General features: G+C 38.1%; 2 long non-coding RNA genes across 2 annotated transcripts; both read left to right on the top strand.

Moving 5' to 3' along the window:
* The first annotated feature begins 20,788 nt into the window (after positions 1 to 20,788).
* On the top strand, positions 20,789 to 103,034 carry LOC130679520 (uncharacterized). Its single transcript, XR_008992504.1, has 3 exons — positions 20,789 to 20,991; positions 57,244 to 57,349; positions 102,926 to 103,034. It is a non-coding gene; the product is annotated as an uncharacterized LOC130679520 (long non-coding RNA).
* A 17,641-nt stretch (positions 103,035 to 120,675) lies between these two features.
* Positions 120,676 to 141,511, top strand: LOC118910245 (uncharacterized). Its single transcript, XR_005023882.2, has 3 exons — positions 120,676 to 120,841; positions 138,154 to 138,208; positions 141,119 to 141,511. It is a non-coding gene; the product is annotated as an uncharacterized LOC118910245 (long non-coding RNA).
* Positions 141,512 to 144,179: the final 2,668 nt, after the last annotated feature.

Consider the following 144,179-nt stretch of genomic DNA (forward strand, 5'->3'; position numbering starts at 1 on the left):
CTCACTTGTAAGCGTGGGAGTTTCTCTACATATACTCTGAGTGGTTTCTTCTATTTTTACATATGTATGCCTAGCCCAAATCTATTCCTTAAAAAACAAAATTCAACTGAGTAAATTTTAAAGATCTTACTGGCTTTATTCAGTGATTCATTAATCAGGCACCATCCAATCTACTAGCTAGAAAGAAGATCTGAAAAGCCATACAAGGCAAGAGATTTTATAGGCAGAAGGGAGCAGGAACAAGGAAGTTGTATGGGATGAAAAAGTGGTTTAGTTGTTGCAAGGGGATGGCAGGGTCTATCAGGCAGATTACTTAATTAATGCTAATCAGGTGATTCCTGAGTGACCTGTTTAAGATTCCATTTCTGGGAGAACTAAAACTTAAAACTGAAATTAAATCATGTCTTGGTTTGGTGGCATAGTACTGAGCAAAAGTGACCCCTCTGTTGCCTTGCTTTTAACAACTTGCATATGTGAGGTGAGCATCTTGATGACAGTCTCATGGGCACTCCCAACTCGACATGTTCAAAACTGAAGTCTTGATTCCATCTCCCAAACGTTCTTCTCTGAGAGTCAGTGGTGTTATCATTGAGCCAGTTTCCCAAGTCACCGCACTGGGAGTCATTCTTGATTCTGCTCCATCACCTCTCTGTTCCAATCTATCCCTAATTCATGTCAGTTCTATCTCAAATATCTCTTGACTATATCTACTTCTCTCCATCTCCTTTATCACTTTGATTATTCAAAGAGCCTCCTACTATGTCTCCTATCTTTTATCCTTGGCACTTACTGAGAATCTAGACTTTGCCAAGCTCTGTGCTATTTAATCTCTATACAGCAAAAATAAGACTTGAGGCAAGAAGAATCGGATCATGTGTCTTAGTGTAAAATTCTTCAGTTTCCCACAGTGCTCAGTAATACTTCCAAACTACGACGTCCTCTCAGGGGCTGCTCTGTCTTGCTCCTGCTGTTCTTTGCGGCTTCATTTGGTGCCTTTCTCATCCTCCCTCTTTGGTCCATTTGCAATGGTCTTTTCCCTCAGTTTGAACATGCTGAGGGCTTTCTGGTCTTAGGGCCTTCTCACCATTCATTTTGGCAGAAACATTATCTCCTCCAGTTCTTCTAAAGATTTGCTCTTTTTCTTAGTTTGTCTTTTATAGATTCCACATATAAGTGAGATCATACAGTATTTGTCCTTCTCTGTATGTCTCATCTCACAGCACCACCATGCTCTCAAGGTCCATCCATTGTTGCAAAAGGCAAGATTTTCATTCTTTCTCATAGCTGAATAATATTCCATTGTATGCATAATCCAATCATCCATTGACACATCTAGGTTGTTTCCATATCTTGGCTATCATGAATAACATCATGTAATAAATGTGGGAGTGTAGATAGCTTTTTGATACCCTGTTTTCATTTCCTTTGAATATATAACCAAAAGTGGGATTGCTGGATCATATTGTAGTTTTATTTTTAACTTTTTTGAGGAAATTCCATACTGTTTACTCTAGTGGGTATACCAGTTTACATTCCCACCAACAGTGCATAAGGGTCCCCTTTTCTCCATATCCTCATTATCTCATATTCTTGATGATAACTATTTTAGTAGATGTGAGGGGACATGTCAATGTGGTTTTGATTTGCATTTCTCTGATGATTAGTGATGTTAAGTGCCTTTTCATGTTGACCAGAGGCTGTTGGGTGGGAGAATTGGGGAGATACTGTTCAAGGTACACATTTGCAAGTAGAAGGTGAATATATTCTGGAGATCTAATGGACAGCATAGTTATATCAACAATATTGTATTATATACTTCAAAGTTATGTCATGTGACATGATGGAAGGGTTAACTCATGGTTTAGTGGTGATTATATTGCAATAGTAAATGTATCAAATCAACAACATTGTATACCTTAAACTTACACAATGTTATATGTCAATTATGTCTCAACTAAAAAATCATTGTCTTTCTCATCCTAAGATCTCAGCTCTCTCATCCTAAATGTCAGCTTCTTATAGAAAACTTCCAGGCCCACCCTATCTAAAGTAAGTGTTCCCTACTCATTATTTTCTACCACGGTATCTTTTTTCTGGCCATTTAATCTATTTGTTCATTCCTTATTTTTTGTCGGTAATCCCCATGCAGGCATGGGCCATGTAGTTTTTTGCTTACTTCTGTGCCAAACAGTCTGATGTATGGTAGGTACTATTACATGAAGGAGGCCATGCTTTTCCTTTAGCATGTTCTGTAACACATTCTTCTGCTAATTAGTTATTGCTTCATCTACATTAATTTAGTAAGTGAGAATTTCCAACTTTATTTTCTCTTAGAAAAACAGAATTTTTAATTGGGGTTAATACAGTTTTCCAGAGTGCATAATTTAGCAAGTGTAACTTAGATACCTTTGTTCTCTTAAAAGGTATTATTAACTTTGACTTAGAAATTTGAATATTCCTTTATTTTATAGTCCTTGTACTTACAATGCTTCTTGTTATATGTCCTGGCTTAATAAAAATATGTGCACTTGGAGATTTATGCAAACTTTATTTTCCCTTTTGAGCCAGAAAGAGCATTAACTTTTGGCCCCCTGTAGTCCTTCATCTGCTTTCCATTGTCTGCAACTCCACCTTCTCCACGGTTCCCCAGGGCAGATGAGCTGTGCTCAGGCTTCAGAAAAGGGTTGGCTTGTGGCACATTCAAGACTGGTTTGTGTCTTATTCGAGCTGGCAGCATGGCAGCTTTCTCATTATCTCAGGTGATCCACACGTGTGCCCCACTGAGATGTTACCATGTTTCTGGTCTGCTTTTTCCCCCATATTCTTCTTTTCCAACCCCCAGCCGATGCTGTGTAGCTCAGGTTGAGATCTGCACTGGCTCTGAGACTTCTCAGGCAAGAATGCAGCCTCTTGTGTAGCCGGCAACAGTTCACATTTTCCCCTCAATTCACCTCTATTCCACTGTAACTGTATTAATGATGTTTCTCTCATCTTTATCACCCAGGAGTAGTTATTTTTCACTTATTCTTTTTTTTTCTTGTTCTCTTTTTTTTTTTTACTTCACTTATTCTTTTTATCCCTACATGAAATCAAGTGTCTGGAACTATCAAGTCTATCTTTGCCAAGCCTGTACTTCTGTCTCTTTTATTCCTTTCCTGTTCCAGCTATCAAGTTTTATATTTTATTATTATTATTATTTGTTTTCACCTCTGCAGTAGCTTCCTAACTGATATTCACATTTTTTCATTTGTTTCTCTTCTTTCCCCAAGCCATTCTGTGTACATTAACAAATTAATCTTCTTATGTTTGGCTCTGATCAAATCATTTTGCCAAAAAGAGTTTAATACCTCTTCTTAGTTGTGTGTTAAGTCTGAGCTCCTTAGGCTGGTCTGATCAGTATGACCTCAACTGGTATTTGGTCTTACCTCCCCTGACCTCATACACACTTAGTGGCGCAGTAAGATTGGACTTCCCAATGTTTGCCAAATATGACCTTCCCTTTCCCACTACTCTCCACTATTCGTGGAGTGTTTGTCTATTGGATTGTCCTCCCCCTCTTCCATCATCTCAAATTACTGAAATCTTTTGTTTGTCAAATGTTGCTTGCTTCATGATCCTGTCTCCAATTCTTTCAATGCAGGGCCATCTCTTTCCCTTGTTCCTATTCTCTAGGCAGGTCTACTAGTTTCCTAGTGTTGCCACATTACCACAAACCTAGTGACTTGAAACCATAAAAATTAATTTTCTCAGCGTTTTGAAGGCCATCAGTCTGAAATCAAGTTGTTGGCAAGGCATGCTCTCTCTTGCGGGTTCTAAGAAAGATCCCCTCTTGCCTCTTTCCAGCTTCTGATGGTTACCAGCAATTTTATGGTTCCTTAGCTTGTAGACACAGCACTCCAATCACACAGCAATTTTCTGTGTCTTCATAATGTCTTCCTTCTGATCATGTGTCTGTGTTTCTCCTCTTCTGTAAGGATGGCAGTCATAGTGCATTAGGTTCCTCCTTAGTCCAGTCTAACCTCATCTCAACTTGATTAGAGCTGCGAAGACCCTGTATCCAAATAAGGTCACATTCACAGGCACCAGGAATAATACCTGAACACATTTTTGGGAAGGACACAATGTAACCCACAATAGTAGGAGTATGTTGATTCTCATTCCTGGTTTAGTCTTGACTTCGGAGATGCAGGGCAGTTGCCTGCTTTTGAGGAAACCAGAGTTGGTTGTGTATGGCTCAAAGTACACTTGAGCCCAAAGTGTTTTCTAGCCTCTTGTGATACGCAAGGTTGCCAAGTTTGACCCAATCCAAGTCACTGCATAGCACAGCCAGTTGGCACTTTGTCTAGACTCCAGTGACCCTTGCCAAGTAGTCTCCAGGTCTATGTGTATTTTAGAACTTGAGTGCTCTCTCTCTCTCTCTCTCTCTCAAGGTTTAATTGCAAAAACTCCATTTCTGCCCTGCCAACTTACTTATCTCCTTTATCTCTTAGCAACAATATTTTTATGCCAAAAGATTGCACTCTGTGTCCTTTGTTCACTGCTTATATTGTTCCAGAAACATTTCTGTGGCCATGATGGAGTATACAGATATCAAGGCAACACTTGAGGATATTCAGAATGGAGGACCAAGGAGGGGGCTGAGGCATGTCACAAATGCACTCCTTGGCTCCTTCAGCTTCTTTGCTTTTGGCATGATTCAGCTTAATGTCTTGAAAGAAAAACAAAGCAGATGCATAGTTAGGTGGGACTTAGATGTCAGGAATTTATTGCTGGTATTCATTAGCTATCAATCTTCCAGGACTATTTACATGACTTTTCTTTGTTTTGAAGTTTCATAGTTTGCACTGAGTAGTATGGCTACTGTTAAATAATGCATAGAATTCCCTTCCTATTATAAAAATGCAGTCTCAGCATTACATATTGTAGAAAAGTGACCCAGAAATTGGGACATAATCATATCCAAGCACATGTAAACATTCCAGTAGAAAATAAAAACATATGCTTGATGAAAACAGTAGGAAACATGTTGGTACTTTACAACAGAAAATTGTTTCAAATAACTAAAAACAGGTTTTCACAAGAGTAAACAATGTACAAGTTCTGTTAACATCAACAGCTTGCATTTTATGTTTTCATGTTTAGGGCTGGTTTAACATCAGTTTAAGTTAGCTTCCTGCCTATGACAAAAAAGAGTCATTTAATTCCGAACTATGTGTTTTCTGCCTCTCTTTTGGGCATGAATCATTAATATTATAATTGCTGTTGACAAAATAAAAGGCAGAACTAGGAATGGAATACATTAAAGAAAATGCTATGTTGCATGCATGATGGGGAATACTTAAACAGATGAAATAAAGCCGCCCTTTTGCAAAAAGCTATTCTTCATGAAGCTTAGTTCCAGGAAAAGATCAATGTCCTCTACCTTCAGTTCTCTCCATTTTGTCCCATTAAGGGACAAAGATTCTATGCAAGTCCTAACAGAATGAGCTAGTAAACCCAGTGTAGTCATTTTAGTTGTCTTTTCACCTCTCCAAGGCAATTATATGAATGTGCCAAAGACCCCTGACTTTCATATATTTGGGAGGGCAGATGACCATTTTATGTCTATCAGTGGACTTTTCTGAGTAATAGAGACCCCACATGACGTTGCTGACCTTTTCAAAGAAGGACAGAACACAGTAATGGAGATAGTGTGGCTATCCCACGTCTTGGAAGCAACATAGCACAACCAGGTTTTGCAGAGATAGTCAAATTCATTATGGGTTCACTAGCAATTCTGTTTCTTTGGGAAATGGATGATGATGGAATTAGTTAAGGTTAAAGTAGTTCTTTTGAATTCCTATTTTAAATTCAGCAGCCTGAGATTCTAGTCTCAGCACTAGGGTTCTATGATTAATCATCTTCATTCATCTTCTTCTGTGACTTAAATTTTACTGTTATTTAGTTAAAAGTTACCAGTATTAATGTTATCAAAGGGACTTGAAAATTACTTTGGAGTTTTGAGATCTAATTTAACAGGGAAATAATAGGATCTAAGTGAAACTGAACTTTTTATGAGGCATGATTACATTTGAAATCCTTTTCTCTTGAATTTGCTGAAAATTACGGCAACAAAATTAGGGTTGTCTAAGTAGAAGAGACCGTAGGTGATTCCCTTGTCAAAACTCTTGATTTTACAGCTGAAGGCAGAGAGGAAAGTAGCTTTCCAAAAGTCACAAACTTTTTTAGTGAATGAGACAAGATAGCATATTGTTCCTTTGAACCTCAGCCCAGTGAACTCTGTGACATGCCCCTTGGACAGAAGCTTTGGGTTAAAACAATCTATTGTTGCCTAATGCACCTGGTAGTGGGTAGTAGATGCTATGGTATATTGCCCAAATCGCCTTTCTTCAGGACTAAAAGCACTCATTTCTCCCACTGCCAGGCATGTTGGCAGCTGATAACATTCAGCTGGGTCTCTGAGACTTGCCCTTGGGCTTGCCTACCTTCCTGGTGGGAAGGACAGCCCACATCCAAAGCCTGGTTCAATGTGGCAGCATGAAGGCTCTGTTTCTTCCCAGCACAGGACAACCTGGAAGGGCCATTCTAGCTCCAGGGCTTCTTATGGGATTAGCCGAGGTCTTTTGTTGAAATCACTGCAAAGTTCATCTTCCTCTGCCCAGTCCTGCTTTCCTCACTCCCTACAAGTATTGATCCTGAGAGCATCGCTCAATAAACTGTGCCCCCCCGCCCCCCACTGCACACACACAGGTCTGCACCTGAGTGGTCTTCCTGGGGACGTGAGATGTCCCCATAATAGCTTCCTGCTGCACGTGGCAAGAATCCGAGTATACTTTTCCCAAGTGGGTCTGGAGATAAGCCGCAAATGCCATCATTATCTAAAACAGGGTGAAGTTCCTACTTGTTAATTTAATACATTTTTGAAAGATACCATCTTTAGAGATTGTCTTTTGTAGATTACTGCCTTCAGTGTGACCCCCTCATCACTTGCATAACTTAGTGTTGAAAAGGAGAAATTAGAAAAAGGCCACTAATTAAAAGAGTAAACAAGAGCAAAGGAGAGAAAAAGAGCTCAACGGCCTGTCTTAAATATAAGAATTCATTTTACTTTTCTACTAAAAATAAAAAAAACATTCTAATCTTGATTGCTTTATCTGTACAGATTTTACTGCTGATAGCTTAGTGGCTGGACATTTAATAAATATACATAATTTTAAAAAAAACATCTCCAGATAATCTTGAATATATGTGTGTATGTGTGTGTGTATATAACATAGGACTCCAACAGGGGTGATTTCATGTGATCCAAACTCATATATGCATATCCAACATTGTCTGGTAAAGCTAACTTCATACCATAACAATGAACCGTGGCTATTTTGATATTCAAGATACAACATCATGTGGAAACAAGGCCATAAATATGGAAAAGAGAGGAGTTTCACATCAAAAGTTCCCATGCACATCCTTCCCTGAATAATTATGCAAATAAAATGATAAAGCTTTTATTTTGACCCAGTCCACACTAGCAGGGTGTAATGAAGAACTGAGGAATGATTATCTGCCTGATCAAAGCAATAGGTTACTTTTATCTTTAAAAGGCAAGTTATCTTGACTATCAGGATATTTATTTCAATTATATGGATTACTCTTTTGGTGGGGATCATATCAAAAGAATATTTCTTTTCTGATTTTCCTAGTCAGACAAACAGAGAAGTAGTGTTTCTATGACCACAGCACATGGTCATGTCAGGGAGGAGAAGGAACAATTGTAAAATGTCCAATGTGGACATAAATTCAACTTGTTTAATTAGATGAATTCAGTAGCTCACCTTTTCTCCCAAGTGCATTCAACATTTCATTTCCAAGGGGTTCCTCCCCATTGGCTTATGCATCTGCTCATGACTCTTCTAATTTGAAAGAAAAAAAATCCCTAAAACAAACCTCCCCAAATCCTATTTCTCTGGCCATTCCTTCTCTGTCTCTGTTGAAGTTCAGTAAATGTTGTATGTGGTGGCAGTTATTATTGTTGTTCCTTGGTATTTTAAGAATGTATTTGTTGCTATTATGAGAAGAAACATTTTTCTCATTATCAATTGTAGTTATTTATCTCTGGTAAATAAGAAAACTATCAATATTTGTATATGTATTTTTAGCTGTCTAGTTAGGAAAAGTTCCCATTCATTTTATAAAACTGTATAATTGACTCTTTTATTTTTTTAAATCTCTTTTAAAGGACTGATTTCTTATGAGTGCCCAGCACTGACTTAAAGGATTTGTAGGAAAGTGTTTCTCAAAATGCATAAATCTATAACTGAATCTTAGCAGTGAATAAACTCTGAGGTGAGGGATCAATGAGAAGCTAGGTTTGTTCTAGTGGACTAGAATGTGTGTGTGTGTGTGTGTGTGTGTGTGTGTGTGTGTGTGTGTGTGTGTGTGTGTCTTGTTCACAGCATGGGGCTGCCACTGACATATCTATTCATTAGGATGAGTTGTATGTCTCTGCCTGTAATGGGAAAGATGGGGTCCCAAGCAGCCAAGCCACGACCCAGAAAGGGAAATGTGTCTGGAGCCATAATGATCTCCCACTATGAGACCTCGACTGGAGTTTGTAGGATGATTCGGTGATATCTGTTTCTTTTGTCCACAAACCCAATATATGGATACCTGCTGTCTCTCTTTTAAGAACCCAGTGTGAGAATCCATAATTAAGTTACACCATGTGAGTAGGTTGTGAAGAACTAAAGTAGTTGCAAAAATATTAATTTAGCCCAGGTAAGTCACTCAGAAGCATATGGTTCCAGGAGTGGAGTATTACACAGTTGTCACAGTGCAGGGTAAAATGTCTTTGAGACTTCTCTTGTCAGTGTGGTGGTATTTGTAGCAGACTTCCAGATAATTCAAGATCCTAGTTTGAGAAACAGTAGAACTGTTTCAATTTGCTTCAGTATAAATTTCTGGTTTCCAGCATCAGATCTATTCTTTCATTCAGTCAATATTATTTACTCCCTACAATGGCTAGGCTAGGTATGGCTTTCAAATGTTGGAAATAGAGCAAGGAATGAAGCAAAATGCCACCCCTCATGGAGTTCATAATCTAAGTACTGAACAAGGAGAAAAGTCTATATAATTTCAGACAATGATAAGTGTTACGAAGAAAATAATACCAGATTAGAAATAGAGAATGACAGGGTAGTGGTTGTCATTAAGGGAGATCTTTTTGTCTGCCAACCTTAGTTTTTGGGTCAAATATGAAGGGTCAGCTTTTTCAAGGCTTTCTGCAGTCATAGAAAGAATGCAGGAGGGTTGTATCAGGAACTGGGAACTGGTAGGCATTTAAGATGGGAAATTCCTGAGCTCATTTTCATGGCCTATGTTTTATACCTTTTCTCTGTGTTTCCTTAATTAATGGATGAAAAACATGAACACTGATAATGACTTGATTACATGCTGTGGTAGTAACAGAGTTAATATAGGAACTCAGAGATTGGAATACCTTCTGTCCTCTATTGAACCACACTTTATCCTCTTCATTCTTGTCTTTTTTATTAAGACCATTAAAGTAATTTGTGTTTTTTTCTTTCAAGTTAGATAATTTCTTCTTATATCTTCCCATACCTTTCAGTGTGCTCCCATGAAGAGCACTTATCTGGGAAGAAAGCTTTTCTGGAGATAACGATAGAGCACAGCAAATGTTTTTGTCCTAAAATTAGGTGATGTTTTACTTCCATTTCTACCAAAATGAAGTTAGTTTTAATTTTCAAAGAATGTTTGCCTGTAAGTCAAATGTTTTATGAGCTTTCTAGGGTATTGTCACATAAAATAGAAGTTTCTACAAAATTGCATTTTATAATGGTGATATAACTTATGATACGGGATTTTTGAGATTCATGGTTTTAGATTTTTGTGCTGTGAAGCATTAGCACATGGATCCAAATGTAGAAGACACTTCTCATTTCTGTCTAGAGCTCCCTGTTTAAATCTCAGCACTGTCTTTTCAATTCTGATTACCAGACATCAGTCTCTTCTATCACCTTTTAGTTTGGTCACCACCAATGCCTTTCATGGTTATGAATTTTCTATTTTTCCAGGATTTCTAGAAAACATTTCCCATAAGTGGACAGGATCTTCTGTGTGTTTTTGTGTCATAATTGCTCCCTTACCCTTTTAGAGAGAAGAGGGATAAATTGGGCAGTAGGATAGACAAAATTTTTCTCTACTCTTATATTCATCTATTTACAGAAAAGCTTTTAAGATGTATTGATTAAAGAGCAGTATAATGCTTTTTTATAAAGATAAAATTTAAAGAAAGTAGTTCTTAAATCCCATTAATGGAAATGATGTATCTTGGTATCAGATCCTTTTGTGATGTACTTGTGGGTCAGGGTAGTAAGGGGAATAATACAGTAAAAGTTGAAATCTGAGGTAAATATCAAGAAAAAAGGTAAGAAAAAATAAAATTAATTAAATCAAAAGCTGTTTCTTTGAAAAGATTAGTAAAATAGATTAGCCTCTAGTAAAAGCCATCAAGGAAATACAAGAGAAAACACAAATCATTCAGTATCAAGAAAGAAAGGGGGGGCTACCACTACAGATGTTTTGTGCATCAAAATGATATTAAAATAATATAATAAACAATGTGTTTTAGTGGGGTACAATATCCTGGAGCTTTCTGAGAATGATGTATATAGAAAGTAATTTATTTTTTGAAAATGTACATAATTGAAAATGTCTTATTGATGGTCATCTTTGATAGTTTAGATAGGTATAGAATTCCTTAAATGAACACAATTTTCTGTCCTATTTAAAATTATTGCTCCATTGCTTTCTAGCTTCTATTGCTATTGAAAAGTCTGATATCATTCTGATCCTCAGCTTTTGTGTATGATTTCTTTTAGCCCAGAAGCTATCAGGGTCTGGAAGATACTGGAGAACTAAAATTACAAAATGATGGTTCTTGGCACCAAGTGTAATCTTTCAGTTTGAAAACCCATATTTTTAAATTCTGGGAAGTTATCTTATTTCTTTGATGTTTTCTTCCTTTTCTCTTTGTCTGTAATTCCTAATTGTCTTCTTCCTATTGTTCATCTTTATTTTTCAAATTTCCTGGAAGGAACACCCAAACCAAAAAATTTTACCTTTCAGTATATTTGTTAAAGTTTTATTCTTTTTAAAATTTCAATAATGTTTTATTATTCTCCAAATTCTATTTCTGAAAAATATATAGCATTCTTATCTTGTTTTATGGTTGCCGTGCTATCTTTCCCTCCTCTGAAGTTATTCATTATCAGTGGTTTCTACAACTCTTTTATTGTTTCTCTTTGCTGAGCTCCCCTTTTCCTTTTTGTTTTAAACAAAACAAAAAGTTTTTTAGGTCTTTGTCTTTTATGTTTTAAACAAAACAAAAAGTTTTTTAGGTCTTTGTCTTTTATGTTTAGGGTTTCCTCAAATGGCTAGTGATGCTTGGTTTACTGAGTGAGACAGTAAGAAGCTGATGGCAACACTAAAAAGCTGTCTGGTGTTGCTCATTGGGCAGGGACCTGGTTGTTTACTTGGGGAGGACATCTAGATCTCATCATATTAGATATTTTCTCTTGAGTTAATCAAGTTTTATAGACAGGGTTTCTCCAATTTCTTGACTCTCATTATTCTAGGGATTGACAGGGAGAAGAGAATCATTGGTTTGATTTTTCTAGAGTCAGTCTCTAAATTCCTGATGAAACAAGATAGGGAAAGTTGTCTGGCTGGGTGGCATGACGGGAGAGAGATGGGAAAATAACTGCTCTCTAGATAAATTTTCAGCTAGTGTTCCTATTTTCAGTCCTACTTCTCACCCTCCACCCTCATACTAAGCAGTGTTTCAAATTCCTTATGCTTTCTGCGATTCTGGAACACCAACTGGCTTCTTTTTGGCTTCCCAGCTTCATGCACTTAGATTTCATTTCCTCTGCTTTGCTAAGTCAGTTACCACTGGTCTATCTATTTCTACCTTCCAAAATTATAGTATCTGTTATCTGTTGTAATTTCTTCTCCTATTCTTTTTAGTCTTTCATTACTTTGGAGATAGTCTAGGACAAAACAGAAGTATGCATGTGTATTCAAACCACCATGTTTGATGAATAGCCCCACTAATAAGTTACAAAGAAATTATTACTTCAAAAGCCTCAAGGACCCATCAATTGAAAATAGAAGGTTCAATATTTTGCAGTGAGAGTGGAGTAGGAATCTCATTGCTCATTTTACCCTCCTTTAAGTACAGATGTGCGGATACTTCTTCCCACTCACCAGATGTCCATCGTCCCACCTCCCTGTTTTGGAGTTCTTATGCAAATGGGGCTTGGAGAAAACTGCCCTCACAGGGCAACTAATGGTTGAGGTGCTGGATGATAATGAAGTGAAATTTTGACCTGAGGTTGGTAAGAACAATAGGTGAATTTATGGTGGGGCCCAGGCAATAGGACATTCTTGCTGAGTAAGGCTTGAACAGTCTGTAATTTACTTCCTGGTCAGCTTTTGGGCTTAATGTCCACAGTTTCTATGAAACTGTGACCCTTTATCTTTCTTGGGCACCTTCTCTGGGACTGTTTGCAGACTTTTGAAGTCCTCCTCTACTTATCTCTTCCTTTGTATTACTCCCAATTTCTTCCTTTTAGTCTAGAGGTATTCCTTGTTTCTCCAAGAGGTACTTCCTTATTTCTACTGTCTTCTCAAATTCAATTCTCTAGTTATAGCATTTGAACTAATGACCCATCAAACCTGAAAGCAAAATTATTGGATACCTCAAAATAAACTTTCTTTCTAGGTAACTGTCCTGATCTTTAAATTCTCCTAGAAGGTGATAGGAAATATATGCATTCTACTGCATCAGATAAAGGGGAGAAGAATGATCAGTTAAGCTATTTGAATGTTTACATGTTGTCATGGGCCTTTGAGGACCTGAAAACATGTTCACCACCCAAGAGGAGCTCTTGCAATACTCAGCTAATCAGCAATTATTTTTTAAGCACTAATTTTGTACCAGGCTCTGAAAATACAGAAGTGAACAGGAAAGAGAGAGCCCTCCCTAAAGGAACTGGTGTTCAAGTTTGAGAATTTGAGAGTTAAACAATAAACACTTAGACCAAAAAAGTGTATATGAAGCTTGTTAGTTTATCATATCACAACATGTCATTGTATCAAATCATCACATTGTACACCTTAAACTTATACAATGTTATATGTCAATTATACCTCAGTAAAGATGGAAAAAATATAAAAGCAGAAGAGTTAGTTTTCCAATATAGTAGCTCTTAAAGCAGGGTTATGGGCCAGAGATCTTAGGAGGGTAGGAAAACAGCTCAAAAAGAGAAAGAATAGAAAAAGGTAAATATAGTAGGTGAATACTGCAACCTGGGACAGCCTGCTGAAATCACAGATGCTTTTCCTATTTGATCACACCAAATACATCTATATGTCTTCTTTTCCTTCAAATCATCTTGCTGACGGTTCCTACTGAGAATAAGAGAAAAGATTGAATCTTTTCCCTATAATAAATCAATCGCTAGTAAAATATAAAGAACTAGAAGTTCTTCCAGATAGCATATAACTGTCTTTGCAGGAAAATGCTTTGCTGTTAAATCACTCTATGCAGTTAGGCCAGGTAGTTCTCTTTTTTAAGTTGATTTTGTGGCTGAACTTTTATTATATCTTGAAGGTGGTATGTAAGTAAGACAAATGAAAGACAAGTTCAGGTAAGGATAGTATTCAGCATTATGTTCATTTTATGCAGTTGGATGTTTTTTCTATTTTGTGGTCCTATTCTTATTTGTTCTAATATTCATTTCCTGTCTTGAGATTTTTATTAGGAAACCTTTTTGAAATGGATGTTTTACCATGCCATCTCGTACAAGGCACTTGTGTTGTGGTAGTTCTTCTGTGATCAGACGTGATGTTAAATAATTCTTCACAATAATAATGATATCTGGCTCTCCAGTTCATCTTTATATATAATTATAATAGTTGTAGTTCATATTTATTTACCTCTTGTTTCCCTCATTCTATACTAGTTTTAACCACTCACTTCTTGGTGGAGCATGAAAGGGATTATCTTCTGAATCACCCTGGTATTCCACAAGGTCAGTTATGATTTGGTAAATGGAGACTGTCCACAGAGCCAACCTGGGCACTTCGGGTCCATAACTCCACTTTGATCTAACAACAAGGAATTTATATCCAACTAAACTGTGGAGGAAGGGTCTGAGCCAGCAGCAACACAACTGCTGGTAGAATGGCATGGTAAAGGGCCGACTGCTGCCCTCTCTAGGGCAGGGAAGCATGTATATCCTCTTCAAGTATAAGATTTGGAGCCTCAGTTCACATCCAGACTTTGCCGCTCACTGGTTGTGTGACTTTGGTCAAATGCTCTCAGGATCTCAATTTCTTCATCTGTACAACAGAAACCTTTATGTATTTGCTATATGATGAAGCTATATTCTAAATGAGAATATGTCTAAGACACTAGATACTATAGAATGGCACAAAATAACGCTCAGTAAGTATAAAGACAAAAATAGAGAGATGAGGGATTCTGTCCTAATATTTTCTACTCTCACTCGAAAATGATAAAAACACTTCAGAGATAATGGCTAACTACTTGAAATGGGGTTCAAGGCAGATTGGCTAATAGAGCCTAATCAAAAGAAAGAGGAAAAGGAAGTGGACAGGGTAGTTTTATATAAGCAGTCGGGTAGAATATCTTCTTATAGTCTAAATTAGATTTACTAACTTAACTATCTGAATATTTTCAATACTACTTCATAATTCAGACATCTGGAATGGATCATTAGTATTTAAAAGTTGTTTTAATAAAGAAAAATCAAATTGGAAAATTCCAGAGGAGAAAAGTTATTCATGGGTTAACATAAAAGAAAAAACCATACAGTGCACCAGATACAACAGTTCTCTTTTTTTTACACATCACTGAAAGGGCTTTTCTTTTGATTTGATGGAAGAGGAATTTCCTTTTTTGGGGGGCTTATTTTTTTTCCTTTTTCCTTATCTCTCTAAGTCTGGTGCAATGCTTTGTGGTTTTCAATGAATATTCATAATGACTGACTTCCTCTTAGCTGCAAAGCTACATATAGACAGAGAGGTTCTCACTGATGACTATGATCTGTAGAACAGAATTAAAAAAGGCTTGGTTAATTCACAGCCTGGAAAATAATATGTTTACACAAAACATTGTACTTTTAATATCCAGATCTACAAATCCTTTTTTTTCTTTCAAATATAGCAATCATATTTTGAAAAGGCATTTCTTGAATAAGATAGCTCACCTTCTTACTCTGAATGTTTGTTAGGAAGTCAGCCTCATATGTGGAAGGGCTGTGCATTTATTCTTTCTTAATTTATGGGACAGTTCACACATTATGAATTACTTTATGTTAAGATTTGGTGGACCCACTGTTGAAGGATCTGGAAGAATGTCAGGATGCCAACACAACTAACAAGAGTTAAATAAATAGCTGTTTATATAATCTAACTACTTACTTGACATGGTATAGATTTTAAAATTCAGGTAAAACAAAATTTTCATAGTTCAACCATTTGTATCTGAACTTAAAAACATTGCCTAGAATGTTCCAGCTTCTCTATTATGCTATGCCTCAGGCACACTGGATTTGAAGTACACACCAAGACGGGAGGATTTAGGGAGAGAAACAGGGAGACAGATTGAACAGAAGACTCAGTAGGAAATGTGAATGTCAGTAAAACCATTGTGCATTGGTGAAGCAAGGTATAAATATAGAAGGAATTTCAGGGTTTTTGGTGAAAGGTACTGTTGTAATACAAAGTAATGAGGTGTGAATTCTGTTGGTACCAGCATGCGTTAAGATTTACAGTGATTTTTAAAAGCTTTCAAAATGTCCTACCTCCTGTGTCTTTTTAATTTTAATTAAAAATTGTGTGTGTGGGGGTTGGGAGAGAGGGAGGATTTGTCAATAAATACCTAGTTCTTTCATTATAAATAAAAATCACACCAAAGTAATATGCTTTAGTTAGAAACCTGGAACCAGAGAGGATTAACTCAGGAATTTATTTTCAGATCTGAGGTGTTTATAGGAAGATGTTACTATTGGAGAAAACAGTGATAGAAGATTGTGACAATGTATCTAATAGTAAATATTTTGAATAAGAAGAAATTTTGGAGAAACTTCTCCAAATCAAAAGTTGATTGTTGTTTGCAAAATATATCTTGAAAACAAATCTTGTCAATTTTGGGTTTGGAGATTTCATATTTCTCAGGTAATAAAGAAAATGCATTACTAGTCTCTGATCGAAACAGTGCAGCTTGTAGTTATTATTTCTTACCAGTAACTTGCTCTTACAAGTTATAAGAGGAAAAGGAATTCCTTGGCTTAAGTCTGATTTTATAATTATAAAAATGTAAAATATATTTCAATCAATACAGAGAATAATGTAATACCCATGTTTTGCCCCATAGATTTAACACATGCCTAATTTGCTTCAGATTGTTTTAATTATCTTTAAAGAAATAAATACTGTTGGCCTCTTTGTACCCCTGCTTTTTTCTTCCTTTCCTTCACCAGCTTGAAGTTGCTATGTATCATTTATCCATGCTTTCGTAAGTATTATCAATAAATACTATTTTTTTTGGGTTACACAGATTAATATTAATGATGTTGTATTATATAGATCATCCTATAGCTTGCTATTTTCATTCATCATGTTTTCAGGGGGCCTTTAATTCAGTTTAGTATTGCATATTATCACATATGAATTAATCACTATTTGTGCATTCCTTTACTGATAGACAGTTAAGATGCTTCCTGTGTTTTTGCAGTTACAGACAATACTATAATGTTGTCACATGCTATTCTGTGCTAGAGTTCTCTAGGTTATATTCCTGGAGGTGTAGTCATTCTGTCCTAGTTAGCCTGCATCTCCAACTTTAGTAAATATTGTCTACTTGCATTTAAAAATAATGCCAATTTACACTCCCATAAGCAATGTTTGGAAGATGGGAGTTCCCCTATCCCTACATCTTTACAGACATTTGGCTGGCATTTATTCTTTTGGCAACTGTTTATTGAGAAGCTAATATGGTAATATAGCAATAAAAAAGCCCCTTTCCTTCATGAAAGCTTCATTTCAGTGAGGGAGAGACAGACACTATACAAACAAACAAATAGGTTTGCAGGTAGTGGTAAGGGCCATGGAGTGATGTAAAGCATGCTGAGAGACAGCAAGCCACGGGGAGGGGATGGGTGGTGGGTGACGGGCTCTTTAGGTCAGGCAACTCTTCTTAGATGAAGTGACATTTAAGCCAAAATCTGAATGAAAAGGGGAAGCAAGTCAGCTGGACATTTGGGTGTAGAGGAAATAGTAAGGACAAAGCTCTTAAGGTGGGAGAATCCTGGTCTTTAACTATTTTGTTAGTCTTCTGGGTATGAGATAGTATCCTGTCTTCATAATACACACTTCCTTTATTATAAGTTTATTGATCATTCAGTTTCCTCTTCCGTGTAGCCCATTTAATTCTGCATTTTTTCTTATTGGTTGGCAGCAGTTCTTTAGATATTTTGGATACCATTTGTTTATCAGTTATCTGTGTTGTGCACATCTTTTGAAAATTATTATTTCTTTGCATAGGCTCTACACTCAAAAGAGTTCCCAGCAGTTTATTTCTGGAAACAAAGAAATCCCTGGAAGGCAAATTTAAATGCAGGAGGCAGTGTTTACACTAAAAAACTTGAATATAGAACAAAGATAATCACCTACATAGTTTTTGGACAGTGTTCATAATACACTAGTAATAAGGTTGTTATTAAAAAAGAATTTGATTCGGAGAATTTTCTTAGTTCTCTACTTTTAAGTTTATTTGTGTATCCACATTCATGGAAATGGTCTATATAGTCACAATTATCTAGATAGTTTAGTCTAATAGACATATAAAAGTGAGCCATAAATGGGAGCCACATGTAATTAAAAAATTTCCAATAGTCACATTAAAAAAAGACACGGGTGAAATTCAGTTTAATTTTGTATTTTATTGAACTCAGGACATTAACGTAATCAATTAAAATACTTGAGATTTTTATTTTATGAAAAAAATACTAAAGCTTTGAAATCGGATGTGAATTTTATGCTTAGAGTACTCTCAGTTGGGATTAATTACATTTAAGTGCTCACCAGCCCCATGAGGTTGATGGCTGATGTATAACTTTGTATCATTTGACTTGATAGAGTGCCTTCTGTCTCCAGTTGTCTGTGTGGTTGTATAGATCTACAAGCACTAAGTTAAACAGAATTTCAAAGTAGCTAGCTTGATATTTTCTCCTTGTAAGAAGTGACACATGCTGCTACTAAAAAAAAAAAAAAATTTGAACTGTTTTACACTGCTAGATAAATGTGGTGCTTGCCAAAAACACCAGAAAATGAAGTCTTAAAAAATTTTTTTTACATATTCCTATGATATCACTTGCAAAACTAGCAAAGGATAAAGTAAAAGATTGCTTTAGGGACTGATATAGACATTTCTGCACAGAAAATATACAAATAGCCAGTAAGTACATAAATAGATGCTTAACATCACTAATCATCAGGAAAATGCAAATCAAGCCACAATGAGATACCATTTCATATCCCCCAAAAAACAGAAAACAAGTGTTATGAAGGATGTGAAGAAATTGGAACCCTTGTGCACTCTTGATGGGAATGTAAAATGTTGCAGCTGCTATGGAAAACAGTGTGGAAGTTTCTCAAAAATTAAATAGAACTACCATAAGATCTAACAACTCTACTCCTAGGTTTATACCCAAGTGAATTGAAAGCAGTGTTTCAAAGAGGTATTTGTGCAAATGTCCAAAGCAGCTTTACTCACAGTGGCCAAAAGATGGAAGAAACCAAGTGTCCATCTATAAATGGCTAAATGGATAAATGAAATATGGTGTATACATATAAGGGGTATTATTCAGCCTTGAAAGGAAGGTAATTCTGACACATGCTATAGCATGAATGAACCTTGAGGACATTATGGCAAGTGAAATAAGCTAGTCACAGAAAGACAAATGTATTTCTACTTATGTGAGGTACTCGAGTAGTTAAATTCATAGTGGCAGAAAGTAGAATGGTAGGAGGGGATATAGGAAGATACTGTTAAATGGGTACACAGTTTCATTTTTTAAGATAACATACATTCTGTGGATGGATGGTGGAAATAGTTGCACAATAATGTGAATATACTTAATGCCATTGGAGTGTATGCTTAAAAATGTTAAAAATGGTAAACTTTATGTTATTATATATATTACCATGACTAATAAATATTTTTTTAGCAGTACAAGGTTGCTTTGAAAACAGTCTAAGTATTTTTCTTCTCTTATTTTCTTTTTTCCCTATACTAACTCATTATTCTCACCTTTGTAAGCCAATTGGTCAGTCAATGCTATTTTATATGAGGAAGGAGTCACTCCTAGAAAATTACAGGGGTTTCTCCAATAACTCATATAAAGTCTAATTAGAAAGACCTTTGAAACATGAACAGAAAGCTTTATATTCTATCAGCATCTTTACTAAAATTACTCTATGCTTGACACCAATAAATTAGAGGATTTCAAAAGAAAGAAATTCTGCAGGGAATAAAAAAGAAATATCAACATGCTAACAACTGAATATTTTTTATTCTTAATATTTTCAGGCCATAATTTGATAACTTGAAGTAATTACATGATTTTTTTATAAGTAAGATGGCTTTATTTTCTAACTGATGTTCTTGGGTAACATAAATTCCACATTTTCTTTCTTTAAAAAACATTGACTTTAGGTCCTGAATTTGTCTGAAAATTTCCCTTTTCTCTTGTAGACCATGATTCATTCTTATTCTTAATCTACTTGGTCAGTTACACACTCAGGCAACTTTGAGATTTACAGCTCTCTTATAAAACACTCTGAAAAGTTCAGATTTTTGGTATGCAGCTCAGAGAAGTTTCATAAAGTTTAAAGAAAACATGGAAAGGTTATACCTTTATAGGTACTCTCTGTTTTAAGCAAATTTCTGTGTAACGTGTAACACAAGTATGTGCACAGTGATTTTTTTTTTTAATCCCTTATGCTTCTTTAAAATATACCCACTGGAATTGGTTTCTCCCTTCCCATGGATGAAATGTGGGCAGGCCCCAGGACTTTTCTAATGTCTTTAAATAAGAGAAAGTCCAAGAGTCACATTAAACTCTAGATAGTCTCAACTCAAAAAATAGAATGCCCAGTGCCCAGCAGTCATCAAAACTCTTTATTTGTGATTTCTTATCAAACCTTCTTCCTCCGCCTGGAAGGACCTAGTAGCTGCTGAGAAGAGAGGGCAAGGAGCTTTTTGTTGACTCATGAATCATCCTTTTCCATTTGCTTGGAGTGTGGGTAGGAGGAGGGGGGAGGATCTGACACAAGCAGTGACCGGAGGATGGCTGCTGTACGGTAGGAACTTGACAGTCAGCATTTTTTATTGTAACGGGAGTGCCTGACACTAAGCTTTTGATTGTTGAGGCCTCCACTTTAGACATTCATTTCAAATAATGGGATAAACACATTGCCAGCTACACAACTGAAGAGCTCCACCCATAAAGGGCCCTCAGGAAAACCCTGGTTGATGTAGATAACTGACCCTTTACTACTTACTTTTCCCTTCCCACGCTTTAATTCCTGCTCTTATTTTTAAAGTCTACCACTAAAGCCTGCATCTAAGAAACCCTAAGTACCCCACCCTTGTCCCCAGTAAAGGCAGTACCCTGGTCTGCACTCTCTCTCTCTCCCCATGACCTCCCTGTGTGGCCTCCAGGACTTGTACATAACTAACCTTGTTTTTTCCAAGTTCCCTGACAGTTGCTGATCTGTGTCCTGCAAGCATAATAAGAACCACAAGGGCTGGTCCAGCCACAATATTGTTGCTGATAGGGAAATGCCTGTGGGGGAGCCTCACAAGTAGTATCAACCCAGGTGAGTTTCCGGGGCATTTCCAGCTGATAGCATGGTAAGTTGAGACCAACACAAAACTTGTGTTCTCTGGGCTTGTCAGAAATTTAAAGCTATTCTTACCCTGTGGACACTTCTGAAGGCACTTGTAGCTTCCCTGGGGGCTCCTCTGGCTCTGAAATGCCAGAAGGGACCACCCCTCCAGTCCCTAGTTCCCAGGCAGCCCCTCCCTTCAAGACCTCATTTCTCCTCCTTTCAGGTAGGATTTTCTTGGGTGCGGCTTAAAGAGCTTCAGACTGTTTCAGCTGAATGGTCCACAGAAAATCCTCCCACATTCTTGGACCTACCAGTGGGAAGGCAAAAGTGTTTCCTTGTAGATTTTCTTTCTTTCTATATCTACAAAGCTGCAGATCTTCAATTTCCAGGAGTCGAAGTGTTTGGCGGACTTGTCACTCTTGCACCACACCTTTTCTGTCAGGAATTCCACTGTCCCCCAACCCAACAAGATGACAGTGTTTTATTATAGACAGAGACTGATGAAGCCATGAACCATTTGTTGTAAATAAGTCATTGTAATTAACTCAATCAAGGCATGGAATAATGTTAAGAACATTTTTATGAAATTTAATCTTAATTATAAATATTTAGGGATCTTTGCTTGGTGTAAGCTGGTGGATTATAGATAAACTCGAGAACAGATGATCTCTACAAAACTGACCATAGTAAGCTGGTGTCCCACTTTGGTTTTAGGTGTGCCAAGATGTTGATTCCCTTATAGCTCAAGGTGGTCAGGAGGGACCTGGCACAAATTTTATCATCGTCTGTGTGAATGATAAAAGCATGTTGGGAAGCCCTGCATTATACTTCATGTGAATAAAGGAGATATTAACTGAGGGTTGAAAATAAAGTTTTAAAAATTGAGCTTAGCAAAATTTCATTATGGGTGCTGGATATGCAAATGACTGTTAGTAATTGCTATGATAAGTGATATCTGATGTCAACTCTATGTAAATGTCAGCAATTAACATTACATATTATATGTTTTTGTCATTCCCAAAGCTGACTGGTTCCTACTTGTTTTGAAAATATGTCACTCTTTGAAGACTATTCAGGGAGGACCTATAATTTCTCAGCTTCAATCATTTTCAGACTTGGATATGAAGGGTTTTATGTGATGGATTTCGCACAGTGTCAGTCAAAGTTTAAAGTCTTTTACTTGATGTCACACAGATGATTAGTAATGATCACGTACTTTTGCTAGATCTTTGGGTTTACCAAGCATTTTCATCCATATTATCTCATTTGATCCAATTTCTGTATTAAGTATTCAGCTAAGTTTCATTAACAATGTCCAGTTAGAATAAAATCTATTCACATTTTATGGTAATGAAATCTTTCCTCATTTTGTTTGTGATGGTACACATAAAGGATATTTCTTGCCTTGACATTTTATTTGTGTAGAGGGAAAAAGTAATGACTAAATGTAATCAAAGTGTATCTTCTAATACATCAAGCATAGGAAAAATGTTTGTTTTTTAATGCACTGTGCTATTAAAAAGGTACTCTACATTTCTTTTACCATGGAGACCACTGAATCGCCCTGTTGGAAACCAGACTTGATTCTGCTAAAAACCTTCAATTAGGGCTTTTTTCCTACCCAATTCTTCTAAGGAGACTGATGGAGTAGCTGATAGCCCCTAAAATTTTAGAGAAGGAATAGAGTTATAGAGTCAGAAATCATGGAGCACCAAATTAGATGCTCATTATGAAAGTTTAAAAATCATGAAAGGTGGAGAGTCCACAAGCTTGGTGTGTTCATTTCCCTTTCTGATTCATAATTATTTCCTGATAGTAACTTGGCTGAACAGATTAACAGATTAATAAATCTCTGTCAGGGAAAACATCTTGAAAGTAAAAATAAATATGCTTGCAATTTTCTTCATATTTATAAGAGTGGCACAGAAATTTTTTTTAATTTTGGTCTCATTAATCTACAATTACATGAGCAACATTATGGTTACTAGACTCCCCCCATTATCAAGTCTCTACCACATACCCCATTACAGTCACTGTCCATCAGTGTAGTAAGATGCTATAGAATCACTACTTGTCTTCTCTGTGTTGTACAGCCTTCCCTGTGCCCTGCCCCCTACATTATGTCTGCTAATCGTAATGCCCCTTTTTCCCACTTATCCCTCCCTTTCCACCCATCCTCCCCAGTCCCTTTCCCTTTGGTAACTGTTAGTCCATTCTTGGGTTCTGTGAGTCTGCTGCTATTTTGTTCCTTCAGTTTTTGCTTTGTTCTTATACTCCACAGATGAGTGAAATCATTTGATACTTGTTTTTCTCTGCCTGGCTTATTTCACTGAGCATAATACCCTCTAGCTCCATCCATGTTGTTGCAAATGGTAGGATTTGTTTTCTTCTTATGGCTGAATAATATTCCATTGTGTATATATACCACATCTTCTTTATCCATTCATCTACTGTTGGACACTTAGGTTGCTTCTATTTCTTGGCTATTGTAAATAGTGCTGCGATAAACATAGGGGTGCATGTCTTTTTCAAACTGAGCTGCTGCATTCTTAGGGTAAATTCCTAGAAGTGGAATTCCTGGGTCAAATGGTATTTCTATTTTGAGTTTTTTGAGGAACCTCTATACTGCTTTCCACATGGTTGAACTAATTTACATTACCACCAGCAGTGTAGGAGGGTTCCCTTTCCTCCACATCCTTGCCAACATTTGTTGTTGTTTGTCTTTTGGATGGTGGCCATCCTTACTGGTGTGAGGTGATATCTCATTGTGGTTTTAATTTGCATTTCTCTGATGACAAGCGATGTGGATCATCTTTTCATGTGCCTGTTGGCCATCTGAATTTCTTCTTTGAAGAAGTGTCTGTTCAGATCTTCTGCCCAGTTTTTAATTGGATTATTTGCTTTTTGTTTGTTGAGGTTCTTGAAAAAGTTGTTCATGTTTATGTCCAAGAGATTTTTGCCTATGTTTTTTTCTATGAGTTTTATGGTTTCATGACTTACATTCAGCTCTTTGATCCATTTCAAATTTACTTTTGTGTATGGGGTTAGACAGTGATCCAGTTTCGTTCTCCCACATGTAGCTGTCCAGTTTTGCCAACACCAGCTGTTGAAGAGGCTGTCATTTCCTCATTGTATATCCTTGGTTCCTTTATCATGTATTAATTGACCACATTGTTTGGGTTAATATCTGTACTCTCTATTCAAGAGTGGCACAGAAATTTGATCCACAAAGTAGGCTTATTGATTGAATGAAATAAATTTGTGAATCCTAAGTATGTTGCCTTTAAATTACAGATAAATAATGAAGTATGCTGGCTAGTAGTCCCATGACATCAGATACTTCCCAAGTTGAGCCAATTAACTTGAAAAAATATTTCAATACTTTTTAAATATAAAGAAGTATAATTTGTGTATATGCCTGACATAGTTAAGATCAATGAAATAAATTACATTCAGTAAACCATTCCTTTGTTTTTCTGAGAATGCAATAAGAATTACCTGCTTTTTATCAATTTTTACACTTATTCAATGTATAAAGTTACAACATCCAAATAATTCAGCTTGGAGTATATATTGGCAGCTTCACAGTTGCACTTCAGTGGCCCAAAAAGATAGCATAAAAAAGATACCATAAACCTTGTTCTTATTGATCAGCAAGTAGATTTTCACACTGTCCTGAAAAAGGGCAGCAAGAAAATTTAGAACTTGGGTGAATTCTTAACATGAGTTTATGAGTCATGAAATGAAAAAAATTGAGAGATTTAATGAAAATTAAGTTTTCTCAAAGAAGCATAATTATATCTATAAAATCTTTCTCATATTGTTATTAGGCTCTTAATGATGTCACAAAAGGCAGGCCTGGTTTTCCAGTATGGTTGCTTTCAAACTTCAGAGCACTTATAAAAATGGATGCATCTAGCTGAAGCATTATTTTTATTTGTAGGAAGAGTAGGTGACACAGGTGAGTTTTCCCAAGAAACTGACTCTGAGACATTTTACGTGAAGAAAACTTATTGGGAAGTGGACTAGGAATCAATAGTTAAGGGGTAGTAGCTGGAGGCAGGGTTGAGTAGAAGGAAAAGTTGAACTCTAATATGTTTGTGTGGTGGTTCATTTTATATGTCAATTTGACTGGGTCGCAGGGTGCCCAGATATTTGGCTAAACATTTTTCAGAGTATGTTTGTAAGGATGTTTTTGGATGACATAGCTTTTGAATTGGTGGACTTAGTAAAGCAGTTTGCCCTCCCCAGTGTGGGTAGGCCCCATCCAGTCCACTAAAGGCCTGAATGGAACAAAAGACTAAGGAAGGGGAAATTCATTTCTGCTTGCCTAACTGTTTGAGCTGCAGTTGCAACATCAGTGCTCCTGGATCTTAGGACTTTGGTCTGGGACTGAATTACATCACTAACTTACTTGGGTTTCTAGCTTGCAGATGGCAGATTTAGGGACTTCTCAGCCTCCAAAACTGTGTGTGCCAATTCCTCATAATATATCACTTTTTATGTGTGTATATATATCTCTCTTATAAGGTCTGTTTCTCTGGAGAATACTGACTGAAACAAGTTTGAACAGGGGCCTCATTTGATCCCATGAGACCTCTGGAGCAGAGATGGCCCTTTAGAATTGGCCCAAATAAGACACAAAACCTAGGTCATTATGCCCCTGGGGAGGAGGTGTGACTTGGGGTGAGGTGCCTCTCTTTGGTGATGGCAAGGCCAGAAAAGGGACTTAAACTATAAGCCGTGGACCACCAAGACTCTCCGGGGTTGGGGAACTGAGTGCTTCTGTCCTGGAGCGGGCTCCTCGGTGTTGCACCGCAGTGCCCAGTACTACAGGGAACCCTTGACAGTCAGTGGGTCACAAACCTCAGCATGTCATCTTTTGCAGCCCTGTTGGAATTTAAACTTGGGGTTTCTATAGATATAGACCCTTTTCTGATGTACATTCAGTTATTTCTGATCATCTACTGTTAAGCATTATATAATATGAGAATGCAGTAATAAATAAGAACTGAGACTGGGCCTACGGTGTTAGAGAAAAGTTAATCTCCAGTGGGAGAATATCAAACATTTTCATAGACAAAGGGTAAAGGATGGACTTATTTCTTCTTTTGGGAAAGTTGGTGTTCTGTGCCTATTTCCCACCAGATGGATAGATGGTTTACCTATTCTTCCTGTTCTTAAAAGTTATCTCTGATATTTTGATAGAAATCAAACACATCTTTTTTGAGCCTTCTGAACTAGCAGATAGTACAGTAACTAGTACTTCTCTAGCATTTTGCAGTTTACAAGTGAAGCATCCCTTTGTCATTATTTGAAAATAAGAAAGCAGGGGCCCAAGGAGGTTCCAGGAGTGGCTCACGTTCCACAACCAGAAAGTGATAGAAGCAGCATTCAAACTCGTTTGTTTCCTCATGTGACTCTTGTCATCTTGTGGAACTGCGAAGGAACCAAAAGAAACCAATTACTGAGCCCCTTCCCTCCAAGCAGGTGAACCCTCCTTGTCCAAGACAGATGGGCAATTTTCCTAACACTATTGAACTATTTAGTTCCATTATGAGAAAGATTATTAGAAAGTTTTCCTTTATTTTCAATTCAGTGCATTTCCTTTGGATTTATTTTCTAGGTGAGGAGAATTTATTCATAGCGACTCCACTCCCTATGTTTTGTCTTGTTTCCCCTTTCACTAAGTCCTATTTCCCAATACTGTTACTCTTATACTGTGTTTTTTTTAAAGCATAAAGATCAAACTGGAGGCCAGTTTGATAAGAAAAAAAAGCCCTTTTTATTTTGAGGTATTTTCAGATTTACATGAATTTATCAGAAATTGTACTGAGAGGTCCCTGGTACCCTTCACTTATAAGGTCTTCCTCAATGGTGACCTCTTCTGTACCTATTGTACAATATCACAGCCAAGATTATTTTTTATAACTTGTGTATGATGGTCATGCTAAAGAATCTCTATATTTTGTACTCTGTGGCTAATTTATTCATTAGTCAGAGGCAATAGTGTGATGATGGGCTTTGGAGAAAGAAGTAAGGTTGACTCGGAAATCACCATTTGCAAGTTGGAAAAGTTACTCCACTTTATTTTCCTGTTTTGTACAATTAGTGTCATAAAAGGACCAAGTGAAGTATTGAATGTAAAATCCCTTTGTAAATTATAGAGATCAAATGCAAGTGATTGCTTTTATTGGTATCTTATTGCATGTTGTGTTTAACAGTTTCTTGGCACTGAACAAACAGATAACAATTTCTTTCCCATTATTTTAACAGAGAAAAATTAAATAAAATTATTTACATGATTTCCTTCAAAGCCATATTGATTAGTACATAGTATACCTAATACCTTTTTTTTCCATTTTTTGTGAGTCAGTTAGAAGAAAAATATTTAGAGGAATTAGCAATCAAAGTTAATTTCATTATTTGATAATATCCAGAGGTATTCATTTCTCTTTCTTTTAGATGAATAAGACCTTTTTATTTTTAAATGATCAGGTAGCACTCTTCACCTACACAAGAGGCTTTAGTTGACATAGTTGGCCATTGAGTTAGACATATATCCTTAACAGGTTTCCTTTGTGTGAAGACCATATGATAATTGTGAGACCATCTCTCCTTTCTCTATCAATAAATAGATATTTATGCTTTTTCTAAGTTACTGGTTTGTTTCCACATAAAGAACATTGAATTTTTAATAGAGCATGATTTTTCTCTTTGACTTGCCAGGTAAATGAGTCAGAAACAGATGTGCAAGCTCGTCTTTAGAATTTTGCAAGGAAATGGAATTTCTTTGCATGCATCTGTTTTGTGCTAATCTTACTCGTGGCACCAATTCACTTTCCTAACCACATTTTCCTTTTATCTCCATTTTTTTCTTGCTTGCTTTACCTTGTATTTTTAGAGCCCCCTTAAATTCTTTATGGCAAGGTAGGGTCTACATAAATAAACAATATCAGGGTCTTGCCTTCAACCCGTGAAGATGTACAGCCACTCACTATTATTGTGGGTATATGTTAGGTACTGCCTGTGCACAAGGAATTAAGTGCTGTTCAAACATACTGTCCATGGAGAGTTTACAATTCATGTGTCTAGAATTAAAGTGATGCCCTAAAAATCCTCTCAAAGGAAAAATATGTTTTAAACAGTAGTTATAAATAAGATAACTAATTGTTGATAATAATATTCTGGAATGTAAATACTTATGATTTTTTTATAACATGATTTCACAATAAAAGGGGCTCAGCCGTGCGGTAGCAAATATTAAAAGTTAAAGGGATGAAGCAAACACTGAAAGATTTGTCGATTTTATATGTTTGAACAATCAAGTATGCCACTCACCGTTGCTATAGCAACCAAGCTGCCTATACGAAGTAAGCAACTAAATTTCATTGCTCCTTGGTGTAAAAATAGCAGCTGTTAATGGTTCTTCTCTGTGTTGAAGCACATCATAAAAAAAATAAAATACACCCACACACCTTTATGCCGATTCCAAGCTGGTGTCGATGGTCAGCTAGGGTGACCCACCATTCCAGTTTGTCTGGGCCTGAGGATTTCCCTGCATGTGGGACTATCAGTGCTAACAGCAGGGCAGTCCTGGAAAAACTGAGATGGCTGATCAGCCTATGAGCCCTTGTCAATAGTTAGAACCACATTTTATGTTGCCCACAGGCACACCTCATTTAGCGGAATAGAGTTAAGTTTTGGGCAGGATAATGACATGATGAAATGCTATTTGGGGACGATATCATGCAGCCCACGGGAAGGAGAGTCTGTAGGCAGGGAGGCCAGCTGGAAGGCTACTGTAGCTGTCCAAGTATGAGGTAATATGAATCTAAACTGAACCCTCACTTTAAATATGCCATGCTGTACCCTGATGTGTGATTATAAAATAAGACCACCCTTCCTTTCTCTACCTGAAATTAAGATGGCATAAGGTCCCATTAATTTGGTTAGATGTCCCTGAAGAGGCTCATGGAGGCTCACAAATCACCCTGTTAGCAGGCACATGACAGCTGGTCACACTGCCCTGGTACCCTGTCCATGCCTACCACCTACAGAAGTGTTTCTGCCACTGCCAGTCATGAGATGCCAGCAATCCAAACCAAGACTTCCACCATGGGCTTTTACCCTTAATACTCTGTACATATTTGGCAAAAGAACAAGAGAACAGTTTTTTGTGGAGCCAAAGTATACCTTATGTGTCAAAATGACAGTTCTACCCTCTTGAGTGCTGGCTTACTGGAAGCTAGAGCACAGAGATGGTGGAGATACAGTCTTATTGGTGTGAAAACTTGTCACTTTTTGTTCTTGATTTTTTTCTAAAGTTGAAAGATGATATGCCATTTGGAAAAAGCCTGTTTAAAGAAAAATGAAGTTGAAATGGACATACCAACATCTTATAATTGCCACTAAGGCTCACTGCCACATTTAAGTAGCAAGATCCTGAAACTGAACCCTCACCACCCTCAATTCACCACCATTAAATGTGAGCTGTGATGTGGGTCAAGCATCCAAGGACACTAAGAAAGGAAGTGTTGCCTTTTGTAGAAGTGGAGATATTAGGGAGAGAGGTAGTCTGGGACAGACTTACTCTGCTCCCTGGGCCCACTTTGGATTTTGGCTGTATCTTTTTTTTTTTAATTGAAGTATAGTTGATATACAGTCTTAAATTGGGTTCAAGTATGTAACACAGTGGTTCAACAGTTACCCATATTATTAAATCCTCACTTCATCTAGTGCAGTCACTATCTTTCAACATGAGAGGATGTTACAGAATCATTGACTATGTTCTCCGTGCTGTACCACCATCCCCATTACCAACTTCCACTATGGTTGAAAATTTTTGTGCCCCTTTATCCCCCTCACCATCCCCACCCACCCACCCCAACCCCTAACCCATGGTAACCACCAGTCACTTCTCAGTGTCTATGCATCTATTGCTATTTTATTCCTTCTGTTTTGCTTTGCTTTTAGATTTCACAAGTAAGTGAAATCATATGATATTTGTCTCTCTCTGACTAGCTTATTTCACTTAGCATAATACCCTCCAGGTCCACCCATGTTGTCACAAATGGCAAGATTATTTTATGGCTAAATAATATTACATTGTGTATACATACTACATCTTCTTGATTCATTAATCTACTGATGGACACTTTGGTTGTTTCCATTTCTAGGCTATTGTAAATGCAGCAATAAACTAGGGGTGTGTAAATCTTTTTGAATCAGAGGATTTTGTTTTCTTCAGGTAAATTCCTAGAAGTGGTATTACTGGATCAAATGGTATATCTATTTTTAGTTTTGTTGAGGAATCTCCATACTGCTTTCCACAGAGGTTACACTAATTTACAATCCCACTAGCAGTGTAGGAGGGTTCCCATTTCTCCACATCCTTGCCAGCATTTGTTACTTCTTGTCTTTTGGATAGTGGTCATTCTAACTGGTGTGAGGTGATATCTCACTGTGGTTTTAATTTGCATTTCTCTGATGATTAGCAATATGGAGCATCTTCTCATGTGCCTGTTGGTCATCTCAGTTTCTTCTGTGGAGAAGTGTCTGTCCAGGTCCTCCACCCATTTTTTGATTGGGTTATTATTTGTATTTTGAGTGTTGAGGTATATGAGTTCCTTATATACTTTGGATGTTAACCCCTTATCATATGAGTCATTTATGAATATATTCTCCCATACTGTAGGGTGCTTTTTTGTTTTGCTGATGGTGTCCTGGGCTGTACAGAAGCTTTTCAGTTTGATGTAGTTCCACTTGTTCCTTTTTGACTTTGTTTCCCTTGCCTGGGGAGATGTGTTCAGAAAAAAATTCCTTATGCTTATATTCAAGAAATTTTTGTCTATGTTTTCTTCTAACAGTTTTATGGTTTCATGTCTTGCATTCAGGTATTTAATCTATTTCAAATTTACCTTTGTATATAGAGTTATACAGTAATCCAGTTTCATTCTCTTGCATGTAGCTGTCCAGTTTTCCCAGCACAAGTTATTGAAGAAACTGTCTTTTCCACATTGTATATTCATGGCTCCTTTATTGTATATTAACTGGCCATATACGTGTGGGTTTATTCCTGGGCTCTCTATTCTGTTCCACTGATCTACGGGACTGTTCTTGTGTTGGTACCATACTGTTTTGATTAATGCAGCTTTGTAATAAGGCTTGAAGGGAGTGTAATACCCCAGTTTTGTTCTTCTTTCTCAGGATTGCTTTGGCTATTTGGGGTCCTTTGTAGTTTCATATGACTTTTAAGATTACTTGCTGTAATTCATTGAGAAATCCTGTTGGTATTTTGATAGGGATTGCATTGAATCTGTAAATTGCTTTGGGCAGGATGGCCATTTTGACAATATTAACTCTTTGTATCCATGATTACGGTATGGATTTTGATTTATTGGTGTCTTCTTTAATTTCTCTCATGAGTGTCTTATAGTTTTCAGGGTAAAAGTCGTTCACCTCCTTGGTTAAATTTATTCCTGGGTATTTTATTGTTTTTGATGTAATTGTAAATAGAGTTGTTTTCCTGATTTCTCTTTCTGCTAGTTCGTTTTCAGTATATAGGAATGCAACCAATTTCTGTGTATTAATTTTGTTTACTGCAACTTGCTGAATCCAGTTAATAGTTCTAATAAGTTTTCACAGAGTCTTTAGGATTTTCTATATATAGTATCATGTCATCTGCAAATAGTGACTGTTTTCTTCTTCCTTACCAATTTGGGTGCCTTTCTCTTTATCTCGTCTGAATACCGTGGCTAGGAGCTCTAGAACTATGTTGAATAAAAGTGGTGAGAGTCAATGTCCTTGTCTAGTTCCTGATCTTAGAGCAAAAGCTTTCAGCTTTTTGCCATTGAGCATGATATTAGCCCGAGTTTATAGTATATGGCCTTTATTATGTTGAGGTATGTTCTCTCTGTACCCATTTTGTTGGAAGTTTTTATCATGACTGGGTGCTGAATTTTGTCAGATGTTCTTTCAACATCTATTGAGATGATCATATGCTTTTTATCTTCTTTTTGTTAATGTGGTGTATCACATTGATTGATTTATGGATGTTGAACCATTCTTGCATCTGTGGAATAAATCCCTCTTGGTTGTGATGGATGATCCTTTTGATATATTTTTGAATTCGGTTTGTTAATATTTTGAGGATTTTTGCATCTGTGTTCATCAGGGATATTGGGCTATAATTTTCTTCTTTTGTGGTGTATTTGTCTAGTTTTGGTATTAGAGTGATGCTGGCCTCATAGAATGAATTTTAAAATATTCCCTTTTCTTCTACATTTTGGAATACTTTAAGAAGGATGGGTATTAGTTCTTCTTTAAATTTGGTAGAATCCAGCTGTGAAGCCATCTGGTCCTCGACTTTTGTTTGTTGGGAGTTTTTTGATTACCAGTTTAGTTTTGTTACTGGTAATTGGTCTGTTCAGATTTTCTGCTTCTTCCTGGGTTAGTCTTAGAAGGTTTTACTTTTCTAGGAATTGTTGATTTCTTCTAGGTTGCCCAATTTATTGGCATATAATTTTTCATAGAATTCTCTAATAATTCTTTGCATTACTATGGTATCCATTGTGATTATTCTTTCTTTGTTTCTGATTTTGTTTATGTGTGTACATACTCTTTTTTTCTTGATAAATCTGGCTAGGGGTTTGTCTATTTTATTTATCTTCTCAAAGAACAAGCTCTTGGTTTCATTGATTTTTTCTGTTGTTTTATTCTTCTCTATGTATTTCTGCTCTGATCTGGATTATGTCCCTCCTTCTATGGACTTTGGGTTTCACTTCTTCTTTTTCTAGTTTATTTAATTGTGAGTTTAGACTGTGTATTTGGGGTTGTTCCTGTTTCCTGAGGGAGGCCTGTATTGCTACGTACTTCCTTCTCAGAATCACTCTTGTGGTGTCTCACAGATTTTGAACTGTTGTATTTTTGTTTTCCTTTGTATCCATGTTTTGCTTGATTTCTGATTTGGTTTGTTCATTGGCCCATTGATTATTAAGAAGCATGTCATTTAGCTTCCACGTGTTTGTGGATTTTTTTGTTTTTAATTTTTTTCTAGTTTCATACCATTTTTGTCTGATAAGTTGCTTGATGCAATTTAAATCTTTTCAAATTTATTGAGGCTCTATTTGTGGCTTAATGTGTGATCTGTTCTGGAGAACATTCCATGTACACTTGAGAAAAATGTGTGTCCTGCTGCTTTTGGGTGGAATGTTCTGTAGATGTCTGTTAAGTCATCTGATCTAAAATATTATTCAGGGTCTCTGTTTCCTTATTTGTTTTCTGTCTGATGATCTGTCCATTGATGTAATGGGGTGCTAAACTCTCCTAAAATGATTGAGTTGCAGTCTATTTTTCCATTTAGTTCTGTTAGTATTTGTTTTACATATTTAGGTGTTTCTATGTTGGGTGCGTATTTATAGTGGTTATATCCTCTTGTTGGACTGAGCCCTTTATCATTATGTAATGTCCTTCTTTATCTCTTGTTACTTTCTTTGTTTTGAAGTCTACTTTGTCTGATACAAGTACTGCTATTCCTGCTTTTTTCTCCCTTTTATTTGTATGGAATATCTTTTTCCATCCCTTCACTTTCAGTCTATGTAGGCCTTTAGGTTTGAAATGAGTCTCTTATAGACAGCATATAGATGGGTCATGTTTCTGTATCCATTCTGCCACCTTATATCTTTTGATTGGTGCACTCAGTCCATTTACATTTGAAGTAGTAATTTATAGGTATATACTTAGTGCCATTTTAACAGATTTCTTATTGTTTTTGTGGTTCCTCTCTGTTCTTTTCTTCCTCTCTTATATTCTTCTCGTGTTGTTTGATAATCTGGTGTTATGATTGGAATTCTGGTTTTTAATTTGTTGTGTATCTGTTATAGGCTTTAGGTCTGTGGTTATCATAAAGTTCATGGAAAGTTTCCCAAATATATAATAGTCTATATTAAGTGCATGGTCACTCTATTTCAAACACAATCTAAAAATACTTCTTTTTTCTTCTTCTCCTCCTTCACACTTTATGTATTAAATGTCATAATCTGCATTTTTTATGTATCCCTTGACTGATTTTGTTTATAGTTGGTTTTACTACTTTTATTTTACTTAATTTCATATTTGGTTTATAAGTAATTGTTCTACTACCTTAACTGTAGGTTTATTTTCTCTGGTGGAAACTATTTAGGCTTAGGAACATTTCCATCTACCAAAGTCCCTGTAACATATCCTGTGAGGCCAGTTTGGTGGAGGTGAATTCCTTAACTTTCATTTATCTGGGAAACTTTTAATCTCTCCTTTAATTTTGAATGATAACCTTTTTGCTTTGCCTTTTGCATCATTCCTTAATCTTGGAATTTGTCTATTAAGTAGCTGCTTTATTGAGTGACTTCTCTTTCTCTCTACCAGTGCTACCTCTTCCTCTTCAGCAGAACCCAGAGCAAGGGGTGGCACGGGGTCAGCTGCTTAAGTCTTCAGGCCAAGTTCTTAAAGGAGTGAAGTTTAGGGGCTAAGACTGTGGGTGTTGATTGCCTAGGTACACACCCTGACTTTTAACTGTGTACCTTGATTTCCTTCTCTTTAAAGCAAGGACTAAAAATAGCAACTGTTTTAAAGGGCCAAGTGAGAATAAGTAAATTACTATGTGTAGAGTAATTAGAACAGTGTCTGGAAATAGTGAGCACTGTGTGTTTACTGTTACAATTGAGCTAGTGGTTTGAGAGAAGCCATGCATTGCACATGTGGTGGGGACCAGTTAACTACACAGGGTGCTGCACAGATTTTGGGACAATAAATGATAGCAAACAAATGTCTTCTTTTCATGGAATCATTGGGGTCCTAACAGGACTGGCTACAGGAGATGGTATGCAGGAGTGATTCTGCCTTGACATTGTTTTATCATCTTTTGATTAGAAACACAAATAATGGACAAAAACCCCTCCATTGTTCATTCAATAAATAGCACCTTGATATAATGTTGAATAAATCAGATAAAAATGTTCAGATTATATAAATCAAAGTAAAATTTTCAGTTTTCCAAACTGAAATTTTAGTATGAAATCCAAATTTCCCAAGGCCTTAACTTATCTGTGGGTACAAATGAATTCACCTCAATAATAGAATAATATTAACATAATATCTTAATGTAATGTAAAATAAAGTATACATGATATAATATTAATAAAATAAAATTCAAATCAGTAACAAGTGCTGCTGATGGGGAGTTGCTTCTTCACGGGACATCTAGCTCCATGCAGTGTCTTTTCTCAAGTATTTCTAGAGCACTTCTCATGGATTTATCAACAAGTCTTCTCGTGTTTTCTACTTAGTAGTATTTGCTGATCTGAAGGAATGTTTCATTTCCCTGCCCCATTGTCCTTCCTAAGAAAAGTAATATCTGTGCCAGGAGTGTTATTTTTAGCATTCCCCAAAACTCAAATCCCTACAGTTGGAGAACAGTGATACCTTTCCTTCCATTGTCAATGGTGGGAGAAGGCAGAGGTCAAAACAGAGCAGCTGAGAAGCACATCCATCCACAGAGGAAGGCTGCTTTATGGGGCAGGTAGGGACAAGGGCTGACTGTTCACTGGAGGCTCTCCTGAGGACTGCATACTTTTGAATTGCACACTGTGTTCTGCTGGCTAGAATATTCTTTCCCTGTTTACCTCTATGCAGCATGTGTATTGAGCTTACTCACACTGAGGGTGGAGAAAAAACTAAGACCCAGGAATGGGCACCTAGGCTGTTACTGTCCTTACATCTAATTTAAAGTTATTACATTTCCCCAGTGGTAAGAGTCGTTTCTAGTTCTTGAGCACATCTATTTAATGTCCTAATTAATGGAGGGGAGGTATTCATGATATGAAGACAGTGTTTCTTTTCCCTGATAGCCAATCTGCACTTAACTTTAAAAAATTTATTTTCATTCTTTCCATTTAAAGTCTTTGTGGTGTTTACAGTTCACAGAAAGCGTAGTTGTAAGCTTTTCTTTCTTTAGGCAAACAGAATGTGTTAAATGATGTTATTTTTCATGCAAACATTAATTCTCTTTTCCAAATTACTTCTAATGTTTTTGATGGTGCTTTAGGCAATCTGTGTATATTGAGGTGTACCTCGATTTTATAAAACAGACATATTGCCGAAGACTGTTCAAAATTTTCAAATTGAATCCTACGGTTCCATTGACTGAGTTATAGAACTGTAATTGTGTTTCCCTGGGGATGGAGGGAAATCCCATAACGGTCTTAATTACAACTTTTGTTTGAGAAAGGGTAGACATCAAGGCTAGTTTCATATTATTGTATTGTGATTTTCCTGGGATTATTAGTCTCAGTGGTGGTTTAATTTGAGGTTTCACAATAAAACTGGGGTGTCTCTACACATTCCCCATAGTCTTTTGGCATTGCAAAAAGGCTCAGTTGCCTTTCTACACTATTTTTAGTATATGAGCTGAGGGAGGGGCTATTTGCCAGCAACCTTTGGCCTTTGGCTCAGGAGACAGTACAAAGAGCCCTGGTAAAATAATGCCAATCAAGTGCAGTAACTACACATTTTGGATTTTTGAGGACAGCTAAATCTAAAACATCCCATTTCATTGCTTCTGTGGGAATACTCAGGCTTTCTTCTATTGTTCTACTACTGGGTTCTGAGAGGTATGAACAATATAAATGAAAGAAAATGAATCTACTGAGAAGTGAATAATGTTTATCCATCAGTATAGAGAATATAGATATGATTTTCCCCTAACTTTATTAATGTAGTTTTAGTAAATTTTATGTGTAGTTGATTGATTTTTGTTACCAAGAGAATTTTGTTTCTCTTGTGTGTGTATGAAAAGGGAGAAAATAACTGTATACTCAGGCACAGAGGGGAAGGAGATGGGAGCTAAACATAACAGCTGATAGGAGTGAGAGGAAATACTGAATTCAGAGAACATTTTTGCTGCAAGTGCCAGATAGAAATAAGAAAAAAAAGAGGCTATTACTCTTTGCTAAATAACTTTCTAGCCCCATTCCTTTTCTCCTTGTCTAACTTTCACAGTTCCCCATCCATATTATTTTCTTGCTGTTTATCATATTTTTCAGTTTTCCTTTTCTCTGTTACCTAATTTCATCAACTAAAGGTAGGGATCTTGCATCTTTCTCCATTTTATATTTTGGGAAAGTTTAGGGGTCTTAGCTATATATTCCTGAGTGTGTGTCTTGCCAATGGGTTTCAGCCCTGGGCAAGTTCATTATGGATTCAGTGTGACCAAAGGAATCAACAGCAAAATGTTCTTGGGGTGAAAGGGTTTATTATCCAGCTTGTTCTCCAGTGGTAGGTTGAGCACTAGCGTCTCTGCCTCTGCCCAGAGCCCTGGGCCGAGCTCTCTATATAGCACAATAATAGCTGATTGCCTAAAGGTGTGGAAGCAGCAGCCCAGCAACAGGCCAGTTACATCATCAGGTGGTTTAAGTTCAGTGAGGATCCTGGCCATAGGAACCCCAGCTTCCCCACACTCCACCCCTCCAGGATTCTCACCTTATAATCTACATGCTTTCAATCTTCTGCAATGGTCCCTGTGTGAGAAAGCTGGAGCACTATAACCAGATTCCCAATAGCAACAGAGGAGAATAAAAACTTAGAGATAATAAAAATTAAAATAAAGCAAGATTTTTGACACAAAAATTATAATAATCCTCAAGCCAGAGGAGGTTCCCAATCCACAAAGAATTTAGGGGTGATAGGACACATGTTTTAATGTCACCAACATAGGTAAATCTTGCCCATCAGGTAGGATGCATGCAAGAGAGTGGTCCTGTGATAGGACTGCAGCAGGAAGGGGTCCCTTCCAGGTCTAGTATACCATACTTCTACTCCTTTCCCTGTGGGGGTTACTGAAGGGTCTATATATAGTGCTACTGGAGGTGCATGCACTGGCCATAATGATAAAACAAAACTCCCCGTTAAGATGCTCTTACCTTCTGGCCGTTCAGGATATACTACTGTGACCTTTGGCGGCCACTCTGCTGTTATTCCAGGAATACACAGGAGGCCAGCTTCCAGGCCTTCTCCCCAAGGTGCCAGGAGAGTCAGCCATCATTGGTCCATGTGGTGAAAGGTCCAAGGCCACGGCCACTCAATGGAGTCTCTGGGGTTCAGTGCAGTTGGTGCTGGCAGCAAGATGTTATTCTGGTGGCCAAACCTCAGCTTCAGTGATTCTTCCTTGGTTTGTACTTGCAGGTGTATGGGGGAGGCAGCCATATGTGTTAACATGTCTATGGGGCTCAAAGCTCCCTTTTGGGGTCTCTCATTCAAACGCTGTAGTACAGCCCATAAGCGGACTGATCATCCCTGCAGACTATTGGTATCTGACTTTAGTCTGGATTTTAACAAGCCATTGTGCCTCTCTATCATGCCTGCTGCAGTAGGACTGTATGGCACATGAAACTTCCACTTGATTCCCAGCTGTCGCACCCATTCTTGCAGTGTATGTCCAGTAAAATGGGTGCCCTGATCACTCTCAATCACCTGTGGTTGGCCATAGGCAGCAAAGAGACGCTTCACACCTCTTTTGATCACCTGCTGGTCTGCACAATGGGTAGGAAAAGCAACCAGAAGTCCAGTAGCTGAGTCCACACAAGTCATCACATACCGATATCCTTCTGACACAGGTAAAGGCCCAATATAGTCTATCTGCCACCTGATGAGGGGTATAGGCCCCTTAGCTATTGTTCCATGTTGCTGTGGAACTCAGTGTAAGTCTCTTTTGGAGCACATGACACACTCCTGCTGGGCTCTACTAACTTCTTCGAAGGTCAAAAGCAAGCTCCACTGCCGGTCTACAGCTCACTTTTGCCCTGCATGCAACAAACACTGATGTAGCCATTGGGTTACATCAAGGGCAGGCTTTCCTTCTAACCAGCATGTCTGGGCCAATTTATCTGTCTCATCATTTCCTGGGGATGCCAGTGGCAAATGACCTGTCACGTGGTATACTGTAATTATTTTGGTCTGACCACAGGCCCATAAGTCTTGCCATAATTCTTGCCTCCAAAGGGGTCGGTGACCTACCAGCCAGTTGGCATGGTAACAGGTTGGTAGCCACAGGGTCAAGCCCCGATAGACAGCCCAGCTGTCACTGCAGACAACTATAGGGGAGGGCTCCTGGCTGATCACAAGCCATGCCACACAGCCTGCAACTCTGCCCATTGGCTGCTCTTCCCCTCACCATTTTCCATCCATATTGTCTCAGTCTTAGGATGGAAAGCTGTGGCCCTCCATTTTGGGGGCTGCCCATGGCTGGAGCCATCTGTATACCATGCATCTTTGGGTATAGGGGCTCTTCCCTCCCCATAGGGACTCTCTACTACTAATGCTTCAAAAGCAAGTTCTTCCTGCTTTTCACTAGTATATGTCACCGGCCCCAACAAGCATTGGAGCTCTTTACTCAAGGGGCTACTAGAGAGTGCACTACACTGCTATAGGTAAGCACCCCACTTGGCTAGTGTAAGTGTTTGTGCCACACCACCCCTTGGCTTTTGGGTCCAGTCTTGTACCCCAAGATGGGATAGGTGGTTATTACCTTTATCGGGACCATTCCCGTGATGGGTTCTGTAGCCAGCAAGGTGTGATACACAGCAGCCAGTTGTTTTTCTGTCAAAGTGTATCATACCTCTGTCCCCTTCCAGAGTTGTGACCAGAATCCAGCAGGTTCACGAGTTCATTCAAGCCACTGCCAGAGACCCCAGCCATAACCATCTTCAGTGACATGAACATCCAGCTCACAGGGCCTTGATGGGTCTATACACTCAAGGCCTGTACAGCCTTGACTGCCCGGTTTGCTGTAGTAAAGGCAGATGCACATGTCTCATCCCAGTCCCACCTGATGCCCTTTCATACCAACTGGTATAAGGGCTTCAGAATTTGCACCAACTGCGGTATAAACACTCTCCAGTATCCTAAAAGACCCAGAAATTCCTGTAGCAATGTTACAGTTGTGGGGGTAGGAAAGGCCTGGACTTTGTCTATAACTGGTTCTGGTATAACTTTGGTCTTACCCGACCAGACAACCCCCAAGAATTTAACAGACAAACCAGGTCCATGAACCTTGGTGCTGTTCACAGCCCATCCTTTCTCCTGTAAATGTTGCAGCAGTCTAGGTGCTGCACCTTCTAGATCTGAAAGAGAATCAGACGTGAGCATGACATCATCAATATAATGGTACAGCCGCACTGTTGGCAGTTTCTCCCATGTAGCCAAGTCCTAGGCTACAAGTCCATGACAGATGGTGGGGCTGTGCAGATATCCTTGTGGGAGGACCGTAAAAGTCCATTGCCGTCCTTCCCATGGGAAGGCAAACTGTTCCTAACTTTCCTGCTTAATGTCAATGGAAAAGAAGGCATTAGCAAGATCTACCACATAATGGTATGTTCCTAGTTCATGGCTGAGGGTATCCATCAAGCCTGCAATAGAGGGGACAGCAGCATGCATAAGGGGTATGACTTTATTCAGTTCTATATAATCCATAGTCATATGACAATAGCCATCTGACTTTTTCACAGGCCACACTGGGGAATTGAAAGGACTATGGGTGGGCTTTATAATTACCCACCTTTTCCAGCTCCTGGAGAGTTTCTCCAACCTCTTTATGCCCTCCAGGCAGTTTGTATTGTTTGGTATTAGTCACCTGCCGAGGCACAGGCAAAGCTATGTGTGGGTGCCTAGCATGTCCCCTCAGAACTGCCTTCACCATACTTACCCTCAGTCTGAACTCACCTACAATGGTCTGCAACCATAGACCCTGCAGGATATCAATCCCTAAAATATACTCAGGAGTAGGAGATATATACACAGTATACTCTTTTGGGGGTAGATGCCCTATTCCCAAAGGGATTTGGGCTTTTTTCACTCTGATAGCCTTCCCCCCGTATCCATCTATGATAGTGGGGGTCCCGGGGAACTGCTCAGGGTTACCATGAATCAGTGAACATTCAGCCCCAGTATCCACCAGAGCCAGGACACCTTGTATGTTCACTGGGGACCAATGGATAGCTATTTCAACATGTGGCCTCCGGACCCCCCCTGGTCGCTCAGGGCAGATACCTTGACCTTCCCCTCAGTCAAACCATGTTCCCCAATCACCTTCCTGTGTCAGCTCAAGTGAGGTTGGCTTGCTTTCCAGCAGGAAGTCTTGCAAACACACAGGCTGGACTCGTTGCTCTGTCTCTGACCTCTGCCTCTTTGGCCTTAATGGCTGGAACTGCTGCTCTGGTTTCAGCTGTTGCCATAGCTCTAGTAAGATCCTATTGGACTTTCCATCTAATTTCCTCCCATCTGCTCCTGCCGTATTAAATCAACCCACATCTGGATCCTCGTAGCCTTCGTGGGGCCCTGTGAATTCTTCTTATGAGTAATGTGTCTTATTTCTTTCCAGATTCTCATTGCTTCTGCCTCTCCTAAGTCTGCTACTGTACGTGTCACCTCGCTTATGGGCTGCCCTAAGTGAGGGGAAAGAATGGCCACTGGAGACCCAAAGAGGGGTGTAGGAGCCATTTGAAGTACAGTATTTCTCATCCCAGTAGTGAAAATCTCTTCATCTGGGCCATAATTCTCTGGACTATAGATGGCATTTCTTATGCCAAGCTCTCGTAGCACCTGTTGGAGCTCAGCATATGTCTGCCATATAACAGGGGAGGATGGCAGATCACCGGGATTGGGCCACACAGCACGAAGTGCAGCCATAAGCCAATCGAGGAGGGGGTGACTCTGGGGTCTGTGCATTTTGTAATCACTGCCTCAAGGCAGGCTGCACAGTCAGAGAAGACAGCTTTCCCATCTCTGATCCCGACAGGACAATCCCATCCACCCCTAAGTGCCACAGACACAGGAGCCAAGCTGATATTGACTACGAGGACTTCTGCCTAAACCGGGAGCCCAAATCCACCAGCTCAGCCTGAGTATAGGGGCAGACCACAGAGTGCTCCACAACCTGGGGAGGAGGCTGCTCCTCTCCTTGGGTAACTTTCAGCTGCAGGGTCTTTATTTTCTTTACAACCACTGGGCGTGCTTTCAATACAGGAGGGGTCAGTGCCTCTGGCACCACCCCTTCATCCTTCCCCAGCTCCTCCATTTCTGGAGCTGATGGCACCTTTCTCTCCCCTCCCCCGAGTGCCTCCTCTGCTACAATCTTTACTTTTTCTACTCTGCCTTGCAGCAATGCTACCTCTGTCTTCAGAAGGTTTTTTACCTTCAGCTCAATGCTTCGCAGTTGATTTTCTCATGCCGCCTCTTGCAAAAATGCCTCTTTCCTCCTCAGGGAATCTACTGAAGTTTGCAGCTCAAGTTCTCATGCCGCCATTTCTTGGGTCTCCTCTGTAGACCTTTTTAAGACTGTAAGAAGCAGCCAACCCACAGTCCCCACTGCCTCACGGGCACTCTGCCTCTCAAAGGATCTGCTTACTGTACCAAGGGCCACCTCTACTGCCTCAGGTGTCACCTCCACTTGCCTCCAGTCCTGGGGTGGGGCCCAGTCCTCTAAGAGGCAAGCCACCTCAGACCACATACCCATTGGGGGACGATCCACTGTCTCCCCATTCACAGGGGCAGCCCACTGAAGCACCCCTCCCATAAGGGCAGCCTGTCTTTTCCCGTGGTCATCAGTGAACCCTGCCGACTTTTGCCAATTGTCTTGCCAATGGGTTTCAGCCCCGGGCAAGTTCACTATGGATTCAGTGTGACCAAAGGAATCAACAGCAAAACGTTCTTGGGGTGAAAGGGTTTATTATCCGGCTTATTCTCCTGTGGTAGGTTGAGCTAGCGTCTCTGCCTCCACCCAGAGCACTGGGCCGAGCTCTCTATACAGCGCAATAATAGCTTATTGCCTACAGGTGTGGAAGCGGCAGTCCAGCAACAGGCCAGTTACATCATCAGGTGGTTTAAGTTCAGAGAGGATCCTGGCCATAGGAACTGCAACTTCCCCACAGTATGGTTAGTGAAATTTCTTAGAAACCTTTCCTAGGAATAAAATAGTGATCACTGAAGAAAATGAAAAAGCTTTGGCTGAAAGGTGAAGGGATCACTTGACTGGAGGCAGAAACTAGACAATGAAAATGAAAGGGAAAGAAATAAATTCCAGAAGTTTGAGTTAGTCTTAGTGTAACAGAGTGAAAAAGACTTGGCATCTCTGCATTCATATTGTATCTGTCTCCTTTGCTGCCTTAACCTCTGAGTGAAAGAGTTTCTGCTTGGCTCTGCACATAGGCTTGTTTATCATCAAAAGGAGTTTGCCCATGATCAAGATTGATGCAACTAGGCCCTTACATGAAACTTGCATCCCTTGACGAGAAAAGGAAGTATATACAAAAATTATGACTGGTTTGTCTAGGATTTACAGGAGTGTTGTGGCCAGACCCATGTCAACAAAATGAATGGAGTCAACTAGCCAAGGACAAGCAGTGTCACCACCCTCCTCAGACCCTTGCTAACGCCTGGATGTTTGAGGCTGACCTTAGCCTCCCTCCTGCTCTTCCCTCCCTTCCTTAGCATAAAAGAGGCTTGAAATCAACCCTGAGTTAAGATGGTTCTTTAGGTCATTAGTCTGCTATATTCTATGTTTACTGACTTTCCAAATAAAATGAGTTTTCTTGCCCTAAGACCTTGTCTCCTGACTTATTGGCCTGTTGTGCAATGAGTGGTACAAGTTTGGACTCAGTAACGTTAATGACAGTAAGTCTGACTCTGAATGGATGTAGAAAAGTCTCAAAATTATCTCCCTCATTCAATTGCCATGAGACTTAACATTACACCAAGACAGATTGATCCTGTGGGTTCACTCCATGGACATCCTAATTTAAAATGCAGAATTCCTATAGAGGCTGGCTCTTACCAGGAAGGTAGCCATAAAAAAACACAATTTGGCATGAACTAGTATATTAGGGTTATTCTTCTTAGGTAGATAGATAGAATCTGGGCACTCAAGGAAATGAAGGTTTCAATAAAGCAATCTTATCTAGCCCCATGGTTTTAAATACCATCTGTGTGCTGATGGCTCCCATTTTATATCTCTAGTCTCAGCCCTGAACTCTAGACTGCCTACTAGACATCTCCATTTGGCTGCTTTTTTATTAGTTTCTTAAACTCAGCATATTTGCGTTTGCCAAGAAGCAGATACCAAGATGGAATTAAAGGTCTATCCCATCTACTGGGGAAAATGTGAGAAAAAATGGGGAGTGAGCTTTAAGAGGGAGAAGCTGAAGGAGGCTGGAAGTGCTGTGAGTTGTGATTCAGGGCTGATCCTTGTGAGAGACGAAGGGAAGAAAGCAAGGTTGGGTAGGAACTTTGGTACAGTTCTAAGAAAGTTTCTGCAAAAGGTTGAAGGGGAGCCCTTGAGCCAAGGTCGCCATCAGAGGAGTCCTGCAGCTCTCTGCATGGGCATGGCTTTGTATTCCTAGCGGTCGTCATCCAGGAGCGACCTGGAGGAAGCACGACCTTGGTGTGAACTTGCTTCAACAGCTAAGCCATTGGTCCACACACTCCCTGCCACTGGAGGTTTGAGAGTCATGTTTTCATGGCCGCCACATGTCCCTAGACAAACTTTTGATCATTCTTCACATCTATTATTCTAGTTTTCTTCTCATTTCCCTAATTGGTCAATGTCAGACAAACTCTAGTAGCTGCTTGCCATCTCCACCACCATGTAGTCTACTTTGCTTTTGCCATCCCTAATGTCTGTTCTCCACAAACAGCTGGTGTTCCTTTTTAAATCAGATCTTGTCACCAATCTGCTCAAAACATTGCCATGGCTTCCCATTTCATTCAAAAGGAAGTCCAAACTCTCTAGCACGACCTTCAAATCTCACAGGATCTGACCTCCTGGGGTAGCTCCCTCAGACAATCCTCCACCATTTCCTCTCACTCACTCAGCTCTTCCAAGAACACAGCCCATTCTTCCCACAGGTCCTTTGCACTTTCTGTTGCTTCTTCTTGGGATGCTCTTATCAGATATTCCTGGGGTTCACATTTTTAAGTCTTCCCTCAAATATTACCTGATCAGAGCATTGTTCTTTGGCCAACTTAAATTAACTCCATTTTCTCCAAAGCATTGAGTACCATGTGATATATATTTATCATTTTTGTTTGTTGTGTATTTTTCCTAATTAGAATGTTAAGTCCTATGTAGGTCAAGACTTTATCTGTTTTGTTTATAGCTATTTCCCAAAGGTCTGTCATATAAAAGGTTTTGAATAAGTATTTGTTGAGTAAAAGAATAAATACAGTTTAAAAATATACAAAATTTGTACTATACTGAACTTGTATTGTGCTTTATAACACCATATTTCATAATCTACTTTTGCTTAATGTATCATGAACATTTTCTACTATCTTAAGCATTCTTCTATGGCATAAAATTCCATTTTATGGCTGCAATTTATTGTATTTTATGGATGTGTCATAGTTTATTTAACCCCCATTATTTCCAAATTTTTAATGTGAATAATATCATAATGAGCTCAGTGGGGACATAGACCAAGTATATTTTGCTCACCATTTTATTCCAAGTGCCTAGAAAATATTTATTCATTGAGCAAATGCATAAATGAACATATAGAAAATATTTGACTCATTTTTATTACTTCCAAAGATTGAAACTTAGAAGTGGAATTGCTAGCTCTATGTATTGATTTTGTCAAATAAAATTATATTATATAATATTGTTGTCAAATCAAATCATATTATATAACGTCTTTATTATTTTTTTATTTTTTTATTTTTTTATTTTTTTATTGAAGGGTAGTTGACACACAGTATTACATTAGTTTCAGGTGTACAACACAGTGATTCAGCATTTATATACATGATAATTCTAGGTACCAGCTATCACCATACCAAGTTGTTACAATATTTTGACTATATTCCTTATGCTATACATTACATCCTGGTTACTTATTTATTTTACAATTGGAAGTGTGCTTATATATATATATATATATATATATATTTTTTTTTTTGTGAGGGCATCTCTCATATTTATTGATCAAATAGTTGTTAACAACAATAAAATTCTGTATAGGGGGGTCAATACTCAATGCACAATCATTAATCCACCCCAAGCCTAATTTTCGTCAGTCTCCAATCTTCTGATGCATAATGAACAAGTTCTTACATTGAGTACAAATTCTTACATAGTGAGTAAGTTACATGGTGAACATTACAAGGGCAGTCATCACAGAAGCTTTCAGTTTTGTTCATGCATTATGAACTATAAACAGTCAGTTCAAATATGAATATTCATTTGATTTTTATACTTGATTTATATGTGGATACCACATTTCTCTCTTTATTATTATTATTTTTAATAAAATGCTGAAGTGGTAGGTAGATACGAGACAAAGGTAGAAAACATAGTTTAGTGTTGTAAGAGAGCAAATGTAGATGATCAGGTGTGTGCCTGTAGACTATGTGTTAATCAGAGCTAGACAAGGGCAATAAACATCCATGTATGCAGAAGATTTCTCTCAGAACATGAGGGGGGAGGTTCTAAGCCTCACCTCTGCTAATCCCCATTTTCTCACCTGATGGCCCCCTGTGACTGTGCCTGTCTTAGGTTGTTCCTCCCTTGAGGAATCTTACCCGTCTCTGGCTACCCAGTCATCTTCCAGGGCCATACAGGGAAATGTAAAGTTGGTAAGTGAGAGAGAAGCCTTATTGTTTGAAAAGGTTAGCTTTTTACTTCTTTGCATGTTTATGCCCTGTGGCTTCTATGTCCAGCATTTGTCTTGGGAAGAATTATGATACTCGGTAAATTCGACATGTGGCACGAGTTCTATTTAAAGGTTGTGATTAGGTAGGAAGAAGAAAAGCTATAGAAGTAGCAGGCAGAAGAAAACCTGGCAAGATTGATTATTTCTTTGACATATCTTCTTGTAGAGTAACTTCAGCATGGATAGGTTTTAAACTACTAATTAAATTATGCATTGCGCACACACATTAACATAATAGGAGTATAGTTGCATAACCAAAGCATACCTGTAATTACCAGCCATCTCCAGTGAAACCAAGAAAACCAGTTAGGCACCTTAGGCATTTGTGAAAACTTATCTATGATATGGTGGATATTGTCCAGCTGAACATGAACAGTCTGAGAGAATTCAGATAAATTAGAACAACCCATTCCTGGGGACTGTTCACATCCCATATGTTCTTTTAACAGTAAATAGTCTGTGGTTGTAAGATTTTGGAGTGCTACAATTTGCACTTCTCCTAATTCTTGGTTGAGTTCCAACAGTATAGATCCAGTCCAATTTGTTGTTTTACTGTATGCACAGGCCAGCTTAGATATCTCCTTCATCATTCCCATGGCAAGTCCAGGAACTGGTGGGATGAGTGCATCTACACCTGTGACAGTGCGTGGATCTTTGTTGGGGTTTTTTTTTTTTTGCTGATCATCTTCTGTCATGAGTAATTTTTGGGTCCCGAGAGTGCTGATGTTGGAAGTTCTTTTTCATATCGTATCTTAGTTCATTTTCGGGGTAGCCAAATTAGGCTTTGATCCTCTGTATAAAGACAAACAGACCCTTTGCCTACACTTTTATATGACCTTTATATTATTGTGTAGAACTCATTGGAGGTCACCACACAGGAACTGCTTTTTTTTTTTTTATAATTAATCTACACTTACGTGACGAATACTTTGTTTACTAGGCTCTCCCCTATACCAGGTCCCCCCTATATACTCCTTTACAGTCACTGTCCATCAGTGTAGCAAAATGTTGTAGAATCACTACTTGTCTTCTCTGTGTTGTACAGCCCTCCCCTTTCTACTACCCCCCCATGCATGCTAATCTTAATACCCCTCTTTTTCTACCCCCCTTATCCCTCCCTACCCACCCATCCTCCCCAGTCCCTTTCCCTTTGGTACCTGTTAGTCCATTCTTGAGTTCTGTGATTCTGCTGCTGTTTTGTTCCATCAGTTTTTCCTTTGTTCTTATATTCCACAGATGAGTGAAATCATTTGGTATTTCTCTTTCTCTGCTTGGCTTGTTTCACTGAGCATAATACCCTCCAGCTCCATCCATGTTGCTGCAAATGGTAGGATTTGCCCTTTTCTTATGGCTGAGTAGTATTCCATTGTGCATATGTACCACATCTTTATCCATTCATCTATCGATGGACATTTAGGTTGCTTCCAATTCTTGGCTATTGTAAATAGTGCTGCGATAAACATAGGGGTGCATTGGTCTTTCTCATACTTGATTGCTGCATTCTTAGGGTAAATTCCTAGGAGTGCAATTCCTGGGTCAAGTGGTATGTCTGTTTTGAGCATTTTGATGTACCTCCATACTGCTTTCCACAATGGTTGAACTAACTTACATTCCCACCAGCAGTGTAGGAGGGTTCCCCTTTCTCCACAGCCTTGCCAACATTTGTTGTTGTTCGTCTTTTGGATGGCAGCCATCCTTACTGGTGTGAGGTGATACCTCATTGTAGTTTTAATTTGCATTTCTCTGATAATTAGCAATGTGGAGCATCTTTTCATGTGTCTGTTGGTCATCTGTATTTCTTTTTTGGAGAAACGTCTGTTCAGTTCCTCTGCCCATTTTTTAATTGGGTTATTTGTTTTTTGTTTGTTGAAGCATGTGAGCTCTTTATATATTCTGGACGTCAAGCCTTTATCGGATGTGTCATTTTCAATATATTCTCCCATACTGTAGGGTTCCTTTTTGTTCTATTGATGGTGTCTTTTGCTGTACAAAAGCTTTTCAAGTTTAACATAGTCCCACTTGTTCATTTTTGCTGTTGTTTTTCTTGCCCGGGGAGATATGTTCAAGAAGAGCTCACTCATGTTTATGTCTAAGAGGTTTTTGCCTATGTTTTCTTCCAAGAGTTTAATGGTTTTGTGACTTACATTCAGGTCTTTGATCCATTTGAATTTACTTTTGTATATGGGGTTAGACAATGGTCCAGTTTCATTCTCCTAGATGTAGCTGTGCAGTTTTGCCAGCACCATCTGTTGAAGAGATCGTCATTTGGCCATTGTATGTCCATGGCTCCTTTATCAAATATTAATTGACCATATATGTCTGGGTTAATATCTGGATTGTCTAGTCTGTTCCATTGGTCTGTGGCTCTGTTCTTGTGCCAGTACCAAATTGTCTTGATTACTATGGCTTTATAATAGAGCTTGAAGTTGGGGAGTGAGATCCCCCCTACTTTATTCTTCTTTCTCAGGATTGCTTTGGCTATTCGGGGTCTTTGGTGTTTCCATATGAATTTTTGAATTATTTGTCCCAGTTCATTGAAGAATGTTGCTGGTAGTTTCATAGGGATTGCATCAAATCTGTATATTGCTTTGGGCAGGATGGCCATTTTGACGATATTAATTCTTCCTAGCCATGAGCATGGGATGCGTTTCCATCTGTTAGTGTCCCCTTTAATTTCTTTTAAGAGTGACTTGTAGTTTTCAGAGTATAAGTCTTTCACTTCTTTGGTTAGGTTCATTCCTAGGTATTTTATTTTTTTTGATGCAATTGTGAATGGAGTTGTTTTCCTGATTTCTCTTTCTGTTGGTTCATTGTTGGTGTATAGGAAAGCCACAGATTTCTGTGTGTTGATTTTGTATCCTGCAACTTTGCTGTATTCCGATATCAGTTCTAGTAGTTTTGGGATGGAGTCCTTAGGGTTTTTTATGTACAGTATCATGTCATCTGCAAATAGTGACAGTTTAACTTCTTCTTTACCAATCTGGATTCCTTGTATTTTTTTGTTTTGTCTGATTGCTGTGGCTAGGACCTCCAGTACTATGTTAAATAACAGTGGGGAGAGTGGGCATCCCTGTCTAGTTCCCGATCTCAGCGGAAATGCTTTCAGCTTCTCGCTGTTCAATATAATGTTGGCTGTGGGTTTTTCATAGATGGCCTTTATTATGTTGAGGTACTTGCCCTCTATTCCCATTTTGCTGAGAGTTTTTATCATGAATGGATGTTGACCTTTGTCAAATGCCTTTTCAGCATCTATGGAGATGATCCTGTGGTTTTTGTCTTTCTTTTTGTTGATGTGTTGGATAATGTTGATGGACTTTTGAATGTTGTGCCATCCTTGCATCCCTGGGATGAATCCCACTTGGTCATGGTGTACGATGGTTTTGATGTATTTTTGAATTCGGTTTGCTAAAATTTTGTTGAGTATTTTTGCGTCTACGTTCATCAGGGATATTGGTCTGTAGTTTTCTTTTTTGGTGGTGTCTTTGCCTGGTTTTGGTATTAGGGTGATATTAGCTTCATAGAATGAGTTTGGGAGTATCCCTCCTCCTCTATTTTTTGGAAAACTTTAAGGAGAATGGGTATTATGTCTTCCCTGTATGTCTGATAAAATTCCGATGTAAATCCATCTGGCTCGGGGGTTTTGTTCTTTGGTAGTTTTTTGATTACCGCTTCAATTTCGTTGCTGGTAATTGGTCTGTTTAGATTTTCTGTTTCTTTTTGGGTCAGTCTTGGAAGGTTGTATTTTTCTAGGCTGTTCTTTCTAGGCTGATCTTTCTAGGCTGTTCTTTCTAGGCTGATCAACACAAATCAATACTGTTGATTTGTGTTGACTCTCTTTTCCTCTTAAGAAGTCTTGCTAGAGGCTTATCTATTTTGTTTATTTTCTTGAAGAACCAGCTCTTGGTTTCATTGATTTCTGCTATTGTTTTATTCTTCTCAATTTTATTTATTTCTTCTCTGATCTTTATTATGTCCCACCTTCTGCTGACCTTAGGCCTCATTTGTTCTTCTTTTTCCAATTTCGATAATTGTGACATTAGACCATTCATTTGGGCTTGTTCTTCCTTTTTTAAATATCCATGGATTGCTATATACTTTCCTCTTAAGATTGCTTTTGCTGCATCCCACAGAAGTTGGGGCTTAGTGTTGTTGTTGTCATTTGTTTCCATATATTGCTGGATCTTCATTTTGATTTGGTCATTGATCCATTGATTATTTAGGAGCGTGTTGTTTAGACTCCATGTGTTTGTGAGCCTTTTTGCTTTCTTTGAACAGTTTATTTCTAGTTTAATGCTTTTTTGTGTGAAAAGTTGGTTGGTAGGATTTCAATCTTTTGGAATTTACTCAGGCTCTTTTTGTGTCCTAGTATGTGGTCTATTCTGGAGAATGTTCCATGTGTACTTGAGAAGAATGTGTATCCTGTTGCTTTTGGATGTAGAGTTCTGTAGATGTCTATTAGGTCCATCTGTTCTAGTGTGTTGTTCAGTGCCTCTGTGTCCTTACTTATTTTCTGTCTGGTGGATCTGTCCTTTGGAGTGAGTGGTGTGCTGAAGTCTCCTAGAATGAATGCATTGCATTCTATTTCCTCCTTTAGTTCTATTAATATTTGTTTCAGGTATGTTGGTGCTCCTGTATTGGGTGCATATATATTTATAATGGTTATATTCTCTTGATGGACTGAGCCCTTTCTCATTATGTAATGTCCTTCTTTTTCTTTTGTTACTTTCTTTATTTTGAAGTCTGTTTTGTCTGATACCAGAGTTGCAACACCTGCTTTCTTCTCTCTGTTGTTTGCTTGAAATATCTTTTTTCCATCCCTTGACTTTAAGTCTGTGCGCGTCTTTGGTTTTGAGGTGAGTCTCTTGTTAGCAGCATATGGATGGATCTTGCTTTTTTATCCATTCTGTTACTCTGTGTCTTTTGATTGGTGCATTCAGTCCATTTACATTTAGGGTGATTATTGAAAGGTATGAATTTATTGCCATTGCAGGCTTTAAGTTTGTGGTTACCAAAGGTTTAGGGTTAGCTTCTTTACTATCTTACTGTCTAACTTGAATCGCTTGTTGAGCTATTATAAACGTGGTCTGATGATTCTTTATTTCTCTCCCTTCTTATTCCTCCTCCTCCCTTTTTCATATGTTGGGTGTGTTGTTATGTGCTCTTTTTAGGAGTGCTTCCATCTAGAGCAGTCCCTGTAGGATGCCCTGTAGAGGTGGTTTGTGGGAGGCAAATTCCCTCAACTTTTGCTTGTCTGGGAATTGTTTAATCCCTCCTTCATATTTAAATGATATTCGTGCTGGATACAGTAGTCTTGGTTCGAGGCCCTTCTGTTTCATTGCATTAAGTATATCATGCCATTCTCTTCTGGCCTGTAGGGTTTCTGTTGAGAAGTCTGATGATAGCCTGATGGGTTTTCCTTTGTAGGTAACCGTTTTTTTCTCTCTGGCTGCCTTTAATACTTTGTCTTTGTCTTTGATCTTTGCCATTTTAATTATTATGTATCTTGGTGTTGCCCTCCTTGGATCCCTTGTCATGGGGTTCTGTGTACCTCTGTGGTCTAAGAGGCCATTTCTTCCCCTAGTTTGGGGAAGTTTTCGGCAATTATTTCTTCAAAGACATTTTCTATCCCCTTTTCTCTCTCTACTTCTTCTGGAATACCTATAATTCTTATATTGTTCCTTTTCATTTGGTCACTCAGCTCTCTTAAAATTCTTTCATTCCTGGAGATCCTTTTATCTCTCTCTGCATCAGCTTCTCTGCGTTCCTGTTCTCTGTTTTCTAGTCCATTAATGGTCTCTTGCATCTCGTCCATTCTGTTTTGAAGTCCTTCCAGAGCTTGTTTTATTTCTGAATTCTCCTTCCTTAGTTCTTGCATATTTCTCTGCAAGTCCATCAGCATGGTTATGACTTTTGTTTTGAATTCTTTTTCAGGTAGACTGGCTAAATCTATCTCCCCAGATTCCTTCTCAGGGGAAGATGTAGCAGATGCCGAAGCTGTCTGGGTTAGTCTTGTCTGGATCAAATTTTTTTGCCTTTTCATGTTGACAGGTGCTATTGACTGTCAGCTGGGAGGGCCAAAATTTTCACTTGCTACTGGCCTTTCTTTACTGGGACAACTGCGACCCCTAGTCGCTTGTGTTGGGTAATTGAGTGTAGACTGGGTCTTTGTGTCTTGCCTGGCTGGAATGGAGGAATTTCCCTTTCTGTGGGCGTGGTCTGCCTTAGGCTGCTTCTGTGCTTTCGCAGCGTCCGGAGGGGTAATGGATGGGGGGGCTCTTTGGCTGTTTACCTCCGTGAGGGGTCTCAGAGCTGTTGCCTAGGGGGTTAGTACACCCGGTTTTCCCTGTAATTTCCAGCTGCTGTACTGTGACCTGGGTTGTTTCCGTCAAGCTGTTAAGTCCCTGTCCCTTTAAGACTTTCAAAAAGCCCCCGCTTTTCTTTGTCACAGGGGCATCAGCTTCGGCACCTGCTCAGAGGTCTTACTGCCCTGTTTCCCCAGTATCTAGGGCCCTCTGCCCACGCACTGTGTCTGTGCTTTGGTGGGGTTGGCTGGGGCTGGGTGTTGGGCAGCCCTGGGCTCCGTCTCCCTCCCGCTCTGCCTGCTCTTCTCCCGCCGGGAGCTGGGGGGAGGGGCGCTCGGGTCCCGCAGGGCCGGGGCTTGTATCTTACCCCTTTCACCAGTCGCTGTGTTCTCGCTGGTGTAGCTGCAGTCTGGCCACTGTCCTGCATCTTCTGGTCTCTCTTTTAGGGCTAGTTGTGTTTGTTGTATTTTCAAAAGTATATATGTTTTTGGGAGGAGATTCCCACTGTCCTACTCACGCCGCCATGTTGGCTCCACCCCCTATGACGTCCTCTTAAAAGTGGTCACTTTATGTTTCTTCTGGCAAGATATGAGGGCCTACCTTGGTCAAAAAGTATTTATCAAGGTGAAACTTCCCCAATTTACAATGACTAATATTATCTCATTTAATTTACATTCTTTCATACCAGAGGAGTTACATTTTTTCATAGATTTATTGGCCATTTGCAAGACTTCTTAAATGGAACTCCTGTTCTCATCCCTTGATATTTCAGGCATTGGTTAAAAGTATAGTTATGAGGCCTGGTTCTGCCATTCATGAGCATCTTGTTTTTGTAAGTTACTTAGCTATTTGGAATTTTAATTTCTTAACTGTAATGTGGGAAAAATAATGGTGGGCTGTCTCCTGTGGCTCCACGGGGCAAGTTGACAAGGAATCTGGGTTGGAGTCAGCTTCATGCTTACGGTGTTCTTCTCAGCCTTTGTATGCCCAGGAGAGTGGGGTTTTAAAGGAAGAACAATTTTTTCCCCTGGGTATGTGGTGGGGAGTAAATAACAAAAGGCATGTGAAATCTATAGTACAGTGCCTGGCACAGAACAAGGGCTAATATGTGGGAGGTCCTGTCATTGTTGTTATTTTATCTGTGTTACATTGTGCTGCTCTGGGAATGTTATCCATATTTCACAAATCTGTGGAATCCTGTGGCCTAGTAGAGTATCTGGGATACTAGTAAATATTAGGAGTGCCTTAGCTACTCCATCAATGTGCATTGTATGATAAAATATCACATAAACCTTTGTAACGATAGGATTCTTTGTCTTAGCTAAAGTTTCTGCCTTCTGATTAGTTCCCTGTTCACCTGGTCTTAGAGCATCTGCTTCAGTCTTCCAAGTTAGCTTGCTCCTCCAAACCTTGACCTCAGGTCAGCCAAGTTATGGCATAATGGTTTCATCCTGCCCAACAGAATTCTTAGGCCTGATCCTTCCTAGAGAGTTACGGGCTATTGTAGACTATGAGCTGCCTAAGTGGAGAGTCAGAAGAGGTGTCATTTCATCTATCTTTTTCTGTCCCAAAGATAGTTCATTACCCATAGTTTCTCTATATCTAAAAATATCCTTACTATATTTTATTTAAGCACTTTGGGAATACCCAGGAGAAAGCAGAATTTCATTTATCCATAAATAACCAGGAGTGCACATTCTTTAGAAGGGGAGTGCTCTAAGGAGACAGATAACTGATGGCATTTTCTTTGCCCTTCCAGATATCCTTTAGAGAGATGCCCTAGAGAGATATATGATAAAGTATGAATAAGATGGAACAAAAAACAAAAACAAACAAAACCATAGAGATCAACATACTTTAGAAAATAAGTAAGAGTACCCAAATTCATGAAATCGAATGTTCTATTAAAATATTTTCCTATCCTCATCCCCATTGCCATTGCCCATTTAATTTCACTATGGGTTGGTCTGTTGGGGTTTCTGGAGGTCTCAGTTTAATTTGAGACTTTGCTATGGAACCAACTAGCAAAAAAGGAAAGCCCAGTACAATGATTGCTCCAAATGCACTGATTATATTTATTGAGGCTGTGTTGAAATGGTGGTCAAACTTCCTTTTGGGAAATACTTACTTGATGGGAGATTTAACATTTATGGTTGATATTCCTGAATTAGCATAACTATGGCTGGAATCATTTTTCTTTTTTATCATTCTTTGCCATGCCTTACTTAGTCACTAAATGCTCTCTGCTCTGAGCAACTTTGATAGATGAGACAACATGTTTGTAAGTAACAGATATATTTGTCGTGCTTGCCAAATAAGAAAGAACTGTGTCTTTGCCATTGCAATGTAACTGGAACAGATGTCTGAATATTTTAACCATGGCTGATGTTGTAAATTAAGATTTTGGTCATGGGAATAAATTAAACTTTCTACTTAATCATTTTATGATGTGGTAGAAAACAGGGTCATTCACATGGTAGCCTTCTTGACAAGTCACCAACCATCTGGAGAAATAAACAAATACCCCTCTTCAATTAAATTTTTAGATGTTTAAAAAATATGTGAAGTAGAAATATTTTGACTCCACAAAGAAGAGTAAGTTCAGGAATCAAATAACACTGACTCTAACAGAAAATATAAGCTTACTGTTCAATTGTATGGAAAATAATAGTACAAAAATGAATTTTGTTTTATTAATTAGCTGCTTTATATGTAACATGACTGGTTTCAAAAGGGTTTTAAAAATATACAATGATACATTTGTACACCAAGATGAGATAACTTTTTAAAAGTGAAAAAATAGGGACAGAGAATGCCTGAAAGTATAATGAAGCTCCTGGCAAGAGGCACACACTAAAAGCATGCTGTGCAGTTTTTGCCCGAGGTGGGTCGCAGATTAATGGTAAACTGCACTTTTTTGTATATGTATTTACTTACTTATATTTATGCACTTGGGAGTTAATTTTACTCATATAATAATCAAGTATATTAATTAATAAAACTAGATATTTTTTACAGAGGAGAAAAACCTATACAATAGTCTCTCCTATCCACAGGAGATATGTTCCAAGATCCCCAGTGAATGTTTGAAACTGGATAGTAATGAACCCTCTATAGACTATGTTTTGTCCTATACATACATACCTATGGTAAAGTTTAATTTATAAGTCAGGCACAGTAAGAGATTAACAACAATAACTAATAACAAAATAGAATAGTTATAGCAATATAATAAAAGATTTTATTTTTTACTATAGTAAAAGTTATGTGAATATGGTCCCTCAAATTTTCTTATTGTACTATACTCACCCTTCTTACAATGATGTGAAATGATAAATGCCTACATGATGAGATGAAGTGAGGTGAATGACCTAGGTATTGTGACCTAGTGTTAGGTTATATTGACCCTCTGATGATACATTAGTAGGAGGGTCATCTGCTTCCAGACCATGGTTGACTGTAGGTAACTGAAACCATGGAAAGTGAGATGGCAGATAAGGGGGGACTGTTGAATACAGAACACACGATTTTCCCAAAGTCATGCAAAGTGTATATGTAGTTTGCCTGAATTGAGCTATGCTTCATTTTTCTCATTCTGCTTGAGTAGACAGTCCAATAGCATTAAAAAAATTTGTTTTCTCCTTATGAGGAAATCATCAGATGGCTTGGTAATTTGTTTTGGTGTCCCTTTTATTATAAATATTTTGTCTTCTAAATAGTAAAGTTAGAGGTGAATTATAAATCTCCCCATAAGGGAATGGAATTGCTGGACAGAGATATGAGTTTGTCTGCACAATAAATTACCATGATCTAATTACAACAATCTCTGCGGAGACTGTTCTGAAAGGATCCTAGCACATTTCAAGCAAATTGTTGAGTGCAGTAATGATGAAAGCTTCATTTGGCAAGCTCAGGGGGTGATAACAAATGTTAAGAGATAATTCTTATAAAGAGAAACGGTGAAATAAGGCAAATGTATGAAAGGTTCAGCAAAATAAACATGTTCAGCTCAAGCATTGCATGATCACAGCAAAGGCTGTTTATTCTCTTATACTAATGTGTTTTGTAGAATTCCATAAATTTCACTTCAGTTTTCATGTGAAGGCACATATTAAAAGAAATATTTTGCTCCTTGGACATCTAAGCTTGTGAAAGAGCACTGTTCTGAAGTCTGCTATAATGCTTTCTTTGGTTCTTTGCAGAAGTGGCTTCAGAGCGGAGGCCGCTCCGGCCGAGGTCCTCCTGGCTCTCCAGGACATGAATGGTGCTACACTGAGGATTCTGCTTAGCAGTCAAGAGTGGCAAATAGTAAAGTTCCCTTCTGCTCCTGTTGATCATAAAAGGCTTTGAAAATAGGAATGTTAAATGTTTTTAGGGAGAAGTGAGGCTGTGGATGAGGGCTCAGGTATTAAATGTGAAAATGGGAATCAAAAGAGTCTTGATCCCTCAGAAATTTGGAATATAATTGCTTTCAATTTTAGAAGTCCTTCAGGGGGCAGTTTTTCTCTTAGTCCTCAATCTGAGTTATTCCAATCAGACAAAGAAGAGGGTCTATTATCTGTTCAAATTTAATTGTAATAATACATTTTCAATAGCTTATTAACACTTAACAAAACTATCAGCATATGAGGAGAGAAAAATCCATTCAGTTTATCTCTCTGGCAATATGTAAATGATATTAACACACAGATACCTAAAGGAAAACTTATTGGAGAGCTTCCGAAAGAGAAGGTACAGCCCAGTGGTTTCAGTGCCTGAGCTCATTAGCACATGGCTCATTACCGTGCAGCTGAAAAGCCAGCTCCAGGGCATTCCTGCCCTAAGTCCCTTATGAACAGAATTTTAGTCTGATGTGTCTTTGCAGCGAGGGTTGTTACTGAACCTGGTAATCTCAAATCAATGAACTGCTGGTCTGTTCCTGTCCCTCCAACGAACTGTGCATTACAACTGTGTGAAGTCCCCTGTTCACGCTTCAGGTCTGCTTGGCAGTTAATACCAACATATGTCAGTTGATGTTTTATCTAGTTTTTAAGTGTGGCTTGTGCTCTCTCAGCAAGTTCCACCTTCTCCAGTAAAGCCTGGGATTTCACATCTGGGCAAATCCACACACATACTTTAATTTTGTTCTGGATATACACTGATCCTTTCCTGTGGGAGTCAAGCCACTGTTTTATTTGGAAGTGAAAGCTTTTGTTTGAAAAAAATAAATCCTCTTTCAAAGGAAGCATAAACAAGATCTTGTTGATTTTAAATAATTTAGAATCTTTTACCATTTTCTATTTTCTGCTTTGGTGCATTCTTATTATTTGTGTCCATTGCTGTTCTTGTCAGAAGTCATATCAAATTAACACAAATTTCCTAAGTATGTTTAATGTATACAGAGTTTGCTAGCATTGGAAGGCAGGTGCTGCCTTTGGAGAGCTGGTGATCTAAGTAAGGGGGTAGAAAAGAAAAACCTGTATACTCTCAATACTAAGTAGAAACCCATCTAGAATCAGAAGCTGAGTTATATGTACACTTGTAGTATTCCAAGAATTTAGAGATTGCATAGTGGGAGGAGCAGATGAGAAAGAACATAGTGTGTAGGGTGAAAAAACCAGTTGATGGGGTGGGGTGAGAATGGCAGGGGTGTGTGAAGGCTGTGGTGGGAAAAACATGAAAAGCTGGTGAGGCCTTCAGTGCCCTGGTCAAGGAGTTTCATTCTGATTTAAAAATAGTAGGAATATATTATGGTTTCAAATTAGGGAGATGACATATGACTTTATAAAGATTTATATGACAATGATGTGTAGAGATAATTTATAAAGGGAGAATGTAAGGGCAGAGTGAAATTGAAAAAAATCATTATTCATCTATCTAATGGTCTTCCTTAGGTGTCCTAATCTGTCCTTTGTTTTATTATATGTTCAACTTTATTTAGAGATATTAATTAAGCTTGGGTGTTTCAGAGTGTGATGACTGGATTTGTTGCTTTGATTTCTGCTTGAGATTACCTATCCTAATTGCCAAAGTTGTTCTACTGTGTCAGTTGATGTTTTATCTAGTTTTTAAGTGTGGCTTGTACTCTCTCAGCAAGTTCCACTACAGTACACTGCACTTATTAGCTTTTAAACATATTTGTGATTTTACCGGTATTTATTATTGTAAAGAACCTTAGATGGCTTGTACTTGCTTTGTGAGTGGATTTCTAGAAATTTCTGTAGCCATTAAGAATCTGTAAGTCAGAATAGGCTAAGTTTGCTGGAGTAACTAACAACTGCCAAATCTCAGTAGCTTAACACTCAACAAGTTTATTTCTAGTAAATATTTATTTATGCTTAATGTCTATTTTGGGTCATTGCAGGGACTTGGCAGTCCCCTGGGGCCCTTCTCTCACTATGTGCTCCCAGACTTGCCAAGGCAGGAGAAAAGGAACTTGGTGACTTATGTACTGTCCCTGAAGGCCAGAGGGATACGTGTGCTTCTTAGGCATATTTTGGTCATCAAAGGAAATGACCTGGCTATGCCTAATTTCAAAGTGGCAGGGACGTGCTATGCCATCATTTGCCTCAAATAAGGGCAAACAATGTATGTGTGAACATCTCTAATGACTACCACAGGGCTATCACCCCCTTTCAAAGCACTCATGAGCATAGGTCTAGAAAGAATAATATCTTTCAGATGAAATTATTCTACTGAGAAGTATTTGAACCACTGCTTTGGTCTATAAGCTCATAGGCCCAGAGCAAATTAGAATTCTAATATAAATGGACAAGGTGACCCACAGCATGACTAGAATATGATCCTCTGTTATGAACTGGTAAGTGTGGGGAAAGAGATTGTAATAACTTATTGTCATGGAGGTTTAGTATTATATTTGCACTTGTGTTCTGCACATTTGAGTACAGAATGTGAACTTTAGATGGTGAAACAATTGATACAATGTATAAATAATCATAAATACCTATAACCTAAACATGTGCTGGTTAAGCCTATATTTATAGACCTTATATATTATTTAGCTAACAACTAAAGGGTGAGTGATCAACGTGGTGATCTGTGGTGATCATGGATTGCTGTACATTTGGCATATATCCTGGATGACCTTTGCAAGCACAGCATGTGGATTCTTAAAGTTTTGAGTTAGAGCATTAGAATAGGAACCACATTTAAATTCCATTACTTTCAGTTTTGTGAAAATTGTATAATTTTTTAAGGTTATACAATTTACAAGTTCTGTATATAAAGTTTGAACTTTATCTGATGAATACTGAAATTTAAAATTTCAGGAAAAATAATTTTTACTTGATGAAATTACAATGTGGTCCATAGGCTCTGGCTCAGAAGACAATCCAAGTGGTAAACCATAGACTTCTCATAGTCAGTAGCATCCCTCTCTGGCAGTGCTGGACCCCAGGTCTCCATTCCCTGTTGTGTGCTTCAACTCTCTGTGTCCTTAAGGAGTAGCTGTTGCCCAGGAGGCTTCTTGAAACCTGCTATGAACACATGCAGCACTCAATTTTGAGCCTTTGCTAGTGGGTATGAAGAAGTAAAAACTTACAATTTCAGGAATTATTTCCATATACCTATATGTTTATATTGCAAAATAGGACCTATCTCTTTGATATGACTTGGGTAGCCTTAACATGTATGCTTAGATTTTAGATTTCAGGTATTGAGATTGAGGTTTCTTCCTATTGTTTGGAGTAGAAGGGAAAACATGGCCCTTCAAGATGGTGTGTAGAGGTAGCAATTGTGTTATTGTTTTTCTAATGTTGGTACATCAATATTAAAAATACTAATCTCATATGAGTCATTCTATTTTAACAATAATTATGTTGGTGATGCTTATCATAGTTATGAGCTAATAGATGGTAAGTGCATGACTATTATATAATAATAATTAATATTAAAAGGTAATTTTATGTCAGGTTTCAGAAAGAAACAAGTATAAAATTATGAATGAATAGCTATTAAGTATTTAAAATAAAGGATGTTTGAATGGATAATTTATCTGATCCTTATTTAATTTAAAAAGTGATTTTCAGATATTGAGTAATTAGTGGACAAAGAGCTATCCAAATTTCTCAAAAATTTCAAAATATCTGTGGCACCAAAAAGCTCCCAGTGCTATGTTATTGGTACCTGCAGTGCTGTATTTGAGCTGGTCAGCTCAGACTTCTGAACTGTACGTATGCCCCTATTACCTTGGCTTTTTAGATTCTTCATAAAGCACTCAGAAAATGATATCTTTCAGAATTGTTTCATCAACTTGCCATCAAATGTGTTCTGTCTACTTTCATAAGAACTATCAATGATGATTACCAAATACATATTTCTCTGCATGCATGTGTGGATGAAACTTTTTAATCAATTTATGTTAAAATATCAAAATTAGTTTTCTCCTTGAGCTTTTCCACTCTAAATTTTATCAGTTTGTGTTCACAGCTTTCAGGTAGGTTCCACAGTATGGTCTTCTGGCTCACCTGTTATTTCTAGATTACTGTCTTTGGGACACATCTCAAGGGTCTCCTCGTGGTGATCTCAGCTCTTGATGTCTGCTTACTCCCTTCTCCAGCTTTCTTCCATATTACTATAATACAAGGTTTTCCTGTATTTTTGTTCTCCCTCAATTCACTGATGTTACTTATAAGAATGCAATTCAGTGTATGTCAATGTTGCAAACAAGCTGAGGGAGGAGGTGTGGCCCAGCAGGACTAGCCTAGGCACATCTTAGTGCTTGCACTAGGGTTCCTCGCTCAGTCCCTCTCACACACACACTTACAGGTGGAGTAATTGAGGAAGGGAGGTGTTGAAATAACTAGATTAGACCCAGGATGGAGTTGCTTATACTAACCCCCATGTTGGTAAGCCAAAATTTAACTCAGTTTCTATGCTCAGTTCCCCCAGAAAAGGAAGGCCTATTAGGTCAACTGTTCCATGCTTGCCTCTCAGCACGAGTTACCTGACCCATCTCCAATGCTTTCTTTTGCTCCATAAAGGAAGTCACCTTACTTTAGCCGATCAGCAAATGCCACGTATAGCTTCCTTCTTCCTGCTCACTTTGGTCTATAAATATCTCTCTCCTTATACAGCTATTAGGAACTCCTTTCTATCTGATAGATTAGATAGTGTCTGATTCAGGAATCGCTGAATAAAAGTCTATGAGATCACTAAATTGTGAAAAGTGTTTCTTTAAAGCAAGGACTTGGCAGCATTTGGAGTGAGGGCAACCAAAGACCTGGGAGTAAAATCACGATGGTCCAGGGTGAGGCTGCACTAGGCCACACTTCTTTTCCATATATTGCCAATGGAGGAAATGCCTTATCTTACTGTATCACACAAATTAAGGCTGAGCCTACTTACATTTTAGTATTGAAGCACTTATGCAGATAATTTAAACCAAAAAAGAAAAATCCTACCCATTTACTTGAATTTTCCAAACAGTGGAAGCAAACATGTATTTAAATCATGGATTATGCAGAAAATTTTTTTCAAACCGTTATGTTTTTTTCCAAGTTTTTCACAAATACAACTTTTGGGTTGTATCAAAGGAATAGAAATGTGTGTCAGACTTGGATTTCTCTTAGATGTACATCTTATTCAGGCTGCCACCTGATTCCCTCTGTGGATATCATGATTTCGTATACACCCTGAACATAAGCTGATTGCTTGTTTTCTTTGGCACTGTGTCTGATATTTGCTCTACACTTTGGGAAACCCCTTTCATATTTAGGAAGATCACTGGTTATCTACAAACAGATTGATTATTTATATTCTTTGACATTTTTAACCTAAACTCTAAACTTTTTCTTTTACACTAGTATCTCCTAGTGATCAAGATACAATGACAGAAAAGCCTAGAGTAGTCTCCATTAGCTGTGGAAACTAGAAGTGATATTGTGGGAGGTAGAAAGGAACCATCCTCAACTGGATCCGCATTTTGTGTATTTGTGTTATTAACTATTGGGGGTATATTATGTTTCTAAAAATGAAGTCACATTATGGAAACTCAGATGAACATGGCAAATTGTCTCATTTTCTAGTTATTTGCTTTGATTCTGCAACTCCTCCTCCACAAAGTGAAGAACATTGGCTGTGTTCTGCTTAAACTGGACCTTACCTTTGCTCTGGATTACTTGATTGTTTAGTGTACGCATGCATTGGGGAGGAGGAGAGGGCAGCCAACATTGTGATTTTGTTGGTGGCTGGATTTGGATATGAAAGACATATTTCATAAGTTGCTGACCCTTTGAGCTCCAAGTAAGCTGTACACATCCAACACATTCAAATGAAAAGCCAGAGAGGACTTCTGGTACATCCGCTGCTAGTAGAAAATTTGAGATTTGGGTCCAATAAACATCAAGTGATTCCCACTGAAGACTTAAAAATAACTCAAGTATGAGGTCTAGTAAACTCTGCACACTACTTATTTTAATAACAGATCTTCATCATATGCTTTGATAAGGTTTATATGTCTCCTGATGCCTCATGCCACTTTTGCTGGTTCCTACTTGTTGTAGCTGGGGAAGGAGGGTGCCAGAGTGGAACCTAATCAGAAATACTTACCAACAAGTGAGTAGAGAAACAGTATCACTGCAGATAACATTAGGCCCTTGTGAAAGAACTCAAGGTCATAGACAAGGAATTATTCAAATCAGAAGGGCACAGTGAACCCAAGTGAGGTTTAGGCTGGGATCCGTCAATGCTCCCAGTTACCATTGGATCAACTAGATGCTGTAAATATCTCTTTAAAGGTCCTCTTTGATCTGGCTTCTGCCAACATCTTCATCTTTTTTCCTTCTGGGTCCTAATTCAACTGTATTCCAGACCAGTGAACTTCATCCATTTCTTCAGAGAGACTTGCTCTCTTTTACCACTAAGCCTTTATCCACACGGTCTGCCTAGCTAGCTGCTCCAGCCCAGGGATGAAGTGTTTCATTTACAGGGAGAGTCAATGTGCTAAGGAGAAATGTGGAAGAGGCTATAGCACCCACTGAGCTTTTCTAGTTGATATCATTAGGAATATTTAAAGGATGCTGAAAAAGAGAACCCTCAAGGAACAATTGGAAATTTCCTGCAGTGTTATTGGGTCAGAAAAAATGTTTATAATTTTCCTACTTTCAGTCAACCACATAGTCAGTCTACGTTTTACATTCCTGACATAAATGTTAACCTTGAACTCCCTGCTGCTCAAGTTTTCCTAGAGTTCACTAAGAGGAATAATATTCATAGAGGGAAAAGCAATTTATTTCTTTGGATAAATGTTACTGCTGGATCAAGTGACATTCAGAAAGCAGTGAATGACTTTAACTGAATTATACTTTGCTGTCCTGCTCTTTATGCGCTATGTGAAATTTCACTCTTTATGAAGCACTTACAAGTAAGTGGCCATATTTATTAAGGGGATGTTGTTAAACATGACACATACTTGATGATCCAGCAATTTTACTCTCAGATATGTAACCTTATGAAACTCTTGTACATTTTCAACAGGAGACATGAACACAATATTCATAGTACCACTGCTCACAATAGCAAAACCCCCAAATAATCCAGACAACCACTAATGAGAGAATAAATGAACAAATTGGGTTATGGTCACAGAATGGTGGGTTGTAAAGCAATCAAAAGATTATAGCAACATACAATAATATGGTGAATTATTTTTAATTTTTTAATAGAAGTTATTGTTTTAGAGCAGTCTAAGCCTCACAACAGAATTGAGTGGAAGGTGCTGAGTTTTCCCATATGCCCCTGCCCTCACGCAGGTATTGTCTACCCTAATATCAGCTTCACTTACCAGAATGATGCGTTTGTTACCAAGGATGCACCTACGCTGACACATCGTAACCACCTAAAGTCCATAGTTTACCTTAGGGTTCACATGGTGTTACATGTTTATGGGTTTGGACAGATGTATAGTGACACATATAATATTAGGTGAGAAAACAAGCCCTAAAAATTACATACAAAATGGTATTCATTTTTATAAAGTTGAAAACAACTAAAATAAAAAAATTTAGGAGTACATATAAATGCAATACACTTATATAAAAAGGAACTGAGGGAATGAAGAAAATGGGATTCAAGATGATGGTTAACGTTGGTAGGAGGAGTCTGGGGCTGGGCTAGGTTGGGATCATAAAGTTAGTGTAGGTTAATGCCCAGGTACTAGCTCTGCCTATGGGTGGTAGATTCACAGATGCTTATTACATTATTAAAACTAACTAGCCAAGTAACTAGAAGTACGGAGAACAGAATAAAGTCCAGCATAACTCAAAGGATCCTTTTAGTGAAGACCTTTGGGAGGATCTTTTTCCCCCCAGATTAAGAAATCTGAGCTTCTCCTGAAAAATTGCTGTTTTGCTATCATATTGACTATAAGAATTTTCTGATTTGAGTTCCTCTTTGCTTTCACTGCTAGGAAGGTCAGAGTCAAATTTATAGGCCACCTCTAGTAATTTTATAGGAACTTACAATATACATTTCTGTGTCTAACTTGAATCCTAAATCCATTTTATTATTCTACCTAGTTTCTCCCAGCTCTTTTATATTTTGGTCTATTAAAAAAAAACACCTTTTGGTATATGTTTATATGAGCCTCCTTAAATTTTGTTTACCTAGGCAGAGGATATAACTGAAAAGGAACGGATTTTTTTGGACAGTATCCAACATCTAGTGCTTGAGTAAGAGGATGACATTTGGCATGGAGTCGGTATGTTGTTCCACAGGTATTGTGTTTGTTGTGTTTTGCAATTTGTAGTAAAGGAAGTGGGAATATTTATTAGGGTCAATCTGAGGAAATGTGCTACATGGGCTCTACTCAAATATCAGTTTTTATAATAATTAGGGAGTTCTCTAGAATGTCCATCATGCCGTGAAAGTCATCTCTTAGTTGTACCTAGTTAAGCAGAACAAATTAAACTCTAACCTCAGAAAATGGTGTGAGACAGTCAAAATATAAGGAACGGGCAGAAGTTGGATGTAGAGTTGTCTCTTCCCAGGGCAGGCATGCGGTCACTGACAAGGCCCAGATCTAAGTTTTTGGAATTAATATGTCCTTGAATCTGGACTGCTGGTCCATTGACAGTAGACTTAACTTTCTATAAGAGAAAAACCTTCCTCATAGGGCCACTACTCAAAAACTATTGCCCAGGGTTAGTTTTTTTCATGGCTTCCTAAAATGGATTGACTTTCTAGACTCAGAGCCACTTTGTACAAAATTAAGAGAACTAACACTTCCCATTAAACTATGTATATATATTATTATTATCTTTTTAAAATTAAAGTATCATTGATACACAATCTTGTGTTGGTTTCAAATATAAAACACATCAATGAACTAATAGAAAGAGAAATCAGGAAAACAATTCCATTCACAATTGTATCAAAAAGAATAAAATACCTAGGAATAAACCTAACCAAGGAAGTGAAACACTTATACCCTGAAAACTATAAGAACACTCTTAAGAGAAATTAAAGAAGATGCTAGCAAATGGAAACTCATCCCATGCTCTTGGCTAGGAAGAATTAATATCGTCAAAAAGGCCATCCTGCCCAAAGCAATGTACAGATTTGATGCAATCCCTATCAAATCACCAGCAACATTCTTCAACGAACTGGAACAAATAGTTCCGAAATTCATATGGAAACACCGAAGACCCTGAATAGGCAAAGCAATTCTGAGAAGGAAGAATAAAGTGGCGGGGGATCTCGTTCCCCAACTTCAAGCTCCATTACAAAGCCATTGGTACTGGCACAAAAACAGAGCCACAGACCAGTGGAATATAAAAGAGACTCCAAAAATTAACCCAAACATATATGGTCAATTAATATACGATAAAAGAGCCATGGACATACGATGGGGAAATGACAGTCTCTTCAACAGATGTTGCTGGCAAAACTGGACAGCTACATGTAAGAGAATGAAACTGGATCCCTGTCTAACCCCATACACAAAAGTAAATTAGAAATGGATCAAAGACCTGAATGTAAGTCATGAAACCATAAAACTCCTAGAAAAAAACATAAGCAAAAAATCTCTTGGACGTAAACATGAGCGACTTCTTCATGAACAAAGCTTCCCGAGCAAGGGAAACAAAGGCAAAAATGAACAAGTGGGACTATATCAAGCTGAAAAGCTTCTGTACAGCAAAAGACACTATCAATAGAACAAAAAGGCATCCTACAATATGGGAGAATATATTAATAAATGACAGATTTGATAAAGGGTTTACATCCAAAATATATAAAGAGCTCACATGCCTCAACAAACAAAAAGCAAATAATCCAATTAAAAAATGGGCAGAGGAGCTGAATAGACAGTTCTCTAAAGAAGAAATCCAGATGGCTAACAGACACATGAAAAGATGCTCCACATCGCTAATCATCAGAGAAATGCAAATTAAAACCGCAATGAGATATCACCTCACACCAGTAAGGATGGCCACCATCCAAAAGACAAACAGCAAATGTTGGTGAGGTTGTGGAGAAAGGGGAACCCTCCTACACTGCTGGTGGGAATGTAAATTAGTTCAACCATTCTGAAAAGCAGTATGGAGGTTCCTCAAAAAGCTCAAAATAGATATACCATTTGATCCGGGAATTTCACTTCTAGGAATTTACCCTAGGAATGCAGCAGCCCAGTTTGAAAAGGACAGATGCACCCCTATGTTTATCACAGCACTATTTACAATAGCCAAGAATTGGAAGCAACCTGAATGTCCATCGATAGATGAATGGATAAAGAAGATGTGGTACATATACACAATGGAATACTACTCAGCCATAAGAAAAGGGCAAATCCTACCATTTGCAGCAACATGGATGAAGCTGGAGAGTATTATGCTCAGTGAAACAAGCCAAGCAGAGAAAGAGAAATACCAAATGATTTCACTCATCTGTGGAGTATAAGAACAAAGGAAAACTGAAGGAACAAAACAGCAGCAGAATCACAGAACCCAAAGGGAAAGGGACTAGGGAGGATGGGTGGGAAGGGAGGGATAAGGGCAGGGAAAAAGAAAGGGGGCATTATGATTAGCATGTATAATGTAGGGGGGTGCATGGGGAAGGTCGTGCAACACAGTGAAGACAAGTAGTGATTCTACAGCGTCTTACTATGCTGATGGACAGTGACTGTAATGGTGTGTGTGTCGGGGACCGGGTGAAGGGGGGAGCCTAGTAAATATAATGTTCTTCATGTAATTGTAGATTAATGATAACACCAACAAGAAAAAAACAAAACACAGTGGTTAAACAGTTACCCATAGTATTAAATCTTCAACCCCTGTAGTGCAGTTACTGTCTATCAATGTGGTAACTTGTTACAGAATCATTAACTGTATTATCAGTGCTGTACTACTGTCCCCATGACCAACTTAAAAATATTTTCATTACACTATATTTGAAAAGAATTTTGGATTAAAGATGCTGAGACAATATTGTATTCACATTATTTGAAAAAATTATTAATTTCTAGAAAAAACATATTTATGAAAATTTACTGATGCTCAGTTACAATCTGCTCACTGAATATGGCATTTCCAAAGTTATCAGTGAATTAAATTTGTCTTTGATATGTTCTTATAACCTTATTTCTATTTGGAGTCAAATAATTTAGCTACTTTTTTAGTTTCTCAACAGTTTGGCACATAAATGATATTAAGTAGAACAATCCTTCTCAGAACAAGTAGAAGATAATTTTATAAAAAAGTCAAAGAGTTTCAGGAGATAATTTCCTTTAAGGTGTCTATATTTAGGAAAAATTAAGAGTTTTAGATGTCTGCTTTTTCTCCATCAGCATGATATAGCAGAACCCCAATGAGAAGGAAGAAAGCTTTTCTCTAGATTCTAATATACTAAGTAAATGCCTGACATTTCAAGATATAATCGATTCAGATTGGTTAGTTTAGTTTAGAACATGTTGCTAATTATAGATAAAAATTCGCAAGTAGTATCATTTAGAAGATATTTAGCTTTGTTTCTTCAACTATCATAGATAGCACCACACTTACCAATTGTTCTGAGTGAGCAGGCATTTAAAAATACTTTTTATATGTGAAGCATTCTGGCAGGTATAGTAGAGAATACAAAGATGAATAAAATGTAATTCCTGCCCTTAAAGAGAGTACAATTTAGGAATACAGACAAAACAAACATACATGAGTGTATTGCAAGAACACATAAGAGAAGTATAAGGTCGAGGGGCTCATATTCGGTTTTACTAGTCATGAGGGACTTCCTGGGTAAGGTGAACATATGTCCTGGTTTGCCTGGGATAGTCCTAATTTCTATCTATTGTCCTGGAATAACTATTAATAAGACATCACTCATTTTCAAATGGAACCAATTTGGAAGATAAATCATATGGCCATTTTATTTATGGAGAAAGCAGCATTTAAGATTGATTTTGAAGATTGGATAGGATTTCAACAAATCGACCTCCAAACAATGGGGAAACCAAAGATGGATTGATCAATTCATATCTGAGAGGATGTAGGCATCAAGGAAAATGCCAGAGGAAGTGTTGCTTGGGCTGAGTGTTGAAGATGGTTAGGTATTCATCTGTGGCCAATGTGGGGAAGCAATCTCAGGAAAAGTGCAGGGATAGGAAATGTGTGTCATACCTGGAGAAGGGCAATTAATGGGTATTAATAGGTAAGTGGTGAGGTATGAGCCTGAGAAAGTGATCAGATGTTAAGTATACATGCCTTAACGGATTTGCATACATGCAGTGGAACCTTCTTGCAAGCAATTAAGTAGTGGTGGTGGGGTGTCACTGCAACACTTTAGTTCAGAATGTCATTATTGAGGTTTGTATCTGAAAATGTGGTGGCAACATGGAAGAGAGACTGGAAGGATATGAGCTTGGAGACATTAGGGCCAGTTAAAAGACTATCACCATAGTCACCATAAGAAAAAATTAAAGTCAGAACCAAGATAGTGAAAATAGGAACAATGTTACACATTAGAGGAAAATATAGAAAATGTATTTCCAAAAGAATTTCTCTTAGCTCTTGACCTGCATATAATTCTGTTTTAAAATACAATTAGATTTTAAACAAAACTTCAAGAATCGAACAAATGTAGCTTAAATTCATGAGTTTAGAAAAGAAATCTCTTTCATCAACCAGAATGAAATTCATCTTGCCGTGTCAATGACTTTAAGAAACTTTATCATTCAATGTCTTATTCTTCATTACCAGCATGGGAAACAGAATACATTATGTTCTCAAATGAATCCCTTAATTAACATATGTTTGTCTATCTATATAGGGCAAGTGAAGTGTAGTGTTTAGAATCATAGGATATCTACACAATTCAGGGTGAAAAGCACTTAGACATTTCAGACAAAAGTAGGAATTTTAGGACTGAATTGGTTGGATTGTAGCCTCAATTCTCCAGTTTGTTTTGTGTGCAGCCACAGCCTATAAGTACAGGCTAATAAAAGGAAATGGACCTTTGAGTAAAACAGGCTTTGATGGCAAAGGCCTTAGGATTTTGTCTATTTCTTTTGCCTCCCACCTGATAAATAGCTCTGTATAGTGTTTGGGCAGAAGAAAAGAGCAAAACTGTTTCCTTAACTACTCAGAGGCTATAATGTTTAGATATGTTCTTTAGGTCGGTCCTGAAATTGTAAATACCCTTTGAGCACTGGATGACTCATAAAAGTGTACTATAACCTTAGATTTGTACTCTCCTGATCTGCCTTTAACCAAGTGGCTTGATTGCTTTTTAAATTGCTTTTTCATGACCATGGTACAACTAAGCAGCCATTTTGTTCTTTGTGCAGCTTGAAGAAATAAGCTGTATTGATATATGCAACATATGACCTGTGAAATTGAAGCAATTACTGAATAATTCAAGATAATAAGCACTCTTCCTGAAATATCTGGATATTTGAAGAAAGAAAAGCCCTTTTCTGTTGACATGAATTATCTAAATGGTTCTTGTTAGCCTTTTATTTTGCTTAATGTGCACAGACACAGCTGTGATGCTCACAATCAGTGGCAGCTTTAGTTTTGCTTCAAAACACATTCACTGCTTTGTGACCATCTTGACTTCCTCATGGCATATAGTTCACTGTAAGTCTAAGTTGCTGTGATTTTTCCTGCCAATCTTGGATTCTATCTAACAATGTTTATTGAACTTCTTAAACCTAAATCCACTTTAATTTTATTCAACTATCCCAGGGATTAATTTAATATTCCACACACTCACGTCATTTAAGCAATAAATAAATTTAGTTGAAAAAAACCTTACTTAAGAAAACACACAGGAAGTATAATATGTACTTGTTACTGAGCACCTGTGATGTGCAGGGCTCTGGACGTGAGTTATCCAAAGTAATCTGTACAGCAAGTTTACAAGACCGACATCACTACCCCCATTTTATACTGGGAGAGCAGAGGCTCCCAGAGCAGGGGTTGAACCTATGACCTAGTTTGATTTGACACTCTGTACTCCCAAACACAAGGCTATATCCCCAAGTAGACTTTGGAACTTATGAGAGGTAATGAAGCTAAAAAAAATTTTAAATGTAGCTTGTGGAGTTAGTCTTATATAATCATTTTCTTGAGAGGTTTCTGTTCTGCTGTCATTTGCTTATTCCAACATATCTCCAAAGGAGACAGAATAACCCTTCAGTTCTGCTGGCAAATGTGGAAAGACTGTCATTTTAACCCTCTTATAGAGCATATGTAGAATTTACTTGTTTTTGCAGATTGGCACTTGAAGTGTTTGTCTAGCACGTTGGCTATTCAAAGGAATGCTGGCTTTTGTTATTTCAAAGGATGAAAATAAATAAGAATAATTTCATGTTTTTCTAACCACTTCTTTCTTCATAAAAGAGGGTATCTTATGTGTTGGGTTTTATTAAGACTTTAATAGCTTACCCATAAATTGTCCTATTAATAACCAACATGCTGAGAAGGGGATTGAGGGGTATTACGATAAGTACACATGGTGTGTGTGGCAGAGGTCATGGGGAAGACAGTGTAGCTCAGAGAAGACAAGTAGTAACTCTGGGGCATCTTACTACACTGATGGACAGTGACTGCATGGGGTGTGTGTGTGGGGACTCGATAATATGGGTGAATGTAGTAACCACATTGTTTTTCTTGTGAAACCTTCGTAAGAGTGTATATCAATAATACCTTAAAAAATATAAATACCGACATGGTATGGAACTCTTTGCAGTAATTTAAAAAATCAAATTCAGTCAGAGGCCCACTATATATCTGTATTTTCTCTGTTTTGTGTCTCAGAGTTAGATTACTTGTAAATTCAGGACTGAAAAAGACATCAGGAAGTTGCTTTAATAAATATTCTGGTCTTGTTTTCTTGATAGTAGATACATGAACATTTTGGAAAAGGCTGAACTGATGCACAGGACCAGGAGGTATTAGTTTTTAGACGGGAGACTTAGCACCAGTTCTGAAAAACATGACCAGAATCTTGGCTTTAAAAAATATTGATTTTGGTCAGATGGAAGAGAGTTGATTAGATCATGACTAGCAGTTGAACTCATTTATCAGGTTTGCACTAACCCTTATATTTTTAACACATGCTGAGTGGATTAACATTACAGAAGAGGAAAAAATTGGTGTATAAATAACCCAGAGGAGTTTGGAAGGTACTTATCTTGCTACATACATATATATGTAGCCTTGGTATTTAAATCTTTTCCCTGAACCTATGGATAGTTTATTATCACCCTTGAATATTTATTTTGGCCCGGGTGTTTGCCCTGCAAAATGATAAATGTGAGTCAAATTAATTCATCCTTGATTTCAGTTTCTCCAAGAAAGAGCAGCTCTGATTTTTTATATTTTGAAAGTTAAATATAATTTTTATGTCTCACATTAGCAAAATCTATTCATTTTTTAGTATGATCCTATAGGATATAATTTTTATATAGTTGGAAAATTTTAGACTTAGAAGCCTTTGTAATTTACATAAACTTTGTAATTTATATAACTTGAATAGATTGGAAATCTTTACAACCTGTACAAGAATAAGGGAGGTGAAGAGCCAAAAATGGTTGAAGATTGTTGTGGAAAATAAGGAGACCAGAATACAAGTTACTGAGGTGGAAACTCATTGCTGTGGCAGGGAGCACAGGCTTAAAGCTATGGAGAGCCCAAAGACTCACAATCTCTATCCTGTATGTTTTATATTGCAACTCTCCTTAGTTTAAGAAGAGACATATAATAATAATAATAAATATCCATAGTGTGCTCTGTGCCAAGCTTCTTTCTATGCCCTTTACCAATATTACCTATCAGGTAGGAACCATTAATATCCCCACTTCACAGATAAAGATACCAAAGCACAGGAAAGCTAAGTACATTACCAAAGATTACATAAATTAGTGGACCCACCATTTAAATTTAGGCTTTTGATTTGCCAACTTGTATTTGTAACCTCTAAACATTAACTGTGAAGAAGAAACATTTTTGTATTAGCTTCATTTCTTGTGCACCTTATGTGGAGGGGGCCCTGTGAACAGCTTCCTAGGTTTCTGTTTCAAGTCTTGATTTTGTTTTGGTTCTCATGTCCTTTTCTGCTTACTTACTGGTTCGCCTCCTCTTTCTGGTTTGCCACCCATCAGTGAGGCAGGCACTTTCCTGGTCCTGGGAGGGAGTGTGATCGACACCACCTGACTTCAGAGACAGGGCAACATGCTAACATTTTTACTGGCAAGTTCATGAGCTCCTCCCTTATGAATAGTAATGTGACTTTCTCATCTGAATCAAGGAGGTCCACATGATCCTAGATAACCCTGTTTCTTTATCATTTTCTATTTTTATTGAGGTAAAATTGACATACAACATTATATTAGTCTGAGGTGTACAGATAATGGTTTAATATTTGCATATACTGTGAAATGAAATGATCACCACAATAAGTCTACTTACCATCCATCACCATATAAAGTTACAAAAATTTTTTTTTCTTGTGATGATAACTTGTAGGATTTACTTTCTTGGCAACATTCAAGTTTGCACTACAATATTATTGACTGTAATTACTGTGCTATATGTTATATCCCCATGGAATTATTTTATAATTGGAAGTTTGTACCTCTTTACCCCTTTCACCTATTTTGCCAATTCCCTAAGCCCCCTTCTCTCTAGCAACCACCATTCTGTTTTCTGTATCTATGAGTTTTGTTTTGTTTTTAAATTTGTTTTCTAGATATTTAGGTGAAACTATATGTTATCTGGCTTTTACTGTTGGACCTACCTCACTTAGCATAATGCACTCAAGGTCTATGCCATGCAAATGGTAAGATTTCCTTCTCTTTTTTATGGATGAGTAATATTCCTTTGAATATATGTACCACATTTTTTAGTCTATCCGTTCATCTATCAATGGACATTTAGTTTGCTTCTGTATCTTGACTCTTGTAAAAAACGATGCAGTGACCATGGGAGTACCTCTATGTTTTAGAATTAGTTTTCATTTTCTTCAGATAAATACCCAGTTGTGGAATGGCTGGATCATATGGGAGTTCTGTTTTTAATTTTTTTGAGGAAGAGTACTGTTTTCCATAGTGGCTACACCAATTTACATTCCCACCAATAGTACACAGGGTCCTCTTTTCTCCACACTGTTTCCAAAACTTGTTATTTCTTGTTTTTTTGATAATAGCCATTCTGGCAGGTGTAAGGTGATATCTTTAATCTGCATTTCCCAAATAATTAGTGGTGCTTTTGAACGTCTTTTCATGTGTCTGTTGGCCATCTGTATATCTTCCTTGGAAAAACGTCTACTCAGATTCTCTGTCCATCTTTTTTTTTTCATAGCCTGCCATTTTATTTTTTAAAGACTGAATTGTATACTTTATTTTCTATTGAAGTATAGTTGATATACAGTACATTGGTCTCAGTTGTACAAAATAATGATTTGACATTATATACATTAGTAAATGCTCATGATGATAGGTATAGTTACCATCTGTCATCAGAGATATTACAATATAATTGAATATATTCCTTATGCTGTACTTTCATCCTCATGGCTTATTTATTTAATTTTTTTATTAAAGTATTATTGATATACAATCTTATGATGGTTTCACATTAACAACACAGTGGTTTCAACATTCACTCATATTATCAAGTCCTCACCCCCTCTATTACGGTCACTGTCTATTAGCATAGTAAGATGTTATAGAGTCATTGTTTTCTCTGTGCTCTACCGCATTCCCCATGACCTACCTATATTGTGATTGTGAATTATTGTGCCACTTAATCCCCTTCTTCCTCCCCAGTCACCCTCCCCAACCCCTCCCCTTTCAATGCTGTCTTTTTTCCCTACATATATGTTTAATAGTAACAATATTATACACAGAGGTGGAAGTAGTATGACTCTTCAGATTCCTGGACCTGATTCCAATGTGTGTAAGTATGTGGGAGGGGGTCTTCCTACACACACTAACACCAAGCAATTCTCGAACACCAGCAGGGTGTCCAAGAACTCAACTCAATTCTAATGCTGTCTGCCCAGAAACAGCACCAGATTTCCCAGGTTAAGTTCTCTGTCCTACAAGACTTCCCTCCACTCCCCACTCCAGACAATGGTCACAAGCCCCAGGCAGTTCTCTGTGCTTCTGACATACTGGCTAGAGATTGGAGTTTCCAATGGCTTCTCCCTTAGGTTCAATTAATTTGCTAGAGCAACTCACAGAACTCAGAAAAACACATTTACTAGCTTAATAAAGGATACCCTAAAGGATACAAGTTAACAGCCAGATAAAGAGAGACAGGGCAAGGTCCCAAATAAAGGAGCTTCTATCCTTGTGGAGCTTGGGGCCTGGCTTGTTAGCATATGGAGACGTTCTGGTTGCCCAAGCATAGATGCTCTCCCAGACTGAGAAGCAGGATCCACCCAAGCAGCATAGAACAGAGCAGAGAGATAAGCTCTTCTCTAGGGTTTTTGCGAAGGCTTCATTGCATAGTCATGATTGACTAAATTACTGGCCATCGGCTGATTCAACCTTCAGCTCCTGCCCTTCGGTAGGGGTCCAAAAGTTTCTCATTACCATGACAAAACACCCATTTCACCTTTAAGACTGCAGTATTTTCAGGAACTGTGGATAAAGACCAAATATACCTGAGAAATATATATGAATGATCAAATATGTATTTCTTATGATTAATTATATCACACCTTTATTCCCTCTATTGAGAATTTTTGTCATAAATGGGTGGGTGTTGAATTTTGTCAAATAGTTTTTCTGCATCTATTGAGATGATGACAAGATTTTTATCCTTCCTTTTATTAATGTGTATCATGATTATTGATTTTGGATACTGAGTCATATTGAATTTTTGAATTTGGCTTGGTAATATTTTGTTGGGGATTTTTGCATTAATATTAATCAGGGATATTGGTCCGTAATTTTTTCAGGGGGTGGGTTTTTATCTGGTTTTGGTATCAGGGTAATGTTGGCCTTACAAAATGATTTTTGGAAGTGTGTTTCCTCTTCTTCAAGTTTTTGGAAATATTTGAGAAGGTTAGTATTAAATCTTTCCTTCTTTGAATGTTTGGCTGAATTCACCAATGAAGCTGTCTGGTCCTCAACTTATGTTTGTTGAGAGGTTTTTGACTACTGATTCAATCTCCTTACTAGTAATTGAAATCAGATTTTCTATTTATTTATGACTCAGTCTTGGAAGATTCTGTGATTCTACGAATGTATCCATTTCTTCTAGGTTGTCCAATTGGTTGCCATATAATTGTTCATAGTATCTTATGATCCTTTTAATTTCTGTGCTATCAGTTGCAATTTTTCTTTTATTTTTTTATTTCATTTATTTAGGCCCTATCTTTTTTTTTTTCTTGGTGAGTTTAGGTAAAGGTTTGTCTATTTTATTTATTTTTTCAAAAAACAAGTGCTTGTTTTCCTCAATCTTTTCTATTGTCATTTTTTCCTCTTTTTCACTTATTTCTCCTCAGATCTTTGTTATTTCCTTCCTTCTGCTAACTTTGAGCTTTATTTTTTTTTTTTTCTAGTTCCTTTAGGTGTAAATTAAATAGTTTATTTGAAATGTCTCTTGTTTCTTGAGGAAGGCCTGTATTACTAAGAACCTCCCTGTTAGAATGGCTTTTGCTGCATCCCATAGATTTGGTAACTTGTATTTACATTTTCAATTGTCTCTAGTTTTCTTAATTTCTCCTTTTGTTTCTTTCTTGACCTGATAATTGTTCAGTAGCATGTTGTTTAATCTTCACATATTTTTTAATTCAGTTTTCTTCTTGTAATTAATTTCAGATTTCATATCATTGTGGTCAGTAAAGATGCTTGATATGATTTCAGTCTTAAGTTTGTTGAGACCTGTTTGTAGCCTAATATGTGATCTATCCTTGAGAATACTACATGTACACTTATGAAAAGTGTATTTTTTTACTTTTGAATGTAATGTTCTATACATATCTATTAAGTCTATCTTGTCCAATGTGTTTTTTAAGGCCAATGTTTCCATATTGGATTTTCTGTTTGGATGATCTATCCACTGATGAAAGTGGAGTGTTAAATTCCTCTGCCATTATATTGCTGAGGTTTTCTCCTGTTAGGACTATTAATATTTGCTTTATGTATTTTGGTGCACCTATGTTGAGTGCATACATATCTATAAATGTTATATCTTCTTGCTGGATTGACCCCTTTGTAATTTTGTAATGCCCTTTTTTGTGTTTTATTATAGTCTTTAAGTTTATTTTGCTTGATATGATTATAGCTATATCAGTTTTCATTTTATTTCCATTTGCATGGAATATCCCTTCACTTTCAGTCTGTGTGTTCATACATACATCTGAAGTGAGTTTTTTGTAGGCAGCTTGTAGATGAGACTTGTATCTTTATCCATTCAACCACTCTGTGTCTTTTTATTGGAGAATTTAGTCTGTTTACATTTAAAGTAAGTATTGATAGGTATGCACTTGTTGCCGTTTTGTTGATTGTTTTCTGGCTGTTTTTATAGTTCCTTCTTGTTTCTTTTTTTTCTTTCTCTTGATATCTTTTTGTGATTTGGTAACTCTAGTGTTGTGTTTAGATTCTTTTCTCATTATCTTTTGTATGTCTACTATAGGTTTTTGTTTTGTAGTTACCATAAGGTTCACACATAATGTCCTATGTATATAACAGTCTATTTTAAGTCGATAGTAACTTAAATTTGAAAATATTTCAAAACTACATCTTTTCTCCTCCCCTACCATATTTTGTTTAGATATCGCATTTTACATCTTCTTATTTTATGAATTCCTTAACTGATTATTGTATGTTTAGTTAATTTTATTACTTTTGTCTTTAATCTACATACTAGCTTTATAACTAATTAATCCACTACCTTTACTGCTTATTTACCTTTACAAATGTAATTTTTACTGCCAAATGTTTTCCTGTTATTAATTAGTGCCTTTTATTTTCAGCTTAAGGAAATTCCTTTAACATTTCTTTTAAGGCCAGTTTAGTAGTGAAGAACTCCTTTAAGTTTTGCTTGTGTGGAAAACTCTTGATCTCTTCTTCAATTCTGAATGATAACCTTGCCAGGTAAAGAATTCTTGGTTGGAATATTTTTCATTTCAGCACTTTGAGTATATCATACCACTCTTGCCTATTCTGCAATTTCTGCTGAAAACTCTGCTGATGGCCTTATGGAGTTTCACTTCTATGTAACAAATTTTTTTTTGCTTGCTATTTTTAAGATTCTCTTTATCTTGAACTTTTTTCACTCTAATTATAATATGTCTTGATGTGAGTCTCTTGGGTTATTCTAATTTGGAACTCTCTGAGCTTTCTGGATCTGGATGTCTGTTTTCTTCCCTACATTAAGGACGTTTTCATACATTATTTTGCAAATAATTTTTCTGCTGCTTTCTCTCTCCCTTCCCCTTCTGGGATCCTGTAATGTGGATACTATTCTATTTCACTTTGTCCCATACTTCTCTTAATCTATTTCACTTTCTTCAAACCCTTCTTTTTTTTTTTGCTACTCTGCTGCTCCATTAGGGTGAGTTTCATTGCCCTGTATTCCAGATAGCTGATCTGTTCTTCTGCTTCATTCTCTCTGTTGTTGAACATCCTTATTGTATTTTTCAGTTTGATTATTATATTCTTCAGCTTTGTGACTTCTGTTTGGTATTTCTTATGTATTGTATGTCTTTGTTGAAGTTCTCACTGTCTTGATTTATCACCTGAATTTGGTGAGCATCTTTAAAACTACTACTTTGAATTCTTATTTGGGTAGTTACTTATCTCTGTTTCAGTGAGGTCTTTTTGTGAGATTTTATCTTGTTTTTTAATTTGGAACATATTTCTCTATTTCTAATTTTGCTTGACTTTCTCCATTTGTTTCTATGTATTAGGAAAAACAGCTACCTTTCCCTGTCTTGCAGGAGTGACCTTGTTTAGGTGATGAAACTTTTCATTCAACCTTGTACTACCTTTTAGTTGTCTCTTGAACATTTGTGAATGTTTAAGTAACCTGATCTATTCTTGATAATTCCTAATTTTTGAGGGTGTGCCAGGTCCTGCCAGTGTTCTAAGGGGAGAAATCTCATTTAGCACCTAGTCTCAGGCTGATTAGAAGCCAGATCCTTAGGAAGCAGCTTCTAAAGTATGTAAATATGCAATTCTACGGGACCACAATCATAAACCCTGCTGACCTCCAGACTAGAAGATCTGGCAATGTCCCCTGGTTAGCAGTTGTAAATATCAGGGCTCCAGATGGGTATATAAGCTCTTTTCTGGGAGGTACTGTAAAGCAGTAGTGAGACATAAGGATAGCACAAAAAGGCACCCTCTGAGTCTACATTCCTTTGAGGGTAACTCTGTAGCCTCTAGATGTGTGGCTACTCTGAAGCCTGTTCATCCAGGTAAAACTCTAGTGTAAGAAAATAGACCTTTTTCACAGGAAGACTGGGGCTGTGTTTACTGGAGACATATTTTATCTACTTCCTTCTATAATAAAATTTGGGGATGCAGTAAATAAAAGTAAATAGTCCAAGGCATTGCACAGTTTACTGTCCAGTGCTCTGTGGGTGAAAGCCTGCCAAGAACTGTCTGTCTGATTGTTAGAGTTCTGTAGGACTCAGGAATGCAAACACCCCTGGTCACCAGGTGATCAAGAAGAGTCCCTTGTGTGGACAGTTTTAGCAAGACAGCTGGAAAGTGCAGGGGTGGGGCATGCCCCATGGCTTTAGTGGAGAAGATGGAGAACTCAGGGATCACGTGCACTCCCTGGCTTCAGTAGGGCAGCCAGAGCGTGTAGGAGCTCACTCTCCCACCAGTTTCAGCAGGCTAACAGGAGAGTGCAGAAAGTATGTGCCCTGTCATCTTTAGCAGGCTAGCAGGAGAGTGCAGGGCTGGGGCCCACCAGCTTCAGGAAGGTAGTGGGAGATTGCAGGGAAAGTGCGTGTATCTGCCAGCACCAGCAAGGTAGAGGGAGAGTGCAAACATGGCACCTTCTAGTGCCTCTGTCTAGGAGGGCCTTGCCCAGTAGGCCCTTGCCTGTCCAGTAGGCTCTTTAAGATTAGCAAACAGATCTCCTTCACAAATAGTCTAGGCACTTTTTAAACTGCTGCTTTTGTGTTGGGCCCGGGGGCCAGTGAGTCTGTGTGTGGGCTCTTTAAGAGCAGTGTCTCAGTTCCTACAGCCTTTTGGATCTCTTGAATATAAGCCCTGTTGGTTTTCCAAACTAGACATTTTGGGGACTTAACCTCTTTCTGGAGCAGATCCCAAGGGTCAGGGTGGCTGATGTGGAGTATGAGCCCCTCCCTCCTTAGGAAGAAGCTCCTGCTTTGTGAGATCCCTCACGAAGGTTTTCCGTATGGGAGCATATGTAGCTGTAGAGTTAGTCTGTGGAGGCAGTGATCTGAGATCTTCCTATGCCACTATCTTGGACCTCAAATTTCTTTATCTTTATTCTCTATTCAGATTATCATAGTTTAAATTTTATTATGGGGATGCAGTAAATAAAACATGCAAAATATTTGAGATTGTACAGTCTGGGAGTAAAAGTAAAATATGCCTTAAGAGTTACTTCCTTAGCACAACTGATAATCATGAAAGATGGTGATTCTTTACAAAGACAGAAGCTGCACCCTGAATACAGTTTTGATCAAAACTTAGAACACTTCATGTAGCTTACCTACCTACACTCTGAAGAATGCAGACCAACTAACTATTCAAGAAATAATCAAGAAGGAGGTAATACTCAGAAGCCTCTAATGAGAGTGTTTCGTGATCCTTCTGTAAATATGGCTTGTGTACAGTATAATCATTTGGATTTGGGAGGAAAAGAAGGATTATTTACAGGCCTTTCTTGCAGATGGTGCACAGCCAGCATTCGGATGTATTTGCATGCTATTCAGGTTACAACTTTGCTGGGTTCGTGTTTTCACGGCTGTAGATGTCGAGCCATCTGAAAGCTATGGTTATGACAATAGCAAATTCATTTAGAAAAAAAATGTACTGTCACATCTGCTTGATTTCCTGTATTTTGAGAATTGTTTGTGGTAAAGATCAATGAGTTAAGAGTCATGTTCATTTTATTATCTACTTTTTCCCTTTTCAGAACTTTTTTAGTGAAGATTGTGTTCTGTAGCCTCAGCACTTCAGCAACTTGAAATCAATGCCTCATGTCTCTGCAGGGTGAGGAGGGCTGTAACTCTCTGAAGCCAGGAAGAACTCTGAAGCCAAAGATGCCTTTTGAAAGGCATAAATTCTGTCCCAGAAGTGTTGGAGGGTGAGGGGAGATGAGATAAAAGAAGATAGTGTAAATGGAAATGGGAAGACTCTGCATCCCAGATGGAATTTGAAAAGGAGAAACATAGTGTTTGAAAGATCTCTAGGCTGGTGGTTCAGGTTTTGCTGTCATTAGCTGTAAGAAAATAAGTCAGTTATCCTCTGTGAGCTCTATTGAGAAAAAAAACTGATAACGATTTGCCTATTTGAGAGGTTTGTAATGAGGACCAAATGGGATGGTATTTTGTGAAGAGGGTGTTGAAATATATTCTCATTGAATTCAGTGTGGGTAAGATTGTACTAAGCACTTCAGGCGATGAAATATGGATAATATTTGGACTCTCATCTCAAGCTAATCAGGTAGATAAAGTAAGGGCTTAAATAAAATAGCAGATCACAAAACTAGCAAATTGTTTTATATAAGTTAAAGAGTGATTTTCATCATCTAAGACAGGATGTCCCTTGAGCAGTAGCTCTCAAATCTGGTGTGCATTAGAATTACCTGGGGGCTTTTAAAACATACTGATGCCCAGGCCCCAGTCCCAGGGATTTTGATTTAATTAGTTTGATAATGCCTGTTCCCCTCTCCTGCACATTCCCATTTAAAGAAAAAAACTGCTCCAGGTACTTTTAATAGTTAGTGCTTCTCAAACTTTAACTTCATCAGAATCACCTGGACGGCTTGCTAAACCTCAGCTTGCTGGGCCCCTCCCCCCCATATTCTGATCATTAGGTTTGGGGACAGGGCAAGAATGAATATTTCTTACAAGTTCTCAGTTGATAGTGATTGTCTGCAGATCATGCTTCAGAGCCAGTACATGCATTTGATTTTACTATTAATGCTGTGTATGCAGTTCACATTTTATTTTTTCAGGCTAAAGAAAGCAGGTGGACACAAAAGTCCATCCTTTAGTCAAAAAGAAATAGTTTCCTAATTCGAAAAATCAACACTGTGTGGCCAAATGAATGCAGTTTTACTTGATCAAAGAGATGAACTTGCTGACAGAAAAATGTCTTTATACAAAGGATGCTTACTAAATGTTCTAGTTTGAAATTATCCTCAGAGAAGAGAAGGTATTATTTAGGAGACACCTGGTAATCAATGACATGTTCAAAAAAGCATAATTTGAAAGAAAATTTTAGATTTGGAAGACAACTCAGATTTCTCTTCCCTGGAAATATCTCCCTAGGCAACAGAATGAATGATTCACCTTTCCAAATGCTTGGGTATCAGAATAGCTAAAGTAACATAGCATAATTTTCAGAAATAGAACCCTGTTAAACTTCCACAGCTCATGTAAGACGCCAGGGTGAAAATGTGCAAAATTGATCATCATGTCTTTATTACTTGAAGGATAGAAGGGCACTCAAGGTTGATTTGAGTGTTAAAATGTATGAATTGTCTATTTCCTGCAGAGTGTAAATCCTAAATGTCCATGAACAGCAGTTACAGGAGACCCTTGGGCTTCAGTCACCTTGAAATTAGGAAAATGAGAAATTTGCCTTGCCGATTTCTTCTTAAGGGTAGATAGTTGAGAGCTGAGCCTTTGCAAATGTGTGGATGAAATAACTTCACTGACTGAGAAGAGCTCATACTATCCTATTTTATCACCTTTTTTTATCATAAATATATTTTATGAGTGAAAATCAGGAGGCTTTTTGCCAGAGCATCCTTTTTTCTTGTTGTTATGCTCCACCAATCACAGATTGACTAGGAAAAAAGTGTTTTAAAATATCTATTAAAGTCAAAGAAATTTCCATAGAAAAAGTTTGTATCTGATAAACTTATAAATGAAAAAAGCAACAATATATGAACTTGCCCTTGTATTGTAGTGGAATAGATAAAACCTAAGTTAGATTTTATAGACTTTTGTTTCTTCATTTAGCGTTGGACAGGTGGAATGTCTGTGGTCTTTCTAGACCTGAATCGTTCATTCAAGATGACACTGATTAAGGCAAGAATATTAGGGATGATTGGAGATAGCTTAATAGGATATAAATGGAAATGATATTATGAAGAAAGTATTTTAATATAGATTATTTAGTCTATAATTCCCAAGGCCTTTTTTTTTTTTAAAGGATATGCCTAAAAAGAGGACTACAGAAACTAAAAACAAATATAAAGGTAACATCACAGGTGCGGTCATGTTTTATCTCTTTATCACTGTGGGTAAAATTGCAATATATCCAGAATTTCTCTCCTGGCCTTAGTGGGTCTCTATATAAATAGGTGTTTCCAAGTGGTGGAGAGAAGTAGTCCATTTCCATATCAATAGGAAATTGCAAGGGGGAGCCTGCCGGGGCATATCAGGACCGGAGAGGTTGGGTGGGATCTGTTTTTGCAGCTGGGTCATGAGAGACCAGGGCAAGAAGAAGTAGACTACTGCTTGTCAGTAGTAAATGGGTTTCTCCCACTTTATTTCTCCCTTTGATTTAAGTTTCAAAAGTAATCTTCCCTGGGGCTGGGAAAGTATTTTGCCCCTGGAGTTACAATCAAGTTTACAATGAAAAGGAACTTGTACAATGAAAAAGAAGCTTCAAGTTTGGTGCTTCCTGGTAGGTCTGTTCCTCAGGATTCAAGGACACCATCCTCTTCCGCATGTCCTCCCAGATGCTCTTGCTCTGGTCCAGCGTACTGGCTCCTCTTTCTCCATGGCACATTCTCCTCTCCCTGTGTTCACACTCTCCTTCAGTTATTCCCATATAACTTCAGGGATAACTTTTATGTTGATGACTCCCAAACTTTATATGCCAGACCTGGGTCACTGTCTTAAACCCATATGTTTGCTGCCTGATTAATGCCTGGTCAGCTCTGTTTTGTGGGCCTTTAATTTAATGTTCTAACACCCAAAACTTGTTACATCTTCTACATTCCTGTTTTGATGAATGGTGGCATGATTTTTGCTGCTTAAGCCAAAAACTTGATAATTTTAAGACTGCCCCTCCTTCACCTCCTTCAAATGGCCATTTGCTTCTGTTAGATTCTACTCAAATGTTTCTTGAAGCTGTCACCATTACTCTTCCCTTAGAAAACGTTAATTCTGTTAAATCTTAAACATACAGGAAAGTACAAAGAAGAAAAATAGTCATCACCCATCAGCTGCTGTCTCCATTCTTGCCACCTCCACCACTACACCCTGGTCCCATCGTCCTTCACCTGTCCTGTCCTAATCACCTCCTCATTCTCTGTTTCTACTATTGCTTCCCTGTGGTGTGACTCTACACAACAGCCAGATTATTCAAAAATACAAGTCAGGTCAAATGATTCCTTGATCAAAATACTCTGTCAGCTTCTCATCTCATTTGGAGTTAAAAACTTGACTGCTCACAAGAGCCTGTGGGACCATTTGTGACCATCTCACTTTTTCTTTCCTCCTTTCCCAACCTCTCTGACCTCACCTCTGACCTCTATCCCTTTGGGCCTTCTTTGTGATTTTGGAAGATGCCATCATGTCCTGCCTTAAGGTCTTCTTTCTTGCTTTTCCTTTGCCTGAGTACTCCTCTGTTTAGATAATTTCCATGGCTTCCTGCCTCCCTTTCTTCAAGTCTCTGCACAGATGCTACCTTATTATAAGGACTTCTCTGTGCACCTTCTCTGACACCCATCATAGAGCATTTCATATCACCCTTACCTAGGGTGAACATATAATTTTCATCCCAAACAGGATGCTTTTGAGGGTGAAATGGAGCCTCAAATACCTAAGAACTTGAAAACAGAGTCATAAACTGGGACTGGCCCTGGCAAACTGAGACATATGTTCATCTTATTAGATTTTTTTTTTCTTCATAGCTCAGCTTATTCCTCTCAGACATGGTACATCTTTATTTTCCATGTGTTTTTTGTCTGTTCTCTCCTTCTCACAAGTTTCTTAAACAAAGGGACTTTGTTTACTGTTGTATACTTTGCACCTTGGAGAGTACTTACTACCTGAGTACCCATTAAAGATTTTAAAATAAATGAATAAATGAATGAATCCACATTTCCAACATACAGAAATATTATTCTAATTGCTAACATCTTAGCATATTAGTTTTTATTTTTGTAAAAATTATAAACATGAATTTTCAAAATCAATTCTGGGAAGTACCAAACAAAAACAAAAACCCAACACCAAAAACAAACCCCTAAATTGCATCTAGAAATTCCCATTTAGTAAACTTCATTCTAGATACTTTCCATGTAGATAGATGGAAGGATAGAGGAAAAAAAATAGAATGATGTAAATAAAAATGAAGTCACATTACTGATATTTTTGAAGTGAATGGTATTTTGTTAGTTTTGCTTGAATTTAATGGTAGAAAGAAATGAGTAAAATTAATTGTTGAAATTCAAGTAAATATTTCTTTAACAGAGATTTTATTTCTTAAAGTATCTTTTTAAGGATGGAAAAATTGTCTAAAGCATCAAGAGATTGGAGTCATTTAAAAAAAACTATATTTTGACTGCCTGCTTTCAAAGAGAAAATAATTAGCACTTTAATAATTTCTACTACTCCTTCCCTTACCTCCTGAGTTTTGTTAGTTACACTGTTTTTGCACTGAACAGATATAACTACAACCGCCATAGTGGTTTAGGATTGGCTTTACATTTAAGGTGACTTATTCTCACCACCAGTCTCTTTATTTTGAAGATCATTGTATTTATCCATCTCCTACCTGGTTGGATTTCACTGTAGGGCAAACTTTTAAAGAAATGCTCATGGCTATTAAATTTTTGAGTTACATTTTCTTAATAAATTTATACACAGTGCTTCCTTCTCTTCTGTTTTAGCAACAACCTAATACCTTTTTCCCTGTGAAGATAATCCCTTCCCCTGGCCTTTGTTTCCTGAAGAGGTTTTCTTTTGAAGTTCAAAAACTTAACTGGATATGTTTTAGAGTTGAATGTTTTGTTTCAAAATTTCCTGAAAATTTTTTAAATCTGAAGACTTGGTTGTTTCTCCATTTCTAGGAACTTTTCTTCTGTTATACCATTGGATCTCTTTTATGTTTCAATTGCTGAATTCTGTTCCAATACATTATCCTTGTGCTTGGTGATTTTTGTATTCCATTTCTACTACTGCCTGCAGCTTTTTTCTCTTTTCTGAGAAGTCATTGTCATTACCCAGTGTATTTTTTCTGAGTTATTTCAGCAATGTCTATTCTTTCCTTGTTTCAAATGTAATTATCTCATTTTATTCTGTTTTATCAACTAGTATTTGGGCCTTTGTATTCTTTTGCACTGATATTCTTAAATTGTCTTATGGTATGAACAATGAATTTTACTGTTTCTCTTCTAATTTTTGAATTCTATTTTTCTTATACCTTGGTTTCTTTTTCTGGATTTTGCAAGAATGTTCTTTGCTATAATATGTTTGTGTAATGCCCATGTCATTTCTTTTTACCTTGCTCAAGCTTGGGAGGCTCAGACTAGACAGTTTATTCCAATACGGGTGACTCAATCCTCTTCTCAGAATATCTTGAAAGCAATTGTTTCTTTTTTCCTCTCCAAGTTGTAGTGAAAGGGCTGATATTTCATTTTTTTTGCTTTTCACAAAAGACACTGACCACCAAAAGTTTATCACAAATGGGTAATTAGTATGAAGTGTCATTTGTTCTATTTGAGAGTTTTATACTCTGATGACATTATTTAATGCTTGTCTAACAAGTGTCAAAAGTGAGCTTTGTTTAAAACATCTGACCTGTATCAACACCAGCAGGCACTATCATGACATGCAATTATATATAAGCTAAATTTGTCTAGGAAGTGCTCACAGAACATTAATTAAAAGCTGACTTATTTGAATTACTTTCTTAAAATGACTAGATCAAGAGCACATTAGAATAAAATTGCATTTCCTATAATAAAATGAAGTAGAACTGAATTTGTTATCTTTATATGATTAATGTACTAAATATTAGCTTATGAGTTTGAGTTATACATTTTTGTTGCTGTATGGATTGACTAGCAACTACCAAACTTGATTCAAATCCTCCTGTCTTTTGGGCTAGGCAGCCAGCCAAAGATCAAAGGGGATAAATATTTTGATTAAGCCAGTTACACTAATGATATCTGGCCCAATTTTTTCCATAATAGTGTAAACAGCTTTTGAGCCTTACCTTTTCTGATAATGTAGTATGCCATAAGTAATCCACCCAACATAATAACCAGGAACACTTGTTTTTAGACATCATTGTGGGCTACCTTTAGGATATTACTAAGTAAGTCTGATGCATAGTTCACTGGTTTTTTTGTGATTTTGTTGTCAAATAATGTGTTGCTTGATATTTAACCCACTATTTACATTTCAATGTTCAGAATCAAGTAAGTTAATCAATGGCTCTCATTTCTCTAGAACTTACACTAATCCTAGAATATTATTTATGGCAATAGTTTCTTCTAATAATTCTGCTGTCAGTAACATATATGAAGATGAACTTGTAAGTCTTTAAGTAGCTACCTTGGTTGTGTAGTATAATACCATTTGGTATCATTCAAGTGAATTCCCATTTGGAGATCTGGTTTTTAATCTTTCTTTTTAGTTAATCTAACTAGTTTAAGGCTATTTCTATCTTTTATGAACAGGGTCCTGTCCTTTTTCATGTTGTGTTCAATGTACTAAATAGTGTTTGGATTGTAGTTTAATAATTTTTCTAATTAAAGAAACAAAATAATATCTTACTGTAGAAACACTTTGGAACTAAAGAAACTTGCTGGGCATTAAAAACATAGTTTCTTCAATCTCCGACACTGTGCTTCCATATGGATGTCGTATTACTCATCCTGAATGTGTCGTTTGCTGCTTGAATCTGATTTATACCTATGGAAGTTGGGCATGTTCCCACTGCAGCTGTGAATAATGGAAGTTTTGAAAATATAGCCAGTAGCATCAAGCTGTTTGGTTATATAAGCAAGGGTAAAAGAGACTTTGACACAAATAAGCTTTTTTATTATCACATTAAATATGTATGTTGCAACATAAAATATCTCAAGGTTTTACAATGTACATACACAAGGCCCTGAAGATGTCTCCTTATGTGGTACAAAACCTCATAAACTGTTCATCTGACCAAAGAATATCCATCTTCTCTTTGTGATCCAGAGAGAGAAGTGAGTCTAAGGCTGTGCATAATGCAAATAGCTCTTTCCTCAAGGCATTGTTCTCTGAAATAGTTTACCTTAATGGCCACCCTCATTTATGTAGTCACTGTACTTTCTCTGATCATGATGACACTGAGAGATGCTCTGAGAAAGATGAGGACATTATGGCAGAGCAGTTTAACGAATGTAGAAACTTCTGCTCCATCACAGTGTTGGTGCTGGATGCAGGCGGGGCTGTGTCTGCATGCTCATATCAACCTGCAAATTTTAATCAACTTCTCTAGTGGAAGTAGAAATTCACCCTCATTCCAACATGTTAAGCCAATAAAAGCCCCTTTTGAAAAAGTCCATAATTATTGCTCTCTTTGTGTGTTTAGACAGACCTTGGACTACCAAGGATATCAAATACTGTTCTCATTTCTTTACAGCCATCTGTGCAAAGGAATGTTTTATAGTTATTTTATTTTACAGATTAGTTGAAAGTTCATACAAAAACTGTTAATAATGCTAATTCTAATTAGACTTAAATTAAGATTTTTAGTTACAGACAATAGGTAAAAACTGGCCAAATTGATTAATATGCCAATGTTACCTGCTACTACTTACTGCAAAATAAAAGTCACCTAAAACAGGACAATATCCGTTTGTTTGGTTTAAGCTTAACTGTGAGAAAGAGTTTAGAAAAATAAAGGCCATCACTCTTTTTGTTAAATCTGGGCTTATTTTTCCCTGATCCTCTTATGAGCCTAATTTTATGATTATTTGTGGATGGGGTAAGGCAAAACTATAAAGTTGGAAAAAAAGATAATAATGAACTCTATCTATAAGAAAACATACAGAAAAAAACTGTTTATCTATTAATGCTTTTAAAAAGTAATGTCTGATGACCAACTTGACTGATTAATTATTCTTTTCCCCTGCCCCATTCCCAACTTAGTTGGCTAAACTTCAACATTAATTTTGCTACACTAATACTGTCTACAAGAAAATTTTGGAGGAAAAGATGTGACCCAGTCTATTTTGATGCTTTTATATACACATACATATACTTGTAAACAACATATTGTTTTGCCATGTTTTGAATGTATAAAAAGGGCATACATACTTTTTCATCAATACTATGTTTTAAAGATTTAGCCTTGCTAGACAATAATCCAGTTTCATTCTCTTACATGTAGCTGTCCAGTTTTGCCAACACCAGTTGTTGAACAGGCTGTAATTTCCCCATTGTAATCTCCATGGCTCCTTTATCTTATATTAATTGACCATATATGCTTGGGTGTGTATCTGGGCTCTCTAGTCTGTTCCATTGGTCTATGGGTCTGTTCTTGTGGCAGTACCAAATTGTCTTGATTACCATGGCTTTGTAGTAGAGCTTGAAGTTGTGGAGCATAATCCCCCCAGCTTTATTCTTCCTCCTCAGGATTTGGGGTCTTTTATGGTTCCATATGAATTTTAGAACTGTTTGCTCTAGTTCGTTGAAGAATGCTGTTGGTATGTTGATAGCGATTGCATTGAGTCTGTAGATTGCTTTAGGCAGGATGGCCATTTTGACAATATTAATTCTTCCTATCCATGATCACGGGCTGTGGGGGGGACTTGATAATATAGGTGAATGTAGTAACCACAACGTTGATTATGTGAAGCCATCATAAGAGTGTATATCAATGATATCTTAATAAAAAAGAAAATAAAGTTAAATAGGCCATAAAAAAAAGATTTAGCATTGCTGACATATATTACTTTTGCTCTTTTTAAAAGAAAGATTAAAAAAATAAAAAGAGGCATTAGTGTTCTTTCCTGGAAGTTGAAGTGCCAAAATTTCTATCTCATTCTAACAACCATTTCCTCATCATCTATGTAATAAAACAATCACTAAATTCAGTTAACTCCTTAGAGAGAACAGTCAAATTGGTCGGGAGAAGCAGATAAAAAGCTGTAGGCTTTGGTGTTCTGGACTCAAGGCAAATCTGACCCCTTCTGCCTGCTCTCACATCCCCAGGATCTTGAGTTTGCTTCTTCTAATCTCTTATTTGGGTTCCAAAATTCACCACCACTAGTGACAGGAAGATTCTTTTACACTAACATTCACTTCAACACCATGGCAAGACTTCTTCTTCTTCCCATTCTGTGCTCTAATTTGGGGCTCAGGGGATGCTCTGGGCCACCTGGACATCCTCTGACCCTGCTATTTCCACCCCTTTTCTGCTTTTGAATTTTTATCCCAGTGTGTAAGTACCAGTCATTTGAGGCATGCAATAATTTCTGGCAAAATAGTTTGGGTACAGGTAGCCTAATATTTCTGTCTTCCTTATCAATTCCTCAGTGTAAGACAATTTAAGTGCATGCTTTTGCATGCGAAAATCAAACCAAGAGAAAGAAAGAAGTAGATAACCTAAATCAGATGTGTGTAAAGTGCCTAATAGGGCTTGGCACACAGAAAGAAGTAGCAGTTATTATTATTATTATCTTAAGAAATGGTAGTTATTGTGGAGATCTAAATACTATCAAATGGTAGAATTTGTTTTCAAGTTTTTTTTCTTTTTGTATTTCCAGCTTGGATTTATGCTAATAAAGAAAAACTAGCAGATTTTTTGTTTGTTTCCGCTAATAAAGAATGGGGTACTTTCTGCTTCCCTGCTGTCTTCCCTTATTACTGGAGGCCAACAGGAGGCCTGAGAGCAGTACCACTCTAAGCCCAAAAGCACAGAGAAGGGCGAGACAGGGAAAGGAGGGAAGGAAGCTGACTTCATCATTGCAAATATATAGTAGGCCCCATGACAAAGAGAGTCACTGATGGCAGCTGCTGTTTTGAGAAGAAAAAAGGTTGCTGGGAAAGAGAATTACGTAAGGAAAATTTGTTCTTGATTTTCCTTTCAAAAATGTCTGAGGAATAGGAAACACACTGCAAGTACAATACATTTAACTCATTTTCTATGGTTTGTTCTTTAGAGAACAAATATTATCTGGAACCAGGTATCAAAAATGAATTCATTTCCATAACTATCACAAAATTGTGTTACAATCGCATACTTTCCAAGTGACCTTTAAGCTGTGATAATGTTTGAGGTTGGTTTTCCCAATGGATGAGTTGCAATTATAAGGTATAAGTTATAATGGCTCAGGTCACAGGTAGAATAATTGGATATCATTAACGATGACATCTGATTATGTTTCTTCATCTTTTTGATGATATATCAGGTTCCTCATGAAATCAGAGACCATGGGGATTCATTATTGCTAGAGTTGATGGTGTTGCAATTTTATAGCCATCTAATAAGTTAACATTTAATAATGAGAGATTTCATCTTAAATTTAGATGGTTGCTTTTGTTTTAAAGACTTTTGCAAGAAGCAAAAGAAACTATTTGGAAAATGCAGGAGATAAAGACCCCATCTAAGCAAATGGATCCCAGAGATTTGCAAATCATTTGGTTTGCTAGAAATTCATTCTGTGGTTAAAAGGTGGGGGGAGAATTAAATGTTGGAAATCACTGAGTCACAATTCTCTTGACTTCATCAATTTTTTACTCCTCTTTTTTTAGCTTTTCACATGCTACTTTCTCCATTGGTTATCCTTGTTCTTTTCCAGTTCATTTCCCATGCTAAGGAAGTCATAAAGTTCTGTATAGTCAGAATTATCTCAGAAATGAAGATTTGCTTCAGTGTCAAAGAAAAAATATCTATCTTGTTTCTTTCATTTGATTCAATGATTATTTTATTAGGTCAGGCTTGGTTGGGATGGGACTTTCACAGCTGGGTAAGGTTTTTTTTTTTAATATTCATTAAGTTAATAAGTTGACATAATATTGGAATTCCAGATTTTGGCTGCCCCATCAACCAGAGCCTATTTGGGGATTCAGGGGTATCTTTTCTATTTAAAATGAAAGAAATATGTGAATCAGGTTCAAATGACTAATGTGTGTATGTGTGTGTGTGTGTGTGTGTGTGTGTGTGTGTGTGTGTGTGTATGTATACTGCTTTCAGGGTTATATACACCAACATCTTGCTATAATGAAGGTTTTGGAGTTCATCCTTGATGAAATATATAAAATTTCTGACTTTGGGGAAGCAATTACAGAATGTTTTTTGCATTATGTTAAATCTAATAGCTTAATAGAGAACAATGTACTTCTCAGTCTTTTACTACATACTTGCAATTCATTTTCCTTCAGAAAAAAATTAAGGAAAAAGGTGGTGTTATCAAATGTGTGGATGAATATAACATGTGACAGTTTACATTTTATTTATTGACATGTAGTCCTCTGAAAAGCCAGCTTTAATTTGCTTTTAAGTGAAAACAGTCTGTTTCCAAAATAGCTACAACAGTTTCTTATCTTGATCTAGCATCATGCTTATCTTTTGAATAACAAGATATTGGAGGATTTATGCATATATGGAAATGTCAGCTATGGTATTCTGATGTTTCAGTGAATGTTTACTACTTAATCATTATTCAATGATTGCATTTAGTTTAGGATTACCTTTAAATATCACCAGAAATATTCACACAATCCTTGGTAAATTGGATAGAAACTCCTTATGGTTCTTCTGAGGTTGTAGGTTGTGGGATCTAATTTATTTGCACACTTATCTAATGTTCCACTTTTATAATTTCTATGGCAAATAGATTCTCTGCTACTATTAGTTTGACCACTATATTCAAACCAGTTAATTGTGTTTATTTTAAAATGAATTTTAAAAGAGAGTATAAAGTTGGCTGTTTATACAGATCATACCATTTGCAACAACATGGATGGAGCTAGAGGGTATTATGTTCAGTGAAATAAGCCAGGTGGAGAAAGACAAGTATCAGATGATTTCACTCATCTGTGGAGTATAAGAACAAAGAAAAAACTGAAGGAATGAAACAGCAGCAGACTCACAGAACCCAAGAATGGACTAACAGTTACCAAAGGGAAAGGGACTGGGGAGGATGGGTGGGAAGGGAGGGATAAGGGGAAAAAGGGGCATTATGATTAGCACACATAATTTGGGTGGGGGGCCATGGGGAAGGCAGTATATACAGAGAAGATAAGTAATGATTCTATAGCATCATACTATGCCAATGGACAGTGACTGTAATGGGGTATGTGGTGGGGACTTGATGATGGGGGGAGTCTAGTAACCATAATGTTGCTCACGTAATTGTACATTAATGATAGCAAAATAAAAAAAATGTTGGAAAAAAAAAGTTGGCTGTTTATAGCTAAATGAAGTCACATTTTCAAGCCTGTTGTTTGTTTGACTTTGAAAAACTAATGCTGAGTAAAGGTGAGGGTGATTTTCTTAAGTAAAAGCATTAGAGATGATCTGAGTGGCAAAGTCAGCTACCTGTAGGTGTCTAAAAGACATTCATAGCTACACCAGCATCATTCCTGAGGACGCTGAAGACTGAGAAGGCACGACCAGAATCTGTGCTCCTTGGTACTGGGAACACTGCCCTCAAAGTTGCTTTGAAATATCTTTATATTCAACAGTTATTTGTACCAAGATATAGAAGGCATTATAATGTTTACAATTGTTTAACATTTTCATTTTAAAACCCAATTCTCAATAATTTAATGAGAAAGAGAGAAAAAGATTGGCAATGGAAGGCATGACACAATTCAGATATTTTTATTAATATGGTTTTTCAAGTACATAGGTAGCTTCCTTGGAATGAACCTTTGTAGTATATATCTTCACTCATGATGGCAAAGTAATAGATCTGTTTGAGACAAAAAATATTTTTAACATTTTTCTATTACCTATCTATGTGTCATCTATTGCTGAACTATTTGGACATAAGTTGCTGACATCATGACACTTCACTCCTAAGTATGTCAGCATTTATCTTACATACCATAATGCCATTGTTGCATCTGTGATTATCAATAGTAATTCAATAATAGTATTTAATATACATTTATAGTTAAGTTCCTGCAATTGACCAAGAAAGTATTTTAAAGCTGAAACAATGTTTTGATATAATATTTTGTCAAGTGAATCAAGCTCTCATATTTATATGTCATAATTATATTTTCTCAAAATAGTCTTTGGCCATTGAATAGGCTTGGGTTTCCATGACCCCCGTCTGCCAACTGAACCCACTGGAGTAATTTGCTGGAATGAGAAATGCTAACTGCTAAAACCAAGAATATTAATCAGCAACCGGTCTGACTATAATTTCCAAGGTGCTAATTACTTGGAAAAACTGCCTCTCATTGGCTCAGTCTATAGGTAATTACAACTGAAAAGCAACTAGAATAGTAAGAAGATATATTAGCATGTTAATAGATTCTTGTTCTCAAAGGCTTTGGATTATAAATTATGAAAACTGCATTAGCTAGCCAGACAGAATTCATTAGCATGCTTGGGAATTACCTGGAATCTTGTGGTGGTTGAGGATAAACAAAATGACCGTAACTACTTTAGAATAGTTTATTTGTCACTAAATTGCTTGCTATTGGTAGTTAGGAATACGGTTTTATTTTCTAGTAAGAGCACTAACTGAAAGTCAGTAATTCTGGATACTAACAAGGTATTTAGGTCTTTTGTACCTTGGCGAAGATCAATTTTCATGTACTTCAGCGTCTTCCATTTCCAGTGAGTGAAGTGGGCAATCCATTTAATCTCTTCATGCAACAATTTGCTCATCTGTGATATAAAGGGGCTGAACTAGAAATTCTTCAAGATCCTTTCCGGATTTGAGATTTCATGGGACCCTGGAGATTCATGCCCAGTAACAGATCTGGAATGGAAGGAGAAATAGGCTAAAAGCAAATGTGTTTCACTAGGGAAACTGAAACCAATATCTCCAAATGAAAACAACCTCTAAACAGATATTCCAGGAGGGTTTCATAATTCCCAATTCATGTAGGCTGTCTTATTGGCCTCCTTCCCAGGAAAGTAGGTGATTGTTCTGTTTATTGTTTCTGGAACTGTCACTTCTGCACAGGCACTGCGGGAATCCTGGGGAGAGGCGAGGGGAGTCTCAGCTCAGCTCCTCTGGGAGCATGGAGTGCTCTCTTGAGCTCAGCAGGAAAAAGTGATGTTCCTGTTAGATGTCTTTATCTCAATGGTTTGTTGTACTAAGGTAAAACCATTTAACAGAGTAATTTTTTCTGCTATTGTAACATAAAGAGTCCAGCTTATGTGACATGAATTGTTGCCTCAGTGAGTATGTGGCTTCGGTCAGAGTTATTGCTACTGTTGAACAAAATGAGAATAACATTTGATGACAATGACTGATAGGCAAAGGGTTAAGTGCTTTACCAGCATTATTGGTATATTATAGTTAATCCTCACAAAAACGCCATGATATTGGACTCTTAGTATTAAGACTTAAGTAATAGATGAAGAAACTACAGACCTTAGAGAATGTACGCCACCCGACTAAATTGAGGGGTGGGGCTGGAATTTAAACTTGGAGTCTGTTTGTGAAGGGCTCGCTGTTGTTCCTGATGCCGTCTTAGGTTAAAGAAGGCTTGAAGTCTTTGCTCAGAAACACCCACAGCTCCATGTCTCTGGAAGTGACTTCCAGAAAATCTTCATCCTCCCTGGTTGTTACTACTTGTGTGGCCTGCAGCATGTACCTCAGTAGCTTCTTAACTTCCTAAGCAGGATACTTGGCCATTTTGCTGTAGAAGAGATTTAAGAGTTGGGGGATTGGTGCCAAGGTCCATTTTAGTTCTCAATGTCTTCAACTCACCTATAATTCATAGCATATATTTGGACTGTGATTAGTACTTTAGTGCTAGCACTTAGCCTCATCTCAGTGTGCTGCCCTGAACTGTCCCTTTGATGTACAATAGTTAATAGGTGGCATTAATTAAAGCTTGTTCAAAAATCAAGTGGATTAATGTGCTAACTTCTGTAGAAGGTCCATGGTTCTCATGAGATAAGAGACACCACTGCTATGACCTTGGCTTGGTCAGGAGCTCAATGTCATATTCCTGCCATGTTTTGTTGGTGCCCCTAAATACCTTTTGTCCTATAATAACTCAATAGACAGCACTACACTTAAATAGCAGAATGTAGTTACAGCTTCTGGTTTTATTTGGAAGATTTTTTCTTCTCATTCAAAACTTATCTGATCATATAAAAGAATGGTGGGAATTTGAGCTATACTCAAATAGCTATTTTGATATCATGCTAATGGTATGCCCATAAAATACATGGTACTCCACCGTTCATCTCAGTTTAAGTCCCCTGGGATCTGTCCCCAAAGAGGCTTTGATTCTTTTTCTGTGTAACACTGATAACCTGGTGTATTCATTCTGGCTACTGTAACAGAAGACTGGGTAGGAGAAGGAGCAGAAATTTATTTCTCATTGTTCTGGAGGCTTGGAAGTCCAAGATCCAGTTACTGACAGATCCGGTGTCTGTGAGATCCTGTTTTCTGGTTTGCAGACGACTGTCTTCTGTTTGTATCCTCACATGGTGGAAAATAGAGAGAGAAGCACCGCCTCTCATGTCTCTTCTTAAAAGGGCACTAATCCCACAACAAAGACTCTGTCCTGATGACCTAATTAATTCTCGAAGTCCCCATCTCCTAATACCATCCTATCGGGGGTTAGGATTTCACATACAAACTTGGAGAGGACAAACAGGTAACCAATCACACTATTATTACTAGTAATAATAATGGTAACTAACATTCATCAAATACATTCTGTGTCCCAGTCCCTGCTCCAAATATTTCACAGGTATTATCTCACTTAATCTTCAAATAATCTGATGAAATAAATACCAAGTTTTTAAGATCCCCTTTTGGAATAAAATTTGTCAAAGCAATTAATATGTACATTGAACAGTGAAGAACTTGAAATAAAAGGCTACCTTGCTCTTTCTACTCTTAGTTCCATTCTCTCTCCCCAGAGGCAACCTCTTTTAATTGTTTCTAATTCTTTGGACATTTGTCTTCAAAACTTTAGATATATGCTAATTCTTCTGTTGAATACATTTATTGGGCTCTATATTATATTTTTCCATTTATGTGAAATGTCCAGAATAGGCAGATGCACAGGGGCAAAAGGCAAGTTAACAGTTCCCAGAGGTTAGGGTAGGGGACAATGGAAGGTGACTATTGCTGCTTAATGGGTGGGGGGTTCTTTTCTGGGCAGTGCAAATGCTCTGCAGTTTTATAGTGGGATGGTTGCACGACATCATGAGTCTCCTAAAGACTATGAATTGTACAATTTAAAATGGCTAAAATTGAGAATTTTATGTATGTGAATTTTGTCTCAAAAAAATCAAATGGCTCTCTGGTTAGAAAGTCACCTACATTATCCTTTAACTTATCAATGTTTTATATTTATATTATTATTTTACATGCTTTTATCATCCTCTTCTTAGAGTTGAGAAAATTGAGGCAAAAGATGTCAACAAAATACAAATAATAAACCTGGGATTTGACCCCAAGTAGTGTAACTGCACAGACTATAACCACACTCAATGCTTCCTTCCAAGATGGCAGTTTAGGTGGCTGAAAACTAAGTGGAAAGGAAATCAGATGAATTAAAATTAATCATTGATTTATCTTGCTTTTGTGTAGAGACAGAAAATTCATCTTATATGTGAACACTTTCACTTAAAAAATGCTATTGTACCATAGCACTACCATCAACCTAATAATGGTTAGACTTACATGTCTTAATGCACGTGAAAACATGAGTCCATTAATAGAGTGAAGAAATGCTGTTAAATTGAATTAGTGGTTTATTAAAGCAGAGCCAATCCAGTTTGCTGCATGAAGGATTACAGTAACTTCCTTCTGATATCTGTTTAAAGAAATGATTTGGGAATTAAGCAGCTACAGGTTACTATTACATTTATGCATGACCTTCAATTGTTAATAGTATGAATCAACTGCTTTCCATTAGCGATCTTAGTAGCAAAACAAAGAGGTGTGATTGATTTTTGGTGTTGACTGAATATGTCTAATAAGCAGCTGGAAGTAAAGTGTCTGTTCAGTTTCTGGAAGAGATAGAAATAACCTCTTTTCATCATTGCCAAGGAAGGGTGGGGAAGAGAACCACCCTTTCCTCGTAGAGACTGGAAAACAGTGCTTGAAAATCTGTTTGGTATCAGCAAAGGCTCAGAATACTTAAGCAAGGAGTAGAAATGGTATCTCAGAAAGAGAATGTGCTTTTCAAAAAGGTCCCTGTACATAAACCCTATTTTGTTCTGTTTCGGTATTTTGTTTGACATCCAGTAATTCAACAAATAAACATTTAATAAGCATTAGTTAGCTTGCTACAGCAAAATCACTGAGCTAGTTTTGTAGGGGCAACAAGGGTACAGAACATGCATCTATCCTTGAGAAGTTAATCGTCAATCAAATTGGCAGGTGAGAGGCACATACGACATGAAATTCCTGGTGTTCTTTGATTAATGACAGAATTTAACTAATTTCTGTACTCTGTAAGGTTGGTGACAAGTGCTGAGAGAATTGAGAAACACATTACTTTCTTTTGCTATTTTCATATGTAATAGTTCCTGTCTTGTTTTTTTCCCCAAATTAAACAAAAGATTTCCCCTCACCAATAAACCAATACACCTTTTGAAAAGAGTTTGTGGCATGGTTTTTAGGAAGATGAGTCAGTCCAGTTTCTGTCTTATACTAGATCTGGACCTTGGCTAAATTATTTCATTAAGTCTCAGGTTTCTTATTTATAAAATGTAGAGAATAATGATAGTTACCTCTTAGGGTTTTTGTGAGGATTAGAAGAGATAATGTAAGGCACATAGCACATTGACTAATGCATGATAAGCACTCAGTGACAGCTTCATTATTGTTATTAATAATGACATTGAAGAAATTCTTAAAAATAGATTATTCTAAGTCAAACACCCAAACTCAGCATTTGTTATCACTCTGGTGTAATCCAGTCTTTGACTATATACATATACATATATTCTTTCTTAAAAACATAATTGTAATTTCCCTATTAGCTCCAAATGTTGATCTTGCCAATAGCAAGCTTTCATTAATGTACTTCCTCAGCCTTTCGTGAATTTTGGGAATTCAATAATTATTGAAGGACTTGATAAAAATAAGTCCTCTCTTGAGTTTGTCTTCCTTCAGTCTCACTCAGCTCTCTCTCGCCTTCACGGATGAACTTCCTGAGGGGTCACCTGGGCCTGTCACTGGCCTTCGGTGCCATCCCAGTGCTCCTCTAAAGAGCACTCAGCAAGGTCATCATGCTCCGTGCCATGATTTCTGAAGGATGCTTCCAGTCCTTTCCTTCTTATGGACCGTGGAGGCCCTTGGGTGCTGCTAACGGCCACCCCTCCTGGAAGTACACCCATGGGTCCTCCCGTCAGCTCCCTTTCCCGCAATCAGACCGTCTCCAGGGCCTTCTCTACTTTTCCAGTCAAAGGGACTGTTACGGGCTGAACTGTGTCCCCCCAACACTGATGTGTTGAAGTCCTAACCCACAGTACCTCAGAGTGGGACTGTATTTGCAAACAGAGCCTTTACAGAGGTAATTAATTTCAAACGAGGTCATTAGGATGGGCCCTAATCTACTAGAACTGGTGTTCTTATACGAAGACAGCATTGGGAGACAGCACTGAGGGAAGACCATGCAGAGACACAGGCAGAAGGTGGCCATCTCCACGGCAAGCAGAGAAGCCTCCTACTGACAGCTTGTTCTGGGACTTCTAGCTTCCAGAACTATAAGAAAATTAATTTCTGTTATTTAAGCCACCTAGTCTGTGCTGTGTGTTATGGCAGCCCCAGCAGACTAGTTCAGTGATCTCTCAGATGGTGAATCTGATGAGTCCTACCCCAGCTTAAACTTGAACCATTCTCCATTAAGCTATCACTCAGTACCAGAGTTCTTTCAATAGCTCCCTTGGCTTCCCCATACGTCCCCACATGCCATCCATTGCTCCTGCCACCCTGTGCTGCTTTCCTAGGTTCCCAAGCCTTCCTGTCTCCAGCACACTCCTGCCTCCCTGCCGCTTCCCTTGTCCACACCTCCTCCAGGTATGGCTCTTCAGGCCTCACCTTGGAGACTGCTTCCTCCTGAGTCTGGCCGTGCTTTCCCAGCGCCTTGCATTTACTACTTCATCCAGCACTTCTCTCACTGCCACAATTGCCTGGCTGCTTGGTTGAAATTTCTCCCAGGCCATGAGCTCCTTGAAGACAGGGAAAACATTCTCTTTCAGATTCAACAAATTTTGAAAAACATTCAAAACTTGTTGGATGAATGAGTGAGAGCCTATTGCTTAACAGAAGAGAAAATCATTTTCCTAATTCTGACTGTTAGCTTAATAACATTGAGTAAGAATACAAATATTAAAGTTACTTTAATTCTGTAGCTCTGATTTTGAAAACTGCCCATTATGGAAGATACTTATGCTTGGAATACAAATGTGCCTCTTTGCTTGCTTTTGTTGGCAAATTCTTTAGCCTCAGAACTATTTATTTTACAAAGTACCCACTGCTGCAAGAAAAATTCAAAACATGCTGTATAAATGTAAGAGTATTTTATTACATTTCCTTCCTTTCTTCCTCTTTCCTTCCCTCCCTTCTCTCCCTCCTTTCTCTCTCTCTCTCTCTCACTGTTTCTCTCTTTTGTCAGTGTAGAACTCAGTCAAAAAAAGAATCAGATATAAGTGTGTTATTTTGGAAATAATCAACTCTCCTCCTAAAACTACGCAGGGGCATATAGGGGAAATGAGTCTAAAAAGTGTTTGGTTTTCATATGGTAAATTTAGTTGGTATTTTTAGCACTTGAGTCACTATCAACCAGTTTTTTACTGGTGAAAGAGAGTAGGTGAATTTGTGCTTAAGAAAATTCTAGGTCTTGTGTGGAAGCCAATTCTGCAAAACTACTTGGGGTCCAAGTAACTCTTCCTATACCTTCGTATTAGAAGTTTCATACTGCATGACCTTCAGAGGGGAAGAGAGCTCTACATTAGGGATAGCTGTCTGGCTCTGAAGAAACAGTTTTGGTTTTGGCAATGAGTCAGAGTGCGAAATAATTTCATCTGATATTGATTAACATACTTATAGTTAAAGCTGATTATCTGTAACAGCAGAGATGCAGCCAGGGTTTCTGGATATATATATGTGTATGTGTACGTATGTATGTGTGTGTATATATACATATATATATATACACACACACACAGATACATATGTATATTTATTTAAACTTCCAGGCAGAGTCAACATTTAAATTTTCAAAGCATCCCACACACTGAGGATATTCACAAGCAGCCAACTAAAAGGAATCACGATTCGAACTTAGCAAAAATGCATAGACCACTAGCATTATTTAAGTTAAAAAAAAAAAAAGGAGATTCCACGATACCAAGTAAACCCCATGGTATCACAGGGTGCTCTCTACATCTTTCAACCTAACAATAAAGAAAATCAGGGAAAGAAAATAAATAGGGAAAATCGATTGTTCAGTTTGAAATTAAAAACAAAACCCAAACATCAACCTCTAAAAGCTCTTTAAAATACCCTTCTTTTTATTAAAATATGTGCCTGGCTGAATTTTCTGATTTATTTTGTTGACCAGGCTTGAATTATGGTACCTATAAAAACTGATGCGTGCTTTGGTGTCTGTGTGTTCCCAGAGCAGAATTATATCAGGGCGATGCCAAAGCACTCTGTAGTTACTATTATCAAAAGCTGAATCTCATTTTAGCTGCAATAAAAAGCCACTAGTATTAAAACACTGGGTTTATAGATGATAGATGAAAAATGTATTTTTCAAACCATAGCCTTTGTGGTAGAACATGGCATGCTTACTATGGTAATATCTCCAGCTGCCTAGAAATGTTGCCTAGCAACTCCTGGAAACACAGAAAACCTAATATCATCCCTCAGTTGCTTGTGGGTAAAGGGATTATTAAAAATATCAGAAGAAAAGGACTACAAAGTTTGGTCTTGGGCACCACCATAGCAAATGCTCTCCAGTTTGATGGTCCTCTGCACTCTCTTTCAAGTGCTTTGTGTGTATCCCTCCAAGCGCTCTAGTTTCTAAGTCTCAGCAGTACAGAAAATAAGGTGATTTGAAAAGGCCACAGCCTTATCCTGAGAGAGTTCCCTCTCCTTTCCCCAGCCCTCTGGCTCCCTGCAGCTCCTGCCCTGGTGAGAGGTCGTCAGCCTACAGCGTCCTGCCCTGGTGAGTGGTGGTCATCAGCCTGCAGCGTCCTGCTCTGGTAAGCAGTCATCAGCCTGCAGCATCCTGCCCTGTGAGTGGTGGTCAGCCTGCAGCTCCTGCCCTGGTGAGGGGTGGTCAGTCTATAGCATTCTTCCCTGGTGAGCAGTGGTCATCAGCCTGCAGCATCCTGCCCTGTGAGTGGTGGTCAGCCTGCAGCATCCTGCCTTGGTGAGGGGTGGTCAGCCTACAGCGTCCTGCCCTGGTGAGTGGTGGTCATCAGCCTGCAGCGTCCTGCTCTGGTAAGCAGTCATCAGCCTGCAGCATCCTGCCCTGTGAGTGGTGGTCAGCCTGCAGCTCCTGCCCTGGTGAGGGGTGGTCAGTCTATAGCATTCTTCCCTGGTGAGCAGTGGTCATCAGCCTGCAGCATCCTGCCCTGGTGAGCAGTGGTCATCAGCCTGCAGCATCCTGCCCTGGTGAGCAGTGGTCATCAGCCTGCAGCATCCTGCCCTGGTGAGCAGTGGTCATCAGCCTGCAGCATCCTGCCCTGGTGAGCAGTGGTTGTCAGCCTGCAGCGTCCTGCCCTGGTGAGCAGTGGTTGTCAGCTTACAGCATCCTGCCCTGGTGAGTGGTGGTCATCAGCCTGCAGTGTCCTGACCTGGTCAGTGGTTGTCATCAGCCTGCAGCATCCTGCCCTGGTAAGCAGTCATCAGCCTGAAGCATCCTGCCCTGGTGAGTGGTGGTCATCAGCCTGCAGCGTCCTGCCCTGGTGAGCGGTGGTCATCAGCCTGCAGCGTCCTGCCCTGGTCAGTGGTGGTCATCAGCCTGCAGCATCCTGTTCTGGTAAGTGGTTGTCAGTCTGCAGCGTCCTGCCCTGGTGAGCAGTGGTCGGCCTACAGCGTCCTGCCCTGGTGAGCAGTGGTCGGCCTACAGCGTCCTGCCCTGGTGAGCAGTGGTCGGCCTACAGCGTCCTGCCCTGGTGGGCAGTGGTCGTTAGCCTGCAGCTCCTGCCCTGGTGAGGGGTGGTCAGCCTACAGCGGTAACCAGCTTTGATCGCTGCCTGCTGCCACAGCTGCCAGCTTCCTACAGACCCAGCAGTTTCACACCCAGAATGATTTGTAGCTGGCTGCTGACCTGTCTCCGTTCCGCTGGTCAGCCAAGCTGTGCGCCGCTTATTCCTGGAAGAGCACACTCCCCTCCTGCCCTCTGGTCCAGAGCCCTTGCTTCAGCCCCCGTGGTCCACTCACGTGCTGGCACAGTGCTGGGAAAGGCTCTTGCCACTATAGCAGGCAGATACATCTTCTGTGTTGTAAGCAAAGCTGAATGGGTTTTCCGTGTTTTGTTCATAGGATTAGAAAATTATTTAGTTGGACAAATACATTGATGGTTTTTTTATGTGACAGAAAATGAATTGTCCTAAATTAACTTGAACAAATGAATTGTATCTGAGCTGAAACTGAGTATAGCTTTGAGGGTGAGTATGTTCTGCTGGCCAACTTTCAAAAGCCCATCTCCATCAGAATCTGACCTATTCTTAGTAACTGTAATAGCAATATCAGTGACCAAGATAATACCTTAAATATCTAGAGTGTTGCAGTGTATAGAAGATTCAGACATCTGTGCTCCCATTTGATCTGCATAACTGTCTTTGAGAAGGGTAGTGCTATCTCTATAACAGTAGAAGCTGATGCTCAAGAGGTAGGATGAGTTAATCAAGGCCTTTAGCTAGGAAGGGGGAGGAGGGTTCTGGGTTTCTTGGTTTCCAGTCCAGTGTGACTGTTAATAGGCATTTGAGGTGAAGTCTGTGTGTAGGAGAAAGTGCAGAAGTGAACAGAGGAAAGATCCTTGAGTTGGCAGGAGTGGATTTGAATCTCCTGTATGATTTTGGGGGAAATCACAAGCTCTTTGAACAGGATTTCCTCATCCTTTATATTAGGAGTTAAGTCAAATCATCTCTAATCCTAAATTCTTAGTGAAGAATGAAAGTGGCATGCGCAAGTCCACAGAGCAGTCACCATCTCCGTGAGACGCTTCAGAAGGAGTTGTGACGGCACACTGATCCCTAGTGAGGAATTCCTGCTTTTAGAATCATTTTTAATTTATTTCTTTTCTCCTAAATAAAAAATTGTATTTTTTTCAGCAAAAACCTGAAAGAGTGGAGATATCAGCTCCAATTTCCTGCTCCTTTAATGTTAATTGAATGCTTACTGTTGCCCTATCTTTTGCTGAGCCCCTCATGTGCATTACCAAGAACATTTCAACAACCCTGAGAAGAGGCTCGTAGTACATATCCGTTTCATAGAAGTCACTGTTCTGATAGTTGTGTGATTGGATTTGCTCAGTTACACAGCAAAGACATGTCAGGGTCATGTTGAAGCCAGGCAGCCTGCCTGCCCTCAAGGCTTGAGTCCCAGTACTTCCCTGCCGCCAGGGCACGGCTGTGAGGGGGATCCTGTGGCCGACCCTTTAACAAAAAGGTCTTCTTTTTAAGAGTTCATTTGAGCTTGATTTCTTTAGAGTTAGGGTGGATTATACATGCATTTACATGGATTAGACTGTATATCATCAAGACATCAACCCTATTATATTCCTTCCTTTATCTTCCAAATCTCCCCTTACTAAAGCAGGCTTTCTCCCTGCACACACACCTGTGTATAATGCATAGTTGATATGCAAGATCTTGAAGTGGACCCATGCATAGATGACATGATTCTATTTTTATTCTTGCTCATAAGTTTTGGCCAACTCATAGGTGAACTTAACATTTCAGGATATCGAACCAAGTGACTTGTACTAAATTGTTATAGTGCAGAGTCCCTAACAGTGTGTTCCATGGACATCTGCATCACAGTCACCTGAGGATCTTTTTCACATTCAGATTTCTGAGTACTATATCTAAACCTCATGAGTCATCCTAACCTTTGGGAATGGGATCCCTGGAATCTGCCTTCTTGACAAACTGCCCAGGTGACTCCTGAGCATACTGAAGCTTGAGAATCCCTGAAAAGCATCTTAGGCCTTTACAAAAAATTTATTGCATGCATGATGCATCCCTCCCTTCTCTTCCATTCACACCTTCCCTCTTTTTTCCCAGGAGGGAAAGCTGAAGGGCTGCCCTCCCCTTTTCTCCACTTATTTCTTGCTGTCTGCTGCTACCACTTCTTGCTGCCCCCTTCTTCCTTCTCATATTAGGAAGAACCACAGTTACACAAGAAAGTTATTTGCTCTTTGAATATTTGCAAAGTTTACGCAGCACTTATGTATCTTTCAGCTTAGTAATCATCCAATATGGTTGTTGAAGAGGTGCCGTGCATACTTCACACGCTGCTGAATTTCAATTTCATGGAAATCATCAGTCATTCCCCCTTGTGGGCTGGATGTTTGCATCATGTTGGCGAGAGTCACCAGACCTTGAATGTGAACAATCAAGGAAGGTGTTCCCATCAGTGTTGATAGAGTACAAGTCTGCAGCACTTTGAGCCTCCGTCAGACGGACCTTGCCACCTTTCTCTACTCATTTCATCCCTGCTGCCTTTTTTCTCTCCATCTCCCGTAGGCACTGCCTTTATGCACCATGAATAACTCCTTTCCTGTGTACTTCCTCTAACTCTTCTGATATCCACAGTGACCAGACCACAGCTAGAACAAGTGCCACAAAGAGGCTGGCTCGTGAGAGCCCTTGCAAGGATTTGACTTTCTATATTCTTAAAATCTCTGTGTGTGGCTGTTTACACAGAAACCAGACCCAGGTAGTGAGAAGTAGCAAGTTATGATGTACAGGGCCCTGCTCCTCTGCCAGTGCTTGGGTTCGACCACTTCGTCTCTGGCTTCACTCAAAGTCCTCATGCCTTGTGGTTGAGCAGGCTGTTCAGAAACACTGGAGTGTTAGCCTTTCCTATCTCCTCGATGGCGTGAACAGCGTGTCCAGTTCCTCTGGGCTCTCCTGGTGGATGCGGGTGGTATGAGGAGAGTACTGAGGTCATTCTTTGGATCATCCCAGGAAGGAGTCACCCAAGAGAGAAATATGGTCACTTTAGCTTAATCTACAGTTATTCCATCATGGAACAGTTATTAGCATAGGGTTCTGTGGAACATCATCTTGTAGGATTCCTTGGGAAATGGAGCTAAATAACCAAAGAATTTTGTCATTTAATTGGTAGATAAACCATAACTGTTCTTGTATTTTTCCTCCTTTGGATCTACCCCTGGACATTTGTACCTCTGTTAGAGGAAGGAAAGAAGAAGAAAGATTAACCTAACTTTGCTTACAAAAATCTCACAAGCCTTTTCAATTTCCTTCTAAATCCAGGGTTCACTTTTTACCTCACCTGACACTATGTGTTAACTATCATTTGTTCTAACCACCTTTTCGACCATCAGCCCTCTGTGCTCCTGAGCATCATCTCTGCTCCAGCCTCCTGGACTTCCTGTGCTGCCCACTGTCTAACCTTTGTGACCTTCTTCATGCTGCTCCCATGCTTAGAATGCCCCCTCTTTTCATCTTTCTGAAGCCTTTCCTGACTGACACCTCTTCTCCCTGCTTAACCAACCAATGAATTCATTCAACACATGCCAATTGAAGGCTTTTTCTAGGAAAGACTAGGTTGGGTCCACATCATGCAGCAATAATAAACACAGACTTACTCTCAGTTACCAAGAGACGTGATTCTCTCTCTTCTGAATCCCACCTCACTTTGCTTGCGCTGCCCTTATAACAGATGCCTCTGCTCATTGCCTCTTTTTATAACTTTTATTTTGAAACACTTCCAAATTTACAAAAAAGTTAAATAGTGTAAAAGACTCCCATCTATCTTTTACCTAGAGGATCCATTTTAGTTTTAGCAACAGGAAACACTCAAGGACTGTATTTTACACCTAGTTGTCAAGTTGTTCGACTCTCCAACCTGAAGACAATTCTTCAGTCTTTTTTGACTTTCTATGACCTTGAAAAGTTTAGAGGGTTATAGGCCCATTTGGGTTTGTTTGATGTTTCCTCACGATAAGACCCAGATTTGGGCTGAAATTTCTCAGAAGTGATGCTGTGTTCTCATCTCATCCTATCAGATAACAGTGGCTTGTCTAGTCTCTCATTGCTGGGTGATGTTAACGTTGATCCCTTAGTTAAGAGGATGTCTTTCAGGTTTCTCCACTCTAAAGTTATCTCTTTTTCCCTTTCTAATAAAAGGTATTTTGTGAAGAGACACTTGGAGAGTATGTAAAATCTAGTTACTCCTCCCACATTTATCTACCAATTTTAGCATTTATTATGTATCTTGCCTGAATTAGTTATTACTCTAATAGTTGCCAAATGATAATTTTCTAATTCTGCTACTTACTAGTTGACATTCTATAGTACGTACGTCTGTCTGTGTGTGTGCATGTATGTATTTATATCAGTATGTTCCAGGAGACTTACATTTTATTCAGTGACTTATAATTCATTACAATTACTATTTATTCTGATGCTCAAATTGTTCCAGGTTTACCCAGTGGCAGCTTCTTAAAGCTGGTGCATCAAGAGACTACAGACCAATCTTTATTTTTTGCCCCAGCCACCCTGGAATCAGCCAGTTGTGTAAGTCCTGTTTTGTTTGTATGTTTGTTTATTTTAACTGAGGAGTGATATTTAAAAGTAAAGATCTTTGCTAGGTACACTTCATTCCTACTCAGATGTTGCTGTTTCTAGGCCCTCTTTGGCACAGAATAAGGACATCTGTGCAGGTATATACACATGTACATAGTACATATATATACAATACATATGTCTACATACTCATTTACATCCCTTTATATTCTCTATCTTTCTGGATTTATATTAAAAACTGTGAGTTCTTCCAATACCCTCAATTCCAGTTTAACACTGCAGGGTTCCTTCTGCTTCCTCCTTTTCATATCTGTATCTTCCTTGAGAGCAAAAAGCCTGGCTCCCATTATCCTCTATTTAGTTACTTTTTTATTCAATTCTCCAATATCCTGGCCTTACTGGGTTGCCACCGTGCTCTGATGCTCTCCTTGTGTGGACCCTCGATCGAGGCTGCCTTCCTGCTAGGGAGGGAGAAGAAAGGCAGCTTCATTCCCTTGTGTGTGTGTGTGTGTGTGTGTGTGTGCATAAAAACGTGGTGCTTTTAAAGAAAATCACATCTCAACAAACTATAAAATGCCTCATATGCATTTTATACACACACACACACACACACACACAGGTATTCATATATGGAAACCTGTTACTTTCCTTTGAAATCAACCTCTAAAAATGATGACTTTATTTGAGCAAATATATTTCAGAAGTTTTATGATGAAAAGGGGCTATTTTACCTTCTTGGCTTAGCACCAAAGGGTATCACTTACAGTTGTTCGCACACATTTTGTTCCTACCCCAGGGCTTTAAGCTCCTTGAAATTAGAGGCTGCCTTCTGTCTATTCTTGAGTCAGTGGAACATCTTGCATAGTGTCTGGAGCAGAACGTGCATCCAATTTGTTAAATTGATTATTTTGCTCCTTTTAGAACTGACCAGCTATTTTGCAGAATTGACCGAACTTACTTACTCATTATTCCAACACTGCGTATAAGTAGCTGCAGTCTACACAAGTAACTCACCTCCAGCGTCTCAGGAAACTTGTGGGAAATGCAGATGTCAGAAGTACACTAGAAAATCTTTAATAAACTGAATAATGTCCTTATTTAGGAGAATAGGAAGACAAAATGATGTCAATGAAACAAAGAGGCATTACAGAGATGCTTAGTTATATAAAATTGTTGGGGATATTTGCTTTCTCTAGCACATGAAATACCATGCAGCAAATTGATTCTGTTTAAAATAAAAAAGTTGACTAAGGGAGATATACCCCAAATTTTTACATAGAAAATTATAAAATGGAACCACAGTTGTAAAAGTATATTTTAAGCTTAATCATGGATGTGTTTGAGGTATAATTTAAGTGGAAAATATGCATTTCACACTGTAGGCATTGTACTTGGTGTGAGGGAGTCTTCACCAGACTTTGAGTCCTGTTTAAGCTATCTTCAAGTTACAACTTCAAACCCCCACTTTTGGAATTTCTCCGCCCACCCCCACCAGTAGCTCTCATGACTGTGTCTGTAAATCAGTTGTCATCCTTATTGTCTCTGCCATCTTAGGATGACTTCGGGAAGGGTCTTTGAAGTTTTTCCCCATAATTGTTGGCTATGTCACTGCTCTGCTGGCCTAGCAAATTAGATTTTGGACTCACTTAATTTATAGTGTAGTTGAGATAGGTTAAAGAAATGATGATTGACATTTGATAGCATATCAACCAAGTTTAAAAATGCAATTTCTAATTTATTAAACTCCACAGAAAAGGTCAACCTTCAATTACTGTATAATCTACTAGGCTAGGTTCTCAAGAGGCTTCTAGTAGACTTGTGACAGGGATGTGCACATTTGAGAAACAAGTGACCTTATTATGCTTTATATATATATATATATATATATATATATTTATCAACTTGAGATTTACTCAAAGAGATGGAGACTTAGAATTAAATTTGGCCTAAACAACATATTAATTTTTTTCCTTTTTTTATCTTTTTTTTTTTTTTACTAGCATTGGCAGGACTCCCTAGAATTGAAGATGGAGGCTGATTTAGTCTGTAGGATTATAAAAGATGGATTTATGTCAAGGTATTGATGACATTAGGAGAGTAGGCAACACATTTCAAGTTCTACTTACAGAAATAGGCTTTCTCAAAAAGTTATGTAGATGAAATGTCTCTTCACATCTTATAAAAGCAGCGGTGGTCACCATTCATAGAAGAGGGCAAAGAAGCTGCAGGTTTGTCCTCAGCTGTCTTTTCCAGTGGTTCTAATTTCCTCTCCTGGATTCTTGCCATGCTGGGATTCACACCCCGAACTGCAGGGCATTTAAAATTCCCTCTCTGGGATAGCTCACCAAGAATAAAGTGTTCCCCTCAATGTCCAGCATTCATACATCAAAGATATGGGGAAGACTTAGATTAATCTAGTTGTGAAAATAATGTTCTTTTAGAATAAAAAAGATATGGATTGGAATCTTGGCTCTGCTGCTTCCTAGCCAAATTTCCTCACTTCTCCAAAGCTGTTTTCTTGTCAGTCAGTTGAGGGTAACAAAACCACAGAGAATGGTTGTGAGGACTCGTGAAATAATGTCTACAAAGTGCTTCACACGGCGCCTGATAGGGAGTAAGGGTCCAGCAGTGGTAGCACCTATTATAATTACTAACACATTTGTGGAAGAGTAAGAATTTCTGGTTTTATTATCTATTCATACCCCATTCTCCAAATGAGATTGTAAAAGTTGAAACCAATGGATAATACAGGTTGTTACAGGAGAAATAGTTGAATGCTACCAACTAACTCTCTTAAATGAGGACCAGAGGAGGAGAGGGCAGGCAAACAGGGAGCTGGGTTTAGGATATGCACTGCTTTCCTTCTTACCCCCTTGTGGGTGGCTAGTAGACCTCTTTCTTTTCAATTTAAATGTCACCTCCTTTGGACCTCCCTTGAGTCTTTCAAGGGGGATTCTTTAGGATTACTGTTTTAAAGCTTCATCAATCTGCATTACTAAAAAAGAAAATACCGCAAAACAGCCATGAACAGAAGCCTTCAGTATGCTGTACAGAGTGTCATATTTTGATAATCAGCTCACTCATTTCATTTAAAGTTCCTCTGAGTTTCAGTTCTGGGATATCCAGCTAGTAGGATCAAGCAAAATCAAACTGATGTTTTCAACAAGCTTCCTCTTATTGCTTTAAAAATATCAGCCTTTCCCTGATAACTTGAATACCTAAAATAAAAGACAGATCATTTATAATTGTAATAATATTAAGAATACATTTAGCTAGAATATACAGTTTTAGTCAAACTGATGACTGATATTTCAAAAGCTGTGAGAACATTTCCTTATCGTGTTACAGTTTAAACTTAAAAACAAAAAAAGTCCATTAAATAGAAATCTTAGTCACAGCAGATGATAATGTTAAATAATTTAAGTTATTAGCAAAGGATATGATGAATCAATATAGTCTACCCAAGGCCATACTTGTTAGTATGTCTGCCAGGGGCTCAGGAGGGATACAGAAGGTATCCACTTAGTCTCAGAAGGTTAGACATCTCCTGTATCCTCCACATTTCCATGTTTCCATTTAAATCACACATCCAGCTACTCAGAATGCATGTGCCTTACAGAGATCACACAAACAAAAGTGTAATTGGGCAAAAATGTTACTGTTGTCCCTTTCCCTGGGCATCCTGTTGCCCTTGTAATATTTCATCTCTGTTTACTAAAGAAAAAGTATTTCACTGTGGTCAATATTGGTGTATTCATTCACATAAAAGAAGTAGATAGTATTCAGCCGCAGAATATGTATCCCTGGAATTGTAAAGAGAAGAGGAAAATCAGAAAAATGAAGTGTCCTGGAATCCAAAAAGAGAAGGTATTTTGAGGAGGTCATAGCCAATAATGCAAAATAGAGCAGACAGGCCTTGGAAAGTAAGGGTTAAGAAAAAGTTACTGGATTTGGTGGGGTCACTGATGACCCTGAGTGATTTCAGAAGAAAAGTAGTTTGGGAAGTCTGGTTTTTATAAATGAATGTGAGTGGTGGTGGCTAGTTATGACAGGAATTTTAAGGTGTGTGAGTGAGACCAGAGGCACTGCGTGTAGAATATCCTTTAAAGAACTTCATGAAGAGAAGGTTGCATTGAGGATGGTAGATGGAAATATCAGTTGTAGCATCAAGAAAACACAGCCTTGAAGTCCGCTATACCTGACTGTCTGACGACATGGAGGCTCAAGCCTGTGGAAAGAGAGGTTGCAGATTCCAAGAAGGGAATAGATATATATAAGAACTAGATCCTTTAGGAGTAAAGACTGAATCATACTTGATACTTTCACATCCTACACATTGAAAATAGTATCACAATTTAATAGAATGGTGATGTAGTCTTTTAAAAATGGTGCCAGATATGCAGAAGACTCTTGTCCATAATTTATGACTAGAGATTATTGTTGACAGTTCTGAGTGTGACATCCTACAAAGCTTCTGGACAGAAACACTTTTTAAGCAGAATCTAAGATAATAGAACTTGTCAAAGTCCTAGGTTATATGACTTCTCTGAGGTGGGCTGGTTATGGATAGTTTATATCGACTTTCACATTCTGCTGCCCAAATTTAGTAAACACTCCTGTGGGAATGCAGAGCTTAAAACTGGTGCCATAAATGACAATGCCAGGCTGCCAGCATGGAGTGATCACTGTTTCCCCCATCCTGGGTCTTCTCTTCCATTTTAAAGGGCAAATGAGTTCTGAGAGTATTTATGTTCTATTCAGATTAACTAATTGAGATTTTGGTCTTTTTCTCTAGTTGCCTGATACTTTACTTAAAATTAATTTGTTACAAGGCACAGTGAGTTAATTAGCATGATTAGTTCCCTCATCGCCATTCTTGCATTTTTAAGAAACTTAAAGTCAAGGTACTGCTTACACAGAAGATTATTTGCAGACAGTTAATTCTTGACTTATTGTCTTGGGATGGTTATTATTATACTATTAGCATGTCTTTTATATTTCCTGATTCTTTAGGAAGAAGCATCTCACCTTCATATGTTATTTTAGAACTTTCATTGTCAGTAAATGTTAATAAGCTTCTGTTCTGTCATCAACATTTTTGAAAAATTCTGCAGAGCTTATGGCAGCATGATATGATCCTGAATTTACCTCCTTTCATGGACACAACAAATCTACAGCTACATATGGAATAATTTCCTTTGAAAAAGTCCTAAAAATTAGATGAACAGAACCTCCACAACAAAGGATAAAAGGGCTGCCTGTGGCGAGTAGGAGAGGCAGAGACATGTTCCCACTAAACACCTCGCCCTGGGCTTACTGACCCACAATTAGAGGGATCTCAGAAATATGGAATTTTTCCTTGAGGACTGAGGGGTTTATGCCCCAATCAGGCACGTGAACCCTTGGGTGCTACATGGGAGAGATGAGTCCCTAGAATAAAAACCAATTGGGGGGTATGTCCAGGAGAACCACTGAGCTCTAGGGAACAGCAAATCCACTCTTAAAGGGCTCATGTGCAGATTCATTTGCCTCAGAAGCCAGCACAAAAGAAGCAGTTTGAAAAGTGCATAGATCATTAGTGAAGGAGACCTACTTACTAACATGAAGCGGCTATCAGAGAGGCAGGAAGCTGTTGGGATTCTATCCAGCAGCAGAAGTCGTACTGGACACCATTGTGGCAATCTTCCTCTAACCTGCTAGTGTAGGTAGTTGTGCCACCTCTTTCCATAGTCATGCCATAGCCAGCGGATCCTGATCTTCAGCCATGCCACAGCTGGTGAGCACCCCACCCTGCCCCATGCCAGGCCAGCGGATGCAGACAGCCCACACAGGGGGTGCCTGTGGAGTGAAGCTCTGGTGGCCAGGGGATTGTAATTCTGGGCCCCACAGTTTATCTCCTACACAAGGCCACTACTCAAGAATGGGAGAGGTAACTGTTTCACCTAATATGGAGACACAAACAGAGAATCAGGCAAAATGAGAAGACAGAAGAATATGTTCCAAATAAAAGAACAAGATAAAAATCCAGAAAAAGACCTCAACAAAATGGAAATAAGTAATCTACCTGATAAAGAGTTCAAAGTAATGGTCATAAAGATGTTCAGTGAACTAGAGAGATGAATGGATAAATACAGTGAGAACTTCAACAAAGAGAGAACATATAAGAAAGTACCAAGCAGAAGTCAGAGCTGAAGAATACAATAACTAAACTGAAAAATACACTACAGGGGTTTAACAGCAGACTGGATGAAGCAAAAAAAGCAGTTCAGTGAGCTGAAAGACAAAGCAATAGAACTCACTCAGACTGAGCAGAAAAAAGAAAAGAGAATTTTTAAAAGTGAAGATCCCTTAAAGAAACCATTGAACAACATCAAGCAGAATAACATCTGCATATGGGGGTCTCAGAAGGAGAAGAGAGAAAGGGGCAGAAAACTTACTTGAAGAAATAATGGCAAAAAATTTTTCTAATCTGGGGGAGGAAATAGACATCCAGGTCCAAGAATCCCAGAGAGTTCTAAATAAGATAAACGTAAAGATCCACGCCAAGACATATAGCTTAAATGTCAAAATTTCAAGATAGAGAAACTTAAAAGCAGCAGGAGAAAGGCAACTTGTTACATGCAAAGGAAACGCCCTGAAACTACGAGCAGAAATTTCAGCAGAAACTGTGCAGGTCAAGAGGGAGTGACATGGTATATTCAAAGTACTGAAATGGAAAAAAGTTCCCCAAAAGATTACTCTGCTCAGCAAGGATGCAATTCAGAATAGAAGAAGAGATAATATTTTCCAGATAAGCAACAGCCAAGGGAATTTTAACTGGCCTTAAAAGAAATGTTAAAGGGACACCTTTAAGCTGAAAAGGAAAGACAGCAATTAATAACAAACATACAAAATAAAATCTTACCAGAGGTAAATCTATAGTAAAAGCAGTGAATTAGTCACTTAGAAAGCTAGTATGAAGGTTGAAAGAAAAAAGTAGTAAAATTAACAAAAACTACAATAATTAGTTGAGGGACATATAAACAAAAGAGATGTAAAATGAGACATCAAAAAGATAAATGTGGGGAGGAGGAAAAAAATCTAGGGTTTTGGAATATATTTAAATTTAAGTTGCTGTCATCTTAAAATTCACTGAATATACATAGGCTGTTCCATATGAACCTCACATAGAAGATATGAATATTGAGGAATAGGCAGAACTCATGAAATGTCTCATTAAAGGAAGAGACACTGTAAGTCATGAAACCATAAAACTCTTAGAAAAAAATATAGGCAAAAATCTCTTGGACATAAACAGGAGCAACTTCTTTATGAACATATTTCCCTGGGCAAGGGAAATAAAAGCAAAAATGAACAAGTGGGACTTTATCAAACTAAAAAGCTTCTGTACAGCAAAGGATACCATCAGTAGAACAAAAAGACATCCTACAGTATGGGAGAATATATTCATAAATGACATATCCAATAAGGGGTTGACATCCAAATTATATAAAGAGCTCACACACCTCAACAAACAAAAAGCAAATAAGTCGATTAAAAAATGGGCAGAAAAGCTGAACAGACACTTCTCCAAAGAAGAAATACAGATGGCCAACAGACACATGAAAAGATGCTCCACATCGCTAATCATCAGAGAAATGCAAATTAAAACCACAATGAGATTTCATCTCACACCAGTAAGGATGGCTACCATCCAAAAGATAAACAACAATAAATGTTGGTGAGGATGTGGAGAAAGGGAAACCCTCCTACACTGCTGGTGGGAATGTAAACTAGTTCAACCATTGTGGAAAGCAGTATGGAGGTTCCTCAAAAAACTAAAAATAGAAATACCATTTGACCCAGGAATTCCACTCCTAGGAATTTACCCTAAGAATGCAGGAGCCCAGTTTCAAAAAGACATATTCATCCCTATGTTTATCACAGCACTATTTACAGTAGCCAAGAAATGGAAGCGACCTAAGTGTCCATCAGCAGATGAATGGATAAAGAAGATGTGGTACATATGCACAATGGAATATTATTCAGCCATAAGAAGAAAAGAAATCCTACCATTTGCAACAACATGGATGGAGCTAGAGGGTATTATGCTCAGTGAAATAAGCCAGGCAGACAAAGACAAGTATCAAATGATTTTACTCATCTGTGGAGTATAAGAACAAAGAAAAACTGAAGGACAAAACAGTAGCAGACTCACAGAACCCAAGAATGGACTAACAGTTACCAAGGGGAAAGGGACTGGGGAGGGTGGGCGGGAAGGAAGGGATAAGGGGGAAAATGGGGCATCACGATTAGCACACATAATGTAGGCGGGGTGCACGGGGAGGGCAGTATAGCACAGAGAAGACAAGTTGTGTCTCTACAGTATCTTACTACACTGATGGACAGTGACTGTAAAGGAGTATGTGGGGGGGACTTGATGATGGGGGGAGTCTGGTAACCATAATGTTGTCCAAGTAATTGTACATTAATGATATCAAAATTAAAACATTTAAAAAAAAAGGAAGAGACACTGCTTCCTGGAGGCCCCTGTCTGGATGGCCAGAGTGCAGTGTGGGCGAATGAGCTGGCTACATACATGCCCAGTCGGAGGGAATCAGAGCTTCCTCCAGATGTGGTTGGGATCATGTCTAGAGGCACAACTGAGAAAATTCATATTTTCTGACCAACTGACATGGCAAAATGAATGCTTTCTGTGGATAAAATGAGAGTCTTGTGGCCAGGATTCTCACATGGCCCTGGTTGACTAGCTCACTGCACACCTGTGGGAAATACATGACTGTTGAGTCTATATAAAGAGCTCTGCCCAGTGCTCTGGGCACGACATGGTGGCAGGGCTGCAAGGCTGCAGGAGAGCACAGCAGAGGCTGGAGTGGTGGCAGTGCTGAGGACAGAGGCCCAGAGGACGGCTGTGCAGTATGGCTGTGTGGGATGGCTGTGCAAGAGAGGCCCAGAGGACAGCTGTGCAGGACGACTGTGTGGGATGACTGTGCAAGAGAGGCCCAGAGGACCGCTGTGTGGGATGACTGTGCAGAGAGGCCCAGAGGACGGCTGTGCAGGCAGAGGGGCCCAGAGGCAGAGACTGGCTTGCTGCGGCATGCAGACTCTGTCTGAGCGAACAGGATTTTAGTGACTGAACTGCCACCTGGAAATAAAGTTGGGTATAACCCTGTCACCCCAAGAATGTTTTGCTGTCAATTTCTTTGGTCACATTGAATCCATAGTGAAACCCATTGGCAAGACACTTTCATACTATGGTACCTAGGAGATTTGGAGCCATCATCTTTGTCCATATTTGAGTAAAATACTGATCCATGACTGGCTCCACATTATTCATCTCATCAATTTAGGGCTAAAACTGCTATTTCTGATTCTCTCCCACTCAGGTATGGCAACTTTCTTTTGCTTGCTTTTATTTTATTGTTTTTATTGCTTGTTTTTATTTATTATGGTAGGTTACTCAGCACTGCCTCTCCTGAACTCTTCTGTTATGAACTAGTGCACAGAACAGAATTATGGAATCTGAATTATTGGTCCTTGGCAGCTAATTATTTTCCTGTCTCACATGCTGCATTGATATATCCAGGTTTCCTAACATGTTTAATCACAGTTTCACTGTGAATTTAATTTACTTAAATCTTATACTATTTTTTTAATCAAGCAAAGATTTAAAATGTTGATAACAGCCTGTGAATAGCAATAACTTCAGATTATGATTTAAGAGATATATCTCCTTAGACTATTAAGTAATTAGTAATCCTAAAGAAAAGAAAATAGGAACAAAAACACATCCTTAAATTGAGTTGACTACATGCCAGGTACTGTTCTAAGTACATATCATTACTGATTTAATTACCATAACAAACTTAGGGAGAAGATGCTCGGAAGGATAAAATTTAGATATAATCCAAACTTATTTAAAAAAGAGGAGCAAATCCCTAGATATATATTTGGGCATAGCACCTTTAGTTTGGGCTGTTGTATTTCCTTATTTAGTCTTGACTTAAGGCCCCCTGGGTTTGCAGCTATCAGTTTACAACTGACAACCATCTCATCTGGTATGTCAGTTAGATCCAGCAAACAGTTCATTAAAAATCAGGTAGGCTTTAGGAAGCAAACTTCCACACCTGGATGGCATCTATCTAATGAGTAAGGAGAAGAGGTCTTGAGAAGCTTGAGAAAAATATAAGTGCAAAAAACAATTAGCTCTGAAACAGGAAGAATCTATCTTGTAGTAAGTAGCCTTGGACATGTCTAATGAGGATCACAGGATAACCTGTGTTAGAAAAAAGTGTGACATATTCTGTGGCTCCCTGAAAGGTGTAGAAAGAGAATGGACACATGGAATGAAGAGGGAGGGGAAGGTCAGTTATGAGGCTACCAGATGTCAGAGAAATACTAGTGCAGCGCTTGTCCCTAATGTAGGCTAGTTGGGGGGCAGGGGAGGGAGGGGACTCAACACGATATCTGAATTTAGTAACAGGTCCTGGGTGTTCAAGAGCTACAGTAGTGTTCAAAAGTCACAATATTCATTTAGTCTGAATCTTTTATTTGAGTGAGGTATTCCCTTTATTTCATTACTTTTAAAAGATGTAAAGAAATCAGAGAGCGAGCTGAGACAAAAACCACAATATTTATTCAATAGTTTATTTGTTCAACCTCCTTTTTGCCACAGTGTTTGGTATTAGAGATACTGCAGTAAACCCTTATGGAATTTGTATAGGGAGTTAGTGGAGCTTCCATGAACTCAAACAGAAAAGCTGAGAGGAGAAGGTTTGGTTCAGAGTGGGGATATTAGGAGCTCAGTTTTGAGGATGCTTAGTTGGATGTCAGTTAGATGTCTAAGGGGAGGTGTTGAGCAGAGGGGTTGGATATATGAATCCAGAGTTTAGGGGAGAACCTAGACTGAAAAACAAACTTGGGGTTTTGGTGATCATTTAGTGCCATTCAGCAAATGTTTCCATTTCCCCTTCTAATATGGTTTCATGTTAGAATTGTACTTTATTGCTTGCGGTGGTCATGTGACTTGCTTTGTTTAGTGGAAATAGAGTGGAAGTGATATGTGTTACTTTTGGGTAGAAGCTCCGGCAATCAATGTAAAATTTACCACAGAAACTGGTAATGCTCCAAATGACAGCTGCTCCAGCAGTTTGTGTCCCAGTGAGATGACAATGTGGGGCAGAGCCCCCAGGCAACCCACGATTGACAGGTAACATGAATTTATTAAGCTACTGAGATTGTGGGGAGGTTGTACTACAGCGTTATGTACCCTATTCTGCTTGAATAGAAATCATGACAGAACAATGTAGATATGTATAGATAGATAATAGCTGGCAAAGAGAAGTTCCAGGTAAGTAAGCCTGGAAGCACTCCAACATGAAAATGTTGGGAGATTAGGAGGACCAGTCAAAAGACTGAGAAGAAGCATATGGGAAGATGTGGTGTCCTGTGAAGGAAGTGTTTCAAGGATGAAATAATGCTCAACCATTGTCAAAGTTTGGTAAGTCAAGTATGACAAGGAATGTGGATTTACATTTGGAGATTGTTGGAGAGCTTGGAAACAGCAGTTTTGATATGGAGTATGGAGCAGTTGGGTAAAAACAATCTGGAGTGGGTTTAAGGGAGAAGAGAAAGAGAGAAATTGGACAGAGAAAGTATATTCATCTGTTTCAGGGTGTTGACATGGAGCCACAGCAGGAGAGGGAGGTGGAATCATAAGTGCCTTTAAAAAGATGATAGGAACATTGCATGACAAATATAGATGGGAAAATTAATGATGTAGAAGTGGGGAGGGACCTGGGAGTGATATTTTTGAGTAGGAGACATGGAATTGAATCTAGTGCTCAAATGCAAGGGTTCTGCCTTGTTAGGAAACTACTGGTCATGAATTTAAAGTGAGATCCACCAGCACAATGATGGGCTTTTCTCTAGGTACAATCAGCTGTGTAGGTGCAGGTGTAGAGTAGATGAAGAGTTGGATTCAACTAGACTTGGAAATGATGACCTGATTGCCATTTTAAAGTGTGTTAGTTTTTCTCAATGTTTGTGAGAAATCACATAGGAGGAGTAGGTTTTAATAAAAGTGAACTAACCAACTAAACAATTGCTTCACCCCTTTCCCCCCAGATATCTGAGAGAAGACATTCCTGGCCATTTAGAAAACAACAAGGTCAACAACAGCCATGAACTTTCATCCCTGCGAAAGGTTAGATGGTTTCTCTTCCTGCTGATCTTCAGTATTAGAGCAGATTCCTTCTTGTCAGGAAGCGTTATAGACCCTTAAGTAAAGGAAGGTAAGTAATTACACTAACAATCCAAATACCTGCTGCTTGTGATTGCTTCACAAGTAACTGACAGCTCTTTGTGTCTTAGTTTCTTTTATTCCCACCCCACTCAGCATATTTAATCACTCTTGGTCAGTAGCCTTTTAAGAGGGTGCTCAGTAATGAGATAGCCATATAAGCAAGGGTTTTTGAGCTTAACTCTAGCTGGCATTGTCACACATTTTATATGGCATCTGTATGGGAAACCCATAATGAGTGAGATTAAGGCAATGAAGTGAGAAAATGAAAAATTCATCTGGAAAGTAAGTGCCCATGGCCAAATTATCAATGTGTATGTAAATGTATAACAACTTAGCATCAATGAGCTTGTTTCAGTAGCTGTAACAGGCACTTGGCAAGAAGTTTTAGGTTAGAAGAGTATTTGAGCTGATTATAAACCAGAGTGTTGTGATGTTTTGTTCAATTTGTTGGGGTTTCATCTGGAACCCTGAGTCAGCCCCTCTTGTGAGGGGAAGAGACATGACTGAAATGGGGTAATCTGGGTCCAGTTGGCTGTACCAGACCAGAGGCCAGCTGTGCCTCACCTGTTTGGAGTGCCAGGCTGTTTATATGAGATAATATTAGGCACAGGATGCTTGGAGAACACTGTTGAAACCATGCAAAGCCAAGGGTTTTAGATGTGTCTTTGAAAACAGCTGATTTTACGGTGACAACAAACATGCTTACAATAGGATGCTAAGTGAATTAGCCTAGATAGTAATTTTATATACAGTACGTGCTCAACTGTTTTTTAAAAGGCATAGGAAAAAAGGCTAGGAAATAATAGAGAAATGTATGTTAACAGTGTGTGTGTGTGATTGGAGCCTGGAGCCTTAACTTCAAAGATGAAATATTTGGGCAAATCTTGATCAGACACTTAGAAGTATTATTTCCTTTTTGACTGCATATTTTATTTGTGTTATAATTTGTACACATTTAGTCTCATAGAAATTTAATATATGGTTATTTCCTCTGGTACTCTATTAATGATGGCAAGACACACTTTTAGATATAAGTGAATTCTGTTTCAGGAAACCCCAAAATATATGTTTATATATATAAGTGTATTTATGGAACAACTGGGATGTGTCACAGACTCTATGATGCGTTGGATATATCGTGCATAGTCCTTAACTTCATGGAGCTTGCAGTCTAATGGAGGTTTTATAAGTTTTCTATGGATGCATAAGGAATTACAATGGTTTAGAGGCTTAAAACAGCCCACATTTCTAATCTCATAATTTCCGTGGTCAGGATAGTGGCATGGCTTAGCTGGGTCCTCTGCTCAGGATCTCATGTGGCATCTTCAAGGTGTCGGTCAGGCTGCATTCTTATCTAGAGGCTCAGCTGGGGAAGAAGCTCACTTGGTTTGTTGACAGAATTCACTTCCTGGCTGCTGTATGGTTGAGGGTTCTGCTCCTTGCTGGCTGTTGCTTGAGGACAATGCTCAATTTTTTGAGGTTACCCTCCACTCCTTGCTGTGTGGTCCTGCCAACAGCCTTTTACTTCTTCAGAGCCAGTTAAGAAGAGAGAATCTCTAGAGTCTGTTAGGAAGATGGAGTTGTATAGAACAGCAATTGTTATCGTGGGAATGACTTCTCACCGTCTTTGCATATTCTGTTGGTTGGAGGAAAGCCAGAGTTCCTGTAAATAGCTAGTCCCTGCTTTTGGCTGCTGGGACTTCTCCTGTGGGGCCTTGTTGAATCTACCTCTTAATTGACTGTAGCTGTTATTCAGGGTTGGTCAAGGGTTGACCTATGGAGGGAGAATTTTCACTTCAAGGGGTGTAGACATTTCAGAGTCAGTAGGTTCCCAAAGGCACCTTTCTTGGGGGCAGCAGAGAGGTCCAGGGTGGAAAGTCATAGCTCCCAGGAGCCGCTGAGGGGAGGAGTCAGGTTACAGATGGCCATACAGCAATAGCTGGGTGAAAAGGTCGGTCCAGAGGGTGTGAGTTGGGAGAAGTGCCGTCGAGAGGCAGAGCTGGTGGTGCAGGCCTTCCGACTCCGCTGCGCCCAGACGCTGTGGCACCACCTCCGGGACTTTGTTTAACAAATACACCTTTGTCACACATGGTGTATTTCTTTTTTGCACTGAAATTCTTCATTTCATTCTCGTTGCTTTTAGTAAAACCACAGAAGTGCTTCTCAAAATCTAATTTGCATACAAAGCACCTGGGAATCTTGCCTAATGCAGGTTTTGATCCCGTACACAGAGGTTTGGCCTTACACTATGCATTTCTAGCAAGTTCCCAGATAAAATCATGCTGTTGGCCTGCAGACCGTATTTTTTTTTTTTTTTTTTGGAATTTTTTTTTTTTTTTATTGAAGGGTAGTTGACAACAGCATTGCATTACATTAGTTTCAGGTGTACAACACAGTGACTCAACATTTATATACATGATATTTCTAGGTACCAGGTATCACCATACCAAGTTGTTACAATATTTTGACTATATTCCTTATGCTATACATTACATCCCGGTTACTTATTTATTTTACAATTGGAAGTGTGTTTATATATATATATATATATATATATATATATATATATATATATATATATATAGTGAGGGCATCTCTCATATTTATTGATCAAATAGTTGTTAACCACAACAAATCTCTGTATAGGGGGGTCAATACTCAATGCACAATCATTAATCCACCCCAAGCCCAATTTTCATCAGTCTCCAATCTTCTGATGCATAACGAACAAATTCTTACATGGAGTACAAATTCTTACATAGTGAATAAGTTACATGGTGAACACTGCAAGGGCAGTCATCACAGAAGCTTTCGGTTTTGTTAATGCATTATGAACTATACACAGTCAGTTCAAATATGAATATTCATTTGATTTTTAAACCTGATTTATATGTGGACACCACATTTCTCTATTATTATTATTTTTAATAAAATGCTGAAGTGGTAGGTAGATACGACATAAAGGTAGAAAACAGAGTTTAGTGTTGTAAGAGAGCAAATGTAGATGATCAGGTGTGTGCCTGTAGACTATGTGTTAATCCGCGCTAGACGAGGGCAATAAACATCCATGTATGCAGAAGATTTCTCTCAGAACATGAGGGGGGAGGTTCTAAGCCTCACCTCTGCTGCTCCCCATTTTCTCACCAGATGGCCCCCTGCGACTGTGCCTGTCTTAGGTTGTTCCTCCCTTGAGGAAACTTACCCGTCTCTGGCTAACCAGTCATCTTCCGGGGCCATACAGGGAAATGTAAAGTTGGTAAGTGAGAGAGAAGCCTTATCGTTTGAAAAGGTTAGCTTTTTACTTCTTTGCATATTTATGCCCTGTGGCTTCTATGCCCAGCATTTGTCTTGAGGTGTCTTTACCACTTGGAAGAATTATGATACTCGGTAAATTCGACATGTGGCACGAGTTCTATTTAAAGGTTGTGATTAGGTAGGAAGAAGAAAAGCTACAGAAGTAGCAGGCAGAAGAAAACCTGGGAAGATTGATTATTTCTTTGACATATCTTCTTGTAGAGTAACTTCAGCATGGATAGGTTTTAAACGACTAATTAAATTGTGCACACACATTAACATAATAGGAATATAGTTACCTAACCAAAGCATACTTGTAATTACCAGCCATCTCCAGTGAAACCAAGAAAACCAGTTAGGCACCTTAGGCATTTGTGAAAACTTATCTATGATATGGTGGATATTGTCCGACTGAACTTAAACAGTCTGAGAGAATTCAGATAAACTAGAACAACCCATTCCTGGGGACTGTTCATATCCCATATGTTCTTTTAACGATAAATAGTCTGTGGTTGTAAGATTTTGGAGCGCTACAATTTGCACTTCTCCTAATTCTTGGTTGAGTTCCAACAGTATAGATCCAGTCCAATTTTTGTTTTACTGCATGCACAGGCCAGCTTAGATATTTCCTTCATCTTTCCCATGGCAAGTCCAGGAACTGGTGGGATGAGTGCATCTACACCTGTGACAGTGCGTGGATCTTTGTTGAAGTTTTTTTTTTTTTTTTTTTTTTTCTGATCATCTTCTGTCATGAGTCTTCCCGAGAGTGCTGATGTTGGAAGTTCTTTTTCATATCGTATCTTAGTTCATTTTCGGGGTAGCCAAATTAGGCTTTGATCCTCTGTATAAACACAAACAGACCCTTTGCCTACACTTTTATATGTCCTTTATATCATTGTGTAGAACTCATTAGAGGTCACCACATAGGAACTGCATTTTTTTTTTTTTAATCATTAATCTACACTTACATGACGAATACTTTGTTTACTAGGCTCTCCCCTATACCAGGTCCCCCCTATATACTCCTTTACAGTCACTGTCCATCAGCGTAGCAACCTGTTGTAGAATCACTACTTGTCTTCTCTGTGTTGTACAGCCCTCCCCTTTCTCCCACCCCGCTATGGATGCTAATCTTAATACCCCTCTTTTTCTGCCCCCCTTATCCCTCCCTACCCACCCATCCTCCCCAGTCCCTTTCCCTTTGGTACCTGTTAGTCCATTCTTGAGTTCTGTGATTCTGCTGCTGTTTTGTTCCTTCAGTTTTTCCTTTGTTCTTATATTCCACAGATGAGTGAAATCATTTGGCATTTCTCTTTCTCTGCTTGGCTTGTTTCACTGAGCAAAATACCCTCCAGCTCCATCCATGTTGCTGCAAATGGTTGGATTTGCCCTTTTCTTATGGCTGAGTAGTATTCCATTGTGTATATGTACCACATCTTCTTTATCCATTCATCTATCGATGGACATTTAGGTTGCTTCCAATTCTTGGCTATTGTAAATAGTGCTGCGATAAACATAGGGGTGCACTGATCTTTCTCATACTTGATTGCTGCATTCTTAGGGTAAATTCCTAGGAGTGCAATTCCTGGGTCAAATGGTAAGTCTGTTTTGAGCATTTTGATGTACCTCCATACTGCTTTCCACAATGGTTGAACAAGTTTACATTCCCACCAGCAGTGTAGGAGGGTTCCCCTTTCTCCACAGCCTCGCCAACATTTGTTGTTGTTTGTCTTTTGGATGGCAGCCATCCTTACTTGTGTGAGGTGATACCTCATTGTAGTTTTAATTTGCATTTCTCTGATAATTAGCGATGTGGAGCATCTTTTCATGTGTCTGTTGGCCATCTGTATTTCTTTTTTGGAGAACCGTCTGTTCAGTTCCTTTGCCAATTTTTTAATTGGGTTATTTGTTTTTTGTTTGTTGAGGCGTGTGAGCTCTTTATATATTCTGGACGTCAAGCCTTTATCGGATGTGTCATTTTCAAAGATATTCTCCCATACTGTAGGGTTCCTTTTTGTTCTATTGATGGTGTCTTTTGCTATACAGAAGCTTTTCAGCTTAATATAGTCCCACTTGTTCATTTTTGCTGTTGTTTTCCTTGCCCGGGGAGATATGTTCAAGAAGAGGTCACTCATGTTTATGTCTAAGAGGTTTGTGCCTATGTTTTCTTCCAAGAGTTTAATGGTTTCATGACTTACATTCAGGTCTTTGATCCATTTTGAGTTTACTTTTGTATATGGGTTTAGACGATGGTCCAGTTTCATTCTCCTAGATGTAGCTGTGCAGTTTTGCCAGCACCATCTGTTGAAGAGACTGTCATTTCGCCATTGTATGTCCATGGCTCCTTTATCAAATATTAATTGACCATATATGTCTGAGTTAATGTCTGGATTGTCTAGTCTGTTCCATTGGTCTGTGGCTCTGTTCTTGTGCCAGTACCAAATTGTCTTGATTACTATGGCTTTATAATAGAGCTTGAAGTTGGGGAGTGAGATCCCCCCTACTTTATTCTTCTTTCTCAGGATTGCTTTGGCTATTCGGGGTCTTTGGTGGTTCCATATGAATTTTTGAATTATTTGTTCCAGTTCATTGAAGAATGTTGCTGGTAGTTTCATAGGGATTGCATCAAATCTGTATATTGCTTTGGGCAGGATGGCCATTTTGACGATATTAATTCTTCCTAGCCATGAGCATGGGATGCGTTTCCATCTGTTAGTGTCCCCTTTAATTTCTTTTAAGAGTGACTTGTAGTTTTCAGAATATAAGTCTTTCACTTCTTTGGTTAGGTTTATTCCTAGGTATTTTATTTTTTTTGATGCAATTGTGAATGGAGTTGTTTTCCTGATTTCTCTTTCTGTTGGTTCATTGTTGGTATATAGGAAAGCCACAGATTTCTGTGTGTTGATTTTGTATCCTGCAACTTTGCTGTATTCCGATATCAGTTCTAGTAGTTCTGGGGTGGAGTCTTTAGGGTTTTTTATGTACAGTATCATGTCATCTGCAAATAGTGACAGTTTGACTTCTTCTTTGCCAATCTGGATTCCTTGTATTTTTTTGTTTTGTCTGATTGCCGTGGCTAGGACCTCTAGTACAATGTTAAATAACAGTGGGGAGAGTGGGCATCCCTGTCTAGTTCCCGATCTCAGCGGAAATGCTTTCAGCTTCTCGCTATTCAATATAATGTTGGCTGTGGGTTTTTCATAGATGGCCTTTATTATGTTGAGGTACTTGCCCTCTATTCCCATTTTGCTGAGAGTTTTTATCATGAATGGATGTTGAACTTTGTCAAATGCTTTTTCAGCATCTATGGAGATGATCATGTGGTTTTTGTCTTTCTTTTTGTTGATGTGGTGGATGATATTGATGGACTTTCGAATGTTGTGCCATCCTTGCATCCCTGGGATGAATCCCACTTGGTCATGGTGTACGATGGTTTTGATGTATTTTTGAATTCGGTTTGCTAAAATTTTGTTGAGTATTTTTGCGTCTACTTTCATCAGGGATATTGGTCTGTAGTTTTCTTTTTTGGTGGTGTCTTTGCCTGGTTTTGGTATTAGGGTGATGTTAGCTTCATAGAATGAGTTTGGGAGTATCCCCTCCTCTTCTATTTCTTGGAAAACTTTAAGGAGAATGGGTATTATGTCTTCCCTGTATGTCTGATAAAATTCCGAGGTAAATCCATCTGGCCCGGGGGTTTTGTTCTTTGGTAGTTTTTTGATTACCGCTTCAATTTCGTTGCTGGTAATTGGTCTGTTTAGATTTTCTGTTTCTTTTTGGGTCAGTGTTGGAAGGTTGTATTTTTCTAGGAAGTTGTCCATTTCTCCTAGGTTTCCCAGCTTGTTAGCATATAGGTTTTCATAGTAGTCTTTAATAATTCTTTGTATTTCTGCGGGATCTGTTGTGATTTTTCCTTTCTCATTTCTGATACTGTTGATTTGTGTTGACTCTCTTTTCCTCTTAATAAGTCTGGCTAGAGGCTTATCTATTTTGTTTATTTTCTCGAAGAACCAGCTCTTGGTTTCATTGATTTTTGCTATTGTTTTATTCTTCTCAATTTTATTTATTTCTTCTCTGATCTTTATTATGTCCCTCCTTCTGCTGACCTTAGGCCTCATTTGTTCTTCTTTTTCCAATTTTGATAGTTGTGACATTAGACCGTTCATTTGGGATTGCTCTTCCTTTTTTAAATATGCTTGGAGTGCTATATACTTTCCTCTTAAGACTGCTTTTGCTACGTCCCACAGAAGTTGGGGCTTAGTGTTGTTGTTGTCATTTGTTTCCATATATTGCTGGATCTCCATTTTGATTTGGTCATTGATCCATTGATTATTTAGGAGCGTGTTGTTTAGCCTCCATGTGTTTGTGAGCCTTTTTGCTTTCTTTGAACAGTTTATTTCTAGTTTAATGCCTTTGTGGTCTGAAAAGTTGGTTGGTAGGATTTCAATCTTTTGGAATTTACTGAGGCTCTTTTTGTGTCCTAGTATGTGGTCTATTCTGGAGAATGTTCCATGTGCACTTGAGAAGAACGTGTATCCTGTTGCTTTTGGATGTAGAGTTCTGTAGATGTCTATTAGGTCCATCTGTTCTAGTGTGTTGTTCAGTGCCTCTGTGTCCTTACTTATTTTCTGTCTGGTGGATCTGTCCTTTGGAGTCAGTGGTGTGTTGAAGTCTCCTAGAATGAATGCATTGCATTCTATTTCCTCCTTTAGTTCTGTTAATATTTGTTTCAGGTATGTTGGTGCTCCTGTATTGGGTGCATATATATTTATAATGGTTATATCCTCTTGATGGACTGAGCCCTTTATCATTATGTAATGTCCTTCTTTGTCTTTTGTTATTTTCTTTATTTTGAAGTCTGTTTTGTCTGATACCAGAATTGCAACACCTGCTTTCTTCTCTCTGTTGTTTGCTTGAAATATCTTTTTCCATCCCTTGACTTTAAGTCTGTGCGCGTCTTTGGGTTTGAGGTGAGTCTCTTTTAAGAAGCATATGGATGGGTCTTGCTTTTTTATCCATTCTGTTACTCTGTGTCTTTTGATTGGTGCATTCAGTCCATTTATATATTTATATTTAGGGTGATTATTGAAAGGTATGAATTTATTGCCATTGCAGGCTTTAAGTTTGTGGTTACCAAAGGTTTAGGGTTAGCTTCTTTACTGTCTTACTGTCTAACTTAACTCGCTTGTTGAGCTATTATAAACACAGTCTGATGATTCTTTATTTCTCTCCCTTCTTATTCCTCCTCCTCCCTTCTTCATATGTTGGGTGTTTTGTTGTGTGCTCTTTTTAGGAGTGCTCCCATCTAGAGCAGTCCCTATAAGATGCCCTGTAGAGGTGGTTTGTGGGAGGCAAATTCCCTCAACTTTTGCTTGTCTGGGAATTGTTTAATCCCTCCTTCATATTTAAATGATATTCGTGCTGGATACAGTAGTCTTGGATCAAGGCCCTTCTGTTTCATTGCATTAAGTATATCATGCCATTCTCTTCTGGCCTGTAGGGTTTCTGTTGAGAAGTCTGATGATAGCCTGATGGGTTTTCCTTTGTAGGTAACCTTTTTTTTCTCTCTGGCTGCTTGTAATACTTTGTCCTTGTCTTTGATCTTTGCCATTTTAATTATTATGTGTCTTGGTGTTGCCCTCCTTGGATCCCTTGTCATGGGAGTTCTGTGTACCTCTGTGGTCTGAGAGGCCATTTCTTCCCCTAGTTTGGGGAAATTTTCAGCAATTATTTCTTCAAAGACATTTTCTATCCCCTTTTCTCTCTCTACTTCTTCTGGAATGCCTATGATTCTTATATTATTCCTTTTAGATTGATCACTCAGCTCTCTTAAAATTCTTTCATTCCTGGAGATCCTTTTATCTCTCTCTGCATCAGCTTCTCTGCGTTCCTGTTCTCTGTTTTCTAGTCCATTAATGGTCTCTTGCATCTCGTCCATTCTGTTTTGAAGTCCTTCCAGAGCTTGTTTTATTTCTGAATTCTCCTTCCTTAGTTCTTGCATATTTCTCTGCAAGTCCATCAGCATGGTTATGACTTTTGTTTTGAATTCTTTTTCAGGTAGACTGGCTAAATCTATCTCCCCAGATTCCTTCTCAGGGGAAGATGTAGCAGATGCTGAAGCTGTCTGGGTTAGTCTTGTCTGGATCATATTTTTTTGCCTTTTCATGTTGACAGGTGCTATTGACTGTCTGCTGGGAGGGCCAAAATTTTCACTTGCTACTGGCCTTTCTTTACTGGGGCAACTGCGACCCCTAGTGGCTTGTGTTGGGTAATTGCGTGTAGAGTGGGTCTTTGTGTCTTGCCTGGCCGGAAGGGAGAAATTTCCCTTTCTGTGGGCGGAATTTGTCTCAGGCTGCTTCTCTGCTTTCGCAGCGCCCGGTGGGGTAATGGATGGGGGGGCTGCTTGACTGTTTGCCTCCGTGAGGTGTCTCAGAGCTGTTGCCCAGGGGGTTAGTGCACCCGGTTTTCCCTGTAATTTCCAGCTGTTGTACTGTGACCTGGGTTGTTTCCGTCAAGCTGTTAAGTCCCTGTCCCTTTAAGACTTTCAAAAAGCCCCCGCTTTTCTTTGTCACAGGGGCATCAGCTTCAGCACCCGCTCAGAGGTCTTACTCCCTGTTCCCCCAGTATCCAGGGCTCCCTGGGCATGTACTGTGTCTGCGCTCTGGCCCGGATGGCTGGGGCTGGGTGTTCGGCAGTCCTGGGCTCCGTCTCCCTCCCGCTCTGCCTATTCTTCTCCCTCCGGTAGCTGGGGGGAGGGGCGCTCGCGTCCCGCAGGGCCGGGGCTTGTATCTTACCCCTTTCACCAGTCGCTGGGTTCTCGCTGGTGTAGCTGCAGTCTGGCCACTGTCCTGCGTCTTCTGGTCTCTCTTTTAGGGCTAGTTGTGTTTGTTGTATTTTCAAAAGTATATATGTTTTTGGGAGGAGATTCCCACTGTCCTACTCACGCCGCCATGTTGGCTCCGCCTGACTTCTTCTTTACCAATTTGGATGCCTTGTATTTTTTTGTTTTGTCTGATTGCCGTGGTTAGGACCTCCAGAACTATATTGAACAAGGCATTCCTATCTTGTTCCGGGGGCTGTTCCAGACCGTATTTTGAGTAGCAAAATTGTAAAGTAAAAATCTAAATGAAAAGGCATAACTAGGTTGTATATTTGAATGAATTGGAAAAAGATGGGTGTACTGATATACCCTGAATTTGCTAATTCAACTTAAGACAGAGCTTTTGTCAAACTCACTTGCTTTCTTTGTGGCCCGAAGGTTTCTAAGACCCTCTAAGTGTATTCTGAGTGATGGTTTGAATAATATTATTATACAAAACCTTCTCCCAGAGCAGTTTAAAATGCTTTTTATAATGTTAGCCATCTGGTCATTGCCTTCTGAGGGTACTAATTTCCTTATAGGAAAACAGTAATAATATCCTAGTAATGTGAGAAATCAAATACATATTCCCCATCATTTTCTTGCTCTGCAAGTACATCCTCATTACAAACGGCATTCCCTAAACCAAAATAGCACTATCAAAATAACTGAGCTTATTGTTGTTCTGTTTCCACTTCCTAAAGGAACAAGCACTGATTTTCAAAGTCCTGTATCATCTGCTAAGAAGTTGCGTTCTGGGAACACTATATTTACAATGACTGATTCAATTTGATTAGATTTTCATTCATAGTATCTGCAATTCCAAAGAAGAAATAAATGAAGTAATCTCAGAGATTCTATCATATATTTATGTAGTTCTCTAAAATATGTGTTTACCTTCTGCAGTATGGTTTCTGAAGAAGCCACTTTGAAAAGAAATATGTAAAAGCTTAGCTCTAAGGTTTTAAGCTGAATTGAGAGTTGATGTAATATGATACAGCAGATAAGGAATGAACTTGAAACATGGAGCCTTAACAAACCCAAGTTCCTATGATGGGTTTAAAAATTTTTTTAGAATTTACTTTTTCTTCTCTTGGGTTCTTTATTTATTCACTCAGTGTTTAATACACATCTCTTGCGCATCTGCCGTAAGTACTGACATAGTGTCCAGGTGTGCAGTGGAAGACAGAGCAGTTCCTGATCTCATAGAAGTTCCACCTGGAGGAAAGGTGGACCTAAAGCAATAGTCACACGAATGCCTATGCGACTGTTTACTGTTGTAAGTGCTGTGAGAGTCCTTGCGTGGAGTCTAGGGGCAAGAGAGGGATCACTATGTTTGTGGAGTTAAAGAAGCCAAATGCTGCTGGAGCACAGAGCCAGTGAGGATATCGGGAAATGTTTATAACAATGCATGCAACATACCAGGCATGGTGCTGAGAGCTTTGCTTGCCTTAACTCATTAATTCCTTACTGCCACCTTGTGAAGTCAGTACCATTATTATCCTCATTTCATAAATCAGAGGCACAGAGAAGGTAAGCGAGTTGTCAGTGTTTTGTGGGTAAAAGGATTAAGCCCAGAAAGTATTCATCACCGCCTGCATTGCCTCTCTGCAAGGGAGAGGCCAGAGTCCAGGGAGATCACACAGGTTGGCAGCTCGCTCTTCCCTCTTTCTCCATTATCATAACATGCAGCTTCAAAGTTTTAATCACTGTATGAGAGAACAGAAAGTCAGCTGTCTTAATTAGATAAAAATAACAGTGAAATAAAAATAATAATGGTTTACTTTATCATAAGGCACTTTACAGTCCTGTTAAGTAAAGCCTCTAAATGTATGGTGCAGGTAAAATTTCAGTATTTCTAGAATCTCTTGCCTGGCTTTAGTGCATCTGCATATCAGTAGGTGTTTCCAAGGGGTGGAGAGAAGTAGTCTTCTCCATATCAACAGGAAATTATGTGAGCAAGTGAAGACTTATCTGGACTCGAGAGGTTGGGTGGGGCTCTCTTCTGCTGCAGCCTGGTCAAGAGAGAGATGGGACAACTGCTTGTAAGAAATAAATGGGTTTCTTAAACTTTATTTCTCCCTTTGACTGATTTTGGTTTCACATTTTGCCCCAGGATTTTTCCCTGGAGTTACATATGGCTATGTTGTCATTTCCAAAGATTTCTCCATGAGTGGTTACACGTGGAAGAAAAAAACCATAAACTGTTTCCATCCATTTCTGCATGAATGATTCAGGTCTTCAAATCATGATATTAATATGCCCTTTTTTTTAATTCATGGGGGATGTTCCCCAAAGAGGAGAACTATCTTCTCTGTATTTTCTAAGGCAGTAAAACTACACAGCAAAAGTTCAGATGTCATGGCAAAATGTGAAGAAATGGCATTTCATATGATTTTTTACAATCATTCAGAATAGGTTAATTTTTGCTGTGGATGTATTTTAGGCTTTAAATAATGAATTACTAAAATACACCTACTAAAATTTTTGTTTAATTTCATACTTATTCCACATACATTTCCTTGGATACATTATTGCTATCTATCATAGCTCTGTAAGTGACAATGCTGAGGAAGGTACAGGGCCACTTCTTATTACACCAACCTCCCAATCCGGAAGCCTCCCAACAGTCAGTATCTGTTCAGAAAAGACTAGATAAAGAGTTCTTAAATTTCATGTTTGTAACTCCAGGGGGAAAAAAATGTGTTCCCAGCCCAGGGCAAATAAACCTTTGAAGCCAAAATAAGTCAAAGGGAGAAATAAAGTAGGAGAAACCCATTTATTGCTTACAAGCAGTCATCTAGTTCTGCTCACCCTCATCTCTTGTGGCTGGCTCTGATCCCCACTGAACCTCTCCGGCCCCATGCACACTTGCTCCCCACCTGCCTTGTATCACTTATTGGTGTGGAGACGGACCTCTTCTCTCCACCCCTTAGAAATACCTGTTGATGTGGAGATGCACTAAGGCCAGACAAGAGAGTCTGGAAATATTGCAATTTTACCCACAATGATCTATGCTTTATTTTTTGTGACTGGATTTTCTCAAATGTCATGACTCACAGTGGGCAGAAAGAGAAGGAAAATCACAAGTTAAAGACAGGCTAAGTATATGTCCTTGAGAAGTTAAAAGCTTCCCATTTACGGTTTTATCCTAGAGTCATGGCATTCCTAGATTAATGTCACTTGAGTTTTCCTCTTTAAGGGTGAAAAACAGGGCTGAGGCATTAAGGGAATTTCCTAAGGCCATATGTCAAGCTGGTAGAGGAGCTGGAGTGGAGCGTTCCTGACTCTCGGGCAGTGCTCTCTGCAGTGGGGTCGGGCGTGTGTGTGGGACATTGTGCTTTCCTCAAAGGGCCTGAAATCAGAAATGAAATATCTGATTCTTAAAAGGTACACATACAGAGAGAATACAGAAAATCTAAAACTTACAGTATGTATTTTATGAAGTAAAGATAAGTCATTGAAGATATGATATTGGGATGATATATGGACAATAACCTAATATCAGTCTTAAAAATAATAAAACGTATTAACACTTGATAAGGTTACTGTCATGGTTCTTCTCTCAATGTAACCAGTCTTTTTTACAGACTAAAACACCTTACAAATAGATTTTACATTTAAAAATACTAGGGTTATTTTATGAATTCATTATACCTTTCTCTGCTGTTGGCCATGTAGATCTCTCCTCTTTCCTCTGAGAACCCAGAATGATCTTCTACTGGTGTACTCTTGTTGAAGCCCAGGCAGGGCCCCACTAGAGCTGTGACATACCAAGGGACTTGGCAAGGAGAGGTTTGCGTGGGGTGCAGGGAATAAGTGTATGTGCTATTTATTATTGCTATGAGCCTGTAATTATAAACAATGTCAGTGATAAAATACTTTTCCCTAATGGGTCTGATTGCACTGTCTCTCTGCACCTTGGTATACCACAGTTTCAGAGAACTATGAATAGAATAAGTGCAAGGGCATGGAGAAGGGAGAGAGGGGTAGGATTTTTGCCTAGATAATAACATTTGTTTCTCCATTGATCTTCAGATTGGCATCTAGACTATCCAAGAAAGTAACTAAACAACGATAGTACATTGGTACATACTAATGAGAAATAAGTAGCATTTTCAGTTACAAGTTAAATGTTAATAAAAAAGAAAAAAACATGACTAAAAAGCTCTCCTTTATGCAATAGAAAATCAGGTATAAAATATAATGGAAAACAATGACTTTTATAGCAGCAACAAAAAGCACAAAATACCTAGAAATAAATTTTAGCCCAAATGCATAAGGTCTATATGAAGAAAAACTATAAAGCTTTACTGATTATAAAAGAAGACTTGAATAAATGGTGAGACATACCATATTTTTGGTTGAAATTATATTTCTCTCCTTTAAGTCAGTCTATCAGTGTAATTCAATTCTAACAAAAATCCAATAGAATTTAAAATACTTTTAAATTTGAACTCAGACACTTGGACTTTGGTGCAAGAATAAAGTGATCAATGTTTCTTGAAGACATTTTGGAATATGAGTAATAGCATTAAACTGCCCATATATCTTAACCCAGTTATTTTACTTCTAAGATTTTATGCTAGATAAATAATTGGAGATTACCATAAAATTCCCTGTGTAAGAATGTTTGTGTAAGTTTTATATTTAGAAAACCAAATTGGCAAAAACAATGGGATAATTAGCCTAAGTATATTTTGGTATAAACAAAATGTAAAGTGTTGTGTAGCTTTTAAAACCTCTATTTTGAATGTTATGTAGAAAACTTAAATAAATGTAAAACACATAAAGTAGCTCCATTAGAATATCACACACGTACACATACACAAAGAACATCTGTAGGTGATAGAAATACATGGAAATGTTTTAGTAGTTAGTCAGGATTGTGAAGTTATAATGTACATGTGGGTTCAAATCCCATTTTCCAACTGGGAGATCTTGACTTATGTGGCACTGTTACTTTAGGTCTTAATTTCCCCATATGTGGAATGAAGTAAATAGAAATTAGTTTTCTCTGAAGGTTAATTTAACGAACATATGCAAAGTATTTATCACTTATGTATAATTAATTTTATTCTTGGTATAGCTTAGCATATACCAAGTACTTGATAAATGGTATTTATGATCAATAATTACTATTCTATATTTTATATATAGAATTTTTATATTTTTTATTTTAGTATTTGAAAAATTGAGAAGTAATTGACATATAATATTGTGTAAGTTTAAAGTGTACAGTGTATTGATTTAATACATTTATATATTGTAATATGATTACCACTGTGGAGCTAGCTAACACCTCCATCACATCTCCTAATTACCATTTAATTTTGTGGTGAGAGCATTTAAGATCTAGTCTCTTAGCAACTTTGAAGTATATAATACAGTATTGTTGAGTGAAATCACAGTGCTGTGCATTCAGTCTCCAGAAGTTACTCATCTTCTAACTGCAAGTTTGTACCCTTTGACCAACATCTTCCCAATACCCCATCTCCTATCTCCTGGTAACCACTATTCTACTCTTTGCTTCTATAAATTCAGCTTTTTCAGATCCCACATATACAAGAGATTATCCAGCATTTGGCTTTTTTTTTCTGACTTATCTCACTTAGCATAATGCCCTCGAGGTCCATCCATGTTGTCACATTTAGACATTGTAGATTTATTAGTTTCATAATCAGAAACAGATAATGAATATATGCATTTTAAAAGAGGAAGTTCAGAAAGTTATGGCAAAGTGAAAACTGAGTCAAGAAGAGTTGGGAAATGAGCAGTGAACACAAAATACACCACATAGAGTAGTAGCCTTAAGAAATCCAGATTAGAAAGGAAATCATTATAAGATTGAGTTCTTTATCTGTACTAGGACTCTTTTAAGCGTTATGTGTGTATAATTAATTTTATTCTTGAGATCACACATGAGGAAGGTACTATTCTTCATTTTATAGATGAGGAAACTGAGGTACAGAAAGTTTAAATAATGCATCAAAGATTGTAGAGCTTGTAAGCAGCAAAGCTGAGCTATGACACAGCCTAGATCAGCCTAACCAGTCTGCAGACTATGTTCTCACAGGATGAGCTCTATATGCTTCACATAAAAGAAAAGCAAATGAATGGCTTAGGATAAGCACAACAATCCTGATGCTGAGACAAGAAATACATTTCTCCTGAATGGCCTCTTGAAGAAGACACTGCTCATTACTGATAAACATACTCAACAATATCCTTAGAGCAGACATGCTGACAAATTTCATAGGACTGTTTATTATAGCGTCCCTAATCTGGGTCTATGATCTTGCATGAAAAGCCATTATGTCCAAGAAAAGCCTATAAGTGAAGAGTGGACTTAATTGATTGATGGAGGGACACAGTCACACAAAAAAAATCTTTAAAATAACTTAGAGGAATCAAAGAATGATTGGGGGCTTTGCAGCAAACTTGGAACTCAAACAGGATTTCTAAATGGTAAGAAATTTAACACACAGGAATGAGAGCACAATTAGTTTCTAGTAGTGTTCAAAAATTTTGATCTGAAAAAAATTCAAAATGTAATATGATGATTGGGATAACATTAAAAGTTGCACATGGTTGTGAAATTGGAAATGACCTTTTTGGTTTGCAGTTGGAGAAAGGGTATTTACTAATTTGGTTAGCATTTAGAATAATCCAATTGTCATACATAGAGCTTAAGTCTCTGTCACTGGTTGGACTCCCCAGGAGCAGATGGAGGTTGGTTGCAAGATGTGAAAGGATCTGGGAGGTAGCAGCATTGTCTGCACAGGGTAAAAATGGCCTGACATTCATATACCTGTATTGCTTGGTTACTGGACACAAGCCACCCTAGGAAGGGGATGATCTGGGGAGAATCAGCTTTTTGCAGCTGAGGAAGATCCTTCATGGGGACTGCCAGATGACTGCATTTCCTACAACTGGGCATTGAGTCTTCCATTTAAACGGGTTCTGGGTAGTGTGCATCACTGTCTCTCTAAAAATATGCTAAAGAATCCTCTAGAATATTTATAAGAGATAGTAGGACATTAGATTTTATGTTAAGTTTTGAATCTGAGATAAGAAGTGACCTTGAGAAATCTGGGCCTTATTATATGTGTTGTAACTGAGTCAATAATAACTTATTAAACACTTGACAGGTATATTGGGAATGGATGGCTGTTTAAACTGAGTGAAGAAGTCTGTTTCCTGTAGGTACCTAATTGTATGTGGTCAGTTTCTAGTGGGATTAGCAGGTGTTTTAGTCTATTCAGGTTGCCATGACAAAATATCATAGATTGAATGGCTTAAACAACGGGAATTTATTTCTTACAGTTCTGGAGGACAGGAAGTCCAAGATCAAGGTGCTGACAGTTCGTTCTGAGGCCTCTTCTTGTAGCTTTTACAAAGCTGCCTTATCTTGCTGTGTGCTCACTCAGCCTTTCCTCAAAGTGTATGCATGAAGAACAAAGAGAGAGAGAGAGAATGAGAATGAAACATATATCACCTGTCCTTATCTTGTAAAGCCACAATCCTATTAAATTAGGAACCCACCCTTGTATCTCCTTTAACTTTAATTACCTCCTAAAGACCCTATATTCAAGCACAGTCACATGGGGAGTCAGGGCTTCAACATATGAATGTCAGAGCAACACAATTCAGTCCATAATGGTTGGTAATCATTGGAAGAACAATGCTGAGAACTGTCATAAGAAAACTATAGCTCATGGGCAAATCTAGCCAGTCCATTTTTCATATGGCCCAAGAGGTAAAAATTTCCTGTATTTCTAAAGGATTATAAACAAACAAACAAAAACTCAAAGAATAATGTGTGACAGATACTATATGTGGCTCATAGAGCCTAAAACATTTATTCTTTGGCCCTTCACAGAAAATGTTTGCCAATCCCTGGCCTAGAACCATGATCAGCCTTAGTTTCAGATAAATATTCTGGACCTGGTTTCTGCAGCTCAAAAAATGGGAATTAGAAATCACTTTTATTGTGTTCCTTAGAGGAAAGTGTTAGTCCACCCATTGGTTGTGGCGGGAGATATTTCTTAAATGGGCAATTAGAGCAGGGGCACTGACCCAGATGAGGCCTCTTCTGTTAGGTCCCTGACTATTTTGGGCTGTTTTTTCTCTCTGTTCTGGAAAATGATGGCACATACACCCCATCAACAATGGATAAGCAGCAGGCAGCCTGCTGTAAGGGAGTAATGGAGATGCCTCAGAAGGGCTGTTTAGGGAGAGTGCCCAAACCAAGTTAGGTGCCTACGAGGCTGGTAATATAAGTGACCAGGGATGTTAAGGAATAATGGAAGTGCAGATGATACTTGAGTAGATAGTCTAGCCTAGACGCTAGTCTAGTTGTGCAACCGCAATTAAAGAGGGAGGCCATGTGATGAGAACCTTTTGATTGTGCTATGGCTGATAACTTTAGAAACCCAGATGTAGCTTAGTGTTTTGGGATGGCCTTTTCTGGTGAATTTTATTTTGTTCCTTGAGGCAGTCAGAAGTTACTGGAAAATTGTAGACTGTTCACCTTCAAAGGACTTTATTCTGTTGGCCCCAAATGGTCAGTACTACCACAGGGTAGAGTGTCTGGTCTCTAACTTCCACCATCCTAGAAGCAATGAGTAAATACTTAAAGGCTAGTTGGGAATCTCTAATGAAGGCAAAGACTAACAATCAAAATAATGTTATAAAATTATCTGTTACTGATGGTGTAATATCAGACTAGGCCATGAAAAGGGATGAATTCATCTGTGAATTCAAGGCACACTCAACAAGGTTTAACAGAGGCTTAATTTCAGATCAAGTATGTTTAAAATCCATTTCTTTTAAAATTCTCAATTATAACTTCTATATCTCTAAGGTTATTTTATTTGAGACCATGACTATAATTCATTTGCATGAGGGCTTCAGTCCTGCAAAATGTTATTTGCTTCATGGTGGAATGCCGCAGATACAGCTCTGAGTTCCTTACCAGTTTGGCTGAACTTCAACTTATTTAAGCAGAAAGGATCCTGCTGAAATCCCTGTTGCTTGACAAGCCCAGAAGTGCATGCTGGGTGTTGACTGTCATTTCAGTGAGAGCTCCTTAGCTGGTCATTTGATTCACTGACCCATGTTATAATTTTTTTTCTCTTTTCATGCCTTATTACCCATTTAAAATACTTTCACTAGAACAGGGAACTGTGTACATTTTGTTTTTGGATTTTTACTTAGTAAGACTCACTATTTACTCTTACAGAAGATTTCGTATAAAGGAAAATGAAAACAAGCTAAGTTTTATTTGTAGATGTATTTTCTACCAGCTGGATTTCAAAGGCATTTGAACTTACACATTTATACTTTAGCTATGTGAAAGTGATGGTGTCAGAAGAGAAGCCAGAATAAACTTTCACAATAGGGAGAAATGTACTGAATATTAAAGGTCATCTAGCTGCTTGAAGAATTGTATAGAAAAGGTCATCTCCTGTAAGAAGCAGAGTATAGAGGTGGGGCATGAAGTTGTCTAGATGTTTCACGTTTAAATCATCTACAAGGATGGCAGACAGTAGAAAAGATAAAGGCAAAAAACAAAATAATATATGATGTCTTGAGTGTTTTGCCAGAAGAATAAACTTCTCTTTGCTTGTTGTACATAAAAGGAATGGATAGAAAGCTTTTATAAGTCGGCTGTGGTCAACGGTGTAGGGAGAGTGTGACAGTGCTCACAATCAATGCTGTCATGCATCCTCTGATGTTTTCTTAGAACTGAAAACAAGGGAATGGCAGGTTGGGAGTTCTAAAACGAGCTAACTCACAGGAGATTAAGAGTTTATCATTAGAGGTGTCTAGCCAGGCATTTTGTTTCTTAAAAAAATTCAGATATAATTTAAAAATATTGTGTCTTGGGTTTACTTACATAAAATTTTGGTTAAGTTTTCTTTTTTATATAAGCAAGTCTCAATTTTCCATCATAATGGGGTCAGGGAAAATTTGGGAAAAATAATCCAAAGACAGGAAATTCTTTGTTCTTAATAGACCTCAGTAATCCTGTGTTCTCTAGCACTAACCTGTGAGCCTCAGCTGCTGACAACTGTTTCACTTCTTTATTTCACTATTTGTTCTCTGTTATAGTGTTAGATAATGAAAGAGCCAGAAGAACAGGGACAGAGGACTGGATGATCAATCAATCAACTAACTGGGTAAAAAGCCCTCAAAATTTGAGAATTCACTATGTAGTGTAATATTACATTCTAAATACTATCCATTCTATAAATCATAATCTAGATTTAGATCCTAACCCTTTCCCAGAGCAAGTTTGTATTTGGACAATAGAAATTCTTAGTCTTAACTAGGGTGAGGCTGTTGTTTCAAATCTGGACCATACGATACATTTCATGAAAGTATAGATTACCTTTAGATAGCTAAGGGAAACAACCAGTGCTCTTCTCCCTCTCCTTCAGTGCAAAACTCAGTATTTATTGAGGCACATAGTATGTATAATGCACTGTTTACAAAAGAGTGAAGGAAGTTGGATGTCTACCGGCACGGACATGTACAAGACAACCTGCCAGACCCTGCATGAGTTTTGTATATGTTTTCACTGCATTTAACAATAAAAAAGAAAGCAATGATTACTATGTCTAAATCTTTGTGGGATTTAAATATATAGCTTAATCATGAAATGATCAAATGGCCTATCTTGGGGACACCATTTAAGAAATAGTACTTTAAAGTATAATTAAAAATAGAACTCAAAGTTATTTCCAAATTCTTCAGCAATCCATTTAAAAGAAATGGATTTTAAACATACATGAGGTCCTCCTGAACCTCATCCTCATTTTCCAGACCATGAGTAAATGTCTGCTGCCACCTCCATATGAATTTTATCAACTCGAGTTGAGTGTCTGCTGGAAGGAAGTGACTTCCACGGTTCCTGTTACTTAGCATATAGAATAGGGCACCAAATGAATAATTGTGTGTTTTCGAAACAGTGTTGGATGAAAAGAGCTGCATTGGGTGAACTTCTATCTTTGTAGATAGAAGGTGTAGCTTCTCCTTCTACTTGTTTTGGTAAGATTGCAAGCATGAGTTCTGGGTCCTCTAGAGCTGTGTCTTCAAGATTTGAATCTTTGGTGTACTAAACTGACTTTTACACTCTGCTGGAATAGTTAATGGCCAACCACAGTTGCTTTACTTGAGACTGTCCACAAAGAATATGTTGTTATCCTGCAGAAGAATAATACCTGTCTTAACATCAAAAGTATTTTCTCCACTAACTGCATGATTTTGGAGTAAAGATAAAAACAGGAGGTGAATGATATAATTTCTCAGACCTTTAAGCCTCAGCTTCCTCTACTGAGCCCACTCCCCTGTTTCATGAAGTTGAGAAGGGGAATTCAACTGCTACAAATTAAAAGTAATACTCCTTCAACATTTGTAGTTCTTGGCATTTCACTCAAAGATCAAGGGCATCTTAAATTAATTGATACCATTTTCATTTCAGATTAAAGAGGAGATACCTTAGGGATTTCTCCCCTGGACTATTTTTCTTTAAAAAGCTACATGCAAAAGTAGAAAGAATAGTATAATGAACCCCCATGTACAGCTTATCTAATTAAAGCAATATTAAACCCATGTAATATTTTGTCTTATCAAATTCCACGTCCTGGGTTATTTTGAAACAAATCCCAGAAACCAATTAATTTCATTGTTAAGTATTCCATTATGTATATTTAAAGACCCCTTCCTCTTTCATATTAAAAGGGAGTGACAGGTTATGAGTTCTTAAGAAAAACCAACAACGTGTTTATCATTAATATATATTTTTTATTTCTCTTGGGTAAACATATATTAGTGGGATTGCTGAGTTTTATAGTTAATGTCTAACTTTGTAAGAAACTTTCAAACTCTTTTCCAGGTGGATGAACTATTTTGCATTCTTACTGGCGATGCTGAAGAGTTTCATTCATCTTCTCGTCTAGGTTAACACTCAGCATGATCAGTCTTTGTAACCTAAGTCATGTTAGTGGATGTGTCATTACAGATCTAAGTTGTCTTTCCTTAATGAAGAGTGATGTTGAATGTCTTATTTTACACTTACATATCTACTTGAAGTGTCCACTAAAATCTTTTGCCAATTTTTATCAGATTGATTATTGTTGAATTGGAAAATATACATATAAACATATATATATATATATTATGTTTCAGATACAAGGGATCAGGGACAAGGCTCTTTATCAGAGACAACTTTTAAAAATTTTGTTTTTCATTATTTATTTTTATTGAGGTATAGTTGACATATAACATTATATTAGTTTCATATGTACAATGCAATTATTCAATATTTGTATATATGGCAAAATGATCACCACAATAAATCTAGTTAACATTCATCACCATACATAGTTACTAATATTTTTCTTTGTGATAACAACTTCCAAGATCTACTCTCTTAGCAGCTTTAAAATATGCAACACAGTATTATTAACAATAGCCACCATACTGTACATTACATCCCTATGACTTACTCATTTTATAACTGGAAATGGTAGCTTTTGATGTCCATCACCTATTTTGCCCCCACTCTGTCATGCAATCACCAATGTGTTCTCTATTTCTATGAGCTTTGCATTTTTTCTTTTAGATTCCACATATACTTGAGATCATATGGTATTTATCTTTTTCTGTCTGACTTATTTCACCTAGCATAATACCCTCAAAGTCCATCCCTGTGGTCCCAAATGGCAAGATTTCCTTCCTTTTTATGGCTGAATAATATTCCATTTTATATCTATATCCATTTATATTCTTTATCCATTTATCTTGTTGGCAACATATATCCATTTATTGTTATCCATTGATATATTGATTATATCAATATATATCCATTTATAAATGTTGGCAGACACTTATGCTGTTTCCATGTCTTGCTTTCATAAATAATGCTGCAATGAATGTGGGGGTATATATATCTTTTAGAATTAGTGCTTTTATTTTCTTCAGATAAGTACACAAAAGTGGAATTGCTGGATCATATGGAAGTTTGATTTTGAGTTTTTTGAGGAACATCCATACTGTTTTCCCCAGTGTTTGTACCAATCTGCATTTTCACCGAAAAGGTGGCGGAGAAAAATGTTCCTTTTTCTCCAGTCCTTGTTATTTCTTGTTTTTTTAATAATAGCCATTCTGA

Source organism: Manis pentadactyla, chromosome 11, assembly GCF_030020395.1.
Source record: "Manis pentadactyla isolate mManPen7 chromosome 11, mManPen7.hap1, whole genome shotgun sequence".
NCBI lineage: Eukaryota > Metazoa > Chordata > Mammalia > Pholidota > Manidae > Manis > Manis pentadactyla.